The 108,944-nt window shown below is 39.6% G+C and overlaps 3 protein-coding genes and 2 long non-coding RNA genes across 8 annotated transcripts; 4 read left to right on the top strand and 1 right to left on the bottom strand.

Moving 5' to 3' along the window:
• The first annotated feature begins 15,774 nt into the window (after positions 1-15,774).
• Positions 15,775-16,067, top strand: LOC307154565. Its single transcript, XR_013820385.1, has 2 exons — positions 15,775-15,926; positions 15,959-16,067. It is a non-coding gene; the product is annotated as an uncharacterized lncRNA (long non-coding RNA).
• Positions 16,068-16,131: 64 nt separating this feature from the next.
• LOC307154538 (uncharacterized protein) lies at positions 16,132-85,238 on the bottom strand. 4 transcript variants are annotated; one of them, XM_079864555.1, is made up of 3 exons: positions 84,300-85,238; positions 84,033-84,123; positions 16,132-16,232 (listed from the first exon to the last, which is right to left on the bottom strand). In XM_079864555.1, exons 1-2 carry the CDS (start codon positions 84,951-84,953, stop codon positions 84,109-84,111), a joined length of 669 nt encoding a protein of 222 aa, XP_079720681.1. In that variant the 5' UTR covers positions 84,954-85,238; the 3' UTR covers positions 16,132-16,232; positions 84,033-84,108. The 4 variants fall into 4 exon arrangements, with proteins under 4 accessions (XP_079720681.1, XP_079720678.1, XP_079720679.1 ...); XM_079864552.1 differs by having other exon boundaries at positions 84,033-85,238; XM_079864553.1 differs by lacking the exon at positions 16,132-16,232 and adding an exon at positions 80,958-81,028 and having other exon boundaries at positions 84,033-85,238.
• On the top strand, positions 19,898-34,891 carry LOC307154502 (uncharacterized protein). The gene is made up of 4 exons (XM_079864507.1): positions 19,898-19,920; positions 20,568-20,735; positions 20,939-21,332; positions 33,520-34,891. Exons 2-4 carry the CDS (start codon positions 20,568-20,570, stop codon positions 34,533-34,535), a joined length of 1,578 nt encoding a protein of 525 aa, XP_079720633.1. The 5' UTR covers positions 19,898-19,920; the 3' UTR covers positions 34,536-34,891.
• Positions 39,707-58,233, top strand: LOC307154505 (uncharacterized protein). The gene is made up of 4 exons (XM_079864510.1): positions 39,707-39,733; positions 40,528-40,695; positions 56,228-56,609; positions 56,906-58,233. Exons 2-4 carry the CDS (start codon positions 40,528-40,530, stop codon positions 57,919-57,921), a joined length of 1,566 nt encoding a protein of 521 aa, XP_079720636.1. The 5' UTR covers positions 39,707-39,733; the 3' UTR covers positions 57,922-58,233.
• Positions 85,239-102,389: 17,151 nt separating the features above from the next.
• Positions 102,390-104,371, top strand: LOC307154553. The gene is made up of 2 exons (XR_013820372.1): positions 102,390-103,264; positions 104,223-104,371. It is a non-coding gene; the product is annotated as an uncharacterized lncRNA (long non-coding RNA).
• The last annotated feature ends 4,573 nt before the right edge of the window (positions 104,372-108,944 follow it).

Genomic DNA, 108,944 nt, shown 5'->3' with positions numbered 1-108,944 from the left:
GGATGAAACATAGGACGTGCGTACGCACAGAAATATTCGGATTTATAAAACCGTGTGCACGCACATCCTACGCAGTTTTCCCTTAATAAATCACAATCAATTATAAATGTAGCGCAGCTTTTGCGGCTTCATGTCACGCCCATAGTTGCCCATAAATAGTCCGTGGAACTCCCACAAGTTAATATTCATTGATTGCGAAATCATGACAAACACAGAGAAGAAAACCAAGAAACGTAACTTCACTCACGTCATTACGCATTGTGATGGCATCATGGCATTTTATTACCATCCATTTGATTGCATCTGACAAGCTACAGATGTGTTATGAGGATGAATTGCATAACATGCCAATATTTCACTTTTGTGAAAATGTGTTAATTTGCATTTCTGTTGTAGCCTAATCTTCGTTTGATTTTGTTTGTTTTACAATGCAGATCGATCAAACGGGTGTTCGTGTAGGCTGTTAATTGTAAGACTTGCTTTGTGAAGTCTTCATTATTTATGAGAGGCAGTATTGCCATTTCTTTTACACAACGGTCTACAGTTTCACTCACTTTCATGTGTTTCTTCCATCTGCCGACGGTGTCGCCATTTCTCATTTCACCCGTTTTTGTGCGTACGCCTGGGTCAGAGTTTGCGTGAAGGACCGCACATTTTCCCGTCAAGTTTGCTTTTAATAAATACCAATTATTGCGTAGAGAGCAGCGTACGCCTTCTTTTGTGCGTACGCAACGTTTATAAATGAGGCCCCAGATCATTGGTCTAGTAGTTGGTTGAAGGAATATCCAAATGCGTACAGAGTCATTTGAACTACGCCTGTTGATCACGCCTCTTGTGCAGTGCACTGTTAGACCTAAGTAAAAATAAAAAACAGTAAAATACTGGCAACAGTGTTGTGCAATTGTACAGTTCTTTACTGTAATCTACAGTATGTTACTGTAAAATTGCACTAAATTAAAACATGAGTTAACTAATTACACTTGCAGAAACCGACTGCCTTAAATTGACCAACTGTCATTTAAATGTATTAACTTAAATTTATAATGCATTTATAATGTGAGCAAAGTATTACCGTGAACTTATTTTATTTGAGGACACTAATAAACTATTGTACATACAAAGATTTCCACTGGACCAGCAACTACACAGTCACCGCCTGTTAAATAAAGCAACATGCAGCATATCATCAATGTTTGTAGATCTTCTCCTGGACTGAAGCACAGGCTCTACTCTTCTGCACAATGGTGACCCAAAAATACATTTTACAGTAAACTACTGGAAACAGTGTTGACTACAGTAATGAGTTACAATTATGATTATTATTTTTTTTAAACACCATGAACAACAAAGAAACAGAGCTACACTGTCTTGTAGAAACACAGCGATATAAAAAATCTGCATATGTCTCTCAACAATGGTGGCAATATTTTTTATTAATTTATTCATGCAGCAGTGCATGCTGGGAGTTTTATATTATCCTGGAACCCAACATGCATTGTGATATGAAACTTGATTGTCAACATCGTTGAGATTCATGTGCTGATTAATGATGTCTGTGTCTGTGTCTGTGAAACACATAGTTAAAGCAGAGAAAAGCTTTAGGGTCAAGAGATCAACTAAAACAAATACTGATCTCCATCATGGTGACAAGAAACTTTATTATTTTGAATGAAATATCATCAGAAATAATCGTAAACTGGTTTTTAAACTGGTTTCACACTCAGTGTGGCTAAGTCAGTTGTAGTTCTTGTGTTTCTCTTTTTCAGAGGTGGAGAGTCCAGGGGTCAGAAAGTAAAAGTCCTGCCATATTTTTATTCCACACATGAACTCACACAGCAAAAACTCCCGTGTTAAATTAACTCTCCTGGGAGTGTATTAGTCCACACTCAAGAGTGTTAAAGTTAATGAGATAATTTAGTGATTGATTGAGTGATGATTGACCATTATTGAAGACACCTGGGCCCAGTTTTTCAAAAGTAATCCAGTGGGATTTCGGATCACGGATTGGATCAAATCTTGGAAATGGGTTTTTCAAAAGCAAAAGAGGGATTCTGAACTAAGATCAGATCATGTAATCCGATCTTAAATTTGATCTGGATCAAACCTGCCCTTTGGGTTTTTCAGAACTTTGAACTCGGTTTGGGATCTATTTGATCCGAAAAACAGGATTATCCTGATCCCATCAGAAGGGTGGATTCAGTTGTGATTTTTCGAACCAAATAAAACCAGAGAGTTTTTTTTTTTAAGTGAATGATCACAAAATCAATGTTTACTGATGATATGTACATTTCTTCATATTTGAAGAATATATGAAGCATGTCACATCTAATGAGATATGGTAAAACAACAAAATCTACAATTTAACATTATAACAAAATAAGGAAAGTAAAATGTTTCTGTTTATTACAGTGTTTCTGTTTCTTAAAATTAAAATAAACAATGGTTATTTGTGGCCACCGGTATTTTGCCAACTGTTGTTCTTTGCTAAGCCAGTAGGCTACACTGTTGGTTCCATTTAAGGCTCTAGCAAACAGGATTTGGTGATCCTGAAAAGTTCCATCCGGATCAGGGGCCCGTTCTTCGTACGTTGCTTATTACATCCGAGATCAAATGACACATCCAAGATGATATCATCGTGTGAATCATGATCTGGCTAACTCGGTTCTTCGAACACACTTGCCGGATATGATTAGTATCACTGGATTGAGTTATCTGAGATAATTGCGCGTTCATGCGCTGGTTAAAAGGGGATATGTATCGATAGTAGAAACATTGATCAGCAACGCTGCTATTGGCTGTTCAGCGTGGCCAAAGAGCGCGCTCAGTTTTTCTCCTCAGCAGAGCAAGAACTAATAGTTGAAGTTTATTCGTAAATTTTAATGTTTAATCAAAACGCCAGGGAACACCTCAAAGTCTGCAAAAGCCAGGAGAGAGGGCTGGCAAAAAGTATAGCAGACAATTTAAATCCGTTAGAAGTGGCCATGTTAGGTGTTTTTATCACTTATTAGCCTATATTTTTGTATTTTAATAATTGCATAATTACTTTGTGCATTGTAATGTCAGAGTCACCACACTAGAACATGGGAACAAATAAAAGTGAAGTACAAAAATATTCTACATAATGGTCATTTTTAGTTAAATTATAGTCTCTTTTATAAAAGGCACTGTTAAATAAATGGTTGTCTGTTTATAAAAGCAACCAAGAAAAAGGCTGAGAAAAAAATAGAAAAGATCTTAGTAGCCTACACTGTAAAATAATTTTTGCTGCATTAAATTAAGGCCGTATAGTCCTTTCAGCTGTTAAATCTTGAGTAATGATGAATTGCTTTGACTTGTGAAAGTGATAAACTATTAATGTAAAAATATTTTGCCATGAGTTATTGATCACATTTTTCCCCAGTGTAGTTCATTGTAATGACATTGTGTTTTCCTCTTTTGTGCACTTTTACATAATACACCAACACTTGTATCTGTTCCCAAGAAAGTGGTGGCTGAAATATGTGCAGTAAGTGGACATTTTCTAACTTTCCAAAGGAAAGAAAGTATAAGACTCTGTAATGTCCATTTGTTTCCATTGCACTGGACAGTGAATAAACCCTCTCAGATAACTGTCATATGGAGGAACTAGCCTACCTGCAAGTGCATAAATAACTTTACTTAATTTATACTTGTATGCTTTATGGCTGCAATATAAGTTGCAGGATTCCACATCTACAGAAAGGCCTACAGAAGAGTCTGCACAGACAGAGGACACATAGGCCTACAGGTGGGCAGTGTATAGCCAACTTTTCCTTTTTATTTGTTGCATGAGGCATGTGTCTAATATCTCTTGTTGCAGGCACTTGACCACTGGCTTTTCTTTACAAAGAACAATTAAAATAAAACTCAAGGAACTAAGCATATTTGTCTTTTATTAAACATTTAATGAAAAGTGTTTGTTTTTTTGGCAATGTTGTGTAATATGGCACATGCAACAATGTCCCAGGCCCTGTCAGGTGTGCAACCCTCAGACTTTTCAGACACTGAAATCTTCCCTTTAGTTAGCCAAAGTTCATTTCATTGTGTGCCCTTGTCCTGGCTAGAGCTGCACTGTAACTGGTTTAGGTCAGGGAATGGGGTCATAAAACACCTGTCTGCAGGAACATGTCATAATCACCTATGAAGAAATGCAGTTCTGTCAGGATCAGCATAATATAATACAGTGAGCTTGATATTTAATTGTGGAACTTCCCTTACCACTTTCAAATAATGTGCATAAATGTGAATCTCTGAAAATTCTCAATAGTTGGGGGCCTTACCCAGGTGAAAAAAAAGTGTACTTGAGTGCACTAAAAAAACACTTAAATACAAGAAAGTACTTTTGTAGTACATTCTTTTTGTGCTAAAGAAAAATGTAAAAATTATACACTATAAATACACTAATAAAAAGTATATTTTTACTTAAGTAGTACTTAAGTGTAATTGCGAAAATATACTAAATAACATTGATATTTTAAATGTATTTTTAGTGCATAAGAAAAAAGATATACTATTGAAAAAATACACAGAAGTGTTTTATTAGTGTATTTCTTACAAGTACATTTTTAACACATTAAAAATAGTTCATTGTTAGTGCATTTTAAGATAGCTATCATAAGTTTAAATTAAATTGATTTTACTTAAAATATATTCAAAATGTAATAGTCAAAAATTAAATTTTCCCAAAAGTGCTATTTAAGTACACTTTATAAAAATAAACTAAATATTACTAATTCTTAAATTGATTTTAAGTGTATTCAGATAAGGTGAAAAAGACGTAGTATTAAATATATTAAAAATATACTTGAAATACAAATAGTATAATACATTTGTATTACCAACATGCTTATTTGAAGTGCATAAAAAATACATTGAATTGTATTTTAATATATTTCTAAAAAGTATACTAGAAATACACTGGTAATAAATATATGCTTAATTATACTTTAAATAAATATGATAAACACAAGCATCATTTTAATATATTTCTAACAAATGCACTACAAGTACATTGGTAATAAATATATGCTTAATTATACTTTTAAGAAATATGCTAAACACAAGCATACTTTTAATTTATTTCTAAAAAGTGCACAAGTAGATTGGTAATAAGTATGCTTAGATTAAGAAATATGCTAAACACAATATACCGTTTGTGTGAAGTTTTAGTGTATTTAAAGAAAACATACTTATGTTGCTCTTAATTAAAGTACATTTGTGTAGCTTGTGTAAGAACATAGCTAAATGATTAAGCTTTTAGTGTGTTTAAAGTACTTTAAACACTTAGGCCTACTGCAATATATTTGTAATATTTATGATTTTACCATTTTAATATTTTAGATTTTTTGTATAATGTACCATCTTCTAATGTATTATAAACATTTGTCAACTATTATTAAGCATTGCAATAAGCACTTAAAATTAATGTTGTTCACTTTTACTTGTTTGTAGGCTACTTGTAAAGGGCTGTTGTCCATTACATGATATGTTTTTACTACTGAAATTCCCACAAGGATATCAACATCATATTATTTTAAATGCATCATAGATACATTTTCCAAAAATGTTTAAATGTTGTTCAAAAATATGTTGTACTTGTTTAAATTTGAAAAACAAGAATAACACACTTGACTAATCCTGATTGGTTCCAGAGCCGTTGAACGTCTGTGATTGGTTCTTGTGATAATTATGATTTATGAGCTCACACCTCACTCACTCAGAGCTTGCTGTGCGTTCACTGAATGTGATTATATTTCTAATAATTTAGATTAAGTCTAAATTTAAACTGGAGAGATCGTGTTTCTTTAGAGGACTTGGAGGAAACCACGTGATTCATATGGATTAGGTGACGTTTTTTGCGATTCACTTTTTCAAACGTGAACAGGTAAATCGTTCATCAGAGGGATAAGTTAAATCTCTCATGTTTCATTAGCCTACGATATCTCAGTTTTTCTTTCGAAGATTAACGGAATTCTTAAATGTTTTGCAACTATGAGTGATCATGACAGTATTTAGATTTTTTTTCTAACGTTAATAGAAAACGTAACTGTTAGTGTTGTTTTTATTTTTTCCCCCATCTTCAAGTTTGCATGACGTGTGACATTTGGAACCTCATTATGTTTCTAGGTAAGATTTGTATTACATTTACGTTTACTTTGCCAGTCGTATTTTTGACTCTGTGTAACAGCATGTCTTTTTCAGTTCAGCTACATTCAATTTGACCAATCAGAGCCAAGTTTTTTAAGTCGAATTAGAAGAGATGAAGATACTGCTATCAGAAGTTACTGGTAAGTTTTAGTTGCTGTTTGCATAAATAAATAGCTCACTGTTTAGTTTTTGTCCTAGTTTTTTCTAACATTTTTTCCTAGTTTCCTAGTCTAGCCTAATTTGTGTTCATTCATGTAAAAATCTGTTTATTTAATTGTTTTTTTGGGACAGCTGCAAGTCACTTGTCCTGGCTTACAATATTTTGCACTACTTCTAATTTCCTTAACTCTTTGAAGAGTGTATGTGTTTCTGTACGGAACTTTTTTCAAAAAATTTTATTGCTCTCAAAGTCAAAGGGGGCTGACTAAAACAAGATTAGCATTTGTTGTACATTATAATTATTATTCTTGTTGGCTGGGTATACTTTTTCAGTTAAACAGTTAGCCTAAATTGCCCTTTTTTGCTGTGATACAGTGACATACCATGTAGACTTCACAGTTGTTCAAGAGATATTTTATTAACTCCTTTTCTGAATTACATTAACATTTTATATTAAATGTCTACTGTTAAAATATATGAACTAAGCATTACATGCCATGTTAGAGAATTCCATTTTTACCAGGTGAAAAGACTTACTATTAAATGTAATAAATATGTACTTAAGTATGTTTTTAGTACAAAACAAATATACTTTAATGCATTTATAATACATGTAATAGTATGTCTTTTTCACCTTGTATGTACAACAGAGAGAAATGTCAAAACATCATACTGTGTTGTAATAAAAAAACATCTAGGTTACGACCTCTCTTCCCTGAGAACAGGGAATGAGACACTGCATTGATGACGCTATGAGGAACACCCTCCATGTGAACCGGTGTTTGAAATCACGGCAATAGAATTTGACTGGCAACAGCCTATGACACTACTAGTGCGACTCAGAAGTATTAAAGAGGCGCCTAGAGAACATCGTTCCCCAATAGCATCATCGAAGCAGTGCAAATTCCCTTTTGAAAGGGAACAGTTACTTTTTAAACAGAGGTTAATTTTGCTTTAATATAAAAATAAACTAATCTTTTTCCCCACAGCAAAATCCCCAGTGTTAAATTAACACTCCTCAGTGTTTATATGTGTCCACACTACAGGGTGTTAAAAATTAACACTGAACAGTGTTGAAGTGAATGAGTTAATTAAGTTAACACTGAAGCAGTGGTGAAGTTAATGAGATAATTAAGTGATTAATTAAGTGATGATTGGCCATTAGTGGTGACACCTGATGATAACAAGCAGACTCACTGAAGGAAAGAGAAACAAGAACAGAAAAAAGAGAAACACAAGAACTACTGACTTCGAGTCATTACACATTGTTGCACTTATTATTACCAGTTTGACTTTATTTCTGTCATACATCTACACACGGTCTTATTTAGATTTAACAGAAGTTTAGATGGTAATGTTTTATGGAATGCTTCGTTTCATGTCACCATTATGGTGGTCAGTGTTTGCTTTAGTTGGGCTCTTGACACTTTATTATTTAACATTAGTATTTCTCTGGCTGCTCCAACTCTGTGCTTATAAAGCATATGTGTTGTGACAAGAGTAACTATGATTTGGGCTGTGTTTCCTGAAAACATCACAACCCTAATTTGATCGTATAGACCATTTGTTGCAGTTGGTCTTCAATCAAGTAAGGCTTAAGATGCTTTTGGAATTACAGCCCTGGTTATGTTTCAATGATGAAATTACTAGTGACCTGTTTCAATGATGTCACCCATCATTATAAACTGATTTATCCAATTGTTTTATTAATTTTTCACTACAGTAGTTACTTCCAGCAATGTTTTAAAGATCTGAATGATTTAAAATCACACACAGACATCAAGAATCTACATATGAATCTCAACAATGGTGACAATCAAACAAATGCTTAATGTTGCAGTGCATGATGGGAGCCACCAATCAGAACGCATCAATGGCTGACATCATGCATTGCAGCATGAATAAATTATGCAGCTGAATTGTCCTGTAATTTTCATGGTTTTTTCTGTTGGCTTTTATTTTGCTATTGTTTTGTTCTGACTTTAGTAGCTTGTTTTGTGATGTTCAGAGTTGATCTGTTTGTCACTAGTTTGTTTATTGTCACCATTGTTGAGACTCATATGCTGATTCTTGATGTCTGTGTGTTTAAACACAGTAACTTCTTTGCTCAAAGTATTTTCAAAATTTTTGATATTGCTGTTGGATCTCAAACTGTAGAATCTCAGAGCTACAATCACCAATACTAAAACAAGACATCAAGCATATAGTCAAAGATTTAGACTCTGAATGACATCAGTGAATCAGGTGACTACATGATAATGTTTTTATCATCAAAACATATTGTGAGCAAGTCATGTTTTCTCTTGCAGTAACAAATGTGCTTTATAAACACAGAGTTGCAGCAACCAGAGAAAAACTAATATTGAAATATGAAAAGTGTCAAGAGCCCAACTAAAGCAAACACTGACCACCAAAATGGTAACTTGAAAAGAAAAATTCCATAAAACAATACCGTCTAAACTTCTGTTAAATCTCAAGAACTTTTGTCGATGTAGAAAAGAAAATAAAGTAATAAAAGTCAGTTTGACAGAAATAAAGTCAAACTGGTAATAATAAGTGCAACAATGTGTAATGACTCGAAGTCAGTAGTTCTTGTGTTTCTCTTTTTTCTGTTATTGTTTCTCTTCAATGATTCTACTGATTAACATCAGGTGTCACCACTAATAGCCAATCATCACTTAATTAATCACTTAATTATCTCATTAACTTCAACACTGTTCAGTGTTAATTTTTAACACCCTGTAGTGTGGACACATATAAACACTGAGGAGTGTTAATTTAACACTGGGGATTTTGCTGTGTAGACACTGTGATCAAACAATTTCCAACACGTCTAAGGTGCGGCACTGATTCGAAGGAAATGCAACAATGAGGCAAACTCAAAGACCAATCACTCCAAATTCACTTGAAGGATGAAGATGGTTTGAGTTGTAACAGTACTGTAACTGTTTGCAGCTATTAATGACTGCACTTTGACTAGTTGGGTTTATTGAAGTTAGTTTTTTTGTTGTTTATAATACCTCTGCAGATCACTGTATTTTATGTTAATGTATTTTTTTTTTTACAGTTTACATATGCTGCTGTACTGATGTACACTGGGTAATACATTAAAGTTTACTAGCTTTCAAAGTGTGTGTTTTTTATACAAATATTTTTTTTACTGTGTTTTAATAAATGTTTTATAAAGGTACTGTTAACATAGTTAAAACATATTTGAAATTATTTACTATATAAAAAATATGTGAGCAATACATAAATATGATTTGTATATTCTTACATTTTAAATAATTTATAAGTGTATTTAAAAATGCATTAAAGATGGGTTCAATTGTAATAAAAGGGGTAACAAAATAAAATAAATTAAAGCTGAAATAGTATGTTAAAAGCATATTTTAGTTCATCTTCAGTGTGTCTCAAAATAGCACAGTTGAGTACACTAAGATGATCTTTAAGTTTATATTAAGCAGTACTAAAGATAAGCTTTTAGTATATTAAGTACAAAATAAGTGCGCGAAAATAGAGCACTTTAAGTACGTTATGGAAATGTACTAATTAAGTGTACTTTAGTGCACTTGTTTAAACCTAGGAATACATTATAAGTATAATGTGTATATATTTATTATATATTATTATTATATTTTAAGTAATTTATAAGTGTATTTAAAACGCATTAAAGATGGTTTCAGTTTTACTAAAAGTGGTAACAAAATACATTTTTTTTAATCTGAAATAGTATATTAAAAATACACTTTAGTTCATCTTCAGTGTGTCTCAAAATAGCACAGTTGAGTACACTAAGATGATCTTAAGTTTATATTAAGCAGTACTAAAGGTAAGCTTTTAGTATATTAAGTGCAAAATAAGTGTGTCGAAAATAGAGCATTTTAAGTACATTATGGAAGTGTAATAAAATGTATTTTAGTGCACTTTTTTTAATCTAGGAATACATTCTAAGTATAATTTGTATATAATTTAATATTATTATTATTATAATTTAAATAGTTTATTATTGTATTTAAAGATGATTTCAATTATACTTAAAGTGGTAACAAAATACATTTTTAAAAAATATGAAATAGTATATTAAAAATACACTTAAATTCATCTTCAGTGTGTCTCAAAAAAGCACAATTGAGTACACTAAGATGATTTTAAGTTTATATTAAGCAGTACTAAAGATAAGCTTTTAGTATATTAAGTGCAAAATAAGTGTGTCGAAAATAGAGCACTTTAAGTACATTATGAAAGTGTATTATGGAAGTGTACTAAGTGCACTTAAATAAAATGTATTTTAGTGCACTTTTTTTTCACCTGGGTAAGCACATAAATAGGTAATTTCGCGCAAATTCATCTAAAAGCGCCAAATTTGGCACAGATGTAGCTCAGGTCATACCGAAATGATTTAGCTAGGGCGCCGGAGCCAGCGACCCTCGGGGCCAAGATGGCGGCCAAATCCAATATGGCCGCCGCCCGAAAAGGGTTCCGGCTTTAACTTTTAAAGCACATGAGTTACAAATACAAACTTGATATGTTTTTCAGTTTAATTGATCATGAGAAACACATAGGAATGTTTATATTTATGACCCAGTATATCTGGACCCCTTGATCCTCCAATTCCAATATGGCCGCTGTCCAAAAAAGCAGTTTGGGCTGTAGTATGGGGCCTTACACACCATTGTTCGCGCAAATGCATCTACAAGCACCAAATTTGGCACAGATGTAGCTGAGGGGATACTGAAATGATTTAGCCAGGGCGCCCGAGCCAATGGTCCCTGAGATCAAGATGGCGGCCAAATCCAATATGGCCGCCGCCTAAAAGGGTTTCGGCTATAGCTTTTGAGCCAGATGAGATACAAATACAAACTTGATGTCTATTTTACCTTCTTTGACCATGGGAAACCCATAGGAATACTTACATTTATGATTGGGTATATCAGGACCCCCCAAATTCCCTAAATTCAATATGGCTGCTGTCCGAAAAACGGTTTTGGCTACAAATTTTGAACCAAATGCGCTACAAATGAGGATGTGGTGTCTATTTTATGTTTATTGACCACAGGAAGTCCATTGGCATATTTATATTTATGCTTGTGTAAGTCTGGAACCTGTATTCTTTTCAAGGCTGTGGTTGAAAATCTTTTTTTTTTACCACAACTTTGAAGGTTATTCTCAATGTTGATTCATTTCCTTATAAAAGTGAAATGGTTTTCAGTTTACCACAGGTGAATACATTTCAAAGTGTAATCATATAAGAAAGAATAAGACACAAGTATTATTGCAAGGCAATATTTATATTATATCAAATTGTTAAAATAATAATATAGTCAATTTTTCCAAAACTCTTAAAGGTTTGCTTAGCATAACAAAAAAACAGCAATAAAATAAAAAACAACAGTGAATTCTCATGGTCTCTCACATGAATTATCATTATCACTCACAATCACCGGATCTCTCATTGTCTTCACCATCATTGTTTGTACAAGCACCCTCACATGCACATATAGAAGTGCAACGAACTCCGGCTTTACAGCACTTACAGTGCCCTCTACATGCTGTCTTGCAGCCACAGTGGAGGAGAATGGTGCAGGCTTTACTGGCGTCTCCGAGATTAGTCCAGTAAGGTTCCCAAGTCTTGCTCGTAGAGTCCCGAAACCATCCCCATGCATTGAACTCTGGGATATCTTGCTGGACAGCGGTTGCCTGATTCCAGTAGAAGCTGGCCTGCAGCAGTGCTCTTTTGATGTGCTGAATCAATGCAGCTTGGGTGGGTGGCAGGTTCTCGAGAGACTTGGTACCATTCGAGAAAAGGTGATGTCTAGCTTCATCTACACGGCTGGAACCACAGCTCTTGCTGTACATGATGATGACCATACGCTCCAGTCTTTGGACATGGACGTCATTGTTGATCTGTTCAGGCTCCAAGGTGAGGGTAACCAGAGATTCTGTGAGATCTGGTGTTGCCTCCCAAGCTGCCCATGCACTCTTTTTCCCATGGCACAGGAAGGCTGAGGTTGTGTCACAGCCTGTTAAAGCGTGGAAGAGTGGTAAGGCTAGTGACTTCTGGGGACCAAGATCCTTGCCGTCCTTCGGATGAGACGTAAAACCGAGGTCCTGACTCTCTGTGGTCATTAAAAATCCCATGGCATTTCTCGTAAAGAGTAGGGGTGTAACCCTGGTGTCCTGGCCACATTCCACACATTGGCCCTTACCAATCATGGCCTCCTAATAATCCCCTTACATTGAATTGGCTCTATCACTCTCTCTCCTCTCTCCACCTATAGCTGGTGTGTGGTGAGCGCACTGGCGCCGTTGTTCTGTGGCTGCCGTCGCATCATCCAAGTGGATGCTGCACACTGGTGGTGGTTGAGGAGAGACCCCTGATATGATTGTAAAGCGCTTTGGGTGTACAGTAGTACATATGAAAGCGCTATATAAATGCCTCATTCTATTCTATTCTATTCTTGCTGATTTCATGAGCAGGAATGTCCCTATAGGTTTTTCCACCTGCAAAGCCGATCCAGAGCTCTGTGAGGCCGAGTGTGTTGAAGAAGCGGATGGCAAGGATGACAACATCGCTGTCGACAGTCTGGACAAATGCCTTTTTATGGCCATTGGCCCCAGCATGTGCAAGATGCAGGATTATTCTAGTGCTTCTGGATGATTACAAGGCTGAAGGGCAGACATGTCATACCCTGGTCTGTTGGAGAGTACAGCATCTTTCTTGGTGGAAAGGAGGAGTTTACCTGACATGCCATGCTTGGTTATCTCTTCACTGATATATCCAAATAGTTAAATATATAACAATATATCCAGTATATACTGTATATAATAGATATATCCAGTTACATTTTGGAATTGGAGTTCTCCTATCTACTTTAGTTCTTGATCCGGTTCCTCTGCGTTGGTGAGTTTGTGTTTTGAGGTTCTCCTCTGGATATGTGTCAAACACAATATCCAGTCACGTGACAGATTCATAGCTCATGTGTGACCTCACAAACCCAGCAATATTGGTGTTAACGTAGTCATGGAATGTTTTTTCAGTAGTTGGCCGGACCATTTGGACCATGAGCTATGAATCTGTCACATGAGCTCATCATGTACAGCAAGACCTGTGTTTCCAGCCGTGTAGATGAAGCTAGACATCAGTCTCTCGAGAACCTGCCACCCACTCAAGCTGCATTGATTCAGCACATCAAAAGAGCACTGCTGCAGGCCAGCTTCTACTGGAATCAGGCAACCGCTGTCTATGGTCGCAAGTTCATCGCAATGTCCATTGAACTCTATTGGTAACAACGGAACTTGTGACCATAGTTGGCCAATGATGCTTTCGGGAAACGCACCCCTGGCTAACTCGGTTCTTCGAACACACCTGCCGGATATGATTAGTATCGCTGGATTGAGTTATCTGAGATAATTGCGCGTTCATGCGCTGGTTAAAAGGGGATATGTATCGATAGTAGAAACATTGATCAGCAACGCTGCTATTGGCTGCTCAGCGTGGCCAAAGAGCGCGCTCAGTTTTTCTCCTCAGCAGAGCAAGAACTAATAGTCGACGTTTATTCGTAAATTTTAATGTTTAACCAAAACGTCAGGGAACACCTCAAAGTCTGCAAAAGCCAGGAGAGAGGGCTGGCAAAAAGTAGCAGACAATTTAAATCCGTTAGAAGTGGCCATGTTAGATGTTTTTATCACTTATTAGCCTATATTTTTGTATTTTAATAATTGCATAATTACTTTGTGCATTGTAATGTCAGAGTCACCACACTAGAACATGGGAACAAATAAAAGTGAAGTACAAAAAAAATATTTTTAATAATATTAGTTATTTAATTTTTAGTTATATTATAGTCTCTTTTATAAAAGGCACTGTTAAATAAATGGTGTTCTGTTTATAAAAGCAACCAAATAGAAAAGATCTTAGTAGCCTACACTGTAAAATCATTTTTGCTGCATTAAATTAAGGCCGTATAGTCATTTCAACTGTTAAATCTTGAGTAATGATGAATTGCTTTGACTTGTGAAAGTGATAAACTATTAATGTAAAAATATTTTGCCATGAGTTATTGATCACATTTTTCCCGAGTGTAGTTCATTGTAATGACATTGTGTTTTCCTCTTTTGTGCACTTTTACATAATACACCAACACTTGTATCTGTTCCCAAGAAAGTGGTGGCTGAAATATGTGCAGTACGTGGACATTTTCTAACTTTCCAAAGGAAAGAAAGTATAAGACTCTGTAATGTCCATTTGTTTCCATTGCACTGGACAGTGAATAAACCCTCACAGATAACTGTCATATGGAGGAACTAGCCTACCTGCAAGTGCATAAATAACTTTACTTCATTTATACTTGTATGCTTTATGGCTGCAATATAAGTTGTAGGATTCCACATCTACAGAAAGGCCTACAGAAGAGTCTGCACAGACAGAGGAGACATAGGCCTACAGGTGGGCAGTGTATAGCCAACTTTTCCTTTTTATTTGTTGCATGAGGCATGTGTCTAATATCTCTTGTTGCAGGCACTTGACCACTGGCTTTTCTTTACAAAGAACAATTAAAATAAAACTCAAGGAACTAAGCATATTTGTCTTTTATTAAACATTTAATGAAAAGTGTTTGTTTTTTTGGCAATGTTGTGTAGTATGGCACATGCAGCAATGTCACAGGCCCTGTCAGGTGTGCAACCCTCAGACTTTTCAGACACTGAAATCTTCCCTTTAGTTAGCCAAAGTTCATTTCATTGTGTGCCCTTGTCCTGGCTAGAGCTGCACTGTAACTGGTTTAGGTCAGGGAATGGGGTCATAAAACACCTGTCTGCAGGAACATGTCATAATCACCTATGAAGAAATGCAGTTCTGTCAGGATCAGCATAATATAATACAGTGAGCTTGATATTTAATTGTGGAACTTTCCTTACCACTTTCAAATAATGTGCATAAATGTGAATCTCTGAAAATGATTAAGTCATGCACAGATCCTGGCCATTTTGCTTTCACTTTTGTGATATGAAAGATTTTAGTCAACTGCCTTTTTTTTTATTTGATATAATATTACTAATCTGAAATATTAAAGGGCACCTATTATGGCCCTTTTTAGAAGATGTAATATTGGTCTTGGGTGTCCCCAGAATGTATTTGTGAAGTTTCAGCACAAAATACCCCACAGTTAATTTATTATAACCATTTGAAAATGTCATTTTTGGGGCCTGTTTTAAAAAGAGCTGTTTTGTCGTGTACCACTTTAAATGTAAATGAGCTGCCTATCCCCGCCCTGCTGCTGGACCTAGATGATGAAGAGAGTCCGGCACAGAATAAACACGAATGAGAATGGACTAAACGTATCGGAATGGTTATTTGATACATTTATGTACTTACAAAGTTTTAATCGCGTCCCTTTTGCCATTATGGATGTGCAACACACACACACACACACACACACCAGTGTTTCCTTTAGGATTTTTTTTAGCAGTGGGGGCAGGTCTGTCCGAACAACCGCGCGATTATCCGCGGGATTCTCCGACATGCACTTTAACAATCACTGCTGATAGACGGCTTTCGTACAGCCCGGGCTTTATGGTAACTTGTTTTATTAGGAGCACTTGTGCTCCTAATTAAAAAAATTTAGGAGCACAGTCCAAATTTTTTTTTTTCCTTTAACGACACAATATTACTGTGCCACATTGTGTGACAAAAGTTTACCTTATGAACATTAAATATTTTCAGTTTTAGAAAAACAATTACACTGGCTGTCATAAATAAATTGCATAAAAAAAATAAAAAAAAAAACTAAATTCATACATTTCGTGCCTCACTAGCGATTCTTGCTTGAAGTGTGAATGTCCGCACACAAACATTGTTGGCCCTGCAGGGTTTTACCTGGGTCAAAAATGGTCTTCGGTGGCCAACACTTAAAAAAAAAAAAAAAAAGCTGTGATTTTACCTCTGGATTTCATAGCTTTGTAAGATAGAATCCTTCTTTAATAGATTATTTTGGTATATAATCATATCAATATAAAAAAGCAGGGAGAAAAAGTAGCATTAAAAAGTTTATTTTAACTAATAGTCTTATTTTCTACCATCTACAATTGAATAGGCTACCATTCAGTTGTAAATGCTGTAGTTTATTAAGGCTAAATCTAGCTAACCATATAGGCTGTACTAAAGGGGGTAAGCACACCTTACGTTCTTATTTGTTCTGTAAATTATTTTTTTTAAACACTTTACAATATGGTTTGATTTAACATTAGTTTATTACTAACATGAACCATGAGCAATACATGTTACTGAACGTATTCATCTTTATTAATCTTAATAAAAATACAGCTGTTTATTGTTTGTTCATGTTAGTTCACAGTGCATTAACTAAATGTTAACAAATACAACTTTTGATTTCAATAATGTAGGCTATTAAATGTTGAAATGAACATTAGCAAAAATTAATACATTCTGTAGAAGTGCAGTTTATTAAAAGTTAATGTTAACTAATGTAGTTATAACTAGAGTTTAATAAATGGAACCTTATTGTAAAGTGTTACCGATCTGTTATACACCGATTCAGACGTCTCGTGAGTTCAGTGTTGGAAAGATCAGTCGTTTAACCATTCATTAAAACGTGGAACCTTGCTTCGCAAAGAGAGTGCTCGCGCACACGCGACCAGAGGGCGCGCGCTCTCGCTCTCTCGTTCTTTTAAACATGCGCCCAGCTGTCACAAGCGCAGCAGTTTATCTACATTACACACCGGTCAAATAAGACTTTGGCGGGACGAAAAAAACGCTTTGGCGGCTGCCAAAAAAAAAAATCTTCGATCGGGTCAGTCGCACAAGTGCGCCTAAATATCTTTTCATGATCGCACACAGACATATTTAGGCGCAAATGCGAGTGAAATGGTCGCACTGTAGAGCCCTAACGTTACCGTGGCGGCAAAAATTTTGCCGTGGCGGGCCGCCATTAACTAATCAACATAGAGGAAACACTGCACACACACACACACACACACACGCGAACTGTGATAACGTTCGCGCAATTTTTTGAAACTACACACACACACACACACACACACTACTGTGATAACGTTTGCTAAGTACAAACGAATTTTTTTATTTATTTCTTATGGGGAGGGAGATAGACGTTTAGCCTACTGTCTATGGAGATAGAGCAGACCTTAATTTATTTACATTTGTAAATGCTGCAAAAAAATGCCTACGTGACATAAAACTGTCTGACGTTGTTTGTTGAGACATCCTATGACGACGACAATAAATAGCTTTAGACGCATTTGTTGTTGAACTGGCTGACATCGATTGAAATGACTATTTGCTCAAAAATCATAAAATACACTTACTTCTTCTGGAGGTGACGTTGGATCGCGAACAGTAGGCAACGAACCACATAGGATTAACTTTGACCCTCGTTCACTAAACAGTCAGTCAGAAAATGATTCTTGTATTTAGGAAGTTTAAGTGGTGCCTTTTCTTCATAAATTAAATCCATCCGCTGCGTTTTCAGTGGCTCTGATGTCAGTGAAGACTAGTATGTCCATTCTTACATCCCACAACACACTTCTTAGGAGACATTACCGGCTGTCGTTGAAACAATGGAGGATGCAGATCACCGAGGGCGGGGTCTATGCCAAAACCAGATGTCAATCAAACCACGTCGGTGGGGCTTAGCTCATTTCTACGTCACAATGAGGGAAATCTAGAACAGGGTGTTCTGAGACAGTGCTTATGATTTATTGAGATAGTAAAAAAACTGCCAACACACATTTATGTTCAAACACCATGTAAAAGTGAATTTTGCATAATAGGTGCCCTTTAAGAATCACAATAGTAACTGGACAGCACATTTACATTGTGAACCCCCTTTCTGTTCACATAATCCCCTTCATTGAGGCCTTGATGGCAGTCTATGGTCTATGGTACCAATCACGTTAGTGAAGCCTGAGTGACATATCTGTAATCGGCATGGTCATGATTGTATGATCTTCATAAAAAATTATGATAGCCTAAAAAAAAAAAAACTGCTTTACAACATTGGGTCTTAAGTGGCTTGGAAATGCCACAAAAAAAACATAAAAGCGACAAAAAACGGCAATCTCACGAATCACGAGAAAAAATATATATCTCAGAAAGTGCACTATCGCGCTGCGCTGGACTTCCCGTATCAGCTCCGCTTATGAAGCCGGGATCTAATCCTGTTAACATGAAATAAGCTGCTCCCGAGCAGGTTTAAGCTTGCGCAGCTGTTGCTATGACAGCAAGTCCAGGATGAGCGTTGAAGAACCAAACAATCCAAGATCATGCCAAATCGTCAACAATCAAATCCAGCTAAGTGAGTTAGCGACGTACGAAGAACGGCCCCCCGATTGATCCAATCCGATGTTGCTTTGAAAAACTGGCTCAAAAGTAAGCTGGATTACGTGATCACGGATCGCAAAAAAAGGATTACTAAATCCGGATCAATTTTATCCGGATTAAACCTTTTGAAAAAACGGGCCCAGGAAACCTCCCCATAATGTCTTTTTATCAGTACATCTGGATAAAGACTCCTTGAGCTCATCCTGAAACTGTACATTGAGCTCTTTCTGCCAGTAGGAGGCAGTGTCACATTGAGCTTGTGGATTGAGAGAGTAGAGATGGATTGAACCAAACTCTGTAAATGAAGTTGTGTTGGACAGAATAGAACAATGATTGTATCTTAAACTGGAGAGATTGATTGATCTTTACTTATTAAAAAGCCTCAAAATAGTATCTATGAGTTCCTGGATTTCATAGCGCTGATAAACATGTGTTAAGTGTTGAAAGTGGCTCAAGGATGATTGTAAGGCAACTGCACCATTTTTTTCCATTGTTGGATGGTTTTCATTGGGAATTTAAATATTATTTAATCAAGAAAGAGCCATGGTTTTCCTTTCACACAATGTAATTGATTTATTATTAATTGATAATGTGTTTATCAATTTCATGTGTTTTCCCAGAGCATTTGTGCCACCATGTCAGGTAAGATATTTGCTGCAAAGAAATGAATCTTCTGGATGGACACTTTTTATTTTTTATTTTGTTGACAGCTTAATGTGCTGATCAGTGTCTGATATAGCCTAGTTTTATTTATTTGGCATATTATTTTCGTGTAAACACAAGTCTCAGCCACAGCTTCTTTTAGCAGTAATACTAGAAACATGGCAGTGCCACATCAGGGCAATAAAGGACCGTTATTTATTTACCTCAGTTCATGTTTAGAGAGCTGAACTGATTCAGACACAGAAATACAGTAATACACGACACGGAAACGTTAGGAAATCAAGTTATGGTGCCGTGAACATGACAAATCAACTACACAAATAAATTACTTACATCGTGATCATCAATTGAACAATTTAACTTTAACCATAGAGAAAACATAAACATGATTCACGTTCGTAGCTGCACCACAGGAATTCAAGCTTGTTTTTGATATAGAAACAGACGGAGAAAGTTTGCTGTAGACACGATCTCTTCTGACTAGCGTTTCTTCCTGAAACCTGCAGGAGTCGCTGTGACGCTCTTCAGTCCGCCGGTAAAACCACTGAAGAAGAGGAAGCCTCGCTCACACTGAGGTGTGTTGTTTTTAACTGTGTGTGTGATTGTTGATTTTCTGTCTGTAGTGTTTTATTGAGCTTTAAATTAACTACTTATTCGCATTTATCATTAAAAAAAATTATAATTTTTTAGCCATGATTTTACCACAGTAACCATAGTTTAGCCTGGGTATTTGTAATAGTAAATAATGGTATAATTGTAACCTACTTGTAAACACACACTTACCGTTGCTTACTACAGCAGCTGTGTTTTAACTGTGATATTTGTAATAAAGTTAACACGTTGTTTAATTATCTAATTCTGATTTTAAATCAATTTTCAATGCTGGACACTTAAATGATGCTTTGAAACGAGTACAAGTATCACATTATCATGTTACATTTCTTAAATCTGTGTTTAAATCCAGAAGCTAAATTTAAGTTTTAGATATTGGTGATGTGTTGTAATGATATATTTACAATAGTGAATTTAAACATACACACGCCTAAACATGTTTATTTTATACCTGTAATTAATATCTACCATTAATATTCTCAGAAATTGCCATCATGTTCTTATTCTGTGTAGTTCTGTTCTCTTTCATTATCATTAGTCATTTTGAGTTTGATCAGTGTCTGTTCATTCTAAATGCCTCTTGTAATAAATATGTTGTGTTTGTCTTCAGATGTTGACCATGAGAGCACAGATGGATGTGATCTGCTGTAAATCAGTAGGAACTGATCTGTCCATGCTGGATATTGAGGATTTCATCACTGAAATCTGTCAGCTGAAGAAAGAGGTGGCGTCACTGGAGGCAAAGCTGAGAGAAAGAGGAGACAACCCCAACAGAGAGGTTTGAGCAGCTCATCATTTCATCCTTCAGCTCAATCAAACCTAAGCTTTGTTAGCTTCTCACTTCTTATGCACATCTCAAATTAAGCCAGCAGCAAAATATGCAAACAAATCACCAATATACCCACTAGAGATAAACTGCTGAGTAATGAGGCTAATATCAACAGGTTGTTTATTTGTGTTGATCTATGATGTGTTTGTCAGGATCTGGAGAAGGTTTCAGTGTGTGTGACTGATGGGACAGAAGCTCAGGATTCAGTCTGGAGATCCAGAGACACACAGGACTCAGAGCTCAGCCTCACTTTACTGTGTTATACTGACGCTCAGGATCGTGGATCCGCTGATCAAACCTCTGACTGTAACACTGGAGAACAGCAGATGAAGATGTGCTCCGTCACACTGGAGGACTGCAGGAACCTGATAGAGAGACGAGGAGAAGAAACCACCGCAGAGGAACAACAACAGAGCCATGAGGAGGAGGAGGAGGATGATGAAGATGATGTTCAGAATGAGGATAATGAAGGAAATGATGTTGAGGATGAAGAAAATGAGGATGAGGATAATCAAAATGATGAAAATGATGATTTTATTCCTTCAGGTATGTATCTTCCATTTATTAACTTTAGTTATAGTAAATCATAGTCAGTATGTGTGTAAAAATGTATGCCCGTTTCACACATACTCAGTTTGCAGTGCGTATGCGGTGCATATTTTTTTCCATACCCATGTTAACAGGTTAGAGCTTTCACACTGCACGCAGTTGCAGTTCGTTGATCCGTTCCAGGAGCGGTGTGTATACAGCAGTGCAGCGATCTTTTCTACACCGAGTCTATTTCTGCTGTGCTGCAAACGCTGAATTAAAGTGACAGCGCATGTTTCGTGGTCAAAATGAACACAGATTTACATTAAAATATAATAATCTCACCATAAATGCGTTTAATTAAATAAAATGTAGTAATATTTATATAAATATATTTAATTACATTTTTATTTTAAGACTGGGGTAAAGCTAGGAAAATGTCTCTGGTTACTGATGTAACCTATGTTCTCTGAATAGGGAACGAGACGCTGCGTAGCTTTAAGACACAGTGGGAACGCCCTCTGGGTGTGTCGATTGTCTGAAGCCCTTATAGAATCACCCCAATTTATTGGCTCATGGCGTGGGCGCCACCCCAGGGTTCCAGACTGCGACCAAAATGGTCGCATATGCGACCATTTTTTGAGAATGTGCGAGTTAAAATTTTATGTGGTCGCATTTGTGCGGGTACATGGTCATGTACAACTCAGTTAAATTCACGCATGCGCAACAGAACGCTGTTGTATCAGTACATCATGAATCCATTTTCCAAACCGTGTTTTTGACTTATATCCTGAATCACTACGGTACGCCTATAATAAGGGTTTATATTCTGACTATTTTATCCCGGGGTCGGCTCGGCTGCGGAGTTGCCCAGTGCCTGCGTGACTCGCGGCTCGACATAGACATTAACGGAGAGAAGTAGCTCCGGCTACAATGTTCTTCCGCAAGACACTTGCAGTTTATTTATTAAAGAACGTACATGTCACGCGCATTGCAGACTGATGGTGAAACGCGCGAATTAGGAATTCAGGAATTACAAGTCAGCGAGCCAGCATACAGCCTCAGACACAACTGATGACGAGGGCACAGGTGCAGACAGGGAGGAACCAAGTGAGCAAAGGAGTATAACAAATACATATTATGTTTATGTTTTATTATACAAAAATTAGGGCTGTCAAAATGAACACGTTAACGCATGCGATTAATTATTTCAGTTAAACGCGTTAAAAATATTTAACGCAATTAATGCAGCATCAGATTTTTTCTTTCATCCATTGGCTGCTCTATAGTATTTTATCACGCTATCATTCATTCAAGTGCTAATAAACAATTCAAGCGTGATAAAACGCAAAAAATAAGAATTTAAATCTGTACTGGCGGCATTCTGTCTTTATATCTCCTCTGTGTGATACACGCAACACACACACACACACACAGGACTCATGCGCTCAGAATGCCGCTTCAGACAGCGCGCAGCCGCTTCTCTTTCACACTTGAACGGACAAAAACACACAAAAGTATGCCAAAATGTTCAGTTTGTCGAGTATCCTCGTAAGCACAGTATTAAATTAGTTAAAAAGTGTTAAATGAACGCTAAAAGTTGACAACATCGGATGCTTGTATACATCAGATCTTAAAGCGACAGCAGCCTAATAAACCCGCTTCTGTGATACATTAATGTGAAAAAATCTAATCAAAGAAAAAAGTCAGAGAAAATTACAGTGAAGTCTGAGAGGTGTAACTTTATTCAATTTATGTATATTTCCTACCTAATAGATCAAATATTTAAAATATACTTTATGTTGTTTCACATTAATTTGGAGATTAAATGTGAAATTATTACAATATAAAAATATATTAAAACCTTTAATGTTAAGTGTGATTAATCGCGAATAGGCTAGTTAATTGTTTTAATCGATTGACAGTACTAAATAAAATACAATCAAACATTAAAAAACATACGTGGTGTTTTTTTGATAGTTATTTTGAATGGTTTTCATTTAAAAGATTAAAACATTTTGCCAACATGAGGTCTTGTGTCACTGTCAGTCTTTTTACATCAGGGTACGCAAATAAGGACAACTATTCATCAGCATGCATTGACTAATTCCATGTTGTAAAAAAAACAAACAATTTGGTGCGACCAAATCATGTGCTGGTGCGACCAACTGAGAAAGTTGGTAGCACCAGTGCAACCAGTGGAAAAGTTAGTCTGGAGCCCTGCACCCCATCGCTCTTACGTTGTCACATTATATATGTGTGCGCGCCATCTGCTCCTCAGATTTCTCTGCCGAAAAATAAGCTTGTCGGCAGCGCGAGGAGCTTGGCAGCGAACGCGTCTCGTTCCCTATTCAGAGAACATAGGTTACATCAGTAACCAGAGACGTTCTCTTTCATTGGTTCACTCAACGCTGCGTAGCTTAAGACGCAGTGGGAATGAAATACTAAACTCGCCAAGCTATAGCGCTGCCGTAACTAGTACAATGACCAGATAGCTCACACGACTGGTTCAAGCAGATAAAACTTGGGAACCGGGAGTCATGTCGAGATCCAAACTGTAGAATCTAACAAAAGTGTGCAGAGAGGACCAGCCTGCCACCACACAAATGTCTTCCAGGAGGGCCCCTCTAAAAAGTGCTTAAGAGGAAGCCACACTTCTGGTGGAATGTTCCCTGATGCTAAGAGGTGAAGGCAGACTGTGCACCTCATATGCCAGTGAAATAGCCTCTGTAACCCAGTGGGAAATTCTTTGCTTTGAAGCAGCAAGCCCGCGGTGGCCAGCACAAAAACATGCCAAGAGCTGGTTAGATTTTCACCAAACGCCAGAGCGATCCACTTAGAACTTCAATGCTTGGACAGGGCAGAGCAAATTAAGTTTCCTGTCCTCCTCAGAAACAAAAGGAGGAGGATGGAAAGAGTGAAGGTTAATAACCTGAGAACGAAATGCTGTGGACAATGCTTTATGCACATATCCTGGTCTCGGTCTTAAAGTCACCCTGACCAGACCAGGAGCGAAGTCTATACATGTCTCGCTAACAGAAAGAGCTTGCAAATCCCCCACCCGCTTCAACGAAGTCAGAGCTAACAAAAGAGTAACATTGAGAGTCAGAATCCGCTCCGGAGCTGACTCCAAGGGCTCAGAGGGAGCCTCCGTTAAGCCCTCCAGGACGATTGACAGGTCCCGAGAGGGAATTCCAGGGGAGCGTGCTGGTTTCAGGCGCCTAACCCCACGCATAAATGCCGAGACTAACATCAGTTTACCCAGGGGGATCTCATCCGACTCTCTATGAGCTGCAATAGCAGCAACATATACTCTCAGGGTGGTAGCAGCCGCTCCAGAAGCAAACTTCTCCTGTAGGAACTCAAGCACTGAACCCACCGGGCAGCTGACTGGATCCATAGTGTGTGTTGAACACCATGACTCAAAAACCCTCAACTTGGAGGAATACAGCCTTCTCGTGGAAAGGGCTCTCGCACTTGCAATGGTCTCCTGGACGTCAGCGGGAAGACCAAAGCTCAAAGCTAGTATAGCCTCTGATGGGCCTAAGCATAGCTTCCAAAGGGTGCCATATCCTGCCCTGAAGCTGGGATAGTAGATCCGTCCTGACCGGAATTTCCCAGGGAGGGGATTCCAGAAGAGGAACCAGCTCCGAGAACCACAGCTGGGATGGCCAGAATGGGGCTACTAGTAGGAGAGGGGTTCCACTTTCTCTCACCCTGGACAGAACTGCCTGGATCAATTTGACGGGCGGAATGCATAAAGTTTCTGCATTGGCCAAGGGTGGGCGAGTGCATCTATTCCCAACGGTGCTGTGGGGCTCAGGGAGAACCAAAGTGGGCATTGGGACAACTCCTGAGATGCAAAGAGTTCCACTTCCGCTTTTCCGAACACGTCCCAAATCAGGGCTACTGTTTGACGGTTCAGCATCCATTCCCCTGACCTGAGCTTCTGCCTCGACAGAAAATCCACTGTGAGGTTCAAGATCCCGGGGACATGGACTGCCCTCAGTGAAAGGAACTTGTCCTGAGCCCACAGGAGGAGGTTGCGCGCATGCCTGTCTAGGGTGCATGACTGTGAACCCCCCTGCCGGTTTACATGGGACACTAGCGCCATGTGGTCTGTTCTGACAATGACATGGTGTCCTTCGAGAAAATGGAGAAAGTGAAGAAGGGCCAGGTAAACAGCTCTCAGCTCCAAGCTGTTTATGTTCCAAGAGATAGTCTCCCCAGTCCAGACTCCACATGCTGGCCTGCCCTCGAAAACTGCACCCATGCCGACCCCTTTCCGAAGGAAGAGGGGGTGCCGCCAGTTTGAAAGGGCGCAGAAGCAACTGCGCGACACCTTCAACAGGCAAAGAGCCGGTCCTGTGGACCGGGCCCCTGAGAGCTTCAGCCACCACAGAAAAGGTCTCATGTGGAGCAACCAGCCATGAGCCCCCGAAGCCTGTGGCAAGTGCCTACAGAAACACGATGGCTGAGCGTGAAGCGGGCCAAACATGTCACAAGACTGGAAATCCAGGCAGGAGCCAAACGGGCCTGCATCAGAACGGAATCCAGGCGCACCCCTAAGAAAACTGTGCGCTGAGCTGGGGTAAGAACACTCTTCTCTGTGTTTAACCCTCTGGGGTCTGGGGTGTTTTTGGGGTCCTTGAGATGTTCTGACATGCCCTGACATTTGTGCTTTTTTCAGTTGCTTATAAACATATTAATGGCAAAGGTGTAAATTCACTCTATATAGCACAAACAGGACTTCCATAATATGTGAGCCACATGTATGTACATGTTTTCATTTTTGAGAGAATAATGTTTATGCATGGTTATCGAAAAAACTAAAAATTAAAGTTTCTGAAATAAGGCCACAAAACACATACTAAATATGTGGCAATAAGACTTTTGACTAATGGATCTCGTCGCCTAGAATTTTTTCTTCAAAATGATGTGAAAATCATCCTGCCTAATCATTCACATAAAACGATACATTGATTTTAGTTTTGTGAAACACTTTTAGTTTGGAAAGCCAATATGCGGATGGGGCGTAAACGCTCCAACAGCATCATGCATATTTAGTAGTTCACACCTGGTGAGACTACGTCCCTGCATACTTAATGAGCCATTCATTCAGGTGTGTCACCTATAGCTAACTTAAATATACAAGCTTCATAAAAATTATCATTCTAGGAGAAAATTTCAGATGGCATTTAGAGGCTTTTGCATCTGAACTCTTCATATATACACACACACATATATGCATGCACATACATACTTTATAATCTTTTCAAAACTAGTCAACGTCTTTCAAAACTAAAGTATACATTTTATCATACGTATTTCAAAGTAAAGGATTCATTAGTTAGTTGATGACTTTATTTTTGACAAAACACATACAGTATATATTCCTCATCTCAGTATAGCAATAGAGTTTGCCAAAAGCTGTTCATTCAATACAGCAGTATTTGAAAATCGATCATATTTTGTAAAATTACATTTATATTTGCATTTATGTCAAAACCTAGACACTTTTAAACATCAAAAGGACATTTATTAATATGTATTCGAAAATGACAAATAAAGAGATTTTCCTATTCAATTTTGCATGGAAACGCTTCCAAGACGCTTGCGTGTCGCGTGAAAAATAGGCGTCGGTTCTATTTCTAGAATGCACGCGTTTTCCACGCGGCTCGTGCCGCGCCTGAGACGCGCGTCTCACACAGGCAGTGTGCAAACTCTAAACTGTTAACATGGGAGCCGAAATAAAAACGGACACGCCACGCAGCTGAGACGCTTACGCCACGCATCCAGTGTTTCACCGGCCTTATCCAGCTGATGTGGGCGTTTCACAGGTTTGTATGGATCGCCTCACATTTGCGTTTGAATAGCGCGGTCTCCGTAGGCGGAGTCACATTAAAACTTAATTAGCTGAGATGAGAACGACTGACATCTCTCCCTTTACATATTATATAAACTGTGAATATTTGTTTTTTATAAAAATTACTTCATTTAAAGGTGAACTAAGTAACTTTTTTTACCTTAACTGAACAGCTTTGGAGTCATTGGAATGGTTATATTACTTATTTCGGGTTGAATGGTGGTCGTTTCGCACCCCCCTGGTGCTCGTGAGCGGAAAATACGCACTTGCAACTTTGAGCCGGCGGGCCGCCGGCCGCCGCGTCAGGAAGTCTCGCGTGATATCAGGTCTCGCGATGTAAACAATTGCTTTACGGCCAAAAGAAATCTGCTAAAATGCTGTCATTATTGCGCTCCCTCACGCTGTTTGAACCCGAATGAAGAAGACGTTTTAAAGAATGTCCCATCTGCTTTGATGTCGTTGATCTACTAGCCTCTGGTGTCCGAGAATCGCCTACGAGTTTTTACAACAGTGTTGTCAAATATCTATTCCGAAGCTGTGGGGGGAGCTCTAGAGAGAAACCTGCGAGCAAAAAGCGAGAATACAGCGAAGAAATCCCGAAGTTACTGAGCCCCGCTTTAAAAGAAGAGAATTCAAGCTTCATGCCTGTGTGTCTGTATGCCTGTTTGACTGAGTATTCGCTGAGTTACAGTTCATTTTCGGACGCGTTTCAGAATTGACTTCACTGACGGAGAGTAGGCAGAACTCGCATCATGTTTATTTTTCTTTATTTGGCGAAAAGCACAACACTTTGTATTTATTATGAGCATACACAAAAAAAATAAACACTAAACAGGATCGATTGATGTATAACACAAGCATATAAGATAAAAGTTAATGTTTTTTTTGTTTTTTTTTGCACTCATACGGAAAAAAACGCGCGATAGCCGACCCCAGGGGGTTAAGCCTCAAGCCGAGAGACTGAATGTGATGTAGGACAATGTCCCTGTGGTGAGTCACTAATTCCCTGGAGTGTGCTAAAAGGAGCCAATCGTCCAGGTAGTTGAGTATACGGATGCCCTGGAGCCGCAATGAGGCCAGAGCAGCATCCATACACTTTGTGAACGTTCTCGGCACTAGAGCGAGACCAAAAGGAAGGACCCTGTACTGATACACCTTTTCTCCAAAGGCAAATCTGAGGAAACTTCTGTGTCGCCGTACGACCTGAATATGGAAATACGCATCCTTCAGGTTTACTGTCACGAACCAGTCCCCCGCCCAAATTTTGAGTCAACATCTTGAATTTCCTTTTGTAAAGGGAGAAATTCAGCAGGCGGAGGTCTAGTATAGGTCGCAGACCGCTGCCCTTCTTCGGGACCAGGAAGTGACAGCTGAAGAAGCCTTGCTCAACTTCCTTCGGAGGAATTTCTTCCATCGCTCCCTTGAGGAGAAGGGACGAAATTTCCTGCTGTAGTACTGAAGCCTCTGAGGCGCTGTTGACTACAGTTGGAAAAACCCTGTTGAAGCAAGGGAGGTTGCGACAGAACTGAAGCGTGTATCCAAGCCGAACTGTACGGAGGATCCAAGGTGATACCCCTGGCAGACGGCTCCATTCTTTTTAGGGTGTCGCGCTGACTCCTGTGGGGTGGCGTGGTCAAACATGATGGAGAGCACTTGGCGTCCTGGCACGTAGTGGGAGGTACCACTGTCTGGGTCGGTATTACAGGGTCTGCCTGCTCCTGAGGAAAACAGAACGTGCCTCCGAGGATGCGAGCGGCAGGTATCAAACGCGTCAGAGGCGAGGGGAGAAAGCTTAACGCGTCTCCTTCCCCCTGCGCCGGACGGTTTGAACGAGGTTGAATAGGAAATGCACTTTCAAAACACACTGGACGGCGAAAGTGGCAGGGTTGGAGAAGGAGAGCAGCAAGTGAGAGGTGGGCAGAAACGCTTGAGCGGTCTGTCCCAAACTCGTAAATCAGGGGAAGCTTTCCTTTTTCTGACCTGAGGGTCAGGAACGATTCGAGGAAGCTGGAGCGGAAGGTTTGTTAGACCGCTTCAGCTCAAGGTTGCTGGCGGGGAAACGTGCGACCGCAGGCTCCCCAAAACCGTAGCTGGTGGGGGATGAGCCGAGTCATTCCTCCTAGCGGTGAACTCCGTCCTATGAGAAGGACGTTCTCTGGGTTGAGACGGGTAGGGGTTAGATGAATCCTTTCTAACCCTCCTGGGCATAAACTCACTGAAAGCAGCCGACTGGGATTTTGCGGTGTTGACCGCCTCCCCGAACAGTCCAGACTGAGAAAACCTTCTCTTTGTCGCGGATCTCTGTGAGATTGAGCCATAGGTGGCGCTCTGCAGCAACCGCACCCACCATGGACCGACCTAAAGCGCGTGTGGTGTGCTTGGTGGCTTTTAAGGCCAGATCCGTGGCCTTACGAAGCTCTTTGACAGCTTCTGGCGTTATTCCGGTTCCCTCGTCCATCTCCGGAATAGCCAACAAGGTTGGTGAAGTTGGCGGCTGCTGCATATGTCAGATGAGTGGAAAAAGGCTGTTTCCAGGATCTGGAGATCTTGTGATGCAGATCACTGAAAAAGAGCAGCTTTCTCCACTCTGGCCACTTAAAAATCTTTCATCGAGTTTAGACGATTGTGACTCGCAGGGCTCGTCGAGCCAGTCGATAGCGAGCTTCTCTGTAGCACGCGAAAGCACTTCAATAAGCTCCTTGTAGGCCACAGTAGGCTGCGCTTCCTGGCCGCTAGGCGGGAGAACGTCATCAGCTAAAGCAGGCCCGAAATCCTCGGAGTCGGACGCTGCAGTGTAAATCACATCTTCCAGCCCGAAATAAACCGCCTCACGCGCTCCCGGGCTGGGGCATAAATAATCATGTGAAAACTCGACTGGCAGGACGCCGCGTGCGTGCTCGGGAGAGGGAGGGAGAGAAAGGGCTTGGCCCGTCTGCTCATATCCTATATCTTCGAGCTCTACATCCAAACCCCAGGTCGCGGATTCCCTGTGAGGCCTCAGCAGGGTGCTGAGATCGGGAGCACAACAGGGGGAAATGAATGACTCCTTCTCAAAAACCGTGAGCCTAGAGCGGAGGGTTTTGAGAAGCATGTTGTCACAAAATTTACATTTTGACAAGCCTAGGAGAGCCTCGCGAACCCACATGCGAAAAACCCAAACATTTTCCACACTTGCTGTGAGGGTCATCATTCGCAATAAAGCAAGCGCATGGCGGCAGGCAATGACGAAACTCCATGGACTCTTTACCGCAAGGAGAACTGAGTTCCACTATTCGCAGTCGCTGAAGTGCAAATGAAGAATGTTGATAGTAAATCCAATATTTGTGCCAGAAAAACCGAGACCGAAGGGCTAAAATGGCCGCTTCGTGAAGGCAGATAAATCTGAGGAGCAGATGGCGCTCGCTCGTACAATGTGATTGGCGTGATTCTATAAGGGCTTCAGACAATAGGCACACCCAGAGGGCGTTCGCACTGCGTCTTAAGCTACGAAGCGTTGAGTGAACCTATGAAAGAGAACTACAATTTACCTCAAGGCGACAAAATGAACAACACTTGTCTCATTCGTGGAGGTGGAAAAATAAGTTATTTGTGACATGCAAGATTTATAGTATTAAAATTTAAATGCAAAAGAAAAGGCATGAGAGTCGGCTTTTTTTGTCAATTTTAAGTTTTAATTTAAAATGTTCGCAATTTTAATATAAGTAAATGGTTAAATATTTGACCACTTGCTTGTGCAACTTAATATATAGAGAAGTAATGCATGGAATAATAGGCCTACATTGTTTAAATTGTGTTTAAACTAGGGCTGTAGTCAACCAAAGAAATGCTTAGTCGACCAAAGTCCTGTCCTGCGCAACGATTAGTCGACAAAAAAAAAAAAAAAAAAAAGACGCGATGTTTTGCATTTTGATTGAACATTTATTAAACAATTGTCATAGAGCATTTATAAAACAACAACGAATAAACGTTTTTATTTTTTTATTGACACCTGGGATCCCCCGCGAAACGGTTCTCATTCGCGCTTGAATAAGGCTGGCGACTCACTGGCTGCGTGGCGTGAGAGTCTCAGCTGCTGTGGCGTGTCTGTTTTTATTTCGGCTCCCATGTTATCAGGTTGGAGTTTGCACACTGCCTGCGTGAGACACGCGTCTCAAGCCTGGTTTATACTAGACGCGTCCGCACGGCAAAAATGACGTCATTGCGGTGTGGGCGGTCGTGCGCGTTGGGTTCGCAAGACCCAATTTCGCCTGGCGGTGTGCGCGACATTTTTTGTAACAACGCACGCGGCGCCGCATCCGAAGATGAACGACTTCGAGCCGAATCTGGCCGAGCTCGCACTTCTCACCACACCGGCACCCAGTTTGCACTTCTAAATTAGTTGCTTACATTTAAAAAATGAGCATACAATAGCATAAAAAGTATTTTTAATGAACATAAAGGTCCATGTTTAATAAAAATGTTCACGAAACTTAATGAAATGTTTAGTGAAATTAGAAAATATGAAGGAGATCGTTAATTTAGTTATGTTTTTTACACATTCTAATATCCATATATTTTGTTTTATAGTCACGAGTAATAATCTCAGGGTTTACTGGGTTTTACACGATTCTTTTTGTAGTGTGGTATTGGTGGTGGTGTACTAAAATAAACATTGTCACGTGTGTATAGCTTTCTTCTTCTCACTGCTGATTCCTGGTGGTTTAGAGGACAATTACTCGAGTCGCCCCCTGTCGTTTCAAAGAATAGTACAACAGCGAGCGCGTCAAGTATAAACGCCTCATCCGTTTCGGGAGGTGCGCGCGCAGTCTGCGGAGACTCGCGCTGCGGAGCCAGGCGAAAGTATAAACAAGGCTTCAGGCGCGGCTCGAGCCATGCGGAAAACGCGTGCATGCTAGAAACAGAACCGACTGAGTGTTCCTCTGGCTGGAGCGCAGAACAGCGGAGTTTGTATGGACCGAAGTGCATGCCTGAGCTTGTATTGCTGCTGTTGCTTTGACATTGTGGAAAATAGAATAATAGAAACAAAATGTATTAGACTTTTTACCCGTTATTATAAATCTAAATTAATCTCGTTTTTAATTTAGGCTAACTTAATTTCGTTTTTCTTTATTTAAATTTCGTTTTTCTTTATTTAAATTTCGTTTTTTCTTTATTTAAATTTCGTTTTTTTCTTTATTTAAATTTCGTTTTTCTTTATTTAAATTTCGTTTTTCTTTATTTAAATCTACCCTTTACTGTGTCAGTAATTTGTTAGTCAGAAAAATATTAGACTACCTTAAAAGTATTGCTTAAGTTAACAGACTGTGTGCGTTTTATATCACTAGTGCAGTGTCCGTTCTCGGAGAATATAGCCCTGCTCGCGTGAGGTGCGCTGCGTCCCGCTCGCGCTGTTCTGTAGTTTACTATTAATTCTGAACGTGTCGCGTCTCGCGTGTCTGTCTATATTGCACCAAATGCGACACTGCACTCCCTTGTGAAGTCGATTGGATGAACGGTTCTCGAAATAATCAAAATGCAAACGGACAGACTGACAGAGATTACTATATTCCTTACTGAGCGCGAAGCAGCAGTGCAGCCTACGAGTGTTCTACGTGGTGCGCTAAACTGTGGCATGTTACAAAATAGCCTAAATTAAAGCATTTAAAGTTGGGGATAAAAACATAGGCGAATTATATTTAGAATACAGTAATATATAACTGCTTATGAAGGAATAAATATCAAGGAGTAAATCAATGAAAATGTCTTTATTGGTGAAAAAAAAAAAAAATGCAACTGGTCGACCAATGAGAATGTCAGTCGACCAAGACGGCATCGACCGATTAGTCGACTAAACGACTAAAGTTGACAGCCCTAGTTTAAACGTGCGTACGTCTATTAAAGAGTGTATATGTGTACAAAGAGAATCGCAATGCTGACAATTTTTTTTTATATATATAAATAAAAGTTGCTGCATAACTTCTGGATTTGAAATAAAAATAATGAATATGTGTTTGTGGTACAGCCGCTGATCAGTTATGCACTGCAAACGCAGCATATGTGAAAGCACTATAGCGCATGCTGCTCCTGCAACACGCACCGCATACGCACTGCACACGGAGTATGTGTGAAACAGGCGTTAGTTGTGTTCCTAAATCAGCAGGTGCAGACATTAGTTACTGTGAACCGATGTGTTGCAAACACTGTATCATGAGCTGCATCACAATTTCACATTTATCTTTAATTTTTAAGCTAATAAAATATAGACAGATATTATAGATTTTCATGATGGTAAGTGCATGATTCATTAAATCTATTTGTGTTCATTTAAAGTTAGACATTTTGATACCTTTTTCTTTTCAGATGTGAATGGCGGTTCATCTACTGATGAAGAAACTACCTCGACATCAAAAGAGCAGCTGAAGGTCAAGAGTTTCACCTGCGTCACCTGTGGGAAAACATTGAGCTCACAGAGATATTTAGCGAGACATGAGAGAACACACACAGAAGAGAAAGACTTGACATGCAAGAGATGCGACATCAGCTTTCCCACTTTAGAAGAGAAGAGACTTCATTCAAAAGAGCACAGCGTGAAGAAGGAGTTTCACTGCGAACAGTGCGGGAAGGATTTTTTCACCCTTCCATCTAATATGAGAGCTCATATGAAGACACACACTGGCGAAAAGACTTTCCACTGCAGTGAGTGTGACAAGTATTTCCTCACCAAAGGGAATCTAAATATTCATAAGCGAATCCACACGGGTGAAAGGCCGTACAAGTGCCCTCACTGCGACAGAAGATTCATGTATGGATCCCATTTGAAGAAGCATGTGCGTGTTCACACCAACGAGAGGCCGTTCCAGTGCAGCGAATGTGGGAAAACCTTCACAAACTCAAGCTGTCTAAAGTCACACCAGAAAATACACTCTCAGGAGAAACCATATCAGTGTTCACACTGTGATAAACGATTCCGTCAAAAATCTCAATTGACTTGCCATGAGAGGACTCACACCGGAGAGAAACCGTACCTGTGCTCCTACTGCGGGAAGAGCTTCTTTAGTCCGGTTAATTTTGGACTTCATCTGAGAGTTCACACTGGAGAAAGACCGTATAACTGTGCCGTTTGTGGGAAGAGTTTCGCTAAATATGGTACCTTAAAAAATCACCAGCGGATTCATACAGGAGAAAGATCATTCAAGTGTTCTCAGTGTGACAAGACGTTTGCTCGGTTAGACGTCCTGAAGACTCATGAGCGAGTTCATACAGGAGAGAAGCCTTACCGCTGCTCCATCTGCAACGAGAGATTCGCTTATTTAGGTAGTTTTCAGACCCACCAGAAGAAACATGCTAAAGAACAAACTGCTCCTGAATCATCATAGTGTCTTTTCATCAGTAAATCTGGATAAAGGACTCATTGAGCTCATCCTGAAACTGTACATTCTGCCAGTAGGAGGCATTGTCACATTGCACTTTCATGTGGTTTGAGAGAGTTAGAGATGGATTGAACCAAATTATGCAAATGAAGTTGTTAGAATAGAACAATGATTGTATATTGAACTTGCCATATTAAAAATCCTCAAGATAGTATCTATGAGTTCCTGGATTTCATAACGCTGATAAACATGTTTTAAGTGTTAAAAGTGGGTCAATGATGATTGTATTTGTTCCATTGTTGGATGATTTTCATTTAATTTCATTTAATTTTAATTAAAAAATTAAGTTTTATTTCATCACGAAAGAGCCATGGTGTTCTTTTCACACAATGCTACTAATTTTCAATTTCATGTGTTTTCCCAGAGCATCTGTGCCACCACATTACACACGTCACTTGTAGAGTTGAGATACAGACCTGTCTCTGTCCTACCAATCATAGCGAAAACACTTGAACGAGTTGCTTTCAACCAAGTATCATCTTCCTGTCTCAGAACAACCAGCTGGATGTCAACCAATCTGGCTTCAAGAAAGGACATTCAACTGAGACTGTGTTACTGTCGGTCACAAAAGCCCTATAGACCGCAAAAGCTGCTTCCAATATCTTCAGTTCTCATTCTCCTGGATCTGTCTGCTGCCTTCGACACTGTGAATCATCAGATCCTTCTGTCCAGCCTCTCATCACTGGGCATCACAGGAACTTCCCTCCACTGGTTTGAGTCTATCTCACAGGTAGGTCCTTCGGGCTCACATGGAGAGGCGAGGTATCCAGAGCACATCAACTGACCACAGGGGTTCCTCAGGGTTCAGTGCTGGGACCCCTCCTCTTCTCCATCTACACCACATCACTGGGACACATCATACAGGCACATGGTTTCTCCTACCACTGCTATGCTGATGGCTCTTCCTCCTTTCAACTAGATGACCCCATAGTAGCTGCACAGATCTCAAGCTGTCTGGCGGACATCTCCGCATGGATGAAGGAACATCAGCCCCTGGATTTTTTGATTCCCCTGGAAAATGTTCCGTTGTGGTCTATGTTATTTGCAGCACGTTTCTGTATTTGGTTGTGTTGTGAGTATTTGGAGCACACGTGTGTTGTGAAACTGATGAAGATGTTTTCTTAAAGGGGGGGTGAATTGCTGTTTCATGCATACTGAGTTTTTTACACTGTTAAAGAGTTGGATTCCCATGCTAAACATGGACAAAGTTTCAAAAGTTAAGTTGTACGTTTGAAGAGTATGGCTCTGTCTTACGTAAGATAGAGCGGAATTTCCTTATATGGGTCCTAAGGGCACTTCTCCGCGGCCGCGCGCGCACTCGCAGACCAGAGAGAGAAGAGAGCGAAAGCAGTACGTTACCTCAAAGCGCTATGCTCGGCTTTAGGGAAGTCAATGTCACCAAAGAAGTGGGTTTTTGGTTGGCAGGGCAAGACAACCCTGCACAGATTCCCAAAGAACCCAGCGTTAAGGGACCAGTGGATGGAGTTTGTTTTTTCGAAGCATCAACGGAGGTTGTGCACGACTCTTTGTTCCCTGCATTTCGACGATGATTGTTTTATAAACAAAGCCCAGATCGACTTATTTGCAGATCGTCTAATGCTTAAGGATCGAGCAGTCACGGTGAGTAAACTACTTCAAATGTCTCTCTGTGTTGTTGTTAGATCAGTTAGCACAGCTACAGTATAGCACACCGCCCACACGGCCCGCCCCCAGCTGCTCGTTTTTTTCCGGAAAGACTCGGTACAGCCAATCTTTAACTTATAAATATAATAAAACTAAAGACGTTTTGGAGATATGAAGGATGTAATACTACTCTATAGGTACTCAAGATTAACAGGAGATTGAGTGAAAATGAGCATTTCACCCCCCCCCCCCTTTAATTTGCGGGTGTTTTTTTCTATTTGCATGTGTTTTCTTCAGTTGCAGTGCGTTGAGCTCTCTTGGCCACCGTAATATTTGCGTTGGGGTGTGAATAATCCAGAATTATGCTGTGATTCACAACTGAGAAAACAATGACCCGCACAATGAGCCTTTCAGTATGTGAGAGGGACCTAAAAAAGAAGTAATGAATTTTTATATATATATATATATATATATATTATATATATATATATATATATATATATATATATATATATATATATATATATATATATATATATATACACACAGTGGGGAGAACAAGTATTTGATACACTGCCGATTTTGCAGGTTTTCCCAATTACAAAGCATGTAGAAGTCTGTAATTTGTATCATAGGTACTCTTCAACTGTGAGTGACAGAATCTAAAACAAAAATCCAGAAAATTACATTGTATGATTTTTAAATAATTGATTTGCATTTTATTGCATGACATAAGTATTTGATACATTAGAAAAGCAGAACTTAATATTTGGTACATAAACTTTTGTTTGCAATTACAGAGATCATACGTTTCCTGTAGTTCTTGATCAGGTTTGCACACACTGCAGCAGGGGTTTTGGCCCACTCCTCCATACAGACCTTCTCCAGATCCTTCAGGTTTCTGGGCAATACGGACTTCCAGCTCCCTCCAAAGATTTTCTATTGGGTTCAGGTCTGGAGACTGGCTAGGCCACTCCAGGACCTTGAGTTGCTTCTTACGGAGCCACTCCTTAGTTGCCCTGGCTGTGTGTTCCGGGTCGTTGTCATGCTGGAAGACCCAGCCACAACCCATCTTCAATGCTCTTACTGAGGGAAGGAGGTTGTTGGCCAAGATCTCGCGATACATGGCCCCATCCATACTCCCCTTAATACGGTGCAGTCGTCCTGTCCCCTTTGCAGAAAAGCATCACCAAAGAATGATGTTTCCACCTCCATGCTTCACGCTTGGGATGGTGTTCTTGGGGTTGTACTCATCTTTCTTCTTCCTCCAAACACGGCGAGTGGAGTTTAGACCAAAAAGCTCTATTTCTGTCTCATTACACTTTATTTCAGCCATTACACATTATTACCCTTATTATTAACCAGTATGACTTTATTTCTGTCACACATTATTGAGATGTTTAATTGAAAATTACAAGTCACACTTGTGTACACACAGTTTATGAATGATTGCGATTATAATGATTATGATGACAAAATCATCATATTGCCTGTTCATTCACTAAGGAATTCATTCTCAATTAAAAGTGTTACATTACCACCACTGTGAAACCACAACAATAAATTACAATGATTCATTTTTTTTAACACATCATGCATAACCAGAGAAACAGAGCTACACTGTCTTTTAGAAACACAGAGATATCACAATTTAGCACATGAATCTCAACAACGGTGGCAATATATATTTTTTTATTCATGCAGCAGTGCATGCTGGGAGTTTTATATTATCCTGGAACCCAGCATGCATTGCGACATGAAACTTTTGATTGTCACCATTGTTGAGATTCATGTGCTGATTGTTGATGTCTGTGTGTGTCCAGAATAAGGAGTTTTTTTAATGCACTATATATGATTACAATATTCTTCAGAAGACCTTATTACAGAAGTATTGATTTTATGTTGTAGATTTACAGATATATGCTAAATATGAAATACCCATACATTTAAAGAATAGAAAAGATCAGAGAATCAGACATGTCCAGGATGATTGTGACATTATCACAAAAGCCAAAAACACCTGATCAACTTCCTCTTGACTCTTTCTTGCCATATCAAATGTGTTTTATAAACTCACTGTTCCAGCAGCCAGAGAGAGATGAATGGTAAGAAGTCAAGGGACAAGAGACCAACTAAAGCAAATACTGATCTCCATCACGGTGACAACAAACTTTATTATTAACTAAATCTCTGTTAATTCTCAACAAGAACTTTTGTACATGTATAAAATAAATAATGTTAAACTGGTTTGTAAACTGATTTAACACTCAGTGTTGCTGGAAGTCAGTTGTAGTTTTTGTGTTTCTCTTTTTTCTGTTCTTGTTTCTCTGTCCTTCAGTGATTCTGCTTATCAGGTGTTCATCAGTTTCTCAGTTCACTCACTTCTTTACATTCACTCTGTCAAGTGGACTATATTAGTGAACTAATGTAGGGAATAGTGAATGAGGGTATAGGGTGTGATTGGGAAAACAGCCTCTGAGTGTCGATTTTGAGCAATGTTAATTCACAGTATATTCCTGTAGGCTAGTTTTATTTTCTACGGAATATTACTGTTTTAATGGAATATGGTATGATACTGTCAGAATTTGGCCTTTTTTACAGCAAGGGTTAACAGTGCAACTAAAGCAAACACTCTGGCTCCTCAGTGGACGTCATTTCAACGTCCGATTTTTGTAACAAAGACATTGAAAAGACGTCTTTTGGACATCATTTTGCTTAGTGGGAAGTGATGTAAGTGGCTCAAGGATGATTGTAAGGCAATTGCACCATATTTTCCATTGTTGGATGGTTTTCATTTGGGATTTTAAATATTATTTAATCAAGAAAGAGACATGGTTTTCCTTTCACACAATGTAATTAATTTATTATTAATTGACAATGTGTTTATCAATTTCATGTGTTTTCCCAAAGCATTTGTGCCACCATGTCAGGTAAGATATTTGCTGCAAAGAAATTAATCCTCTGGATGGACACTTTTTATTTTTTATTTTGTTGACAGCTTAATGTGCTGATCAGTGTCTGATATAGCCTAGTTTTATTTATTTGGCATATTATTTTCGTGTAAACACAAATCTCAGCCACAGCTTCTTTTAGCAGTAATACTAGAAACATGGCAGCCACATCAGGGCAATAAAGGACCGTTATTTATTTACCACAGTTCATCTTTAGAGAGCTGAACTGATTCAGACACAGAAATACAGTAATACACGATACGTTAGGAAATCAAGTTATGGTGCCGTGAACATGACAAATCAACTACAAAAATAAATTACTTACATTGTGGTCATCAATTGAACAATTTAACTTTAACCATAGAGAAAACATAAACATGATTCACGTTCGTAGTTGCACCACAGGAATTCAAGCTTTTTTTTTTATATAGAAACAGACGGAGAAAGTTTACTGTAAACACGATATATCTACTGACTAGCGTTTCTTCCTGAAACCTGCAGGAGTCTCTGTGACGCTCTTCAGTCCGCCGGTAAAACCACTGAAGAAGAGGAAGCCTCGCTCACACTGAGGTGTGTTGTTTTTAACTGTGTGTGTGTGATTGTTGATTTTCTGTCTGTAGTGTTTTAATGAACTTTAAATTAACTACTTATTCGCATTTATCGTAAAAAAAAAAAAACGAATTAGCCATGATTTTCCACAGTAACCATAGTTTAGCCTGGGTAATAATAAATAATGGTATAATTGTAGTTGTAAACACACATTTACCGTTGCTTACTACAGCAGCTGTGTGTTTTAACTGTGATATTTGTAATAAAACGAAAGTTAACACGTTGTTTAATTTTCTAATTTTGATTCTCAATCAATTTATAATGCTGGACACTTAAATGACGCTTAGAAACGAGTACAAGTATCACATTATCATGTTACATTTCTGAAATCTGTGTTTAAATCCAGCAGCTAAATTTCAGTTTTAGATATTGGTGATGTGTTGTAATGATATATTTACAATAGTGAATTTAAACATAAAAATGCCTAAACATAGACCTATGTTTATTTTATATCTGTAATTAATATCTACCTGTGCATTAATATTATCAGAAATTGCCATCATGTTCTTATGCTGTGTAGTTCTGTTCTCCTTCATTATCATTAGTCATTTTGAGTTTAAATCAGTGTAAGTTCATTATAATTCAATTCACATTGTATAGTGCTTTTCACAATCACAATACACATCGTTTCAAAGCAGCTTTACAGAAAATGCATAAAATGTGGATATGGAAATGCATGAGTCCACATTACAACTTAGATTGATATAAATGTGGGTAAACGCATCTTGTAATAAATATGTTGTGTTTGTCTTCAGATGTTGACCATGAGAGCGCAGATGGATGTGATCTGCTGTAAATCAGTAGGAACTGATCTGTCCATGCTGGATATTGAGGATTTCATCACTGAAATCTGTCAGCTGAAGAAAGAGGTGGCATCACTGGAGGCAAAGCTGAGAGAAAGAGGAGACAAACCCAACAGAGAGGTTTGAGCAGCTCATCATTTCATCCTTCAGCTAGGGCTGGGCGATATATCGCATGACACTAGCCCCGTTTACATGTAGCATTGTATTCCGATTATAACCAGGTGCAAGTCCAATCAGAATGAAAATGCTCCATGTCAACACCTCAATCGGAATAAAAATGCTCAAACCGATTGAAATTTCAGTCGGATTGAAGGGGGTGGAATAAACCTTTTCATGAACCGATCAAACGAAAGATTACACCATGTAAACGAGCTGATCCGATTACTTTGAGCGTACGTCTTTCTGCGCATGCCTGGTTTTGCGCCAGATAATTCTGTCAGCTAACATAATGCCTTCTGTTTGTGATCTGATGTGGATTCTGATCACCGTATAAGGTAGGAATATTTATACCCGATGCAAAAAAACTATGCACGCTAAACATTACCATAGTAAACATGGAAAATATGTACGCTTGAAGAAATCAGACAAATCATAATCCTGTTTTTATTTTATCTTTCAGTAGCCTATGTCTCGGACTATCCTCTTTTTCTCTGACTGAAAATATAACTGTATCCTTCTGGGAGAGAGTGCTAAAGCTCCTCAGGTCATATTTTTGGTGGCATATTTGTAGAAATGAACATTCTTTCTAAATGTGATGTAAATACGTCCTGTTACTAGGCTACCAAATAAACAGAAACAGACGCGAATAAGTTTTGTGTCCTCTTTCTTTTGTAAACGTTCACAAACGTCATAAACGGTAAACCACTTTATTTTTGTGACTAGTGTGCAATTTTGACACAAATTAATTCATTATGATAAATGTATCGATTTTTATTGTAAACCTGTGGTAAAACATCTATTCTTGGGTTTTAAAATTCAATTAAACAACAAAAATGCCAGCAAACAGTCGCTCTTGTTTTGCGATCGATCAGGCTGTTTCCAGTGATTTCTTTCCGATCAGTTTTCTGATAAAACTTCCTTTTTTTTCTTCTTTTTTTTTTTTACAATAATGATGGCCTATATTTAATTATATGCTATCATGAGTGTGATATGAGTATGAGAATGAAAAACTGATGCAAATAGGCTACAAAACAAGACAATAATTAACAAAGAACAATAGCCTACACAATACAATAAAACGGCCCGTTTATGGCTCGCACTGGCCCGACAGTGGAAACGCGTCTGATGCCTACAACTAAACGCGACAATTAAGTGATGCACCATCTTGACAGGATTGAAAACGTGGAAATAATGAGCTTCCAGATCCGTCAGACAAGCTGTGTGCGCATGTCAGAAAATGACTTCGACTGAAAGCATCAGCACATGTAAACACCAGATCGGTTTAGATAACATCCCATGTAAACAGTCAACCGGAATCCGTCAATCAGAACGATCTCAATCAGAATAGCAAAAAAGTGTGCATGTAAACGGGGCTATTGTTAGGCGCATCTCGTCAGTAAAGCCGGTTCCTTGATTAGTAGTAAATCGCCATCACCTGCTTTCAGATGGAGCGGCATTTACTACACAGCAAAAACTCCAGTGTTAAATTAACACTCCTGGGAGTGTATGAGTCCACACTCAAGAGTGTTTAAGTTAATGAGATAATTAAGTGATTAATTTAGTGATGATTGAGCATTATTGAAGACACCTGATGTTAACAAGCAGAATCACTGAAGAAGAAAATCACAAATTGTAAGCCACTGTTATGGTGATCATTGTTTGCTTTAGTTGGGCTCTTGACCCTTATATTATTAACTTTAGATTTTGTTTGTCTGCTGTTATTGATTTATAACAGTCAACTGAACAAAGTGTGATCTGATAGTGATGGTTACGTTTTGACAATCATGCTGTGATCTGAAAAATAAAACTTATTGAGATAGTTTGCACTGTTAACCCTTGCTGTAAAAAAAGACGTAATTCAGACAGTATCATACCATTTTCCATTAAAACAGTAATATACCGTAGAAAACAAAAATAGCCTACAGGAATATACTGTGAATTAACAGTGCTTAAAATCGACAATCAGAGGCTGTTTTCCCAATCACACCCTATACCCTCATTCACTATTCCCTACATTAGTTCACTAATATAGTCCACTTGACAGAGTGAATGAAAAGAAGTGAGTGAACTGAGAAACTGATGAACACCTGATAAGCAGAATCACTGAAGGACAGAGAAACAAGAACAGAATAAAGAGAAACACAAGAAACTACAACTGACTTCCAGCAACACTGAGTGTGAAACCAGTTTACAAACCAGTTTACGATTATTTCTTTCATACATGTACAAAAGTTCTTTTTGAGAATTAACAGAGATTCAGTTAATAATAAAGTTTGTTGTCACCATGATGGAGATCAGTATTTGCTTTAGTTGGTCACTTGTCCCTTGACTTCTTACCATTTATCTCTCTCTGGCTGCTGTAACAGTGAGTTTATAAAACACATTTGTTATGGCAAGAAAGAGCCAAGAGGAAGATGATCATGTGTTTTTGGCTTTTGTGATCATGTCACAGTCATCTTGGTTTATCTGAAATTCAGATTTTTCCTGTATATATTCATTGAAATTATGGGTTTGTCATATTTTGCATAAATCTGTGTATCTACAAAATGAAATAAAAATTTCTGTAATCATGTCTTCTGAAAAATAACAATCATATAGTGAATTCAATTTTATTTTACTCCTGCTTGACTCAGACACACACAGACATCAACAATCAGCACATGAATCTCAACAATGGTGAAAAGTTTCATGTCGCAATGCATGCTGGGTTCCAGGATAATATAAAACTCCCAGCATGCACTGCTGCATGAATAAAAAATAAATAAAAAATATTGCCACCATTGCTGAGATTAATGTGCTAAATTGTGATATCTCTGTGTTTCTAAAACATAGTGTAGCTTTTTTTTTTGGTTTATGCATGATGTGTTAAAAAAAAATGAGTCATAGTAATTTATTGCTGTAGTTTCACAGTAGTGCTAATGTAACACTTTTGATCGAGGATAAAACTATGAATGAATAAGAATTAATTCCTTAGTGAATGAACCAGCAATATGATGATTTTGTCACCATAAGCATTTCAACCGCAATCATTCATAAACTGTGTGCGCACAAGTGTGACTTGCAAAAACACAGTAGCAAAAGAAAAACTAATGTTTTAGCATCTGCATCCCAACTAAAGCAAGCACTGATCTCTATAATGGTAACTTCAAACAAACATTTTCAATTAAACATCTCAATAACAACTTCTGTAGATGTATGACAGAAATAAAGTCATACTGGTTAATAATAAGTGTAATAATGTGTAATGGCTGGAAGTCAGTTGTAGGTCTTGCGTTTCTCTATTTTCTGTTCTAACAGCAGGTGTTCATCACTAATGCTCAACAATCACTTACATATTCCCTTTATTATCACACTGCAACTCAATGACAAAGTTACTGCAACAAACTCAATCACACTCAATGTTACTTTTACTCTTTGTAGTGTGGATTTTCCTGTGGGGTTGAAAGGGTTAACAGTGTAAGATAAAAAGTCACACCCACAAAATGTATTTTAACAGTAATAAACTGTAAGTTATAAAACAGGTATATACTGGCAACACTGTTGCCAGTAGTTTACTGTAAAATGTTGTTTTTTGGGTCACCATTGTGCAGAAGAGTAGAGCCTGTGCTTCAGTCCAGGAGAAGATCTACAAACATTGATGATTTGCTGCATGTTGCTTTATTTAACAGGCGGTGACTGTGTAGTTGCTGGTCCAGTGGAAATCTCTTTATTTACAAAAGTTTTTCTGTGGTCTCAAATGAAAGAAGTTCACAGTAATACTTTGCTCACATTATTAATGCATTATAAATTTTAGTTAATACATTTAAATGACAGTTGGTCAATTTAAGGCAGTCGGTTTCTGCAAGTGTAATTAGTTAACTTGAATTAGAATTTAGTGCATTTTTACAGAAACAAACTAGACTACAGTAAAGAACTGTACAATTAACAGTATTTTACTGGCAACAGTGTTGCCAGTATTTTACTGTAAAAAAACCCTGGTAAGGTCTAACAGTGTGGTTTAACTTGTTAGCAGCTTTGTGATTCTACAGGATATGATTTTCAGTATTTTTCCTTTTATCCAAAATATTTAATAAACATTGTTCTGATCTAAACACTTTCAAATGAATTTATTTAGAAACACAGACATCAATAATCAGCCTGTGAATCTCAACAATGGTGACAATAATAAAGCATGTTGCAGTGGCTGCCACCAATCACAACTCATTAATGGCTCCCATCATGCATTGCGGTATGAATAAATTATGATCTGAATTGTCTATGTAATTTACTTTTCCTAATTTAATATTCTGCTCGTCACCATTGTTGAGATGCATAGACTGAATCTTGACATCTGTGTGTGCCTAAAAGAATGATTTTTATCTTTATCAGAACAACTTTTAAAACATCCTTTGGATTATATCAAAAATTCTGGGCATTTATGCAGATTCACAGTTATGCTGTAAACAACAACACAAATCAAAAACATCAAGTTCAAATGATGATTGTCATAATATAACCAACACCATCAGATCACTTTTTTTCTTTGTTCATCTGGCAGCTATAGGCAAGGCAAGGCAAGTTTATTTATATAGCACATTTCATACACAATGGCAATTCAAAGTTCTTTACATAGAAGAAATTAAAATAATAAAAAATTAAAACAGTTTAAAAAATAAATAAATAAAATACAGTACAGTACAAACAGTCGGACGAACAGTGGCACAGTGCTCATTCAGTAAATGCATAGTTAAACAGAAGTGTTTTGAGTCTGGATTTGAATGTGACTACTGTAGGAGCACGTCTGATCTCCTCTGGAAGCTGGATCCAGCATAATAGCTAAAAGCGGACTCGCCATGCTTAGAGTGAACCCTTGGTATTTCTAGCTGATATGATCCTAGTGATCTGAGTGATCTGTTGGGTTTATATTCAGTGAGCATATCTGCAATGTATTGAGGTCCTAGACCTAGGCCATTGAATGATTTATATACCAGTAATAATACTTTAAAATCAATCCTAAATGTAACTGGGAGCCAGTGTAAAGACCTGAGGACTGGTGTGATATGTTCATATTTTCTGGTTCTGCTCAGAATCCTGGCGGCAGCGTTCTGTACGAGCTGACACTGTCTTATGGTCTTTTTGGGAAGGCCAGTGAGGAGTCCATTACAATAATCCACCCTGCTGGTGATGAAAGCATGCACAAGTTTATCTAAGTCTTGTCTGGAAACAAAGCATCTAATTCTTGCAATATTTTTCAGATGATAGTATGCTGATTTAGTTATTGCTTTGACATGACTACTGAAACTAAGGTCTGACTTTAGTGTCACACCAAGATTCCTGACCTGATGTTTAGTTGTTTGACCCCTAGAGTGAAGGTATGCGTGCACCTTGAGAACTTCATCTTTGTTTCCAAATGCAATGATTTCAGTTTTGTCTTTGTTTAACTGAAGAAAGTTTTGACACATCCAACTGTTGACTTCGTCAATGCATTGGCACAGGGAGTCAATGGGGCTGTAATCGTTAGGCGATAGGGCTAAGTAGAGCTGTGTGTCGTCTGCATAGCTGTGGTAAGCAATTTGGTTCTTTCTCATTATTTGGCTCATTGGGAGCATATACAGTTTGAACAGGAGTGGCGCAAGAATTGAGCCTTGAGGGACTCCTCATGTCATGGATGTCCACTCAGACTTATGGTCTCCTATACTAGGGCTGCACGATTCTTGCTAAAATGTGAATCACGATTTTTCTCCATGGGAATTGAGATCACGATTCTCTTACACGATTCTCATTTTTTCAACCAAAATTTAATGCACTCAAGTACAAAAAAACAAAAAAACAAAAAAAACAAAGGACATTCAGTATAATAAAGTGCAGGAGTAACAAAAATTGTCTCTTTTCTTTATTTTAGCCCCCTTAAAGTGAATAATTTTAAAGCTTTATGTTGTTGAACATAAGAGAACATTAACATATACAATAATAGCCTAAATAAAAATAACTAAATAGAACCTGTGCTTTTTGCTCCAATTGGCACAGAATGTACATAGTACTTACATCTACTGTGTTTACGGGAATACTCGACTTGGCGTTTTGAAATATTTCTGTTTATTTGGCCGTTTAGACGCGCAACCGGAAACAAAGACTGCTTGTCCGTGTTGCGCTCGGAGCGCGCGCACAGCATCCTGTCAGTATAATTCAGTTCTCTTTCGCGACTTATCGCGCTTTTAATATTTCTTTTCGATATAAAGCACATTCTGCTCTTTTCTTTGTCTTTCATTCATGATTTGTTATTAATAACTTTAAACAGAATCATCAACTGAAATCTGCGCGGATTATCCAAAATACGACACATTTATAGGACATAAAATTGTCTCTGCGCAAAAGTGTAAGTAAAAGGACAGCAAAGCACCCGTTTCAATGAAAGGATATATTAAAGTTTATATAGCCTACTTTTACATTTTCGCTGCTGTTCTAAAAGGGTTTTCGCCATTACCTTAAACAAGCTGCAGCTGCTTGAATGCAGTGCAGGAGCAACTATTAGATTGCCACAGAAATGTAAGCGGTTAGTTGATTGCTGTGGTGACTCGTGACACTCCCGAACAGCAGTGAACACGCACTTTTGCCGGTACAACTTGAATATTATTATTATCATACACTTTTCATTAACTTCGGTAGGCTGTAGGCTACAACAAGGGAATTGTAATTGGCTGCTTTTTCTGCAGAGATCTGAATGCAGGGAAATACACGGAAGTGAATCGCCATCATTAAGAAATGAGATCGCATTTATGTTTGAATCGAGATCGTGATTTTTTTTCGATTAATCGTGCAGCCCTATCCTATACTCACATAATAACCTCTCCCATCTAAGTATGACCTGAACCATTTTAGGACTATCCCACTTTTGAAAAATGATGTGAGAAGTGTGTCAAGAGCGCAGATTGATGTTTTAAGGTGCTGTACAGTTTCTTCCAAAATTTTGCCATCAATTTCTTTGAAATCAGACAAAGTAACTACTTTCTCCGGTGGTCTGATCTGACTGACCCCAGTGCAACTCAAGGATGTGCTGATCACCTTTCTGATATTATTGATTTTCTCAGAGAAGAAAGAAGCAAACTCACTGCACTTGTGAGCATTTCACTGGGAATCTGGCTTGGGGGGTTTGTCAGTCGCCCTACAGTATCAAAAAGAGTGCGTGTGTTGTTTAAATTGCTGTTTATAATATTTAAGAAGAAAGTCTGTCTAGCTTTGCCTAGTTCCATATTGAAAGCATGGATGCTGTCTTTGTAGATGTTATAATGGACTACAAGTTTTGTCTTCCGCCACATGCGCTCTGCTTTTCTGCATTGTCTTTTCATATTTTGCACTGCTGTTGAGTTTCTCCAAGGTGCTTTTTGTCTGCCACTCTTCTTCCTGACTTTAACAGGAGCAATATCATCAATTACACTTTTAACTTTTGAGTTAAAAGAATCAAGGAGAAAATCAACAGAGTCTGCAGATATGCTTGGTGTTAAGGATATAGCCTTCAAATAGTGCACTAGTGTTCTCATTTAAGCATCTCTTCTTGACAGACACAGATCTAGCTTCAGTGGCAGGAGAGATCAATATATCAAAGAAAATACAGAAATGATCAGACAGTGCTACATCCTTAATAACAATCGATGAAATGTTTAGACCATAGACTGTAAAAAATATGGACAAAGCGTCTGTGACGTCACCCATTGACTTTCTGAAGAACGGTTTTGAAGCCGTTTATGGGGGGTATGGGCGGCGCCATCTTGGGAAATCTTGGGAAATCCTAACCCCGCCCACCTTCTGACGCAGCGCGCGTCACTCAGCTCACTGTGCTACTCCGGTAATCTTTGTGTATATTTTAGGCAACGAAATATGTTATAAAACACCATACTAACTCTTTTCGTTTTCATTTAAAGAAATCTTAAACATTATAGCCACACAAATGTGGTTCAGGCAACGCGTATTGATTATATTCACTGCACATAACGTTTGCCTATTTATAAAAAAACAAAATATAAAACACAAACCTGCCTCTTTTCGTTTTAAATATAATATAAAAATATTAAACATTTTAATATGGTCCAGGCAATATGTGCATTTGTACTAAACAACAGATTTTGCAGTAAACAACATTATAGATCATCTTCGTTGTATTAAAATTTAAAATGACAAAACTCAACCCAGTCTCTTTTTGTTAAATTTCAGTTTTATCAATATTAGCCATTATAAAAGTATAAGTAAAAGGTATAAGAAGCTATACAAATAAAGCAAACAATTCAGTCAAACATACAAAGTCAGCGCTCTGTCTAGTCTAACCATACAACGGTAAAGTTAAATAGCTTATAAAGTTATGAAACTTCCCCTCAGCCAAAACGATTGGCCAGGGAACAAGTTATAGATTCACAAAACCAAAGATCGCCCGTTAGATATAACGTTACACAAGACGAATTATACCTCATGTTTAACCACTACAGAGACGCCAGGGTCAGCGGCGAACGACTAGCCGAGGAAAAGCTGTTGCAGGCGGGGTACATGCGCCGAGCGCCCGGTCATCATCGCTGGATCTCACAACTGGATAAAATGTTCATAAATCTTTAAATAAACCACAGATTTGAGCTTTAAATAAATAAATGGCGCTTCTTATGTTGTCATTCTCCAGTTGGCGCAGCCTAAGCTGTCAATCAAGCTGTCAATCAAAGTTAACCACGCCCTTATTTGTCATACATTTTATATCTAAATACGATCTAAACTAACGAGTTAGAAAAAAATTCACTACCCTCGCCGTTGTCAGGCACTCGGAACCTATCGAAAAATACAATAAAAGTCCATGGGACCAACCTGTAAAAACATGAATTTATGCTGTGAAAACGGACATTTTAACATGGGGGCTATGGAGATTTGCTCCCTTTTGGGACCTTCCCCTAGCGGATTTTCGATGTATTGCAGTTTTTCGCACTTCCGGGTAGGCTTCATTTTTCAGATGAGAATGTTGCCCCTTGGTTTAGACCAGGGGTGGGGAACGTTGATCCTGGAGGGCCATTGTCCTGCAGAGTTTAGCTCCAACCCTGAAAAAAACATTTGGCTGCCTGCAACTTCAGTAATCCTGAAGACATTGATTAGCTTCAGGTGTGTTTGATTAGGGTTGGAGCTAAACTCTGCAGGACAATGGCCCTCCAGGATCAACGTTCCCCACCCCTGGTTTAGACCCTTACTGATAAGTAAATCTAGAGTGTGTCCACGATTGTGTGTGGGTCCATGTACATGCTAGGGGTGGGACAAAAAATAGATTCTTAGATGCATCGCGATGCGGAAGTGGACGATTCTGAATCGATTCACAAATGTCAAAAAATCGATTCTCTAAAAAATTTTTTTTTTTTCCCCTAATAACGTAATATTGACGGAACGCAAAAGGCGGAACTCTAAGCGGACGTGCAGTGCGCGGACAGTCTGTGGCGACAGACAGAGACGCGTGATGATGGCTGAGCGCCAAATTCGAACGGCACCCTCTTCGTTAAAAGCTAGCGTATGGAAAATTGGCAATTTCATTGTTACCTATTTAGTATTTTTTGTATGAAAGCTGCTTTCAGTAGCCTATTTAGTTTTCACATCAATATACTGTAAACCGATCTGTTATACGTACGTTGTACTGCCCTGCAATATGTGCAATGCCAGTCACAAAAAGTTACATTTTGACTGTGCTCTCTGCAGATGTTCATTCACTTTTTTTGTATAAGCTGTTTTTGATTGTGGTATACAGCAAACATTTCAAGTCATAACTCTTTATTATTTAGTTGTGAATAAGAGAGGCTTTGTATGTTACTAATTATTCAGAATATGCGTAAGTCCACAAGCATTATATGAAAGCTGCTGGTACATAATTCTATATTTTTGAACAAAAACTGTTTGTGATTTTGCTACAGCAAAATGTTTTTTTGTCTGAAGGATTATATTGCTCATTGGAAATAACAAGAGGATGTTGGTTAGAAGTCTATAGGCCTTTATCACAACACAATAGAACGCCGGAAGTAGCCGCGAAGCAGTGTACAGTGTCTTCCGGTTATTGCAATCACCATGGCTGCATGTTAATTATCACTGGACTACTTCGCTCTCGCGTCTCCCAAAAGTTTCATTTTTTTGTTGTTGAATGGTTTAACCTGTTAAGCTGCAACCCCACTTTTGAAAAATCCCCAGAAATGACATACCCAAACTGAAACAGATACAGTTCATGAACCCTTTGCACTAAAAGCACAAGTATGATCTCATTTGAAAGCTGACACCTGGTAGTTTATTGTAAATGTAGAATTAATTATTGTCATAATGATTTTTTTTTTAAATAGCTTCAAAGTTTTGTAAAGTTATTAGAATTTTTTTTTTTATGAAACATATTAATGAAAATAAAATTGAAGTTGGCACTGGAGCAATCTAGAAATGCACTACAGCTAAAGCCACATGTCTGACCATGTTATATTTAAAATATGAAGATAATAAGTCTAAAACTCTGTATTTAGTTAAATGTTTTTCAAGATCATGTCATGACTTTATTTTGATTAGGCTACTCTAAAAATGCTACTGATGTTTAGTCATCGTCTAAGCATCCATTCAGTCTTTTGTCTCTATTGTTTTGTGGTGCAAACGAGCCCCATTCAGTCTCAGTCTCCCCCTGCACACATTCACACCTCTCCAGACTGGTTATGGCTCGAAATATGCATTTCTTTTGTCTGCATTATAGTTACTAACGACTGGCTATTCACAGGCTATTCATAAGGCTATTTCAATCCCTAATTTCTTTTATCAAAGTTCTCACTTCACATTTGAAGTGCACTAAATAGTGGTCAAATGCACTAAAACATATCAGTAAGCATTCTTATTTAGAACAAAATTCATAAAAGAATAACCCCTGGTGGCAGGTGCACCTGGGCTAGCTAGCATGTTAGCTTAGCACACCATCAATACACGACCATTTATGAGATTAAAACCATGTTTGTGCTCCAAACTTACTTCATAACGCAATCGAGTGTTTTAAATAATCTTCTGTGATCTAATTTGGCTTCAGATAAAAAAAAAAAATCAGACAGAAAACATTATTTATAGTTTTATTCACGATGATAAAGTCTATATCGATTAGCATTACATTATAAATATAATCTATTATTATGAAAATACCTGGCATGGCTTGAAGAACATATCATAGAAATATCATAGCAAACATGTTTATTGTCTTCAAAACATCTTTTATCTGCATATTACAGCGGGATCTCTGTAGCTTTGTGTGTAGCAGTGACGTCCTGGAATGTCACATGATTATGGCTCTTCTTCATGTTCCATATATGGATTATTTTTTGTGCATATAGTGCCCTCAGGCTATTGGTATGAATTGAAAACACTGCACATCTCAGTAAGAAGCGCTCACAATGATTACATCGACACATTTGGGTATAAATTCAATAAATATTATTCCTGTCTTTAGAAATATGACGTGAATCTATGAGAATATATCAATATTTCTCCAAGTTTGCACATTTTTGAGCTAAAGCCCTGAGGGACGTTGTTTTGTGTATCGCTGTCATGACGACAGCACGGGAGTTTTTTATGAATGAAAGCGGCTGACGCGCATAATTCATATTAAAGGTATCGACTCATTTTTTCATTTCATAACTCCTGACACAAATTAAGACATAACTGTCACTATAAGTTTCTCAGAATACAATAGTGGTCAAATACTGAAACTTGAGTATTATATCTTTTTAATGATGTATAGTTTGTCAAGGTATAACATTAAATCTGATAGTAACTTTGAACTATATAAATAAAAAAACGCTTCAGTGCGCCCACGCACTGGTATAGCTTAACAGGTTAATTAAATTGTTATAACCAATTGTTTAAAATGTAATGATTTAAGTAAACATTTCTTCAAAGGTTAAACCAAACTTTTATTTTGACGGGTTGCCGTGTAGACCTTTGAGTCTCTCTGTGTTTTATGATGATAGTTTCTCTCAAATAAGGCTAAAATGCTGCTCAAGTGACTCTCAGAGCGGCTGTGTTGATGAAGTGCATTAATGTTAATACGTAAGGCTGAAAAAAATCGCGAGCTGTGTGTGTGTGTGGTAAATGAAACGCGTCGGTGCCATTCATTCACAGAGACACGCAGAACATGCACGATTCCTATTTAAATAGTCTTTATGCGGTTTAATATTGACAGACACTGGTCTATATCGCGATTTTATTTAAGTTTACTGACCTACTTTTCATCTAAATGTGTAACTAAGTAACCAACGGAAGTGCGAGTACACTGCTTGGCGATTTCGAACGTTCCGAAACCAGGAAATGAGATAAAGGCCTATTATTAGAGATTCAGAATATGCTGAAGTTTGTATTAATTTACTACAAGTATGCTGCAGCACACATTTATTTTCCTGTTGGTTCTTTGCAATGTTCAAATCACTTCCATTTGTTTTATTAATAAAATTAATATTGGAAGATGGAAGTAAGTTTGTTATGGGTCATCATAAATACTTTGCTTTAAAAGTACCAAGTAAAAAAAAAAAAAAAATCGTTAATAATCGATAATCGTTACCCTCTGAATCGTAATCGAATCGAATCGTGAGGTGCCTAGAGATTCCCACCCCTAGTACATGCTGAGTCAGATCAAAAGTTTATAAAACAGTTTTGATTTCTTTTGCCATATTGTTTTATCTATGTGGATGTTAAAATCTCCAGCAATGGCAAAACAGTCAAACTCTGAGGTAATGGTTGATAACAGTTCTGTAAAGTCCTCAGCAAAGGCTGGAGAGTATTTTGGAGGCCTGTAAATAATGATAAGTAAAATGCGTGGAGCACCTTTTAACACAGTACCCAGATATTCGAAAGACAGGTAATTCCCAAATGATATTTGCTTACATTGATAGATATCTTTAAAAAGAGCAGCTAGACCCCCACCTCTTTTAACAGCTCTGCAGACACTCATAAAAGTAAAGTTAGGAGGGGCTGTTTCATTGAGGATTGTTGCACTGCAGCTGTCTTCTAGCCAGGTTTCATTTAGAAACATAAAGTCCAGGTTGATTGTGGTTATTAAGTCGTTGACTAGAAGATTTATTTTTAAGTGAACGAATGTTTAAAAGTGCTAACTTGACAATCTTACTTTTTGTCCACCCATCATTCTTAGTTTGACGTGTAATAGGCAGCAGATTAGTTGGGTTTGCTGTACGGCTATTGAAGGCCTTAGACTTTCTATCATGTAATAGAACAGCAATTGAGAAAGATACAGGCACACTGGGTTCCCGCTTGTTCTGTAAACATTTGAGAAAGTTACTGTTATCATAACAGGGACCCAACACACATCACTGAGAGCTGGTATCAGTTGTTTTTGGTTCACCTCGAGCAGATGGAGGAGGGTGTGGGCCCTGGCGTTGTGGCAGATGCCGAAGAGCTCTCACAGGAGGAGGGGGAGGGCGAGCTGGGCCCGCAGGCTTTGGTGGTAGCGGTGCCTGTCGTTTTTTGGTTGGTATCTGGGGGCTTGCAGCAAAAGAGTGGGATAGTTTGGTTCCAGCATACACCAGTTCTTCCATTTTCTGTGAGAAGCACAGAAGTGGCGATGCTGGAGAGAGGGAAAAAGTGTCTGGTGAAAGGGGCTGTTGCTCTGGTGTTATCGGAGGTTGTGATATGCTGTCCTGGCTTCCCTGGCTGTTTTCCAGGAAGTCGTCCTTGGGTGCTGAATCTTGGAGCAGTTCTAATATGTCTGTCTGTGGTGAGCTCTGTGGGCAGGGCTCAGCTGAGATTGTGTCCGTGAGCAGAGGTTGTTGTGGCGGAGTGGTGTTAGCATTGTCCTTGTGTGATATGTCAACCGCATGTCCATTTTGCTGATGAAGTGAAGTCCCGTTGTCATTCATACTGTGTCCAGGTGTGTGTGTGCCATTCAGATTGAGTGGATTGGCACACACTGCCGAAGGATGATTGAGGGAGAAGTAGATATTGTCCTTTAGCACTCTTGAACCAAGTTTGTTTGGGTGACGGCCATCTCGATGAAACAGTTGTCTCTGACTCCAGAAAAGATTGAAATTGTCAATGAAGTTTACTCCTTTTATATTGCAGGTTTTTTCAGCCACGTATTAAGCCCAAGCAACCGTGAAAACCTGTTTGTTCCTCTTGCTGGGAGAGGTCCACTGATGAATGTTTGAACTTTCAGTCTTTTAAGTGTTTCAAAAAGTTCACTGAAATCCTCCTTAAGGAGTTCTGACTGCTCTTTATGAATATCATTCTTCCCCACATGAATGATGAGTTGATTTGCAGTCTTATGTTTCATCAGAATGTTCTGAAGTTCCCTGTTTACATCAGAAGTTGTTGCTTGTGGAAGGCAGCACGTAGTTGTATCCCTGCTGCTAATGTTTCTGATTATGGAGTCCCCCACTATCAGAGTGCCGCTGTCTGCTCGACCTTGAGCACCAGTTAGCATCAGTGTTAGCTACTGGCCCATTCAGTCTGTGTTCGATCACATTCATCACATTTGGGGATTCCTCATTTACATTCATTAGTACTTCAAATCTGTTCTCAAGATGTATAGGCGGTGGTAGCAGACCAGTGTTTGCAATCCTTGTCAGAGCTGTATCTGGGGTAGAGGATGCTACTGCGGCAATATGTGAGGCTCGTGACAATCTGATGTCTCGAGTGCTTTTGGGTTTCGCTCCCTGTTTGTGCCATCGATTTGTAAGTCGATAGGCTTGTTTCTCTACCTGTCGAGGAGCACTAGTTTCATGGGACTCACCGGCTGTATGCTGAGGGTGTCCATGACGAATCTCTGTTGTGTGCTCCGTCTGGTTTGGTGGTCCTGTAAGTAACTTTGTTTCAAGAACTTAGATACAGCAGCCAAATAAAATCTAAAGTTAATAATATAAGGGTCAAGAGGAAACATTGATCGCCATAACGGTGGCTTACAATTTGAGATTTTCTCCTTCAGTGATTCTGCTTGTTAACATCAGGTGTCTTTAATAATGCTCAATCATCACTCAATTAATCACTTAATTATCTCAATAACTTCAACACTCTTGAATGGACTCATATACACTCCCAGGAGTGTTAATTTAACACAGGAGTTTTTGCTGTGTACAAAGAGCCGTAGTTAACTGACAAGCTGAGCCATATCGCATTAATTATCGCTGGCGATACGTCCGCGATATTAATGCGATATGGCTCAGCTTGTCAGTTAACTACGGCTCTTTGTAGTAAATGCTGCTCCATATGAAAGCAGGTGATGGCGATTTACTACTAATCAAGGAACCGGCTTTACTGACGAGATGCGCATAACAATGTGATGCGATATATATTGCCCAGCCCTACCTTCAGCTCAGTAAAACCAAAGTTTTGTTAGCTTCTCACTTCTTATGCACATCTCAAGTTAAGCCAGAAGCAAAATATGCAAACAAATCACCAATATACCCACTAGAGATAACTGCTGAGTAATGAGGCTACTATCAACAGGTTGTTGTTTATTTGTGTTGATCTATGATGTGTTTGTCAGGATCTGGAGAAGGTTTCAGTGTGTGTGAGTGATGGGACAGAAGCTCAGGATTCAGTCTGGAGATCCAGAGACACACAGGACTCAGAGCTCAGCCTCACTTTACTGTGTTATACTGATGCTCAGGATCATGGATCCGCTGATCAAACCTCTGACTGTAACGCTGGAGAACAGCAGATGAAGATGTGCTCCATCAGACTGGAGGACTGCAGGAACCTGATAGAGAGACGAGGAGAAGAAACCACAGCAGAGGAACAACAACAGATCCATGAGGAGGAGGAGGAGGAGGATGATCAGAATGAGGATGAAGGAAATGATGTTGAGGATGAAGAAAATGAGAATGAGGATAATCAAAATTATGACAATGATGATTTTATTCCTTCAGGTATGTATCTTCCATTTATTAACTTTTGTTAGTAAATCATAGTCAGAATGTGTGTAAACATTTAGTTGTGTTCCTAAATCAGCAGGTGCAGACATTAGTTACTGTGAACCGATGTGCTGAAAACACTGTATCATGAGCTGCATCACAATTTCACATTTATCTTTAATTTTTAAGCTCTAGAAGTTACAGAAAAATATAGACGGATATTATAGAATTTCATGATGGTAAGTGCATGATTCATTAAATATAGTTGTGTTCATTTAAAGTTAGACATTTTAATACCTTTTTCTTTTCAGATGTGAATGGGGGTTCATCTACTGATGAAGAAACAACCTCGACATCAAAAGATCAGCTGAAGGTCAAGAGATTCTCCTGCGTCACCTGTGGGAAAACATTGAGCTCACAGGGATATTTAGCGAGACATGAGAGAAAACACACAGAAGAGAAAGACTTGACATCCAGGAGATGCGACATCAGCTTTCCCACCTTAAAAGAGAAGAGGCTTCATTCAAAAGAGCACGGCTTGAAGAAGGAGTTTCACTGCGAACAGTGCGGGAAGGATTTTTTCACCCTTCCATCTAATATGAGAGCTCATATGAAGACACACACTGGCGAAAAGACTTTCCACTGCAGCGAGTGTGACAAGTATTTCCTCACCAAAGGGAATCTTGATGCTCATAAGCGAATCCACACGGGTGAAAGGCCGTACAAGTGTCCTCACTGTGATAGAAGATTTATGTATGGATCCCATTTGAAGAAGCATGTGCGCATTCACACCAACGAGAGGCCGTTCCAGTGCAGCGAATGTGGGAAAACCTTCACAAACTCAAGCTGTCTAAAGTCACACCAGAAAATACACTCTCAGGAGAAACCATATCAGTGTTCACACTGTGATAGAAGATTCCGTCAAAAACCTAATTTGATTTGCCATGAGAGGACTCACACCGGAGAGAAACCGTACCTATGCTCCTACTGCGGGAAGAGCTTCCTTAGTCCGACTCATTTTGCATTTCATCTGAGAGTTCACACTGGAGAAAGACCGTATAACTGTGCCGTTTGTGGGAAGAGTTTCGCTAAACATGGTACCTTAAAAAATCACCAGCGGATTCATACAGGAGAAAGACCGTTCAAGTGTTCTCAGTGTGACAAGACGTTTGCTCGATCGGACGTCCTGAAGACTCATGAGCGAGTTCATACAGGAGAGAAGCCTTACCGCTGCTCCATCTGCGACGAGAGATTCGCTTATTTAGGTAGTTTTCAGACCCACCAGAAGAAACACGCTAAAGAACAAACTGCTCCTGAATCATCATAGTGTCTTTTCATCAGTAAATCTGGATAAAGGACTCATTGAGCTCATCCTGAAACTTTAGATTCAGCCAGTAGGAGGCAGTGTCACATTGCGCTTTCATGTTGTTTCAGAGAGTTGGAGATAGATTGAACCAAACTATGCAAATGAAGTTGTTCGACAGAATAGAACAGTGATTGCCTCAAGATAGTATCTATGAGTTCCTGGATTTCATAACGCTGATAAACATGTTTTAAGTGTTAAAAGTGGCTCAATGATGAACGCCATGGTGTTCTTTTCACACAATGTTACTAATTTTCAATTTCATGTGTTTTCCTAGAGTGTCCTAGAGGGGGGGAAACGGGGGGAAACGGGGGGGGGGGGGGGGGAACGGGGGGGTAAAAGAGATTGACATGCAAATCTCCACATGGAATGCGAACGCGCTCATTACCTCAACAACAAAGCACAAAAAAAATTCACAAGTCTCTGCTTTTCGTCGTTTTTAAGAGTTTTAGAGCAAATATTCTAGGCTACGTCATACAATTTTCAAAAGTCTTGTGAAGAAATAATCAGTATGGGTTTCATGGCCTTATTTCAGTGAGAATTTTTTTTTTGTATTTTCACAAACCACGCATAAATGTCATTATCTCAAAACTTCAAACTTTTACATACATGCTGCTGATATATTATTGTAGCAGAGTTTGTGCTGAATACAGTGTAATTAGACTTTAGCCATGAAAATGTCACAAGTAACAGAAATAACCACAAATGTCAGAGCATGTCAGAACACCTCCAGGGCCCAGAAAACAGCTCAGACCCCAGAGGGTTAACAAACGAACGAAATGAATGCTCTGCTAGTTAACTGGAGATGTTTTGTTTATTTGTATTGGTACATTCGTGCTGCGAGATGTTTCAAAAGTGGTGGGGACACGTCCCACCCGCAAATTACACCTTTGATGGCGCATCATTCCAGGAAATCCCTATCGCTGTATCTGAATAAACAGAAGATTGAAACGCTTTGATTAAACATGACTTATAAATACATGACTGCCTTATTCTGTGTCAGAAGCACATCATCTCACAGAAGGAGGAGCTCAACTGTCGTTATGAAGTGAGTTTGGAGTAAATACATGTTATTAAATGTTGTCTTTTGTTGGACAAGAGGTTCATAAATGATTCTCGTGTTTGGAAAGTTGTTTGACACGTGTTGCTTTTTCAAATGCACGTTATAAGTGACTCAAACTCACGGTGCTTTTCGATGGAGCAGCGATTACAGAGCCGTACATAACTGACAAACTGCGCATAAAAAATAATCGCAGCCTTTGCGATTTTAAAATCGCGATAAGCCATCTCGATTTAAGTGTGATTACATGGAAAGTGCGATTAATCGTTCAGCCCTATTCGACACTGTGAATCATCAGATCCTTCTGTCCACCCTCTCGTCACTGGGCATCACAGGAACTTTCCTCCACTGGTTTGAGTCCTATCTCACAGGTAGGTCCTTCAGGGTCGCATGGAGAGGCGAGGTATCCAGAGCACATCAGCTGACCACAGGGGTTCCTCAGGGTTCCTCAGGGTTCAGTGCTTGGACCCCTCCTCTTCTCCATCTGCACCACATCACTGGGACACATCATTCAGGCACATGGTTTCTCTTACCACTGCTATGCTGATGACACAGATCTTCCTCTCATTTCAACCAGATGATCCCACAGTAGCTCCACGGAAGCTTTCTGGCAGAAATCTCCACATGGATGAAGGAACATCAGTCGTGTTCGTCACTTATTTGGTTCCCCTGGAAACATTTCCATTGTGGTCTGTTATTTGCAGCGCGTTTCTGTATTTGGTTGTGTTGTGAGTATTTGAAGCACACGTGTTGTGAAACTGATGATGATGTTTTCTTAATTTGCGGGTGTTTTTTTCTATTTGCATGCATTTTCTTCAGTTGCAGTGCATTGAGCTCTCTCTGCCACCGTAATATTTGCGTTGGGGTGTGAATAATCCAGAATTATGCTGTCATTAAAACTGAGAAAACAATGACCTGCACAATGAGCCTTTCAGTATGTGAGAGGGAACTAAAAAAGAAGCAATTTATATACTGTATATATATATATACACTCACCTAACAACATGACATCATGACTTTGCGTAAACATACACGCCACTTTCAAGTCAAGTGGTGTGTTATCTATACGCATTTTGAGCTATCCGCGTGTATGTCCACGCCGAAACGAACCGTCATCTTGCGCGTGTATGTCTACGCCGTTAAATGTCCGAGCGAAACGCAGGTAATAAATGGTATTAACCCCAGTGACGGGTAGGTTTAGGGACGGGGTTGGGGTAGGTCATATATATTTATATATACAGTAATTTAACGTTAAGTCAACAGCGTTGATAAACACGCTGAAAAGTGATTATGCGTGTTGATAGCACACCAAAAATGGAAATACGAATTGGCGTGTCATACATACGCCATTTCATGAGATCAGTCTGCACCTAAAGGATTATTAGGAACACCTGTTCAATTTCTCATTAATGCAATTATCTAATCAACCAATCACATGGCAGTTGCTTCAATGCATTTAGGGGTGTGGTCCTGGTCAAGACAATCTCCTGAACTCCAAACTGAATGTCAGAATGGGAAAGAAAGGTGATTTAAGCAATTTTGAGCGTGGTATGGATGTTGGTGCCAGACGGGCCAGTCTGAGTATTTCACAATCTGCACAGTTACTGGGATTTTCACGCACAACCATTTCTAGGGTTTACAAAGAATGGTGTGAAAAGGGAAAAATATCCAGTATGCGGCAGTCCTGTGGGCGAAAATGCCTTGTTGATGCTAGAGGTCAGAGGAGAATGGGCCAACTGATTCAAGCTGATAGAAGAGCAACTTTGACTGAAATAACCACTCGTTACAACCGAGGTATGCAGCAAAGCATTTGTGAAGCCACAACACGCACAACCTTGAGGCGGATGGGCTACAACAGCAGAAGACCCCACCGGGTACCACTCATCTCCACTACAAATAGGAAAAAGAGGCTACAATTTGCACGAGCTCAAATTGGACAGTTGAAGACTGGAAAAATGTTGCCTGGTCTGATGAGTCTCAATTTCTGTTGAGACATTCAGATGGTAGAGTCAGCATTTGGCGTAAACAGAATGAGAACATGGATCCATCATGCCTTGTTACCACTGTGCAGGCTGGTGGTGGTGGTGTAATGGTGTGGGGGATGTTTTCTTGGCACACTTTAGGGCCCTTAGTGCCAATTGGGCATTGTTTAAATGCCACGGCCTACCTGAGCATTGTTTCTGACCATGTCCATCCCTTTATGACCACCATGTACCCATCCTCTGATGGCTACTTCCAGCAGGATAATGCACCATGTCACAAAGCTTGAATCATTTCAAATTGGTTTCTTGAACATGACAATGAGTTCACTGTACTAAAATGGCCCCCACAGTCACCAGATCTCAACCCAATAGAGCATCTTTGGGATGTGGTGGAACGGGAGTTTCGTGCCCTGGATGTGCATCCCACAAATCTCCATCAACTGCAAGATGCTATCCTATCAATATGGGCCAACCTTTCTAAAGAATGCTTAGAGCACCTTGTTGAATCAATGCCACGTAGAATTAAGGCAGTTCTGAAGGCGAAAGGGGGTCAAACACAATATTAGTATGGTGTTCCTAATAATCCTTTAGGTGAGTGTATGCATACAGTGGGGAGAACAAGTATTTGATACACTTTTTCCCACTTACAAAGCATGTAGAAGTCTGTAATTTGTATCATAGGTACTCTTCAACTGTGAGTGACAGAATCTAAAACAAAAATCCAGAAAATCACATTGTATGATTTTTAAATAATTAATTTGCATGTTATTGCCTGACATAAGTATTTGATGCATCAGAAAAGCAGAACTTAATATTTGGTACAGAAACTTTTGTTTGCAATTACAGAGATCATACGTTTCCTGTAGTTCCTGACCAGGTTTGCACACACTGCAGCAGGGATTTTGGCCCACTCCTCCATACAGACCTTCTCCAGATCCTTCAGGTTTCGGGGGTTGTCGCTGGGCAATACGGACTTTCAGCTCCCTCCAAAGATTTTCTATTGGGTTCAGGTCTGGAGACTGGCTAGGCCACTCCAGGACCTTGAGATGCTTCTTACGGAGCCACTCCTTAGTTGCCCTGGCTGTGTGTTTCGGGTCGGTGTCATGCTGGAAGACCCAGCCACAACCCATCTTCAATGCTCTTACTGAGGGAAGGAGGTTGTTGGCCAAGATCTTGGGATACATGGCCCCATCCATACTCCCCTCAATACGGTGCAGTCGTCCTGTCCCCTTTGCACAAAAGCATCCCCAAAGAATGATGTTTCCACCTCCATTCTTGACAGTGTAGTGTGTTACTAATGGTTTTCTTTGAGACTGTGGTCCCAGCTCCCTTCAGGTCATTGAACAGGTCCTGCCGTGTAGTTCTGGGCTGATCCCTCACCTTCCTCATGATCATTGAGTTAATGAGACCTCATGATCACTGCAGTTAATACAAGTAATGAGTGGAGAACAGGAGGGCTTCTTAAAGAAAAACTAACAGGTCTGTGAGAGCCGGAATTCTTACTGGTTGGTAGGTGATCAAATACTTATGTCATACAATAAAATGCTAATTATTTAAAAATCATACAATGTGATTTTCTGGATTTTGTTTTAGATTCCATCTCTCACAGTTGAAGTGTTCCTATGATAAAAATTACAGACCTCTACATGCTTTGTAAGTAGGAAAACCTGCAAAATTGGCAGTGTATCAAGTACTTGTTCTCCCCAGTGTATATATATATTTGTTTATTTAGAATATACTCAATCATCACTCTATTATATTCATGTATATACATGTTATGGACATCTCACGTTAAAATTATATTTTTGTACATAAAAATAATAATAATTGCCTTTTTTTAAGGTAAAAATAACTGTTTTCAATAACACAATTAAATAACTGGAAACATTTAACATTTGGTGTAAATGAATGCATTTTATGAAATTTCACACTCCTAAAGAAAGTGAAATTATTGTAAAATCATAGTGCATTTTTTTCTGTAAAAAAAAAAAATGACATTGTATATTTATGTTATGTTATTTATATTATTTTACTGTATTAATACTGTCAATTTATTTCATTTGAGCCCACAAATAAGGAACCCTACTGGTTATAAATTTAAACTACAAACCCATAACCAAATTTAACTATTTGAACATCAACTTACCTTTATTACCTCAACCCAACCATTAGCAATAGCACACATGTATTAATTAATCACTGTATTGACAACTACAATGATCTTGATCTTGAAATAATGCAAAATGCAGCACATTATTAATGCGTTCGTCGTCTTCTCCTCAACCTAAACACAGACTCTTCAATATAAAGGTGGCCCACAAAACACAGATAACAGAAACACTTTAAATCCCAACAGATCATTTAAGTGCAATGAACTTTTTATACATGCAATGAGATAATGAAATGATTAATCAAGTGATGACGACCCTTTGTTATCACACCTGCTGTCCACAACCAGAATCACACAGTCAAAAAACAACAACAAAAACAAAACGGTAAAATGCATGGCAGCACAGGATGCCAAATGTTTACATTTAATGGACAAAACAGTCAAAGACCATCAACTGAAGTAATCAGGGATTGAAATTAACACCAGCCAAATGCTGGTAAAAAGCAACGGTGGCGGGTAAGGTTGTCGAATCACAAGACAATTTGGAGTGTTAATTTCTGCGTTTACTCACTTTGCTGGGGAAGTTCGTGTTAGACAAATCTGCGCAAATACTCAACTCATGAGTTATCATGATATTTTAATTACATCGTATAGCGCAGAATCTGCGCATATCTGGCTAACTTGAAAACACACGTCACTACACAACAAATAATGGCGCGCTTGTTCATTTGCATTGAAGCAATAGCGAAGATTCAAAAGCATTTGGAGAGACAGAAAGACATTGTTATTTTCAGAGATTGAACTCTTCCCGTCTGGTGCCGACTCCCTCGTTGCCCAGGATCCATCGCAGCATCCTAACACTGCAACGAGCTCCAATGCTCAACGGGACACTGCAACTGAACCTCCAGCAACACTGTGTGGCTGCCGGCCTAGCCGAGCCGCTTCCCATACCCTGAGGCGCCACGGCTCCACCATAAAGACTTCCGCCACCATCTCCAGCGTCCTCCTACACCTCAGCACAACCCACCATTCCTGCAATAGAAAAATGGACAGTGTTGGGGTTGAGACAAGCGCTAATCAGCGCTGATGTTAATTTTTCTAGGAGAATGAATAAAGCACAACTGTACAACCTGTAAAAGTTTCACTCCAAACAGCTTTCCTTTCTCCAAGATCCACTCCACCTTCAAATTCAGCAAAAAAGGCAAGTAATCACAAGGCCCCAAACTCACGAATCCAGAAGGCACCTTCTCCCTATCTCGCAGGTCCTAGTCTTCTGCGAGCGCAGATTCTGCCGCCGCCACCAGGCCCTACTCTTCTCTCTGCTCCGCAAGCTATAGACCGCAGCTTTCTTCGCCCTATCAGCGCCAACGGTACAGGCTCAGCTACCACAAACTTTTCCTGTCACTTTTTCCAATCCTTTCCCTTGTCCATGGCCTGAAGCCACACCATTTCTACCCCCCCCCCCCCCCCTCCCCAGCTCCTAAAATTGTTCTCCTTTCACTCTGTTTTCCGCAACGCTGATGCCCATCCCGCCAAACGCTACAGCTATGGAACTTCCCCCTGTTGCCAACAATGTCAGAGTACAGATCCTCGCAGATGCAGACATCAATGTATCTTCCCTTCTATCATTACTCCCTCCCTCCATCTCAAAGCGGCAAATCGACTGCAGCGATTTTGCAGTCACCCTCAAAAATCCAGTTCATAATTCTTCCCGCATTCTTTCGTTTTCTGAATTTGTTATTGCTTTCAGTCGGTATAGTAAAATAAATTGCGCCGCACTTCCCCACAGGAGACGAGAATTAAACGACTATCTCGCGATAATCGCAGAGCTCTCGTTATCGTACGGAGGAACCCACTTCTATATGTAGCGTTTATACGCCCACGTATAAATATAATTAATTATTATTCATAACGAATTATGATCAATAATTAATAATTTAATTATTTTCAAAATTTACTGTAACAGAATCAATAATATGATCATTTATCAGTTCATCCAATGAACAGAAGGCATAAACAATTATTAACTCTAGGAAATATAATATCTTCCTGGCCAAGAAAGAATAACCCCCTAACAGTAGATTAAGAAATAGGGTAAAAGCATAGGTAACTTTTGATCGAAGTTCAAGACAATAAATTTGATAAGCACATACACAAGCAATATCTTTTCAAATACAAACAATACTTTATTGATTATATACTAACACATACAGCTAATCTCTAACACAAACACACACACACACACACACACACACACACACATACGAGTTGCAGAAAGGAAGAGAGTGAGGAAAGAGTGGGTTTAAGAGTGAAAGGATGAAATCTCACGATTCCATATGCACTTAGACATGACCTGGAACGAACCATCAATCATTAATTTAACCCTTCTATCGTTTCTTAGACAGGTTATTAAATTTATGTAAATACACCAGTGCAGCTTTTAGTCTGGAGGTACTTGCTTGTCTTTGCGTTCCTTTTTGGGAATTCCCTTCGTTGCGTAACAGAGGGTTTCCCCGGGTTCGTTCGTCGGCTGTGGTCTCCTTGTGCCTGGAGATGGGGCGAGGACCAGTCACGTGTGGCTGGCGGTCGCGGATGGTTGATGCGTCTTTGAAGTTGAAAGCTTGCGTTGCAGCCGTGAATCGTGGAACGAAACTTTGCAGCAAAACTTAACTTAAAACCGAGACTTTCAATCGGAAAAGAAGAATAACACAAAAGAAAGAAAGAAAATAAGATACGGAAAGGAGCTAGATGACTGGAAATTGAATCTAACCCATATCTGATATTAATTTGGGTTGATCTGCTCGTCTGTTAACGTTACATGGTTACTAAAACCATCGTCTGCCGTCTCCGTCTTTGTTCTGCACTCGTTGAGAGCTCTTCTGTATCAGAACATTTTGAACGAACTAACTTTTGAACTCCCGAGAGCGAACTTGGAGAGAGAGCCCAGAGAGTTTTGGGTCTAAGGTTTTTAACTAAAATTTGTCCTCCCCTTCTGAAGAGAGCGGACCAATTAGACACTGTTCTTTGTTTTCAAAGTCATAAATCATGTATTCCCTGAGGGGTTTTTCTAATGAAACTAAAAGACCAGATGCAGTTTAGGCATGATTTCGAATTATCAGAATATGAACATTTTTAAACAGATTTAATTCCCGTCATCTTGCTATTTGTGTTCGTAAGATAGCATTGATATGAAACAGTACACACTTCACACATTCACACGTCTAATAATTATAATTATAACAATTACATGAATTATATGGGATCAAAGCATATTAAACGGACACATATATATCGTAGAAACACATAGAATGATGTATGATGTTTTTAAGTCTGTTGAAAATTGTTCTTGAATGAGTTTTATGGATCTTGATAGGTAAAGTCTTTTTGGTGTGCAAAGTTTAGACATTCCAATCTGAGGTCATGGATAGTTCTTGCTGAAGAGAGGTTTTGTTCATCTCTCATGGGACCAAGATGGGGTCCGTTGGCCGCAGGGGTCAGCAGTACCATTTTCTGAACTGATCCGTCTTGCAAAACTATCAAACGTTGACCAGTTTTTCCTTAAGTTAACCAATAAAAATGTCTTTGGTAAGCAGACTTTCTGGAGACTGGATGATTTATGGCTCTGGTTCGTGAGGACTCTTGTGAGACCTTGGTCTCTGTCTTTCTCTTAACCAATCAGTAATTTCGGCAACAAAGATAGTATTGACCAGTTATTTCGTTAGTGCTGGGGGTCAGTTTTAAACAGCCCGACTGGTTGGCGCCTGGCCCCGATGACAAGATGGATGAGGATCATGAGACGTTCTGAACAAGTCTCCCCCCCCCCCCTCATTCATCGAGAAGCAGAGAATTTGAATTAATATTCAAAAAGAAGATGAGTCGGTGGTTGGTTCCTTCTCATTGTTGTTACATATCCCCCCTTCGGTCACTGATGGGTTGAGTAGAAGGCATCGGTGAACGCTGGAGAAATGAGTAGAGGAAGCAAACACAAACAGCAAACAACAAGACAACACCTCCATGACTGGTCACTTTACTGGTGCAGGGCATTAGATTACCTAGGCATAAACAGGTTCACTCTCTCAATATAGTTAATCACGTTGAATAAAGTTTAGTTCAATTTTAGGACGTTATCCTAATTTATTTTGGGATGGTGATTAATCAATTTTGTGACTAAATTTGATTTGTTTGTTTTCTTCTCTTCTAAATCGTTCTAGGCTTGGACCAATTTACCTTTCAATTTGTGATACGAATGATGCAGGGAGTTCTCTGGCTCACATTCGTTTTAAGGTGACTTGCAAATATTAGGTGTGGTGTGTCAATCCTATTATTGTGACCTTGACCCTTATGGGGTGGACAGGCCTTTTACCTAATAAAAGAAGGAAAGGAAGGAAGGAAGAGGTAAAACAAAACAAAGCAGTTGAGTGTTCCTCCGGATATGACTTGTAACTACTGTTGCACAGCTAAGGTGTCAGGGATCATGATGTAATGAGAGGTGTTCTCAGGTGTACTTGTTGGATGGGTAGTTACCATGTTTCTTATGGTAAGTGTAGCTAAGTTGTTAAGCTAGTTTCTGAAGTTAGTTTCTATCTGTGGGGGAAAACATGTTTGTTGCATGTTTTGCATGGCAGAGGTGGTTAACTTCTGTATGTTAGTGAGTATGTTAGGGGTGTTGTGTAGTACATGTATGTATGTATGTATGTATGGTCAGATCTGTTTCAGTCTGTTTCGCTCCCCCCTTTGCTTGATGGCTGAGCTTGGATGAGCTTGCTGCCTCTTTGCCTTAGAAAAGGGATCTTCTGTGATCTGCTGGGGTCAAACCAGTAAGGCAGGAAGTTCTCTGGCAGACATTGGGAGGCAGTTTGGCATGGCTGCGTGAAGCTGTGGTGCAAAACTTTGTCTCCGTTGTTGCATTCCTCCGATGATGCCTTCTGGTTGTGACAGACTTTCTGACCTTCGGTGCTTACTGTTGTTGCTGTAGCACACACATAGTTCTTGGGTTTGGAGCTCGTTTGGTGGTTTCTTTATGAGTGATGGGGTAGCCAGGATGGTGTTTTCTGGTACCTCAGTGGTTGACTGTGAGAGACCACTTTGTTCTGTGTTGCTGTAGAACAAGTGGTTGTCATCTTCGTTATGAAGGTGTATCAGATGAATCGGTGGTCTCCCGTTCCATCCTGTTTTCTAGGAACACTTCCAGTCGCCTCATTAGTTGCTCCATGTCTTCTGAGGTTAAACTGTCTTGTTCTTGGGCATACTCAGTGCTGTGCTTAACTGAGTGGTGCCGAGGTGGGTTACTTGAGAAGCGTGGCTGGTCCCATGACTTTTCCATGCGGTTGGTGTGGTAGCTGTCATCGGCATGGGAATCACGTTCTCTGGGCTTCTTACGAAGAACTGTGGTGTTGTCATGCCACTGGTTGTCTTCCAGTGCAAGGCTTGTGTCTTGGCTGAAGGAGTTTGAAACTGTGGATGTTTTCAAACCTTTCTTTGAGGACATCTTCTGTTTGATGTGGGCCTTGTGTGTCAGGTCACGTAGCTGCTGAATTGTCATTGTGTCTGCACAGGCCTCGAGACCAAAATGATGACTTAATCCAGGGTGCAGGTTTCTCAGAAAGAGGTTTTTGAAGTTCACATCCTCTTCTTGTTCAGGTGAGTTATGTGCACCAAAGAAGGCTTGTCGAAAACGGTGGTAGTAGGCTTGAGGAGTCTCTTGTCGACCTTGTTTGGTTTCCAAAGCGATTAACACACCATGTTCCGACTCTGGGCCTGTGAATTCTTTTATCAGTGTCTCACATAGCAGCTGGTAATTTGACTTGACATGAGCAGGTTGTCGGTCTAGGAAGCTTCGTACCTCTGAACTGGATGTCGATCTGAGGAGGTAGAACCTGTCTCTGTCAGTCACATGTGGTCTCACCTCTAGGTGGAAGTTGATATCTCGGATGTGGGACTGGATGTCCGGGCATTCCGTGGAGTTTGGGTTGAACTGAGTGATATTCTTAACCAGCTGGTTGAGATCTTTAAAGGTCATCCCCTGTGCAGCTTTGGAGTCTGCCTGGATGAGTTCTCGTTGCTTGTTGGCAGTGAACGGTTCTGTGGTGAAGGCTGGTGATGTTTTGGGTTGTGGCCATTCACTTCTTTCTCTGTATGCCAGTTCTTGGATGGAGGACTCTGTTCTGCTCAGCAGTGGTGATGCTGAGGGAGGTCTCTCCCTTCTTGGCTCTGGTTTCTGTTGGAAAATGTGCTGGAGTTCATCTCTGACCGCGTAGAGCTCGTCGTTGACGTCATCTCGCTGTTGGGTCAAATGGTCAATTTCAGCACTGCACCTTTCCAGGTGGTCTTTCAGAGCATTAATTTTAGAGTTATTGTCTTTAATGTCAGCTTTGGCTTTCTCTAGCTGATGTTCAGCAGACTGGAGTTGGTTTGCCAGGTGCTTCTGGACAGTCTTTAATTCTTGTTTGTCACGTTCAGTGACTGCAAGGGCTTCTTGGAGCTTGTCAACTTGTTTCTTTGTTTCTTGCTCCACTTCGTCAGGCACTTGAGCTTTCGCTTTGAGCTGGTCTGTGCAGTGTTGAGTGTGCATCAGCTCTCTCAGGAACTCAGTGGTCTGACGCTTGAAGTCGTCCTGGACTTTCACTTCCAGCTTGTCTATGCGGCTTTGAGCACGTGTCAGCTCCTCCTGAAGGTGGGTGATGTGCTTGTCGCTTAGTGTCAGCTGGGCTGTGAAGGCATTGCTTAGGGAACAGATGATCTTGGTTAGTTCCACGTGGTTGTGGTTCTGATTCTGGCTTGAATCATGTGTCAGGAGTCTTCTCAGAATTATGATTATTATTAAAAATAATAACAGTTCAATTGTCTTTGGTGTGAGGCAGTCTGTGATGCCTCTGAGCCAGGCGTCCACGTCAGTGGGGTTCGTCGTCCACGGCATGTTGGCACGCTGGGGTGAAGAGACTGACACAGATCTGTGTGGGGTGTAAGCCTATGTGGTTGAACAGCTAAATGTTGTCTAAGTGACTCTACAACAATAGTGAAGTGTTGTAATGTCTAAGTGTTGGTCTCAGTGTAGACAGGTAGGTTAGTGATGTGGAAACTTTGTCACTCAACTAAGTGAGGGAAAGAGAGAAAAAGGTTAAAACAAATCTCAATTGCAATGGTTTTTTTTTTTTTCAATGGGAGAAATATTTTTTTTATAAATATTTTCTATCAATGAAAAGCTGGTTCAAACTCGTGCTGTGAGGACTATGTCACTCACTGAGTAAGGGAAAAAGAGAGAGAGGTTAAAACCAATTTCACTAAAACAAGAAAGAAAATTCTTAAGTGGGAGAAATATTATTTTTCTCGTAAATGCTTCCTATCGGTGAGAATCTGTTTCCAGAAAGGTAAACAATATTATTGTTTATGTTTACAAGGAAAAATAATACAATAATAATGCTGATACCTTTTTCCGAGTTTTACAGGATTGACACCACACACCGTCAGTTGGACCGCTTACAGCTGGGATGCTATGAAGGCGACGGTTGCTCAACACTTGTCTCTGTTAATTGATCTTGGACAAGATGTTAAATTGTAAATTGTGTTTACAAAGACAGAGAGAGTGTGGAGAACAAGAGAGGGTTTGATTACAAATCAAATACCTAATAATTGTTTTCTTTGGGAAGATTATCTTTTTCTTTCTTTAGACTCGATTGATGGTTCTTCCAGGTTTGTTTCCTACAAATGTGAAGGATGGGAAAGCAGGACAGAACAGGAAGGATGCAAGAAGGAAAGGAGGGAAGGAGATTGGATCCACAAATGGCTCTGGAGCCTTTGTCGAACTACGAGTATAGAATTGATAGTTGCCAACAACTAAACATTCAAAAATAAAACTTTGTAAGAGAGGGTTATCTCTGATTTATTTTAAACTTGTAGTGAGATGCCAATGTCTCCTATTGAGGCTCAGGTGTTTCACTCCCAAGCTAGAAATCGAAAGAGAAATTTAGAAATTAGGAAAATTATGAAATTAGATTTATTAAAAATAAATCTAGAAATCATTAGAAATTACCTGTTTAGAAAAATAAAACTTAAATATTGATTTAATATTTCCCTTTTTTAAATCAAATTAGAATTTGGCAATTAATAATCATAAACCAGTATTTTCTTTTCAAGTAAAATGCAGGTAAATGAAATTAATAATTGTGAACCGAAATTTCCTTTTCACAGAAAAATATGGGTAAAGTATGAGACAGGTAAAATAGGAAAGAAGAAAAACCCAACAGGTGTAACAGGTGTTTAAATGGTTAAATCACTTTAACGTTGTTCAAACAGACACGGTATTTAACCACTGATGTTAATACTAATGACAAACGTAGATAATGCTTAAGGCTTTAGCATATAGGTTAGGCCTCAATGTAAACAACTACTTAGCTTAGCTTTAGCTTAGCTTAGCTTAGCCACAAATGGGTTTTGTTTCAGTTTGTTTACACTGTGGCGTTGGTCAGAGTTCACCCGGAAGCGTTGGTTAAGACTTCCGTGTCACGATTGTAACTATGGCGACAAAACAAACGATAGTGGGCAAACAGTGAATTGCAGTTTGTAAACAGTAATGCATGCTACATGAAATGTCGGCGCATTTCAACAATGTTCAAAGAAATATGCACGTACAGTTGATAATATTATGTGAAATGACGGCGCATTTCAAACTGTACAAATGGGACACCACTCGTAGCTGTTTTTACGACGTGGGGCTTCACTCAGTTTGTTAGGAGTGAGATTAACTTTAAAGGGCAGCTTTGTGCTGTAATAGATGGAACAATTATAGCGATCTCTGTAGATCGTCTCTGTGCAATTGTATCTGGGCACACGAAGACAACAGGGTTTTTAACTGTTGGTTGAGTTTCAACGTCAAGCTTTACTTGAATACAACTTTAAATAATTCCTATTCAACTACACTCGGACATACGCAGTGTTTACACGAGAATTAATTGAACAGACACAGATAAGCTTATAGTTTATCACGGGAATTGCCGTGGGACACGCACGGACAACCTGATAAATAAAGACTAATCTGTGAGGAGAATATTCGTCCCAGTGGAACACGCACTGAGTGACGATCAGATAAATAAGGACTAACGTTCACGTTAGACGAGGGACACGCTCGTCCGTCCTTTACATGGTTATTTTAATTACTGCAGTTTTAATTTCATTCAGCTCTCTGACTGATACAAACACACATAAGTTACAGCTTTGAAAGACGCTGGAACACGCAGACGTCAGTAAGCTATAATCAAAGTATTTCAGAGATTGAGGGACACGCTCAATCCTTACCTTATCATTGTGTGAGATTTTATATCTTAGGTTATATTACTGCAGTTTAAAATAAAATAACACGGGAAGGGAGGCAGACTAGACTAGAGTAGCAGCTCAAGCAGCAGACATCCATTCAAACAGCGGCGCGCGCTGCATACGTCATACACAGACTCTCAGAGGTTCGGATCTCTCATCCGCATGAAAATGAAAATATAAATTACTTCGTATATGCTTACAATTTAGGTTAAACTTCCCGCATTCTCTCCACCATAAATAATGTAGCGTTTATACGCCCACGTATAAATATAATTAATTATTATTCATAACGAATTATGATCAATAATTAATAATTTAATTATTTTCAAAATTTACTGTAACAGAATCAATAATATGATCATTTATCAGTTCATCCAATGAACAGAAGGCATAAACAATTATTAACTCTAGGAAATATAATATCTTCCTGGCCAAGAAAGAATAACCCCCTAACAGTAGATTAAGAAATAGGGTAAAAGCATAGGTAACTTTTGATCGAAGTTCAAGACAATAAATTTGATAAGCACATACACAAGCAATATCTTTTCAAATACAAACAATACTTTATTGATTATATACTAACACATACAGCTAATCTCTAACACAAACACACACACACACACACACACACACACATACGAGTTGCAGAAAGGAAGAGAGTGAGGAAAGAGTGGGTTTAAGAGTGAAAGGATGAAATCTCACGATTCCATATGCACTTAGACATGACCTGGAACGAACCATCAATCATTAATTTAACCCTTCTATCGTTTCTTAGACAGGTTATTAAATTTATGTAAATACACCAGTGCAGCTTTTAGTCTGGAGGTACTTGCTTGTCTTTGCGTTCCTTTTTGGGAATTCCCTTCGTTGCGTAACAGAGGGTTTCCCCGGGTTCGTTCGTCGGCTGTGGTCTCCTTGTGCCTGGAGATGGGGTGAGGACCAGTCACGTGTGGCTGGCGGTCGCGGATGGTTGATGCGTCTTTGAAGTTGAAAGCGTGCGTTGCAGCCGTGAATCGTGGAACGAAACTTTGCAGCAAAACTTAACTTAAAACCGAGACTTTCAATCGGAAAAGAAGAATAACACAAAAGAAAGAAAGAAAATAAGATACGGAAAGGAGCTAGATGACTGGAAATTGAATCTAACCCATATCTGATATTAATTTGGGTTGATCTGCTCGTCTGTTAACGTTACATGGTTACTAAAACCATCGTCTGCCGTCTCCGTCTTTGTTCTGCACTCGTTGAGAGCTCTTCTGTATCAGAACATTTTGAACGAACTAACTTTTGAACTCCCGAGAGCGAACTTGGAGAGAGAGCCCAGAGAGTTTTGGGTCTAAGGTTTTTAACTAAAATTTGTCCTCCCCTTCTGAAGAGAGCGGACCAATTAGACACTGTTCTTTGTTTTCAAAGTCATAAATCATGTATTCCCTGAGGGGTTTTTCTAATGAAACTAAAAGACCAGATGCAGTTTAGGCATGATTTCGAATTATCAGAATATGAACATTTTTAAACAGATTTAATTCCCGTCATCTTGCTATTTGTGTTCGTAAGATAGCATTGATATGAAACAGTACACACTTCACACATTCACACGTCTAATAATTATAATTATAACAATTACATGAATTATATGGGATCAAAGCATATTAAACGGACACATATATATCGTAGAAACACATAGAATGATGTATGATGTTTTTAAGTCTGTTGAAAATTGTTCTTGAATGAGTTTTATGGATCTTGATAGGTAAAGTCTTTTTGGTGTGCAAAGTTTAGACATTCCAATCTGAGGTCATGGATAGTTCTTGCTGAAGAGAGGTTTTGTTCATCTCTCATGGGACCAAGATGGGGTCCGTTGGCCGCAGGGGTCAGCAGTACCATTTTCTGAACTGATCCGTCTTGCAAAACTATCAAACGTTGACCAGTTTTTCCTTAAGTTAACCAATAAAAATGTCTTTGGTAAGCAGACTTTCTGGAGACTGGATGATTTATGGCTCTGGTTCGTGAGGACTCTTGTGAGACCTTGGTCTCTGTCTTTCTCTTAACCAATCAGTAATTTCGGCAACAAAGATAGTATTGACCAGTTATTTCGTTAGTGCTGGGGGTCAGTTTTAAACAGCCCGACTGGTTGGCGCCTGGCCCCGATGACAAGATGGATGAGGATCATGAGACGTTCTGAACAAGTCTCCCCCCCCCCCCCCTCATTCATCGAGAAGCAGAGAATTTGAATTAATATTCAAAAAGAAGATGAGTCGGTGGTTGGTTCCTTCTCATTGTTGTTACATATACTTACCACAAATTATTCTCAGCGAAATGCGCCGTCCGCATAGCCCAGTGGAACCAGTGCTCTTAGACACAGAACTACACAATAGAGTGTTCCTAGGCTGCCGTAACATATCCTGCGCTGTGTGCAGATCCGTTTCTCATTCCATCACAGCTTATCCTTTGATTAACCCTCCAGATCCTCCCTGCCAAGATTCAGCAACAGGAAAATCAACCAGTTACGTCCCGTGGACAGCAAACATAAATTTCAATGACTCAGCCATAGATTCCAAAAGAAGAAACTTCTCTTCCATCAGTCAAGGTTGCAATAACTTCAACTCAGGACGATGCTCACGGCAATGCTGCCGTTACTTACACATTTGCAGCTATTGTGGTGGCGCTCGCGACCGCACTATATGCCCTGTTAAAAGATCCATAAATAAAGATAATAAAAAATTACCTGTTGACTCCTGTGAATATTTCTCATCTGTCAACTGAATTGTCTCACCACCCTAACACTAACTTCAGTGACTATTTACTGTCTGGTCTCGAGCACGGCTTCAAACCCGGCGTTGAAAGCTTCCCCACTCAAAGTATCATAAGTGAAAATCTCCAGTCCGCTCTCGCTGAACCTGACACAGTCGACATTCTAATTAAAAAATAAATCCAATCAGGCTTTATGATCAGTCCTTTTAACATTCCCCCTTTCGAGTGTTTCCGCATCAGCCCCATTGGAGTGGCTACCAGGACATTTTCAGGCAAAAAAAAGCATAATAATCAATCTCTCAGCCCTGCACAATTCCCCGTTTCCAAGCATAAACAGCCTTATCTCGCTTGAACAATTTTCTCTTCATTACCACACCACTGACCAAGCTATAACCTTGATTAAATACGTGGGTCACGGCGCTTGGCTCGCTAAAGTCGACATCACCTCTGCATTTAAAGTGATGCCCATCCAACCAGATTCATGGCATTTGTTCAGCGTACGCTGGCAAGAAAATTTTTACTTTGCCGTCCGTTTAACTTTTGGCCCCAAGATTTTTGACATGCTATCAGAAACCATTTGTTGGATTCTTTCTAATAACTATTCAATTCCCTACTTAATCCACCTGTTAGATGATTTCCTAATCATCTCATCTCCTGACTCCATCCCAGCCTTGCATCGTCTCACAGTCAAAAAAGTCTTCACTGAACTTGGGATTCCAATTGCCCAAAGGCAAAACCAAAACCAGTCACATCCATCAAATTTCTGGGCATTAAATTGGACACAGTTAACTTCCAGGCCTCACTGCCCAAGGAAAAAATCGACAGGATTATTCTGGTCGCATCCACCCTCCTAGAAAATTCAAATTGTTCTAAACCGAGCTACTATCTCTGCTCGGTCACTTAAACTTGGGCATCATCCCGCTAGGCCGCTCTTTCATCTCACATCTCCTCTTCCTCACGTCATCAGTTCACGCGCTAAAGGACCAAATCTCCCTAACTACAACAAGCTCAGTTTATAGATAATGGCCTGTCCTTTTTCTTTAATAATCTGATTTCTCTCCCCGTGGATATCCAATTGTTCACCAACGCAGCTCCCTCCATGGGTTTTGGAGGAGTCTACCAGGGTCATTGGTTCGCATTTACATGGCCCGCCCAGCTGTAAGACTCACCGCAGTCACTAACATCCTCAGCGCTGTCTGAGTTTTATCCTTTAGTGGTAGCAGCTTTACTGTGGGGTAAATAATGATTTAACAGCCTAACAGCCTCATAGTGCACTGTGACATTGAAGCAAACGTGCATTGCATCAACAAAGGATGCTCAAATTCTCCCGTATTAATGCCTCTCCTAAGACGCCTCATTTGGATTGCAGCCTGCGATCAGTTCATCATAACTGCAAAACATGTTCCCAGGTCCAAAATTACTCAGATACTCAGAACTCACCATCACTTCCAGCTTCAACACAAAAGCCCACCCCACAATCACAGATCTATCAGTGTTAGACAATGAAACCATCTCTTATTTCATAAAGCAAAGTAAGACAGATCAAACCAGGAAAGGCCATTTCATATACATTTTCAATAAACTAACCGTACAAAACTCTCTCAGCCTACATGCTTTTCAGAAACTCGCCGACTAAATCCCTTTCTGACCCACTTTTCGCAGACGACTCCAACCGCCCCGTCACACGTTTCTGGTTTTAAAAAGTTACCCGTCAAACAAAACAATCATTCATCAACATCTAAACCTCTGTTAATTCTCAATAAGAACTTCTGTAGACGTCGGACAGAAATAAAGTCAGTCTGGTTAGTAATAAGTGAAGCTGGTAATGCTGTTTGTGGAGTTGTTTAATCCTCCTCTGCTGAGATCTTCACAGATTTAATGTCTTCTTTTCTCTTCAGTTGATTTAACCTAAGACTGTGTCTGAAGAAAGTTGTAGTTTGTGTTCTTATTTCTCTCTCTTTCAGTGCTTGTTCAAAGTGTTTGAATGATTGAAAGACTGTTTCAGGAACATCACACTAACCTTCAAATAACATTCTATTAACATTCAGGAAACTGGACATTTTCATGTTCTTGGAATGTTACAAATCAACGTTCCTAGAATGTTGAACTGTTAATCAAAATTAAGTTGAAAGAATGTTTGAGGAACATCATACCTTCTAAAATACGTTCCTCTAACGTCAAGAAAACTGGACATTTTTTACGTTCCCAGAACCAACACTGAATATTTGGAGAACAATCTTGTAACAAAACTCTGTTAGCTGGGTCTGAATGGCCGGTAACTTCAAAATTTAGTAGCCAAACCCTGGAAGTAACGTTAAGACAGAAAAAAAGAGAAGAGACGAGACACAAGAACTACAACTGACTAGCCACAGCTTTAAATGAAATCAACTGAAGATAAAAGATTCTCAGAGGATTGAACAACTCCACAAACAGCATTACCAGCTTCACTTATTACTAACCAGATTGACTTTATAAGTTTATTTTGAGAATTATCTAGATGTTGCTTTATTGCTTGGTTTGTAGTCTCTATGATGGTGATCAGTGTTTGCTTTTTAGTTGGGCTCTTGACCCTTGACTTTTTAATGAGTTTTGATTGCTTCTCTAACCATGTCTTTTAAGACACATTTCTTATGGAATTTTTTATTTATTTATTTATTTTTTTTTTTTTGTAAATGTGATGATCACAATCATCATCTTATGACCTGGGGCCCGTTTCAATAAGGAGGTTCAACCAACTCTGAGTTGAAACTTGAACTCTGAGTTGACTTACCCTGAGATGGGAAACTCTGAGTTTTCGGTTTCAGAACAGCTGAAATGAGTTAGTTCAATCAACTCTGAGTTGACCTACTCTGAGTTTAGCGCGTGCACCACAACTATAAAAAGCCATTATCAATGGAGCACAGATATTATGAGTCACCATGGCAACAGCGCCAGACAAAAAGAGGTCTTCATATTTCTCACCAGTACGAACATTATTACTGTAATTTTACAGTATTAGAACATTAATACTGTAATTTAATTAAAGGGATTACTCTTAATTCTTCTGTAATTTGAAGTAAAATCTGCTGTAATTGCATTACACTATACAACAATTCTGTATATTTAACATACATTTTTAAAAGGTATATTTTTAACCTTCTCCCTCTACACACTTTGGTCAATTCAAGAATAATTCATGCAATTGTATATTGTTTATTTGAAAGCATTAAAAGTGCAGTTTCTTGTCTCTCCTTGTATTGTTCAAGTGGTTGAGGTTGATATGGGATTTAGTAATTAGTAATAAGTAGACCAATACTTTCTAAAGATAGTCATTATTACATTTATGCATTTGGCAGACGCTTTTTTCCAAAGAGACTCACATTGCATTTCAAGGTACACATTAACATTCTTATCAGTTCTTGCTTTCCCTGGGAGTCGAACCCAAGACCTTGGTGTTGCAAGCACCAACGCTCTACAGTTTGAGCTACAGGAAAGCCTAATTACACTGCTACAAGTAACTTACCCAACTGTTATAATATCAGAGGTGAAACTGGATGAACAGTATGTTATTCAACCTAATTTTAATTTTCATGTAGGGGCAATCCTGCAGGTATTGAAAGAACATGGCAGCAGCTGAAAATTAAATATAAAAACATAATTCAAACATTTTTTTTTACAAACATTTGACATATTAAATATCTAAAGCATCCAGTGTCTAGCAGTGCAGCAGCATTTTTGGCTGAGGGAATTCCAGGAGGGACTTCAGAGCCAGTCCCAAAGATCCAAGGGCCTTCATAAAATGTAAGAGGTTTACATATGTGTCAGTTTTTATATAGGCTATTTTTTGATATTTCCATTTATTTTACTTTGGGTTGGGTTTTTTGTTGGTCCCAACGGATTCTGATGGTAATATCTGTCTTTTGGAGCCTCCTGTCCCAACAGAACCACAGGCAGTTGTAAGTAACCTACTCAATACACCAGAAATTATGACAAATAGTGTTATAAAGTGCACTCGACCAAATGCTCATCTTCGATGGGGATAAAGAGTTTCTGCTGCCACAGAGAGGCCTACAGAGGTAATGTTAATATTATGTCTACACATCAAACAATCTACACATTTTGATTATTTCACATTTTTATGTGGAGTAGCCTATAGAATCAAAGTTTAAATCTAAGTATAAACAGGTATTCTTATCTCTCCCCCCGCCCCACCCCACCCCACCCCACCCCACCCCCAGAGTGTGGAAGAACAGCAGAAAGGACGGTCCATCAACTTCTGTTGCACAGATGAACAGTTCAGTGATTTCCAGTAAATGCCACAGTTTAATTCTGTAGAATTTGTTTAGAACTACATTATGTAACTAATCTACTACTGTATTTTCAGTTGCTAGTTAAGGAGTTATATAGACTTCATCTTATTAAAAAAAAAACAGCAGTAAAAAATAGCAATCTTTTATTTATTAATAAAAGATTAAATTGTATTAATAAAAAGGTACTGAAAGAATGAATCAGGTGTTTAAACACTGCTTCCTCTTTAAAAAAGGGGAGGAGACTGAAAGAAACTCTGGGTTTACCAAAGAAAACCTGTTCCCGACCAGGGGTGCGTTTCCCGAAAGCATCGTTGGCCAACTATGGTCGCAAGTTCCGTCGTTACCAATAGAGTTCAATGGACATTGCGATGAACTTGCGACCATAGTTGGCCAACGATGCTTTCGGGAAACGCACCCCAGGTTAGGTTCACAGAGTAAGTCACCATGGTAACTGACTCTGAGTATAAGTTACCTCTCTTTCAGAAACGGGCTTGTGTCACGATGTGACAAGAAGTATATGGAACCTATTTTTGCTGAGAAGTGTGTCCGGTGGGACACTTATGGGTGAAACTCCGTCCACAGGCCTGTGTGTACGTCTGTCGCCATGACAACCTGAACAGATTGGCAACAGGTGTGGGAAATTTACCCAGAGAGTTTGGAAGAAGCCCCGCCAGCATTTGAGAGGATAAAAAGCAGGAGAGAGAGGTGGTTGGGGTTGGTTCTTTCTCCCCCGTGAGAAGTTGTTTTATTGGGCGGTTGCAGTTATTTGAGGACGGGCGAATGAAGAGGAGAGTGTGAGCTGATGAGAGACTTGAGGACAACAGAGGGAGAGTGAAATACCCCGTTTGCATTGGAGAAGAGCTAAGTAACTGAGAACTGAGTCTCGTAATTGCATGTGTTTGACACTGAATTGGATGTGGCTGGGAGTGTTTGGATCACGATCATAAATATCACTGAGTGGATTGTATGGATTCATTACCGGTCTTTTATCTCTCTCTCCATTAAAAATGGTGATGTGAACTCTGCTTGTGTACGTGAAGAAAAATATCCTAAAGCATCCCCAGCAGCATTGATGATCACGGCCGTCCCCCCCTCGCACAGAGACCCAAGGGTGAGTGCTGGCTTTAAATTGCACTTTGTGAAGTGAGTTTGCAGTGCCTAAGATTGACGTTTCCCTCACATTATATGTTGGAAGTGGAATTGCTGTGTGTGGAAGATACATTCCCTTTACCGTGCACTCTCCCTGTGCTACGCTGGTCTACTGTCAATAGTGAGAGTTTTGGGTCATTGATCTGTTCTAACTGTGTGGATGTTGAAGAATTATTCAATTCAATTCAATTCAAATTTATTTGTATAGCGCTTTTCACAATACATATTGTTTCAAAGCAGCTTTACAGAAAGTGCATTTCAGAAATGTACATTGAGAAATACAGTTAGTTAATCATGTATTGATTTAGGGCATAAACATCGCCAGTGTCGAGTCGTCTCTTCACAGGCGCCGAGTCGTCTCTGCACGGGTGTTGGAGAATCTGTAGTTTCCATGAGAGGCTGGATACAAACTGGAGCTGATGATCTGTATTTACCTCGGGACTAGCGTCCCGAGATAACAACAGAAAAGCATATGGGAAATAATTAGCGTAGCTGCTGTTCGCAATATTAATGCATTCAATCTGATTCAACTGTAGTATAAAATGTAAGTATTATGTGAATGCCTGGCTGAAGAGATGCGTCTTTAATCTAGTTTTAAACTGGGACAGCGAGTCTGAGCCTCGAACAATATCAGGAAGGCCATTCCACAGTTTAGGAGCTAAATGTGAAAAAGCTCTCCCTCCTTTAGTGGACTTAGATATCCTAGGAATGACCAGAAGCCTCGAATTTAGTGATCTTAAAGAGCGCGATGGATTGTAGGGCGATAGAAGTTCCGTTAAATACACGGGAGCTAAACCATTTAGGGCTTTATAGGTCAGTAGCAATACTTTGTAATTGATACGGAACTTTATAGGTAACCAATGTAGAGACGACAGAATCGATGTTATATGATCGTATTTTCTTGATCTAGTAAGAACTCTAGCGGCTGCATTTTGGACTAACTGTAGCTTGTTTATTGAGGATGCAGGACAACCAGCTAATAAAGCATTACAGTAATCTAGTCTCGAGGTCATGAATGCATGAACTAACTTTTCTGCATCAGAAACAGATAGCATGTTACGTAGCTTAGCAATGTTTCTAAGGTGGAAAAAGGCTGTTCTTGTAACATATGAAATATGATTTTCAAAAGACAAGTTGCGGTCTAATATAACACCCAGGTCTTTTACTGTAGAGGATAAAGTAACAGGACACCCTTCTAAATTAAAGTTGTATTGTAAGAGGTTTTGTGGGCAGTTTTTTGGACTAATAAGTAATACCTCCGTTTTATCTGAATTTAATAGCAGAAAATTACATGTCATCCAGTATTTTATATCTTTAACACACTGTTAATTTAGATAATTTAGCGTTTTCATCTGGTCGTGATGAAATATATAATTGAGTGTCATCAGCATAACAGTGGAAATTAATTCCATGTTTTCTTATAATATTACCAAGTGGCAGCATATATATTGAGAATAGTAGAGGGCCTAACACAGATCCTTGCGGTACACCGTAGTTTACTGACGTTATATTCGATTTTTTCCCCATTTACGCAGACAAAATGGTAACGGTCTGATAAGTATGATCTGAACCAGCTTAATGCCTGTCCTTGAACACCAGTATAATTTTGTAGTCGGTCTAAGAGTATTGTGTGATCTATAGTATCGAACGCAGCACTAAGATCAAGTAAAACTAGTATTGAGATACAGCCTTGGTCAGAAGCTAAGAGTAAATCATTTGTGATTTTAACGAGCGCAGTTTCTGTGCTATGATGCGGCCTGAATCCTGACTGAAATTTTTCATAGATGTCATTTTCTTGCAAGAAAGAGCACAGTTGAGCGGACAACTTTTTCTAGTATTTTAGACATAAATGGAAGATTTGAAATGGGTCTGTAATTTGCTAGATTATTATGATCTAATTGTGGTTTCTTAATAAGAGGTTTTATAACTGCCAACTTGAATATTCTTGGAACATGACCTAAGGATAAAGACGAGTTAATAATATTGAGAAGAGGCTCTTCCACTACAGGTAACACTTGTTTCAGTAGTTTAGTTGGTACTGGATCTAATAAACACGTTGTTGGTTTAGATGCAATGATAAGTTTATTTAACTCTTCCTGTCCTATAGTTGCAAAGCGCTGTAATTGTTCTTGCGGGGTGATAATTGAGGCTGAATCATAAGACACCATTAAAGATTGTACATTTACAATTGTGTTTCTGATGCTTTCTATTTTCTCAGTGAAGAAATTCATAAAATCATTACTACTACACTGTGACGGAATATTTTGCTCCGGTAACGTCTGTTTATTTGTTAGTAAATTACGGGTTTCTCTCTTTAGAACATGCGTAACACTGTTGTACCATGGTGCTTTAGTTTTCTCTCTAACCTTTTTTAATCTAATTGGTGCAACGATGTCTAATGTACTAGAGAAAATGGTGCTCATAGTGCTAGTCATTTCCTCTAGTTCATCTGTTTGTTTGGGTTCACTGAGCAGCTGAGATAGATCAGGTAAGCTATTTGAGAAATGATCTGTAGTTGTTGGAAGGATTGTTCTGCCTGGTCGATAACGCGGCGCAACATGACAAATTTCAGCGGTACGTAGTATGCAAGTGACCATGTAATGGTCAGTGACTTCATCACTTTGCGGTATAATATCTATATCGGTTGGATCGGCTCCATGTGATATAATTAAATCTAGCGTATGATTAAGACGATGAGTTGGTCCGGTAACGTTTTGCTTGACCCCAAAGGAGTTTAATAAATCTGTAAACGCAGCCCCTAAAGCATCATTTGAATTATCTACGTGTATGTTAAAATCTCCAACAATTAATGCTTTATCGACATTGACCAAAAGATCTGAGAGAAAGTCTGCAAACTCTTTTAGGAAATCAGCGTAAGGCCCTGGCGGTCTATATACAGTAGCCAAGGCTAGAGATAATATGGATTTCTTTCTTACATCTAAGAGAGTAACATTTAGCACAAGTACTTCAAACGAATTAAACCTGTGACCTGTTTTCTGAGTAACAGTAAGAATATCTTTATAGATTATAGCAACACCACCGCCACGACCAATCAGACGGGGCTCATGCTTGTAACAGTATCCAGGAGGAGTAGACTCATTAAGACCGAAATAATCATTTGGTTTAAGCCAGGTTTCAGTAAGGCAAAGTACATCGAAACTATTATCTGTGACCATTTCATTTACAATAACCGCCTTAGGTGTAAGCGATCTGATGTTTAAAAGACCTAGCTTTATAAATTGTTTTTGTTCACTAATATTGAGATTTTCTGGTTTAATCACAATTAGATTTTTCTTAGATCCTGCAGTAGATTTATTATTTGATCTCACTAAACGAGGAATAGACACAGTTTCAATATAATGTTCCACATTGGTACTTATATCAATTAAGTTTGGACAGCAAAGAGTGTGATTTGGACTTTGACTTACTAGTCATATGGTGTGTAGCGTCTTGGAGATGTTGTCCGACAGAAGAGCCGCTCCGATTCTGCTGGGGTGAAGGCCATCAGCACGGAAGAGCCTAGGTCGCTCCCAGAAAAGATTCCAATTATTTACAAAGAGCAGTCTCTGTTCATTACACCATGACATTAACCATTAATTTAGAGCAAATAATCTACTGAACCTTTCGTGTCCTAGTCGGTAGGTGGGAAGCGGTCCAGACACGATGATCGTTGTTTCAGGCGATGTACTGCGTACCGTCTCGATCAGGCTCCTGTAGTCCTTCTTCAGAACCTCCGACTGCCGTAGCCTGATGTCGTTCGTTCCCGCGTGCAGCACGACAGCTCCGACGGGCTCGTCACCGTTCAGAATCCCGGGAACCTGTGCAGCGACATCGAGAACACGAGCACCAGGAAAGCAGTGAGTGCGAACCTTACCTTTACCTATGGTAGCACGGACATGCCGGACGATGGAACTGCCGATGATCACAGCGTCGCATTCCGTCTTGCGTAGAGGGGAGAAGCGGTTCCGGGTGGAGATCTCGAAGGCCGGGAGGGGCGGAGAGGTCCTAGCTCTGGTCCTGGCCCGCGTCTTCCGCTGTGGAATCACCCAGGGTCCATGTTGTTGTGTCGGTGCCGGAGTGAATGAAACCAGGGATGATCGCATCCTGGGCAGAGAAACACATGGAGTAGACGAGGTCGGAGTCAAAAGGTTACTAACCACTGACCTGTGAGCATCGGCGCGTGATGTTTCAAGCGCGAAACGTCGATCTCGTAGCTCGGCCTGTCTCTCTAGTAGGTCGCGGATCTGCTTCTCCATGGATTCCAGCTCTAACTGCACAGAATGCAGCTCGAAGGTGTCCTCACCTGCACTCAAAGGTAACGTTAGACACACATCAGTTATATTCGCCATTATAGCAGATGTGCTATAATGGCGAATTATAGCTTTCAGTGATACGGGTGTAAATAAGTCGATCGATAGGCGCGACCACGCGTGTAATGCTAGCGGGCTAAGGCTAGTAGCGGAAGTTCGAAAGGTTGGATATATGTAGCGATATCAGAGCAATCCGATTGTTTAAGGAGAATAGTATTCCAGATATGTTCACACGCTATAAAAATGAAAAAGTTCGTTTGTAAAAGAGTGTAAAGAAGAAAAACAAGGTTTCTGAATTAATTCGACGGAGCTCCAAACACAACAACGCACTCAGTCGCGACGCATGCGCAGTTGATCTCAAAAATTAACATCTGGAAATTATCTCCAAATTATCATCTGGAATTTGAATTAACCCCTCTGTTTGCGCTAATAGGAGAGGAGATGCCCTGTTGAAATGTTCGCGGTCTGTCTCAGTAGAAGTCCCGTGCAGCCTGTCGACTTCGAGTCTGCTGTATCTTGGTAGCCCATCTGTGTTGGGAGAAGTGACTGTTCTTCATCACGAACGTGAGACTGGCATGCTCTGTCTGAAATATCATTTCTGTCTCAGTCGAAGCCCTGTTCAGCCCGCTGACTTTGAGTCTGCTGTATTCCTGCACCGCAGCCGTATTGTGAGAAGTGTTCGCTCCCTTCTATGCATATGAACTGTATACCTTGTGTGAAGCATCCTTCTGTCTGTTTCAGTAGAAGCCCCGTGCAGCTTATCGACTTCGAGTCTGTTGCATCCTTGTAGTCCACCTGTGCTGGGAGAAGAGACTGTACCTCCGCCACGAACGTAAGGCTGGCACGCTCTGTCTGAAATATCCATCCTGTTGTGCCCGAAGAAGCCCTGTTCAGCCAGTCGACTTCGAGTTTGCTGTATTCCTGCGATTCAGCTGTATTGTGAGAAGTGTTCGTTTCCTGCCACGCATATGAACTGCATACTTGTTTGAAGCATCCATTCTGTCTGTTCAATAGGAGTCCTGTACAGCTTGTCGACGTCGAGTCTGCTGTATCCCTGTAGCCCACCTGTGCTGGGAGAAGTGATTGTCCTCTCCACCACGAACGTAAGGCTGGTACGCTCTGTCTGGAATATACATTCTGTCCATGTCAGAAGAAACCCCGTTCAGCCCGTTGACTTTGAGTCTGCTGTAATTCATCTGTATCGTGAGAAGTGTTCGTCTCCTAACTCGCGTGAACTGCATGCTTGCTTGAAGTGTTCCTTCTGTCTGTCTCAGTAGAAGCCCTGTGCAGCCTGTCGACTTCGAGTCTACTGTATCTTTATAGCCACCTGTGCTGGGAGAAGTGGCTGTCCTTCTGTCACGAACGTGAGGTTGGTACACTCTGCCTGGAGTATCCATCTGCTCCAGTTTCTGTGCCTGTGAAGAGAGGGAGGTTGGAATTATTCGCTTACCCCAGGGAGATCCCCTCGCCACCCCCCATCATTAGACTGTGAATCTGCCGTATACGTACCTGACTGACGTCCATCTGCTCCAGATCTCGTACCTGTGGAGGAAGGAAGGTTGGAAGCACTCCCTTACCCAAGGAAGACTCCCCAGCCGCCCCACCATACGACCGTGTACCTGCTGCATACGTACCTGACCGACGTCCATCTGCTCCAGATCTCGTACCTGTGGAGGAAGGAAGGTTGGAATCACTCACTTATCCAAGGAAGACTCCCCAACCGCCCCACCATACGACCGTGTACCTGCTGCATACATACTCGACCGATATCCATCTGCCTCAAATCTTGCACCTGTGAAAGAAGGAAGGAAGGTTGGAAGTATTTACTTACCAGAAGAGACTTACCGGACCGCTCGCCTGGTCACTGCATCCCCACCTGTGGAAGACCTACCTGACCACTTACCTGTCCACTGTTCCATCCACTACAGGGCCCACACCGAGGAAGAGAGCGGGAGAGACCCCGGCTGTTGCACCGTCCACCTTCGATCCCTGAGAGCAAGAAGGAAGAAGATTTTAGATTAGGATTTTCAAATTGCTTTTACTTCTAAATAAAACTTGTTGAACTATTTCTCTGTCTCCGACTCTTCCCTCTGACACGCTCCTCGAGGTGGTCCTGGTTTAGGGGTGGGCGCAGTCTGGCTTGGCCCATCCCGACCTGTGACACTTCTGCCGTGCAATGGCAAAAGACCGTAACTTCGTTTTTGGTCGAAAATGAGTTATTTATATTTTTGGCACATTCAAGACCTTCTTTATCATGTGGATAAGTATCTTGAATCAATTCCGTTTATTTTTCGAGAAAATGATTTGTCTTAACAGTAACTTCCAAAAGCCCATGAGAAACCAAGGCAGAACACCGTAACATCAGTTACCGCTCTTTGGCTTTGTTTTGGAACGCTCAAATTACGAGTTACGGTGCTCTGCCTTTGTTTAGCCGCGCGTCATGAATTTACGGTGCCGGTGTTTAATCAAATAATGCTACCTACCAGATTGTAAGGTTATCTGCCTTTGTTTTAATGTCCATTAAAATTAAAATTACGGTGTATCCTGTGTACTTTGTACAGCTGCCATCAGTCGCTCTAACTTCTGATGTCCTCAGAGCGGTCAGAACATGGTCTGCTCCATCGACAAACGTGCGATTACGATCGCGACGGATTATGCAGAGTTGACAGAAAAACGTTACACATTGCCGTATCAGATGAATACAACCATGAATTAAAGCTCGCAAACTAGCTGGCAGAGTGCCAAAACTTCGCCTTCAGCCCCGCCCTAAACGCGGTCGAGTCAACGCTGGACTAATAGGAGGTATTTTGTCATGTCAAATGTATTAATAATGCCATCAGAATGCAACCAAAGCACAGGATATCAATAAATAGATGGCTATAAATAATTGTAAATCATACAAAATAAATGCCATGATCACTAGATTTTATACAGGTGTGTACTATAATGATTTTGTTAATGGTGATCAGCAACTAAATATTGATAATGTGGAAGTTACTGCCTTTTGCCTTGGTATGACCTCTCACTTTTTGCTGACAATACAAAGGCAGAGTACAGTAACTTTAAAATAGTGGTCAAAAGTCAAGTTTGAGCTCAAGATTTTTTTATGTATATAATTTCCATTACTAAAACATCTATTTGCCAAATTTCCAGTGTCCTACCTATAATTAAGCGGGACAACTAAAAATCTTTAAAGTCATTTTTCTCAGTTCCACACTCTAGCGACTTAAGGTCTTTTGCCTTTGTAGGGCAGACTTGACTTACTCTGCTTTCTCAGGTTTAACATACCTCCCATTCTGAAACAGAAAACTCAGAGTTTCCCTCATTTCAGGGTTAACATACTCAGAGTTTTCACTTAACCTCCTTTCTGAAACAGGCCCCTGGTCTTGTGTTTCTCTTTTCTTCCATTTATGTATTTGTGGACATCTCAGGTTAAACTTCATGACATTTACCTTTAAGGAAGAGGGTCTGGTTTTTCAGTGGTCTGAATGTCTGTATTTTTAAGGCAATTTAGCAGTTCTATAAAAAATTGTAGAATCATTGTTTAATTTTACTGCACTTTCTCTGTAATAAAAAAAAAAGAATGCATGTGTGTGTAATAATGTGATTTTCTCTTTATCGCTGCTCACATGCATACTGTTATTTCTGCAAACTTATACAACACAGGAGAGTCAAACAATTAAATAACCTTAAATTCTTTACTAGAACTGTTTAATAAAAGACACTTAAGACTTATATGCAAAATTATATAATCAACACCAAATAAATGTTTACAGAAGTTGATCAGCATCTGTCCAGCATTTGACCACCACATATTTAATAAACATTTAATACCACAAATAAAGTCTCTTAATATCATTGTTGTCCTGGAGAGCGAAACATTTTTTTTCTATTTTACCTTTTATTAATTATAAACTACAGAAAACAGCTCATCAGTTTAGCAGACATTCATATTCTTACATAATCAAACTAAACAAAAACATAATATAACTAAACAAGAAACATACCATGTTTGTTTAATGAAATATCCACCCAAAGGAGAGAAAAAGTAGAAGACATTTATTTCTCACTGGATTTGTTATGAAGTGTCTTTGGATCTTTGGCAGAAACTGTATTTGTATGTACAGATTTAACACCCATAATGAGGATAAAGATGATGATGATGATGATAAAGATGCTGATGTTGATTGTGGTTTGCAGTGCTGTTGTGCTTGTGTTGATCATGTTCTTCACTGGAGCTGAAACACATCCTGGGTCCTGAGCGACAGCGTCTCCACAGATCAATTTACTCTGGACACATTAAGCAAAAAAATAATAATTTATATATATATATATATATATATGTGTATTATTGACATTAAAAATTGTTGTCTTGTTTTCCAAAAATAATAATAATAATCTAAACATCCTTATACTCACTTTAATACTTTAAGTTTAAAAAAAAAAATTAAATGATTAATTTACTAAATCAGCATTTTTTCATGTTTAGATCCGAAATGTAATAATGTTTATGCCAATGGGGTGAAAAACAAAATTCAAGATTTTTTTTTTTCTGAAAACAACACAAATCATCTTATAGGAGTGTAAGTGAGTTCTAAGGATGTTTATATTTACTGAAAGAATAAAATACATTAAGCACTTTTTTTCTCCTATTAGTTTTCAACTCTTCTCCATGGACAGTAGTAAGTGTTAGTATAACATGTTTCAGTAGATTGTGACTAGACCACATGTTAGCAAACATTTCTCACCTAGGCAATATCCTGCAAACACTCACAGCAGAGTACAGTTTTGAATACCAATAGAAAAAAGGTCACCACAACAATCAGGAGATGATGCAATACAGCCGCAGCAAAAGTTCCAACAACATCCACAGCAGCAGTTTTTCCAGGTCTCAGCACTACAGCACGAAGAGTCTGATTTCTGACATTCACAATTTTTCTTCATGCACTTCTCACAAGAATCTTGGTTGTTTGTAGAATCCATTGCTTGACCAGCTAGTTGATTAGTTGCAACTGCAGAGCTGGTTTGGAAACATCCTCAGATCTTCACCAGTCTTTATCTTGTGCAGTCAGACAGTGATTTGCATATGGACGACCCTACAAGAGAGCACTGAGCACGTGCAGCCAATCCACTGCACTCACACAAATAAAATTAGCATAACATGCATCTGCCCAAAGCTATGTATGTGAAACATGAGTCCATGGTTTGTTTCAGAATCATTTTCTTTGTGGCCACACATGAAAAACAAATGCAAAACTAAAACTAAATTACTGATTTTATTCAAGTTAAAAATATTATGTAATTTAAGACACATTTCTTGTGGCAAAAAAAAACAAAAAAACTGTAAGTAAATGTGAACATGGGGATGTTGGCTGTTTATTAATGGTCACAATCATCACCTTATGGCCTGGTCTTGTGTTTCTCTTTTCTTCCATGATTCTGCTTGTATCATCTCTCAATTATATTTATGTATATTTGTGACAGGACACACTACAGGAGTTTTAAATTCCTAAACGATTGTGAAATCTAGTTGCAGCACACACTTAAGGAGAATCTTTGCAGATTTTCTTCACTCAAATCTTAAACATGCTAATACACTACAAGATTTGAAAATTGCGGCGCATCATACACTACAAAATGTTATTAAGACTATATCGTGCCAGAGGAAGCGCCTCACGTGATCTCACGCAGGAGATCGGAAGCGGAAAAGCAGATGTTAGCAAAATATCTGTCCTTCATATCAAGTCATATTCGTGAAAAGGTTGCCGTGACCAAGGAAAGTGAAATCTTTCAAAATTCACCCTTTTAACATTTAAAGCTCCAATATGTAACAATTTTGTAATAAAATTTCCGAAAATAACTTGCACAGTGTGATATATTTCCTCCATTTGTGTACTTACAATATCTCAAAAGTCTCCAAAGATTTTTTATTTCAGAGAAATTCCGATTTAAAAAAAAAAAAAAATAGGAAAAGGCAGTTGTTCATAAGTTTTTTGTCATAAGAAACATATAACACAGTGCTAAAATAATAAAAGAAAAAAAATATATATATATAAATGTCAAGTAAAACAAACACTGATCATGGTGACATCAAGCGTTATTATTTTCAAGAAAACATTAACATTTGAACCTCTGTTCATTCTTAATAAGAGTTACGTATAGTTACATTAATTCATGCATGTGTGCTATTGCTGATCAACTCCAAGACATTTGCCTTACAGTGAAATACAGTAAAATAACCGTGTTTTATGGAAATTTATTTTTTTACTTTTGTTGTGTTTCTATACCGCTGTAACATCTGAATCCTTCTACAACATTCCCATAACCACAATCAGAGATTGTCCTTACCTGCAGGTTAGTGATGCTATAAATGGCTTCAGAGTCCTCGGCGGTGTCCGATCCAGTTCAGTCCTGCGTCTGTTTCACTGGGCTTTTGCTTAGTATTAATATCCAAACTACAACATAGTAAAGATACTTCTAGGAAAAAATCACTCTGAGACTTGTTTTAAAAGTTTTTCGAATCACCAAGAATTGGTTTCGTTTTACTTAAAAAGGTTTCAGAATAATACAAAGACAATAAATTCAAAAAGGAAAAACGAATACGTATAGGTCTACACCTCGAAGTGCGGTCCCGAACAACGGGAAACAAAACCTTTTATATGGTTTGATTGGGGCCGTCTTAAGCGTTTAGGGCTGTCTCTTACATTGAAGCAATTCTTCAAAAGGTAAAATAACTGGCCTGGAATATTCCACTGTTCCAAGGCTATTTTGCAATAAACATATGTGTATATCTCATCTGTGCCACCAACGCTAAAAAGCTTAATAGACATTTTGACCATTTCTTCACCTGCAGGTGTTAAAACCACAGCTCGCTTCTCACAGTTAGTGAGGCGGCCTCTTCATTACTTCTTAAATCATGTTAAAAGGTCAACTAAGCAGACATGGCCTTAACACCTGTTGTTCCACTGGCACTATTCAGAGAGAGCAAAGGAAACCACAAACACTGTGTTTGCAAAGCAAGCTTGCAACATGCCTCTAGCACTGCAAACTTCCTTTGCAAAGGCAATGGCATTTAAACTTCAAACAGGGCAAGCTCGTATCAAGTGATTCGTATAATTCGAGCCTTTCCTATTTCACAATTAGGACATTTAAACTGATTCGCTAACATAACTCCCCTAACAACACTAAGTAATCTTTTATGCAATCTCTCCATCTGCCTGAGAATCCTCATCATGTGTTTGCATTGATAGGTCATCTCGTTCTGTGAGAGATGGGTCCTTCTTCTTCCTCTTCTCGGTTTTCTTAGCTTTATGAAGTTCTCTGGCGTGGTCTTTCTGGAGTCGTGCAACTAAAAGAACATCCATAGATATTTCAATTTTGTCTGTTAGCTATAGCTGACTGTCATTGTTTAATTTTTACTTCATTTTTTTTAACAGTATAACTGAGGATCATAGCCCAGTGTTGATTTGTATTTTTAATATACAAATATAAAAAAATCCTATTATTGATCAATTGACCCTTCGTTAAGCTCCAGTCCTTATTTACTCTTGCCAACTCAGACCAGTGTTTCCCAACCAATATATTGAAGAATACATAAGGAATTGCCACTTTTCATGTATTGAAAAATATATGTTAAATATAGCGTACTCAGAAAACATGGGAAACTAGTGCTTTACATTTTTTTTAAGGATTTGATCCTTTAAAGCAACACTATGTAGTTTTTCAACCTCCATAATATATTTCCAAGACCCTATGGTACATCGACTTACAATAGGTTTAATGACACGTCTGCCATAGCCTGACGGTGTCTGTATCTCTTTTACTGGCACTATGTAACCTCTGGGTTCGGGTAGTAACCCAAGCCCAAAAAGAACTACAAAATTCGACTGCTTTACGGCATACCTCACTTCCCCCAACACCCCCCAAACCCCCGGGAAAGTTTCGGGAGTCATTTTGATAGCGGCTCCCTGATACCCGCAAATGAGTTAAAATCTCCCGGAATCTAGAGCGAGTGAGCAAGAGCACGCATGGGAGACAGAGACTGTGCTCTAATATACGTGTAGCGCGTGCACAGCAGAGAGGGAGAGGGAGCGAGAGACCTTGCGTGTGTGTGCTAGTGTGCGTGTGTGCCTCATGAAGCGCATGTAAGATAGAACCGAACCGAACCGAATTAATCAGTTCAGTGTATCTAGACACAGGAGCGCCATGGCAGAGGGAGAGTGCCCCAAAAAATGAAAGTACAAGACACATTTTACGCCAGACTATACCCCTGTCTTACAAAATATAATGATAGTCTTGCACGCTGTACAGTTTGTACCAGTGACTTCAGCATTGCCCATGGTGGGTTAAATGATTGTAAAAGACATGTTGAGGTGAGTTCAACAAGTTTAATTTCATTCATGTGCATATTATTCAGGCCGGCTAGTTGCCAAGGCTACATGAAAGCAACAAACTCCTTAGACCTGTTTAAAGCTAGCCTAGAAATCTAGACGCATCCTAGCGGCAGCAAAATGTATTTTGCAGCCAGGGTAGTCTAGAAACTCTCCATAGACTTTCGAGCTGCAAAAACCTAAATTGGGTCAGGCCAATCACGTTGCGTATAGAGTGGGCGGGGCGGGCTTAACATATGACGACAGAGTTGCGACGGTTCCCTGCTACTTGAAAACAAAGAATGGCGGCTGCTGCTGGTGAACAGTCTTTCGAATTGGCTTTGGCCGCGACTCTGGAGGACTTGGAGTTAAGTTTTTCTTTGAGAAAAGAGCAAAGAACGGCACTGAAGTCATTCTTAAAAAAAGGAAGATGTGTTTGTCGTTTTGCCGGCCAGATATGGCAAAAGTTGAATGTATCGTTAGCTCTGCTGTTGGGAAAACGCTCTGGTTGGTTGAAGCGCTGTCCTATTGCGTGCAGAGGGAATTTGAAAGACAGCCGTTTATCCCGCCCCTCGAATTGAGCCGTGTCTATGGTGAGTTTCCAGACCTAACATCTTGATGTAGGTCTGGCTTGCCAGGCTAGTTTAAAGCTGCAATGGAAAATAAATAAAAGCAGTTTACATGAATAGTATAAGCAGTTTAGATAAATAGTAAAAGTAATCTACATATTGTAACATTATTAACAAATAATTGCATAGGCCTAGCCTATAGAAATGATGTATTATGCTTTTAAATATTTAAGGGACAACAACTCTGTGGTGAAATGTCATATCCTTGTCCTCCTTCCTTTTTTGTGTGTGTTTGTGTGAGGGGGGTGGGGGTGGGGGTCTTTGGGATACCTCCCTGAACTGACCTTTTGCAGGTTGGGATGTCTGTCTTTTAGGCTATCTGACTGCAGGCTGATAGTCATGTTTGATAGTTCATCACTATAATGCAAATCGATTTTTCAACTTTGCAGATTCATCTATGGTAGCTTGATATTATAATACTGACGATATATGGCTATTACCTACCACACAAACATTGAATTTAATTAGCATATCCATTCTGTAAAACAGTGGCCAAAAGGCTACTATAATGACGCTGGCTTGTAAACATGAGCTACGCGATCTTTTGGCATTTGAAAAAAATAAAACCCATGAAATTATATTCATATGACATGCTGAAATATATGCCACTGTACCTGGGATGAAGACATTTCACACGCAACGCAGGCAGTCTGCCCAAGACGTGAGCACACCTTCTGCAGAGTTCAGGGTATCGGATTGTCAACAAATGCACGTTTATCCCCTGGTATTACCATGACAGATTTTACGACAGTAGTAGAAGACAATACTGTTTCCCAACTGTAGGGGGACCCAGAGAGCAAAACCTACATAGTGTGGCTTTAAGTTTTAAGTTGTTAATACAAAGACATAAGAATGTTGGGAGAATGCTAGACTGTGCATTTATTTATATTTATTAATCTGTAACTTAATGGATTAAATAAATAATAAGAACATCAAGTTAATCACTGCAATAGAGTTCATCCTTTTAAAGGGGTCATATAATGGTACATGCACTTTTACAAGTTGATTGTACTGAAATGTGTGTTGGCAGTGCCTGTACACAACCATCATAAAATGATAAAATCCATCCAGTGGTTTTTTTTAATCTCCTTATATGTTTGACCCTCTCTGAAATCAAGCCGTTCGATTTTGTGACGTCACAAAATCGACGCCCCTCCCACGATTGTGATTGACAGCAGCGTTTCAACACAGACCCGCCCTCGTGAGCGTGGGGTCATGTCATCATAGTGCATTGATATGCTGGAGAAGAATGGCGTCGTCTAAGCGATTGTGGCGTTCTGTTCTTGGGTGTAATAAGGAACACAGCAGTCATTTTGATGTTTTGATGGAATATTCCCAAAGCATTGATGGGGATTCCCTCTCGGGGATTCCCTCTCGGGGATTCCCCACGATCAAGGTCCATGCTTTCATGTTTGCGCAAATCATTTCACTAGACTGCTTTACAAAGGAGGATCAGTATAAAACTGGTTTTGCTAAGAAGCTGCTCCTGAAAAAAGGATCGGTTACCAACTATTTGTGTTCGCGCTGCACCTCCAGAAGAACTGAAGTGAGTGTAACGCTTTATTAATCTTTATATTAATCTTTATACTAATCTTTGCAAATCGCTTGCTGCACGCTTCACGATGAATGCGGCTGTTTACACTCAGGGTACATTACGGCATGTTTTCTGACGTTCTCAATATAATTCATATTTCCACGTTTATAATGAACAACGCGTTATAATTGTGTTATTGTGTTACAAACGGTGTACGCACAGAACAGAGGGGCGGGGTGAGCAAAGCTCATTATCATTTAAAGACACATGCACTGAAACGGCGTGCTGAAAACAGAGCTGTTTTTACCAGGTAAAATTAGTGTTTTCTTACAATACTAATGAGAATTTTTAATTAAAGTATATTACAAACTTTTAATTTATACCCTAAAGAATCATATTAGCTTGTACAAAAATGGCATTATATGACCCCTTTAAATAAAGCAACATGCAGCATATCATCAGTGTTTCTCTTCTCCTGGACTGAAGCACAGGCTCTATCTTCAACACAGTGGTGACACACAAAAACTCAGACAACAGAAACACTTTAAATCCCAAGATAACATTAAACACTAACAGATCTCTGAAGGTATCATGTGAATTCACAGTAAAACAAGAGCAGTAAATTACTGTGATGTCAGCATCAATTTGTTGTTGATTAACAGTAATTCGTAAGAAAATACACAGCATGCATTAATTTCACTGTACATTTCTGACTAGAGTAATTTATTGTAAAAAAATACTCTTTAATCTTGTAAATTCCTGCCAATTTTTTTGTGTTTTGTGTTTTGCTTTCATTGATCTGTACACGTTAGTGTACCTTGCACGTGTTGGTTGCTGTGCTCATTATCTCTTCTTTGTTTCTAGCTCACTAACTCTGCTCGCAGGTTGCTGTGATTGGCCGTGTTGGACGTCAGTCATCATTAAGGCGGCGCCTGAGAGCCAATCGGAGGCCGTTCAGCTGGTTTAAAAGGATGGCGTGTTCATTCATGCTGTCTCTCGATCGCGAATTGAACTCTCTGTAGTGGACTGAGCTCTTTGTAGTGGAATGAGTTTCTGTAGCGAACTGAGCTCTTCGTAGCGCAATGAGCTTTCTGTAGTGAATCGGGTTGTTGTGTCTCTGCTGCGACTGAGTTGTGTGTTGTGTGCTATGTGCTGTGTTCTTTGTATTGTGTTGTCTACCTTTTCATATGCTCTGAGGTATCGGGTAACAGCTGATATAGTGGGAAGAGAACGCAGGTCAGTATATCGCGATATACACTGCACCCGTAGCAGATGATTGTCTAGACACACTAGGTAAGAAGTGAGCGCCACTCATTGCATTTCTGTTTTGTTAGGTAGTTCAGTTAGGGTGCCGGATGCACCGAAGATTTCGGTTTATTTTCTACCTTTTTCTTTGGTTAGATTAGGTTTAGATTAAGGATTGTTTTGTTATATTTTGTTCTTTTCTTTGGCGCCGCTTTTGTTCTTTTCACATTTTATTGTTTGTTTACATTATTGCATTGTACATAGCGCACATTATTATTGTTATTTTACTGGATCTAGTGGCTTCGGCTTTTGTGGTAAATAAAGTCCAGTAATTTTTCTCTTTCAAAGATTGTCTGTCATGTTCTTCCACCTCACTCCACATCCAGCAGCATATTAATATATAAATGTTACGGTACATTCCCTAGACTTTAAAAGTTCGTAACATTTAATGGGGGCTCGTCCGGAATATAATATTTATATTTTTCCCGAAATATTAATTACTGCTGGTGTGGATGGTGGAATGACCATGTTCAGTGTTTTCTTTGTAGAGTATTAGTGTTCGCGAGGCAGTGATTAGCGGATGGGCTGGTTCATTATATGGTTAGTGATTCTGACAGGAGTAAATAGGCTATGGCTGATTTTGATTTAGAGACCTTTGTTAGTGCACCTACGGTAGAGCAACTTGATAAGTGTAGGAAAGATGATTTGCTGTGTATCGCTGCTCATTTCCAGATCGCTGTTTCAAGGCAGCGGCTTAAAAAAGAGATTAAGTCTACTGTATCCCAAAGGTTGGTGGAATTGGGTGTTCTAGAGCTGCCTGTAGTAGTTGGGGAGGGTTCCTTTGGTGCTGACGGTCGCCCTGGTGAGGAGGAGCGAGGTGGAATGGTTGAGGTGGAGGATTCCGAGGCCAAGGCCGTTCTGTCGCCCTTTGAGCCTTTTACTCCGGGTTCGGTTGAGTCTGGAGGAGGTGATGTGTGGCTTAAAGTCCGCTTAGTGTGACTCCAGATGGAGACACGTGAACGGGCAGAAGACCGTTGGGCTGATATGGAATTCCGACTTGAAGTCCGCAGACTCGAAATCGAGGCGGAGACGCAGGTGAAGCTGCGTGCACTTGAGTTGAGTGCAGGCAAGGTGACACCTGTTCCAGTTACGCAACCCTTACAGCCCGCTGGTGCTGGCTTGGGGGGGACCACCTTTGAGGTCAGTAGACATATTTCCCTTGTGCCGCAGTTTCGAGAAACAGAGGTTGATTCTTATTTTAATGTATTTGAGCGGATTGCTTCTACACTTCAGTGGCCTAAAGAGGTCTGTTCGTTGCTGTTACAGTGCAAGTTAACTGGCAAAGCTCAAGATGTTTGCGCTACATTGTCTTTGGAGGATAGTGTGAATTATGAAGCAGTAAAAGCTGCAATTTTGTGCGCTTATGAGCTGAAACCCGAAGCTTACAGGCAACGGTTTAGAAGCCATGGGAAAAATTCCAGTCAGACATTCGTTGAATTTGCGAGGGAGAAAGGCATTTTATTTGATAAGTGGTGCACATCGAGTAAGGTAAATGATTTTAAAGACATGCGAGAATTAATTCTTTTAGAGGAATTTAAGAATGGTTTATCTGAGCGTGTTGTCGTTTACTTAAATGAGCAAAAAGTGACGTCCTTATCTCAAGCTTCTGTCCTTGCACATGAGTTTACACTGACGCATAAAATGTGTTTACTCCTGCGCGTTCTGAGAAAGCTGTGCCTTTTCAAGTGAATTCGAGTGGTTCATCACGACCAAAAACAGTTACCCAGCCAACACACCCATGTGGGGCCCAAACGGGCTGCAAATGGGCTGATATCCGGGGCCCACCTGGGCTACCCAACTGGGAACCCAGATAATTTTGGCCCCGGTTTCCGTGGTGGCCCCACATGTGTTAGCCCAGATGGGTTGATGATGGGCTCTTGATGGGCTCCATATCGGGCCCATATGGGTAACCTAGGTAGCACCCATTTAGGGCCTACAGGAGTCTGCCCACATGGGTTGATGATGGGACCCAGATAGGTCTTATCTAGGGCTCTTATGGGCCACAATGGGTATATATATGGGCTACCATATTTGTCTGTTTGGGTTACCTTATTTTACAGTAAACCCCTAAATACAATCATTACATGTAATCCACTAAACTATACTAAAATGTTAAAGGTATTCAATGAACATAAACCAGTAGTTCACTTTTAAAGTTACTTTATTAAGCAAGTACAAGTATCACAAAACAAGAAAAGAAAAAAGTAATATATATATATATATATATATATATATATATATATATATATATACATACACGATATATATGCATATCTGAAAAATTAACCATTTCACAAACAAAACAATAACCGTGCAGCTTCTCACTCCTCTGTTGTCGCTCTCCCAACGGCCCTTTGAAAAGAAAAAATAAATCTGTCAACCATTATGCCACTTTTTTAATTCCTTTTCACAGTTCAATCAGATGTGTCAGGTTAGCCTTTTGGTGCCCCACATCAAGTGTATCTAGATAAGGGGTTTGCAAACCTGTCCTGGAACACCCCCTGCACTGCACATATTGGAAGCACAAAATGTACATTTTGACCAACTTTTACCACTTTTGAAGTAATTTCTAGAAATTAGTGTTGTAGATCATTAAACCGTTATGCTGCCTCATACAGTAAGTCTCTCTGAAATCAGAATGGTTACTGCTCAAATACATAAAAACTAAACTAAACTAAATCGGTTTTGTGAGGCATCTTAGAGTGTAAACGCTGCCTGCTAAGTCATTGCCTGATAGGGCAGCGAGGCAATGAGTCAGCTGCCTAAGTTTTCAGATGCAGACTTTGTACGGTTCCCTCATCTAATATACCTGATTCATCACATTAGCTCATTTATAGAAACTGCAAGATCTGAAGTGGGTGTGCAGTACTGAGGGTTCCCAGGACAAGTTAGAAAACCAAACATTTGCCCATCATTCATCCAACTCAAATATTACTTATCACTTGACATGCAAGTAGTAGCAACTTTACAAAGTCTGCTCGCTCTAATGTTATGTTACAGAACATATTTCTCCTGTTTTACAACATTTGTACTGGATCTTTAATCTTACAGTTAAATCCGGTCTATAGTTCATAAACGCCAGAGGAGAACTGGCCCCCGACTGAGCCTGGGTTCTCCCAAGGTTTTTTTTTTCTCCATTAGGTCACCTGATGGAGTTTTTCAGTTCCTTGCCACTGTTGCCTTTGGCTTGCTCAGTTGGGGATACTTAATTTAATTAATCAATCAACAATACTATTGATCAGCATTACCAAACGTGGACGTTTTTACACTAGAAACAAACACTGATGTACTATTTTATTTAATACTGTGAAGCTGCTTTGATACAATCTGTATTGTGAAAAGCGCTATATAAATAAAGTTGACTTGACTTGACTCTTAGTTCAATTTTAAAAACTAAACAAGTTGGCTCCTTTATATCTTCTTCATATACACTCCCTCCACTACATCCTAAGATCGGCTTCTGCACTTACACTTGTTCTTTCACGCACTCGGACAACTTCCACAGGGTCACAAGCTTTTGGTTGTGCTGCTCCTGATGCCATCACTTCCTCTTCACTTTTTGCCTGCTGTCTGTACTATCCTGTATAAATAAAAGCAAGAAAACTCAATACAAAATAAGTAATGTACAAGATTTTCACTTTACAGTTCAATTAGTCGGGTAGAAAACAAAGTATACAACACTATCCATTCTAAAACACATTTTATGTATTCACACAAGCAATTCTTCAGAGCCCCAACATGGAATTGTAAAAAATGTAATATTACTCCCATGTGTCAGTTACGATTACTATAATAAGGTCATGATTTCATCTTTAAAACAGATGAAGAAATCAACAAATTGTGGTGTTGAGCTGAGAGGGTTGTGGTCTGTTGCTCTTTGACTTATATCTTTCAATGCAGGTTTATATTGTTTCAACAATTTTTGCCTGACCCCTGGGGGCTCCGTATATTTCTGATAATATTTGTGGAGAAACATTACACTGTTTTAATTCAGAATCCTAACCATACATTGTAGGCTACTAATTAAAAGTAATTTATTAAATCAAGTAAAATAAAAAAATAACACAAAAGGCCAATGAATCTGTACCAGAAGTGATAGTGCAATGTAGCAGCTAAAGAATAATCCTCCACCAAATTGCCAGTAATCAGCTGGATCCTTGGCGAATCTGAAGGGGGGAAAGAAGAAATTATTCAATGAAAAGTCCTTAAAAAGCAGTATTTTTTTTATATCATTCCTTTAAACAATCTTAAATTGTAAAAACGTTTGCCTTATAACATTCACACAACATGAACTGAGTAATGTCAAGGGCTGGGTAAAAATTATTGATTTCTCGATTTTAATTGATTCTCATTTTTACGAAAAGATATCAATTCTTAAATCCCAAGAATCGATTAGTCATCCTGTTTTCAGTTGATGAATGAATGGAACATTGTAGCGCGCATCCCATCCAATAAATCCAGCCCTAGTAATGTCATCTTTGAGACTGTTAGTTGTTACATGATTAAAAATTTAAACATAAACTTTAAGCATGGCAATCCCATCAGAAATGTGTATCATAGCAAGAGAAGCACACACACAAAAAAAAAAAAAAAAAAAAAAAAAAAAAAAACAATTGGTACCAAAATCAAACCATCACATAATTTTACCTGCAGCCATTTATTGAGCGTCAGCGTCAGTTCTGGCAGGCCAGGTAGTCAAGACGCTGCTAATGCTATTGCTTCAACACCGTTCCGCCAGCTGATTCGCTCCAGCTGATCTGCTTCAGCTGAGCTGCATTAGCTGGGTAACTCCCCTCGCTGCTCAATGGCCAAGCTCAAACAAGGCGCCCTATTTAAAGCACATTCAGTTTGCTCATACATGCTGGCTGCTCGCTACTGCTGATCTGTACGCTGGTAAAATCACTCATGTTGTTAAACGTAAAAGTACTAATTCTACTCACCCTATTGTCTATGACTTCCGCCGCTGTCGAGGAAGAATGGCACAACTCTTCTGAGGAAACCCGGCCATCACCACTCCAGGGGCATGATGCCTGCCCGGAAGATAACGCTACCGTTCGTAGGAGTTCTCGGCGGTTGGCGAATAAATCCCCGTCCCAACCATGCATCGGCAATTGGCCCGTGGCAAAAATACTAGAAACCCTATTTATAAATGACATTCAGCCTCCGCGTGGCGCCTCTCACGAGGACCTATTTGTCCTCCTCTGCGATTCTCTAAATATCCCAGTTGAATCTCCGCCGGTGCCTCCTCCCCAGTCCTCCGGAAAAAAGCACACCTCGAAGCGCAAAAATCCCGAGATGGCCAGCAAAGCCCCAGCACAAAAACGGGCCAGCTGCTCTGTTCGTCCGGGTCCAAGTGCTTTTTCAGCAGATGATCCAGTGCTTATGGCACTTTCTGATATTCAATCTTCTCTCCTCGACATGTCCGCTAGGATATCAACACTGGAAGACGGCTCCTTTTCTAGACCTTCCTCGACCCCCGTCTCTGCTCAATCGACATCCACCCCGGCTTCAACCACCGCTCCTGTCTCCGATCCGCACCAGCCTCAAGTTGATGACGTCACCACGGAATAACAGAGTAACCGTTTCAAGTCAATTTAACATGTACATCACATTTGAACCAGAAACCTGATAATAAGGTGTTATATACAGGTCCTTCTCAAAAAATTAGCATATTGTGATAAAGTTCATTATTTTCCATAATGTAATGATAAAAATTAAACTTTCATATATTTTAGATTCATTGCACACCAACTGAAATATTTCAGGTCTTTTATTGTTTTAATACTGATGATTTTGGCATACAGCTCATGAAAACCCCAAATTCCTTTCTCAAAAAATTAGCATATTTCATCCGACCAATAAAAGAAAAGTGTTTTTAATACAAAAAAAGTCAACCTTCAAATAATTATGTTCAGTTGTGCACTCAATACTTGGTCGGGAATCCTTTTGCAAAAATGACTGCTTCAATGCGGTGTGGCATGGAGGCAATCAGCCTGTGGCACTGCTGAGGTGTTATGGAGGCCCAGGATGCTTTGATAGCGGCCTTAAGCTCATCCAGAGTGTTGGGTCTTGCGTCTCTCAACTTTCTCTTCACAATATCCCACAGATTCTCTATGGGGTTCAGGTCAGGAGAGTTGGCAGGCCAATTGAGCACAGTAATACCATGGTCAGTAAACCATTTACCAGTGGTTTTGGCACTGTGAGCAGGTGCCAGGTCGTGCTGAAAAATGAAATCTTCATCTCCATAAAGCTTTTCAGCAGATGGAAGCATTAAGTGCTCCAAAATCTCCTGATAGCTAGCTGCATTGACCCTGCCCTTGATAAAACACAGTGGACCAACACCAGCAGCTGACATGGCACCCCAGACCATCACTGACTGTGGGTACTTGACACTGGACTTCAGGCATTTTGGCATTTCCTTCTCCCCAGTCTTCCTCCAGACTCTGGCAACTTGATTTCCGAATGACATGCAAAATTTGAGCAACAGTCCAGTGCTGCTTCTCTGTAGCCCAGGTCAGCAAGCAAGCAAGCAATTTTTATTTATATAGCACTTTTCCAGACAAGTCAATGCAGTTCAAAGTGCTTTACAGACACACCAAAAATACAAGTACAAGTAAAATACAAGAATAAAAATAAAAATGTATGAAAATGTATTAAAATGAAGAAAAGAAGAAGAAGAAGAAAAAGAAATTATAGGTTTTATAGGAAGGCCAGGCTAAAAAGATATGTTTTTAATTTTGACTTAAAACTATTTATATTTCTAGCACGTCTTACTTCCTCTGGAAGATTATTCCAGAGGCGAGGAGCGTAGCGACTAAAGGCAGCATCACCAAATCTTTTAGTTTTACTGAGTGGTACTGTTAAAAGTAAAGAATCCGATGATCTAAGAGTCCTTATAGGTTCATATATTATAAGCATTTTTAAAAGATAGTCTGGAGCAAGTCCATGCAGTGCTTTATAAACTAATAAAAGGTTTTTAAAATCAATACGAAAACTAACAGGTAACCAATGTAATGATTTTAGTATAGGTGTGATGTGTTCTCTCTTCTTGGTCTTTGTCATTACTCGAGCAGCTGAGTTTTGTATTAATTGTAATTTATTAATTGTAGTCTTTGGTAGACCAGAAAGGAGGGCATTACAATAGTCAAGTCTGCTAGTTATAAATGTATGCATTAATTTTTCTGTATTGCTCAAAGAGAGAAATGGTCTTATTTTAGCAATGTTCTTTAAATGATAAAATGCAGTTTTTGTAATATTACTCACATGCGCTTTAAAATTAAAATCAGAGTCAAAGACTACCCCTAAATTTTTTGCCACTTTGCTTGGGTTTAATCCCAGAATATTTAGTTTAGGGGTCAATTTTTCTCTCTGAGCTTTTGATCCAATTATCAAAACTTCTGTTTTGTCTTTATTTAGTTGTAGGAAATTTTGCGACATCCAGTCATTTATGTCTTGAATGCAATTTGAAAAGGTCAGGCGCTTCTACCGCTGTTTCTGGTTCAAAAGTGGCTTGACCTGGGGAATGCGGCACCTGTAGCCCATTTCCTGCACACGCCTGTGCACGGTGGCTCTGGATGTTTCTACTCCAGACTCAGTCCACTGCTTCCGCAGGTCCCCCAAGGTCTGGAATCGGTCCTTCTCCACAATCTTCCTCAGGGTCCGGTCACCTCTTCTCGTTGTGCAGCGTTTTTTGCCACACTTTTTCCTTCCCACAGACTTCCCACTGAGGTGCCTTGATACAGCACTCTGGGAACAGCCTATTCGTTCAGAAATTTCTTTCTGTGTCTTACCCTCTTGCTTGAGAGTGTCAATGATGGCCTTCTGGTCGGCAGTCTTACCCATGATTGCAGTTTTGAGTAATGAACCAGGCTGGGAGTTTTTAAAAGCCACAGGAATCTTTTGCAGGTGTTTAGAGTTAATTAGTTGATTCAGATGATTAGGTTAATAGCTCGTTTAGAGAACCTTTTCATGATATGCTAATTCTTTGAGATAGGAATTTTGGGTTTTCATGAGCTGTATGCCAAAATCATCAGTATTAAAACAATAAAATACCTGAAATATTTCAGTTGGTGTGCAATGAATCTAAAATATATAAAAGTTTAATTTTTATCATTACATTATGGAAAATAATGAACTTTATCACAATATGCTAATTTTTTGAGAAGGACCTGTATATATCCTAGAGGATATTAGGTCATGGAGGATCTTAAACTCTGGACTTAAACTCTGAAACTTCCTGCTCAGCTACTGTTCGGACGCTCTTGCTTACTGCTCCGCGCTTTGCTCTATCGCTTTTACATTTTATCTCCTATTTTTTTTATATTTTATTTCCTTTATTTTATTTCCTTTTATCACCTAATTTTAACTTCAGCAAATCAGCACAGTGCTTATACGACAAAGTTTAGATTACTACAAAAACTGAGAATTCTTTTACCCGACCAGCTTACATACCGGGAAAGGAAAACACAACTGCCTCAAGGTTAAGAGAAAATGCCTCTTCTGGTTCAAGAATCTACTCGCTGCACTAACTGCCACAGACTTTTACAAAGGATTGCAGTTCTTGAAACAAAGTTACTAACGGGACCACCAAACCAGACGAAGCACACAACAGAGCTTCTTCATGGACACCCTCAGCATACCGGTGAGTCCCATGAAACTAGTGCTCCTCGACAGATAGAGAAACAAGCCGATCGACTTACTAATCGATGGCACAAACAGGGAGAGAGACCCAAAGGCACTTGAGACATCAGATTGTCACGAGCATCACATATTGCCACAGTAGCATCCTCTACCCCAGATACAGCTCTGACAAGGATTGCAAACACTGGTCTCCTACCACCGCCTATACATCTTGAGAACAGATTTGAAGTACTAATGAATGTAAATGAGGAATCCCCAAACGTGATGAATGTGATCGAACACAGACTGAATGGGCCAGTAGCTAACACTGATGCTAACTGGCGCTCAAGGTCGAGCAGACAGCGGCACTCAGCTCAGAGCGCAGCCGAGCCCAGGACTCTGATAGTGGGGGACTCCATAATCAGAAACATTAGCAGCAGGGATACAACTACGTGCTGCCTTCCACAAGCGACAACTTCTGATGTAAACAGGGAACTTCAGAACATTCTGATGAAACATAAGACTGCAAATCGACTCATCATACATGTGGGGAAGAATGATATTCATAAAGAGCAGTCAGAACTCCTTAAGAAGGATTTCCATGAACTTTTTGAAACACTTAAAAGACTGAAAGTTCAAACATTCATCAGTGGACCTCTCCCAGCAAGAGGAACAAACAGGTTTTCACGGTTACTTGGGCTTAATACATGGCTGCAAAAAAACCTGCAATATAAAAGCAGTGAACTTCATTGACAATTTCAATCTTTTCTGGAGTCAGAGACAACTGTTTCATCGGGATGGCCATCACCCAAACAAACTTGGTTCAAGAGTGTTAAAGGACAATATCTACTTCTCCCTAAATCATCCTTCTGCAGTTTGTGCCAATCCACTCAATCTGAACGGCACACACACACCTGGACACAGTATGAATGACCACGGGACTTCACTTCAGCAGCAAAATGGACATGATAACACCACTCCGCCACAACAACCTCTGCTCACGGACCCAATCTCAGCTGAGCCCTGCCCACAGAGCTCACCACAGACAGACATATCAGAACTGCTCCAAGACTCAGCACCCAAGGACGACTTCCTGGAAAACAGCCAGGGAAGCCAGGACAGCATATTACAGCCTCCGATAACACCAGAGCAACAGCCCCTTTCACCAGACACGTTAACCCGCTCCCCAGTGTCGCCACTTCTGTGCTTCTCACAGAAAATGGAAGAACTGGTGTATGCTGGAACCAGACTATCCCACTCTTTTGCTGCAAGCCCCCAGATACCAACCAAAAAAAGACAGGCACCATTACCACCAAAGCCTGCGGGCCCAGCTCGCCCTCCCCCTCCTGTGAGAGCTCTTCGGCCTCTGCCACAACGCCAGGGCCCACACCCACCTCCATCTGCTCGAGGTGAACCAAAAACAACTGATACCAGCTCTCAGTGATATGTGTCGGGTCCCCGTTTTGATAACAGTAACTTTCTCAAATGTTTACAGAACAAGCGGGAACCCAGTGTGCCTGTATCTTTCTCTATTGCTGTTCTATTACAAGATAGAAAGTCTAAGGCCTTCAATAGCCGTACAGCAAACCCAACTAATCTGGTGCCTATTACACGTCAAACTAATATTGCTGTGGAGAAAAGTAAGTCTGTTAAGTTAGCACTTTTAAACATTCGGTCACTTAAAAATAAATAATTTCTAGTCAACGACTGGATAACCACAAACAACCTGGATTTTATGCTTCTAAATGAAACCTGGCTAGAAGACAGCTTTAGTGCAACAATCCTCAATGAAACAGCCCCCCCCCCTAACTTTACTTTTATGAGTGTCTGCAGAGCTGTAAAGAGAGTGTAAGCAAATATCATTTGCAAATACATCAATGTAAGCAAATATTATTTGGGAATTACTTGTCTTTCGAATATCTGGGTATTGTGTTAAAAGGTGCTCCACGCATTTTACTTTTCATTATTTACAGGCCTCCAAAAGACTCTCCAGCCTTTGCTGAGGACTTTACAGAACTGTTATCAACAATTACCTCAGAGTTTGACTGTATTGCCATTGCTGGAGATTTTAACATCCACATAGATAGTGCAGAGAACAATATGGCAAAAGAAATCAAAAGTGTTTTAAAAACTTTTGATCTGACTCAGCATGTCTGCAGACTCTGTTGATTTTCTCCTTGATTCTTTTAACTCAAAAGTTAAAAGTGTAATTGATGATATTGCTCCTGTTAAAGTCAGGAAGAAGAGTGGCAGACAAAAAGCACCTTGGAGAAACTCAACAGCAGTGCAAAATATGAAAAGACAATGCAGAAAAGCAGAGCGCATGTGGCGGAAGACAAAACTTGTAGTTCATTATAACATCTACAAAGACAGCCTTCATGCTTTCAATATGGAACTAGGCAAAGCTAGACAGACTTTCTTCTCAAATATTATAAACAGCAATTTAAACAACACACGCACTCTTTTTGCTACTGTAGAGACTGACAAACCCCCCAAGCCAGATTCCCAGTGAAATGCTCTCAGACAGCAAGTGCAGTGAGTTTGCTTCTTTCTTTTCTGAGAAAATCAATAATATCAGAAAGGTGATCAGCACATCCTTGAGTTGCACTGAGGTCAGACAGATCAGACCACCTGAGAAAGTAGTTACTATGTCTGACTTCAAAGAAATTGATGGCAAAATTTTGGAGGAAACCGTACAGCACCTTAAAACATCAACCTGCGCTCTTGACACACTTCTCACCTCATTTTTCAAAAGTGTGTTAAACAGTTTAGAAGCAGATCTTCTAGAAGTGGTAAATGCCTCACTTCTCTCTGGGAGTTTTCCAAACTAGATACTTTGACCATTTTCAATCTGGTTTCCGACCGCACCACAGCACAGAGAAAGCGCTCATAAAGATAATAAACGATATTCGCTTAAATACTGATTCAGGCAAATTATCGGTGCTGGTACTACTCGACCTCAGTGCTGCATTTGACACTGTCGATCATAACATACTTCTTGACAGGCTGGAAAACTGGGTGGGGCTTTCTGGGATAGTCCTAAAATGGTTCAGGTCATACTTAGATGGGAGAGGTTATAATGTGAGTATAGGAGATCATAAGTCTGAGTGGACATCCATGACATGCGGAGTCCCTCAAGGCTCAATTCTTGCGCCACTCCTGTTCAACCTGTATATGCTCCCAATGAGCCAAATAATGAGAAAGAACCAAATCTCTTACCACAGCTATGCAGACGATACACAGCTCTACTTAGCCCTATCGCCTAACGATTACAGCCCCATTGACTCCCTGTGCCAATGTATCGATGAAGTCAACAGTTGGATGTGTCAAAACTTTCTTCAGTTAAACAAAGACAAAACTGAAATCATTGTGTTTGGAAACAAAGATGAAGTTCTCAAGGTGAATGCATACCTTCACTCTAGGGGTCAAACAACTAAACATCAGGTCAGGAATCTTGGTGTGACACTAGAGTCAGACCTTAGTTTCAGTAGTCATGTCAAAGCAATAACTAAATCAGCATACTATCATCTGAAAAATATTGCAAGAATTAGATGCTTTGTTTCCAGACAAGACT

Source organism: Squalius cephalus (assembly GCF_949319135.1).
Source record: "Squalius cephalus genome assembly, chromosome: 2".
NCBI lineage: Eukaryota > Metazoa > Chordata > Actinopteri > Cypriniformes > Leuciscidae > Squalius > Squalius cephalus.
This window is presented reverse-complemented; position numbering and strand designations above follow the sequence as displayed.

What these genes read in the sequence shown, in the direction of transcription:
- LOC307154538 (XM_079864552.1), bottom strand. Translation starts at nt 84,953, where the DNA reads ATGGCGAATATAACTGATGTGTGTCTAACGTTACCTTTGAGTGCAGGT.
- LOC307154502 (XM_079864507.1), top strand. Translation starts at nt 20,568, where the DNA reads ATGTTGACCATGAGAGCACAGATGGATGTGATCTGCTGTAAATCAGTA. An exon ending in GAGACAACCCCAACAGAGAG is followed by an intron (nt 20,736 to 20,938) that starts GTTTGAGCAGCT and finishes TGTGTTTGTCAG; the next exon opens with GATCTGGAGAAGGTTTCAGT. An exon ending in TGATGATTTTATTCCTTCAG is followed by an intron (nt 21,333 to 33,519) that starts GTATGTATCTTC and finishes TTTTCTTTTCAG; the next exon opens with ATGTGAATGGCGGTTCATCT.
- LOC307154505 (XM_079864510.1), top strand. Translation starts at nt 40,528, where the DNA reads ATGTTGACCATGAGAGCGCAGATGGATGTGATCTGCTGTAAATCAGTA. An exon ending in GAGACAAACCCAACAGAGAG is followed by an intron (nt 40,696 to 56,227) that starts GTTTGAGCAGCT and finishes TGTGTTTGTCAG; the next exon opens with GATCTGGAGAAGGTTTCAGT. An exon ending in TGATGATTTTATTCCTTCAG is followed by an intron (nt 56,610 to 56,905) that starts GTATGTATCTTC and finishes TTTTCTTTTCAG; the next exon opens with ATGTGAATGGGGGTTCATCT.